This window comes from Sorghum bicolor, chromosome 3, assembly GCF_000003195.3.
Source record: "Sorghum bicolor cultivar BTx623 chromosome 3, Sorghum_bicolor_NCBIv3, whole genome shotgun sequence".
NCBI classification, from domain to species: Eukaryota; Viridiplantae; Streptophyta; class Magnoliopsida; order Poales; family Poaceae; genus Sorghum; species Sorghum bicolor.
Window position 1 is genome coordinate 9,051,791 of NC_012872.2, and position 142,917 is coordinate 9,194,707.

The 142,917-nt window shown below is 41.0% G+C and overlaps 10 protein-coding genes, 1 non-coding gene and 1 pseudogene across 18 annotated transcripts; 3 read left to right on the forward strand and 9 right to left on the reverse strand.

Moving 5' to 3' along the window:
- LOC8070466 lies at positions 603-3,575 on the reverse strand. Its single transcript, XM_002457465.2, has 5 exons — positions 3,340-3,575; positions 2,252-3,010; positions 1,979-2,155; positions 1,783-1,874; positions 603-1,664 (listed from the first exon to the last, which is right to left on the reverse strand). The coding sequence occupies exons 2-5, from the start codon at positions 2,969-2,971 to the stop codon at positions 938-940; spliced, it is 1,716 nt and encodes a 571-aa protein (XP_002457510.1). The 5' UTR covers positions 2,972-3,010; positions 3,340-3,575; the 3' UTR covers positions 603-937.
- LOC8070467 lies at positions 5,248-8,838 on the reverse strand (annotated as a pseudogene).
- LOC8070469 (transcription factor bHLH168) lies at positions 18,209-22,216 on the reverse strand. Its single transcript, XM_002457468.2, has 2 exons — positions 21,726-22,216; positions 18,209-19,031 (listed from the first exon to the last, which is right to left on the reverse strand). Exons 1-2 carry the CDS (start codon positions 21,966-21,968, stop codon positions 18,576-18,578), a joined length of 699 nt encoding a protein of 232 aa, XP_002457513.1. The 5' UTR covers positions 21,969-22,216; the 3' UTR covers positions 18,209-18,575.
- LOC8070470 (transcription factor bHLH162) lies at positions 29,832-33,417 on the reverse strand. Its single transcript, XM_002457469.2, has 3 exons — positions 33,114-33,417; positions 32,099-32,524; positions 29,832-30,139 (listed from the first exon to the last, which is right to left on the reverse strand). Exons 1-3 carry the CDS (start codon positions 33,270-33,272, stop codon positions 30,074-30,076), a joined length of 651 nt encoding a protein of 216 aa, XP_002457514.2. The 5' UTR covers positions 33,273-33,417; the 3' UTR covers positions 29,832-30,073.
- LOC8072148 lies at positions 43,266-57,539 on the reverse strand. 3 transcript variants are annotated; one of them, XM_021457064.1, is made up of 21 exons: positions 56,962-57,539; positions 56,732-56,794; positions 55,602-55,900; positions 55,445-55,520; positions 55,285-55,362; positions 55,143-55,202; positions 54,960-55,064; positions 53,325-53,438; positions 52,961-53,002; positions 52,699-52,812; positions 52,415-52,602; positions 51,672-51,955; positions 51,458-51,579; positions 51,282-51,324; positions 51,061-51,152; positions 48,561-48,609; positions 46,698-46,774; positions 46,470-46,589; positions 45,847-45,944; positions 44,970-45,015; positions 43,266-43,534 (listed from the first exon to the last, which is right to left on the reverse strand). In XM_021457064.1, the coding sequence occupies exons 1-21, from the start codon at positions 57,112-57,114 to the stop codon at positions 43,487-43,489; spliced, it is 2,271 nt and encodes a 756-aa protein (XP_021312739.1). In that variant the 5' UTR covers positions 57,115-57,539; the 3' UTR covers positions 43,266-43,486. The 3 variants fall into 3 exon arrangements, with proteins under 3 accessions (XP_021312739.1, XP_002457515.1, XP_021312738.1); XM_002457470.2 differs by having other exon boundaries at positions 46,470-46,592; positions 52,708-52,812; positions 56,962-57,538; XM_021457063.1 differs by having other exon boundaries at positions 46,470-46,592; positions 56,962-57,535.
- Positions 68,835-73,618, forward strand: LOC8079090 (protein EXECUTER 2, chloroplastic). The gene is made up of 11 exons (XM_002455286.2): positions 68,835-69,107; positions 69,193-69,309; positions 69,448-69,513; positions 69,821-69,927; positions 70,031-70,112; positions 70,215-70,934; positions 71,513-71,633; positions 71,706-71,857; positions 71,937-72,011; positions 72,134-72,226; positions 73,048-73,618. Exons 1-11 carry the CDS (start codon positions 68,850-68,852, stop codon positions 73,147-73,149), a joined length of 1,893 nt encoding a protein of 630 aa, XP_002455331.2. The 5' UTR covers positions 68,835-68,849; the 3' UTR covers positions 73,150-73,618.
- On the reverse strand, positions 73,877-73,949 carry TRNAE-CUC. Its single transcript has one exon. It is a non-coding gene; the product is annotated as a tRNA-Glu (tRNA).
- On the reverse strand, positions 87,154-89,446 carry LOC8079091 (cation/calcium exchanger 4). The gene has a single exon (XM_002457471.2). It carries the CDS (start codon positions 89,265-89,267, stop codon positions 87,342-87,344), a length of 1,926 nt encoding a protein of 641 aa, XP_002457516.1. The 5' UTR covers positions 89,268-89,446; the 3' UTR covers positions 87,154-87,341.
- Positions 91,310-94,936, reverse strand: LOC8072350 (probable glycosyltransferase At5g03795). Of its 3 annotated transcripts, none has more exons than XM_021455701.1 (7): positions 94,510-94,936; positions 94,011-94,133; positions 93,836-93,877; positions 93,659-93,748; positions 93,434-93,567; positions 92,672-93,020; positions 91,310-92,482 (listed from the first exon to the last, which is right to left on the reverse strand). In XM_021455701.1, exons 1-7 carry the CDS (start codon positions 94,795-94,797, stop codon positions 91,808-91,810), a joined length of 1,701 nt encoding a protein of 566 aa, XP_021311376.1. In that variant the 5' UTR covers positions 94,798-94,936; the 3' UTR covers positions 91,310-91,807. The 3 variants fall into 3 exon arrangements, with proteins under 3 accessions (XP_021311376.1, XP_021311377.1, XP_021311378.1); XM_021455702.1 differs by having other exon boundaries at positions 93,434-93,564; positions 94,510-94,935; XM_021455703.1 differs by lacking the exon at positions 94,510-94,936 and adding an exon at positions 94,305-94,496.
- LOC8072351 (RNA exonuclease 4) lies at positions 99,807-102,500 on the reverse strand. Its single transcript, XM_002457473.2, has 2 exons — positions 102,419-102,500; positions 99,807-101,223 (listed from the first exon to the last, which is right to left on the reverse strand). The coding sequence occupies exons 1-2, from the start codon at positions 102,442-102,444 to the stop codon at positions 100,164-100,166; spliced, it is 1,086 nt and encodes a 361-aa protein (XP_002457518.1). The 5' UTR covers positions 102,445-102,500; the 3' UTR covers positions 99,807-100,163.
- LOC8072352 (serine/threonine-protein kinase HT1) lies at positions 123,445-127,463 on the forward strand. Its single transcript, XM_002455287.2, has 3 exons — positions 123,445-124,406; positions 126,300-126,755; positions 126,869-127,463. Exons 1-3 carry the CDS (start codon positions 124,023-124,025, stop codon positions 127,136-127,138), a joined length of 1,110 nt encoding a protein of 369 aa, XP_002455332.1. The 5' UTR covers positions 123,445-124,022; the 3' UTR covers positions 127,139-127,463.
- On the forward strand, positions 131,368-135,610 carry LOC110434131 (peroxisomal membrane protein PEX14-like). 4 transcript variants are annotated; one of them, XM_021457886.1, is made up of 10 exons: positions 131,368-131,535; positions 132,340-132,539; positions 132,616-132,664; positions 133,493-133,677; positions 133,765-133,948; positions 134,048-134,197; positions 134,443-134,474; positions 134,560-134,605; positions 134,735-134,802; positions 134,983-135,610. In XM_021457886.1, the coding sequence occupies exons 1-10, from the start codon at positions 131,502-131,504 to the stop codon at positions 135,409-135,411; spliced, it is 1,377 nt and encodes a 458-aa protein (XP_021313561.1). In that variant the 5' UTR covers positions 131,368-131,501; the 3' UTR covers positions 135,412-135,610. The 4 variants fall into 4 exon arrangements, with proteins under 4 accessions (XP_021313561.1, XP_021313562.1, XP_021313563.1 ...); XM_021457887.1 differs by having other exon boundaries at positions 134,560-134,596; positions 134,732-134,802; positions 134,980-135,610; XM_021457888.1 differs by having other exon boundaries at positions 134,560-134,596; positions 134,732-134,802.

Below are 142,917 nucleotides of genomic sequence, written 5' to 3' on the forward strand. Positions count from 1 at the left end.
TTGTCATGGCCCCTCAGTTCCATTAACTGAACAAAGCACAAAAATATATGCTTCCTTGTGACTTCTCTGTTTGGGTGAAAAAAAGAAATAAATATAATGAATTCATTTCATTTCCACTCTTTTGTTACTGAACTGATAAACCATCCCCCCCCCCCCCCCCCCCCCTCTCACCCGCAACCACAAGATCATCTTCGGTTCTGTTCCTTCCTACAATTGGCAATAACACCCTATGTAAAAATTGGAAAAGGGGCTATTCACTTCTTAGGGCCTGAAGCTCAATAATACCCTATGTAAAATGGGAAAAGGGACTATTCACTTCTTAGGACCTGAAGCTCTGAATTCAACTGCCCTCATCTCGTCATCTCTCCTCGATGATTTGTGTCAAACTTATTAACTTATCTTGGGGTTGCATAGCTAGCCTCAGCTCTTATACTCAATTGCAGCTACCTAGCTACCATGGTTTAAAATTATCTTATCTCTCTGATCAGGTAAAATATAGCTGACATATAAAACCAAGCTACAAAAGCTCACTGTATTGTGATGCATCCACTATCACGCTCGCGGCGCCATTTTTTCTAGTTATATATATTAGAATTAGTCGATTTCACAAAGGCGCGGCAAAGCCGACCGAATCATTGTCACAGAAGTTGTCTGCAACATAAGCAGAATTACAAAGCGTAACAGCCAAACAAGCAAAGAATAAGAATGAACAGCGAATTCAACAAACACTGAATATCGTAGCTACGGTACACAGCACCTCCATTGTTCCGCTGCTGATTAGATTAGTGATCAGGGAGAACAGAGCATCCTACTTCAAGAACACTTGAAACAATCTACTATATGCCGTGAACAATGGAGGCAATCACCTTCTTATTCTACAGATTCTATCTGGGTACTTTCTGACAAGAATCAGAGAGGGTGGGCACCTCAGCAAGGGTCAGCAAGGGTTCTTGGCCTTGATTCTCAGCTTCCGCGCAACGGCCGCAGCTCTTGGGTGGGCAGTCCTCCTGCCGCTGCTGTCGCCGCCACTCTGCTCCATCTCCACCCAGTTGATCACCCGCAGCATCACCGACTGTGGGCAACAGCAGCTGCTTTGCTTGCGCCCGTCACCCGTGGCAGACGCCTTGCTCTTCTTCAGCCCGGTCTCCAGCGCGGCCTCCAGGAAGTCCATGAACCAACTCCCTGCTTCGGCTTGTATCTGCTTGGCTAGCTTCAGCGAGGAGCCCAGAGGAGAGTGTGGAGTGGTGGTGGCAGAGGTAGGAGCAGAAGAAGATGATCTCTTCTCGTCGCCACCGTCTTCGCCGATCTTGTCCATGGCAAGGCACTTCCTGCTGGCACTCGAGCTCCGGATGGCCTTGCCACCGCCATCATCCTGCTTCGGGTCCAACGTGCCTGGCGCGAACGACACCGACTTCGACACGGCCCCAAAGCCAATGCCTCTCCGACGCACCACCGCCCTGTTCTGGGCTATCTCCTGCAGGACCTGCGGTGCGTCCTCGTGCTGCTGCTCGTCACTCGCCACGGCAGCGGCCATCGAGGTGGCCGCCTGGACCGCCTCGATGTCAGTGACGGCCTGCACGGCCTCCTGGTGGAAGTTGAGGAAGCTTTCAAAACAGGTGACCGGCGCTTCCGGCCTCGCTGTCTTGCTCAGCTCTGAGAACATCCTGTAATGATTGTTCAGAAGCAACCAGCGATATCGCGAGATCAAAATTCGGTGACAATTGTACAACTACATTCACAATCGCTGCCAAAATGCTACTACAACAAATCACACACACGTACTTGTAGATCCTAGCCACGTTCTCCGTGGCTGATGCGTTGCGCAGTGCCTCAAGGGCAACCTTCTGCGCCTGCTCTCTCTGCTCGATGGCGTCCTGAATGCAGGGCACGGCAAAACACGTTAGACAAACAAGAATCGAGAGAGATTTGATGGTCGTGAACTCATGATGATTTACTGCGAATCTAGATCCGATCGTACCTTCCCGAGTAGACTGAGCTTCCCCGGCATTGGTACGCGAGCAGCTGTCGAAGGTCGCTTCTTTGTAGATGTGGCCGAGCTGCCGAGCTCATCATCAGAAGGAGGCGAGGAGGGCTCTTGCTCCTTGGCCACTCTCCTCATCGCCCTCGAGGCTGTGCAGCTCACCGAGCTCTTCTCCTGCGCAAACACACAAATTGAGAATCAACATTGATTTGTAAACAAGGGCGCGAGTCGATTGGCCTGCAATTGTTCTTCAATTGAGGATGACCGTACAAGGGGGAATGGACTCTTGGGGATCCTGGGATGCTGCTGCTGGTCCCTGTCGGCGACGAAGCTCTTGCTCCTGGTCAGCCTGGGCAACACGCTGCTGCTCTTCCTCACGGACGCAGTGCTCAGCGCCGGCGACGCCGCGACGGCCCGCTCCCGACCAGGCGTCACCGCAGCGCCGCGGTCCCTGGCAGGCGTGGTCGTGGCGCCCGCGCGGTCCTTGACCGGAGTCGACAAGGCCGGCCGCTCCTTGACCGGCGTCATCCTCACGGCGTCGAAGTTGAGCGTGGTGGGCTTGATGGCGGCGTTCTGCTCGGGCCCCCAGGACCCCCTGCGCGGCGCGGCGGGCTTGGCCCTCCCGGCCGGGTCGGGCGTGCCGACGACGAGCGGGTGGCGGCCCGGGAGCGGCCTGGCGCCGACGATGACGGGGACGGGGGACGCCGGGTCGAGGCGGTCGACGTGGACGAACTGGCCGAGGTGGAGCTTGTTGGAGAGCACGAGGTCGGCCTGCGCCAGCGGGAGCGTGGCGTAGATGGAGTGGGAGGCGTCGGAGACCTTGACGTAGAACTTGCCGTGCTTGGGGAAGAGGTCCTTCTCGTCCAGCTCCGCCGGCACGATGTCCGTCACCTGCAGCACCGCCGTCCGGTGCTCGCCCACGGGCTTGGCGGCGCCGCTCTTCATGCCGTCCAGGAGCTTCAGGAGGACGCCCGACGACAGCGTCGTCATCTTTACGCCTCGATTCGCAGCAGGCAGGCAGTCAAGAACCTGGCGGCGGAGATCGATTTGTCAGAAGTCAAAGAGAGGATTCAGTACTAAACATCGAGTTCAGGCGATCGCAGAAAGAATCCCCCTTGCAAACGCTGTTCTTGGCGAAATCGAACAGGGGATTTCTTCTTGGTTCTTGCCCCCAACCCCAAATTACAAACAAGAGCAAGAAGACGAAACGATAGCAAAATTAACCGATAGAATCTGAGAATTCGAGCGCAGGAAAGTTCCCCGGAGGAATCAATCGTTTGCATCAAGAACCCAGGCAAAGCAATCGCAGACAAGCCCCCAAGAATCGGACCGACCCAGCGAGATCAGATTGAGCTTACCGGGGCGTGGGCAAGGCAAGGAAGTTGTGCTCTCCCGATCTCAAAGAAAACCCCAGTCGAGAACTGTGTGCGGACGAGACGAGGTTGTAGGCAACCCTGAGCTGTTCTGCTCGGACACGGGTTTAGCAGCTGGGGTGGGGTTGCGTTGCACTCGCACTAACGGTAACCTACGAGGAAGGGAGGAGGAGCGCGAGGTGAGAAGAGAGAAGAGGAGGTGGGAAAGGGGGAAAAGAAGATCACGTGACATTTGGAACGTTGGCAAGCCCAACGGTCGACTGGGTAAGTGGAGGAGCGGCAGTCCAGTAGAGGCGCAGCCGCCGCCGCCTCCCAGCCTACTGCTTTTGGCCAATGGGAAAGAGGTTTTTACATGTATGTCGTAAAAAAATTTAGTAATTACTTATAAGACATTAAAAAAAGTTGAGCTCTCACATGTGCTATTGTTCTAAACTTTTTTACTCTTCATGTCATCTCCGTCAGATTTGGCTTTAACGGTGTCAAATCGCAAGTGAAAAGTCAAAAATACCCTCAAGACTGGATATGTAATTAAATTTTTTGAGCATCTTAATGACTTCAAATAAAAAAAACCCAGAATTACAAAGTTGTAGATCTCGATAATATCTATAAGTTTTGTATAAAAATTATTTTCATTGAAGTCCATACAAAAAAATATATGATTTGATATGATTAATATGTCTTAGAAAAAATATTTTTTATATAAATTTAAATAAAAATATTTTTGATATCAGTATTATAGATCTCGATTTTCTAGTTTTGAGTTTTTTCATTTGAGATCGTTAAAATGCTCAAAAACATTTAATTGAATATTTAGACATGATGATATTTTCGACTTTTCATACGTGCAGTTTAACATCGTTAGAGTTAAATCTAACGGAAGTGGCGTAGAAGGTAAAAGAGTTCGGAGCAGTGGCACCAGTACAAACTTAACTTTTTTAATGGCTTGTATGTAATTATGAACTTTATAATAACATACATGTAAAAACCTCAAAAACTAAACAGCTAGCCTCTGCTGTAAGCTTGTCTGGAGTTGCCGTGCCGACTGCCGAGCCATCAGCGTACCGTTGATCCAAAACCGAAGGTGGGGATTAGATGGATACGATAGTTAATTTATTGGCTAATTCAAATTAGTATGTAGTTGAAGCATTAAATTTAACTTTTCTAGGTTTTTTTCATGTTTTCTCATAAACAGATTACGAAATATATATTGCCACCTCAAGAAACACTAGCGCGGCCACCCGACGCGACAGGGGGGGCGAGCCGGCAGGAACGAGTAAGGAGTTGAAGAGAAAGGAAATACGAAAGTGAACGCAGAAAATAAGAGATGTTGGTCGGTTTATAGGGTCTTGGCGCCATGACCCGTTAGACAAACAAGAATCAAGTGAGATTTGATGGTTGTGAACTCATGATGATTTACAACCATCTTGGCGCCATGAGTTGTGCTCAAAATTTTTGTTTAAAAAACAACTTTACTAGTAAAACTGAGTTGTACCAAACAGGATGTTAAAGAGACGTTTTTCTTCTCAAAACTGGTGACTAAGTCGTAAACTCAGGCTAAAGTTGCCACCTCTTGATAATTCTATGTAATTTATTTATTGAACGAACAAACATGTATGGAGATAACTGCTGCTCAAAACGCCATCCGTACGTCCTCTCTCCAGCGGTGAGGTTTTCAAACAGTTCTACCATTTATGAACTCAGCCGAGCAAGCATGAACCCAATCTCTAAACATTTCCCCTCTTCCTTAAACTGACAAGGAGCATGAACCCAATCTCTAAACATTTCCCCTCTTCCTTAAACTGACAAGGTTGATACTGAACTTTTAGTTTGAGGACAGAAAAAGGGAACCATTTGTGCAGAATAAATTGTGAAGGACATCTCCATTTGCAGTAACTAGAATTTTGATTTCGATTTGCTGGTCGACCGAATCATTGTCACATATCATCTGCAACATCAGCAAAATTACAAAGCACATAACAGCCAAACAAGTAAAGAATAAGAATGAACAGGTCATCCTACGGTACACAGCACCTCCATTGTTCTGCTGCTAATCTAGGAACAGGTCATCCTACTTCAAGAACACTTGAAACAATCTACTATATGCCGTGAACAAGAACAATGCAGGCAACCACATTCTTATTCTCCTCTTCGCTTGTCTGAAAAACAATGACTGAAAATACTAGTGTTTGCTGACTTATTATGACAAAAAATTACCATTGGCTGCCAAAAAAAAAAATTACGGCACAAGCGAACAGAGCTCACAGGGTGCGCTTGAATCAGAGAGGGTGGGCACCTCAGCAAGGGTTCTTGGCCTTGGTTCTGGGCTTCCGCGCAACGGCCGCAGCTCTTGGGTGAGCAGTTCTGCTGCCGCTGCTGTCGCCGCCACCGCCGCCACTCTGCTCCATCTCAACCAAATTGAACACCTGCAGCATCAGCGACTGCAAGCAACAACGGTTCGAGGTCTCCAGTGCGGCCTGCAGGAAGTCTATGAACCAACTCCCTGCTTCCGTCTGTATCTGCTTGGCCAGCTTCAGCGAGGAGGCCAGAGGAGAGTGTGTGGTGGCAGAGGAAGAAGCAGAAGAAGATGATCTCTTCTTGTCGCCACCGTCTTTGCCGATCTTGTCCATGGCCAGGCACTTCCTGCTGGCCCTCGAGCTCCGGACGACCTTGCCGCCGCCATAGTCCTGCTTCGGGTCCAACATGCCTGGCGCGAACGACACCGACTTCGACACGGCCCCCAAGCCAACGCCTCTCCGACGCACCACCGCCCTGTTCTGGGCTATCTCCTGCAGGACCGGCGGTGCGTCCCTCGCCACGGCAGCGGCCATCGAGGTGGCCGCCTGGAGCGCCTCGATGTCAGTGATGCCCTTCACGGCCGCCCGGTGGAAGTTGAGGAAGCTTTCAAAACATGTGGCCGGCGCTTCCAGACTCGCTGTCCTGCTCAGCTCTGAGAACATCCTGTAATGATTGTTCAGAAGCAACCAGCGATATTGTAAGGCCCTGTTTAGTTTGCTACCTAGAATTTTTTCATCCACCCAATCGAATCTTTAAACACATGTATGGAACATTAAATGTGCATAAAAAAATAAACTAATTACACAGTTTGGTTGAAAATCGCGAGACGAATCTTTTAAGCCTAGTTACTTCATGATTAGCCTTAAGTGCTACAGTAACCCACATGTGCTAATGCCAGATTAATTATACTTAATAGATTTGTCTTACAGTTTTCTGACGAGCTATGTAATTTGTTTTTTATTAGTTTCTAAAAACTCCTTCCGACATCCTTCCGACATATTCGATGTGACACCTAAAAAATTTTCATCTCCAATCTAAACAGGGCCTAAGATCAAATTTCGGTGACATACAAATACATTCACAATCGCTGCCTACTACAGCAAATCACACACACGTACTTGTAGATCCTAGCCACGTTCTCCGTGGCTGATGCGTTGCGCTGTGCCTCAAGGGCAACCTTCTGCGCCTGCTCTCTCTGCTCGATCGCGTCCTGAATGCAGGGCACGGCAAAACAAGTTAGACAAACAAGAATCGAGAGAGATTTGACGGCCGTGAACTCATACGATGATTTACTGCTAATCTAGATAGATCCGATCGTACCTTCCCGAGTAGTCTGAGCTTCCTCGGCACTGGTACGCGAGCAGCTGTCGCCGAGCTCACCGAGCTCTTCTCCTGCGCAAGCAAACACACGTTGGAAATCAACATTGATCATTTGCAAACAAGGGCGCGACTCGACTTGTCCCCAATGTTTTTCAATTGAGGACGACCGTACAGTGGGGAATGGGCTCTTGGGGATCCTGGGATGCTGCTGCCGGTCCCTGTCGGCGACGAAGCTCTTGCTCCTGGTCAGCCTGCGCAGCCTGTGCAGCATGCTGCTGCTCTTCCTCACGGACGCAGTGCTCATCGCCGGCCAGTGGCGGATCTAGAGAAATTTAGAGGGGGTGCGACCATACATAATGCACCTAGCCACCGATCACATGTTTATTTTTTCATAGCGTGGTGTGTTGCTACTTGCCACCGATCACATATTTTTAGACCATATTAGGAGTTTGCTAAAAAAAACTTTTTTTCTTTTATACAGTGATCCGATACATTAGAATAAATGCCTCATAATATATAAAGGAGCTATGAAGTTGCGATCATGCTTGTAGTTTTTCTTCATGGTCTTTTAGGGATGGTGCTTGTACCAATTTTGGTGCCTCGCCCAAACTAATATATGCATTACTTTTATATATTAATTCTACATCGTTATCTAGCTCCATCAGTTTTCCTATATTAAAATCATGAAATGGATCTCTTGGATGGAAAGTGGGCTGAGCAAACAAGCAATCGAAACCAATTTATTTGCTTCATATTTTTCATAAATATCAATTATCAAACATCAGAGAAAGAAAAAAAGTCTAATCCTAGAATCTGGACAAACTAGTAAGAAAAAAAGAACCACAAAATTGAAGACAATTTGGATGCTCATAATGACTGAAATTGGAAGAATAGAGAACTTTGAAAGTTGCTTACTTTGACTTTTGAAATATGAACATAATAGAGGAGATCACAGCTAGGGCAATGGGGCGGACTATGATGTGCTTTTGGTGCTCTTGACTCTAAGGCTACATGCTTGGCCAGCGCACAACAATGCCCTTGGCTGATCAGCCACGGTCGACGACCATTGGCAGTAGGTCACCATCCACCGGAGTTCGCGCTGTCGCCAAGGGGAGATGATGCGTCGCCAATTTCGCATGAGTTGAAGTGATGGCCGAGTTGCCAATGATTCCATGTGGACAGGGGGCTGACTGATATTGGGCTATGTGTTGGGGATTTGTGGGCTGTTGTGGCATCTCTCGGTCGACTCAGCAGAGTTGTGGGTGCAGACGTTTGGATTTAGAGAGTGCGAATACCGTATAAACATGCATACTATAGTGTATTTCGTATTTTAGTCTGGGTGCGGCCGCACCCGATGGATCCGCCCATGTCGCCGGCGACGCCGCGACGGCCCGCTCCCGACCAGGCGTCGCCGCAGCCCCGCGGTCCCTGGCAGCAGGCGTGGTAGTGGCGCCCGCGCGGTCCTCGACCGGCGTCATCCTCACGGCGTCGAAGTTGAGCGTGGTGGGCTTGATGGCGGCGTTCTGCTCGGGGCCCGGGAGCGGCCTGGCGCCGACGATGACGGGGACGGGGGACGCCGGGTCGAGGCGGTCGACGTGGACGAACTGGCCGACGTAGGGCTTGTTGGAGAGCACGAGGTCGGACTGCGCCAGAGGGAGCGCGGCGTAGATGGAGTGGGAGGCGTCAGAGACCTTGACGTAGAACTTGCCGTGCTTGGGGAAGAGGTTCTTCTCGTCCAGCTCCGCCGGCACGATGTCCGTCACCTGCAGCACCGCCGTCCGGTGCTCCGTGCTCGTCCACGGGCTTGGCGGCGGCGCTCTTCATGCCGTCCAGGAGCTTCAGGAGGACGCCCGATGACAACGTCGTCATCTCTACGCTTGGATTCGCAGCCGGCAGTCAGTCACAACCTGGCGGCGGAGATCGATAAGTCAGAAGTCAAAGAGAGGATTCAGTTACTAAACATGTCGATCGAAGAAAGGATTCAGGCAAGGGCAAGCCCCAAGAATCGGACGGACCCAGCGAGATGAGATTGAGCTTACCAGGGCGTGGGGGCAAACCGGCAAAGGCCGCAAGCAACAAAGTTGCGCTCTCCCGATATCTCAGCTCAAAGAAAACCCCAATCGGATGAATTTGATAGTGGAGGGAGCGGCAGTCGCGGCAGTCTATATAGAGGCGCAGCCGCCGCGCGCCTACTCAACGATCGACTGGGTTAGCGGCAGTCGCGGCAGTCCAGGAGAGGCGCAGCCGCCGCCTGCTCAACGATCGACTGGGTTAGTGGAGGAGCGGCAGTCGCGGCAGTCCAGTCGAGGCGCAGCCGCCGCCTACTGCTTTTAGGGGAAAAAAATACTGATTCACATGCATTTCATATGAGAAAGTTTACTAGATGAACCGGTTAGTGTGCTGAGGTGTGAGGCTGGTGATCGAGCTGAAGCTGCATGGCACTGTTTTTGCCATGGAGATGCATGGCGCGCGCGCGTGGCTGGGAGCGAGGAGGAGGTTGCATGGCGCTTAATTTTTTTTTTTTCCCGGCTGGGAGCTGGGAGAAGGTTGTTTGGCGCTTTTGTGCACCGCTCGTTTTCGATTTTCTCAGCCTGAGCGCGTTTGCCGTTTATGCTTGCTCGGCGCGTTTATGCCTGCTCGTTTTTCAAATTTTTTTTTTCAGAGCGTGGCGCTCATTTGGAATAAGAAGACCGACGTTATTTGCGGTTACCCAACGTTCTATTTATGCGCTTGCATCTACTACTCCATTGCTTTTGCTTCTTCATTTGCACGCCTAGCTCTGCTGCTTCTTAGCTTGTTCACACGACATGGCTTAGCTAGTTCATCTACTCCTTCCACTCTGTAAGGCACAATGGCTGATTTTCCTTCCTGCCTTTGACCTCAACGTCGATTAGAAGACGATGACGACGGCGACGCCGGCTTTGCTTTGGACGGCCCCGAAGATGACTATGGCGAAGTTGCATTTGATCTCAACGACCCTCTGTTGGAGCATGACAACGGTATTACTTGTTCTTCTCTTGTCCATTTGCTACCGTGCTATCTCTTCCTCTTAATCCTTTCTCATATCAAAAGGACTATTGTCACAGGTTTTGATTTAAACTTGCCGCTAGATGAATTTCGTGCAGTCGATTTCGACTACCTACAAAACCATGCTGGTACGTAGCCACTAGAAGAATGTTTCTTTCTTTTTGCAAAGCTAGTAGATTAATTTTGCACGTTATTTTTTCATGTTATTTAGAATATACAGTGGGTATTAATAGAGCATGCATGTTTGTTTTTTTTTCATGTTATTTAGAATATGCAGTGGATATTAATAGAGCATGATGCGTGTTTGCTTTTTCCATGTTATTTTTTTTCCATGTTTTTCGCTATAAGTGGAACATGCCGTGACTAATAGAATAATGTGTTTGTTTTTTGTCACTATAAATACAACATGTTGCCGAGACAACTAATGCTTGTTTGTTCTCATTATAAACAGAACATGCTCCCGTTTAAACTAACCAACGAAGGAAAGACATGCCCGAAGATGTCAGCAAGCAAGTTTATCAAGCTTTGTTGAAAAGATGCAACGATGGGAAGCTAGAGGCAAGAATGATACGAAAGAAGTTGTTGTTCAGTTTGGTCTACACATTCGTGCAGTTCAGCGCATGTGGAAGCAAGGTAAAATAGCACTTGCAAATAACATTTCGGTTGACTTTGGTAGTCGTAAGAGGGGTAGAGTTGGTGGTAAGGGCATCTCCAGTTGATTTAGAACTATTGCGTAGCATTCCTCTCAAAGAAAGAATGACCATCGAAGATGTTTGTGCCAAACTTAATATGAGAAAATGGAATATTCAAAATTTGAGAATGGGATTGCTTAGGAGACACTCTAGTAGCATCAAGACATATCTCACTGAAGCTAACAAGAGGTCTAGATTAAAGTGGTGTGTTGATATGATTAAGAGGGATTTGCTAGCTGATCCAAGGTTTAAGGATTTGTATGACTTTGTTTTCATTGATGAAAAATAGTTTTACGGTTAGATATTTCAGCAATTTTCATATTATAATCTAGAATAATATTCGCATAAATACGATGACATAGATAATTTATCATGACGATGATATAGTCATATATTGTCAAATAAATCATTCCATCATGAATTAAAACATGTGGACATAGCAAGTTTAAATTATGTATTATAGCAGCAAGCATAACCAAAAATAATATACAACAGCAAGTATAACCAGATGTTTATAAACCATATGAACATAATGATCTAGAGCATCATAAAACGATATAACAGATATGATGAAAACAATAAGGTACAAGTTGAAAGTGTACCTAGAGAAGGGTCCCATGCCGAGGGCATTGGAGGCTCCATTCTCACTAGTACCAGCCATGGGAGCAGTGAGTTTGTTCGATGTCGTAGACCTCAGTCGATGCAGGAAGATGTTCGCAGTGCCGAATCCCGCGAATGCACCAGAGGAATAAGATGATGATGACGGAGGGAGCAGTCGCGTAGTCGCTCCCCAAAAACCTAATCGCCTGACAACCCCGAGCAGGATTCTCAGAAGAGCACTGGTTCTAGAGGCACCTGCTCTCCCGATGCTCCGTGCGCGCAGAGGTACGTGATGGGGAAACCTTGGGGCAGCGGAATCGTGGTTTGTGTGCAAAAATTTTAGAATTGTCTTTAACCACGGGATGAGACTTTTTTATAGCCAGGCAAGACAAGCAGACACAAGAGATAAAGAGACGGGAAAGACATTGCTGAATTAACATTGATAGGAAAACTCGCATCTAGTAACTCACGTCATTAAAAAAGAAACTTCCATCCAATAACTTATGTCACTAGAATTGGAAACTCCTACACCTTTCAAGACCCCCTTTCAACCAACGATAATAACTGAAACTCTTGCACCTCTTGCACTTATTCGACTTAAATGGCAAAACATCTCAGGTAAAGCACGACATGCATGCATGTTCACCTTATCTCCCATCACAATTCCATTATGGTATTAAACCATCACATGTACGTTATTTGTATTACCATAGAATTATTTGATATATTAAACATATGTATGAGCTATGCCCATAATATATCTAACATCTACCTCTATCAAAAATCTAAAAAATATTATTTGTTACCTGATGAAGATGATCCCCATTGAACTTGTAAGAACAAGAATTATGTCTCTATGGCTCATATTCGTGTGTGTTGTTGCTCGGGCAAGGTTTGGATGGAAATTGCATTTTTTATGGAAGGATTCATTGTTTTCCACTTCTTCGATATGAACCAGCTATGAGAGGTAATGAGAGAGCTGGCCGTGTTCATGGAGACATGGTTATGAAGCCCATAACTTTGATCACAAGAGATGTGATTAGAGATCTCATGATCAACCAAGTGTTGCCTGCCACTCGAACCAAAATGGCCAAGAGAAGATGTTGGCAAACCAATCTTCATCCAACAAGATAATGCACCAACCCATTTGAAATTAGATGACCTGGATTTTTGTGAGGCCGCTAAACAAGAAGGATTTGATATTCGCCTAAATTGTCAACCACCAAATTCTCCAAATTTTAACATTCTTGACTTGGGTTTTTTTCGAGCTATTCAAGCAATTCAATACAAGAAGAATGCAAAAAGAATAGAAGCTCTAGTTCTAGCGGTGCAATAGGTAATTTGATCAAATTGTTGACACATGTTTCATTGTTTCATCAACTACAAAAGTGCTCATTCATTTATTTGTTGCACACTTGTTTTGTAGGCATTCATAGAGTACTCGGCACACAGAGCTAACATAATGTTTGTAACACTACGAAGTGTTTGCCTTGAAGCTATGAAGGTGAAAGGATTTAATAAATTCAAGATTCCTCACATGAAAAAAGATACACTAGAACGTGAAGATCGGATGTCAATTTCTATCCTTGTGAACCGTCTTTGCTACAGAGGCTACTCTTGCTGCATCAAATAGTTAGAATGATGCTAGTTTGCATGGAATACAGACATTCTCTGTAACAAGTCTTTGTAATTCTTACTGATGCTTTGCCCGTTTGCCGGCATCCTTTGTCTGCAATAAGAAATTGTAATGTTGGAAGAAAAGCTCTGTAGTCCAACATCCCTTGGCCGACAATGGCGTCGATTAAGTAGTCCGCATGCATGAGCCCACAACGAGAGCATGGCCAGAACCGCGAGTACGCACGGTTCCATGCTTCGCGGTCCTGATGGATGAGATGACAACAGCCGCATACAAAAGTGCCCGGCGGCAAGGAATCCGGCACCATCTCCATCTCGCATGAGCTCCTGCAACTCCGGCGTGACGAAGTTCGACGTGATCTGCGAGTCCGCCACGAAGGACTCCGGAGTCCTCTCCATCTCGCCAGAGTCCTCCTCGACAACGACTTCCTTCGCATCTCCATGGAGTCCGGTGCCAACTCCTCCGACGTTGAGTCCACCGACGCTGGATCCATGGCGACGCGAGCGGCGGCGGCGAGCTGGATCCATGGTGAGCGAGCGAAGCGAGCTGCGAATGCGAGCAGCGGCGAGCGCGAGAGACGGCGAGCGTGAGCGGCGGCGTGCTGGATACATGGCGAGCGAGCGAGCGAGGCGACCTGCGAACGTTGGCTTCATAAAATGCGAGTGGAGAGCAGCGAGGACAATATCACAATAGGCGAGTGGCCACGACGCGGATGGGAATCGAGGACCTGTACTGTCATCAATGCATCGTGCATGCATGGAAGAGGCAGGGGTAGCATTGTTAGGGCCAGAACGTCCTTCTTTACAATTTGCCTACAGAAGCTAGGACACCGTTTTTTTATTATACGGAAGGGAGTAATTACCTGAAACTAAAAGTGTACTTCCTCCGTACGAAATTTTTTTATAAGGTTTGAGTCAAATATTGAAAATATAAATCATAAATAATTTTTAAGTTATTGAGTTTGAAAATATGAAAAATGTATGAATAGATTTATCTTAAAAAAATAATTATATATATATATAATTTTTTGATAAAAATTTTTATACACACAAGGAGTCAAAGTTAAATTTTGGATACCATGTCGTTGTCGGATTTTTTTATGGGTAAGTAAGGGGTATACATATAACTGATAGGTAATTGAATACCACGACGATTCAAGCATGACATGTACATCACGCTAATCATTGCAGAACATCTACGTTTGATATTGTGAAGAAAATAATGTTGGGAGTGTTGGGGCCTGGTGCAATTAAACGCTGAGCAGTGAAGCCAGTGATAAAATGTAGGTTGTGGGTGCTCCACCAAGCGAGCACAGCCACCAAGCCATTAGCTCTAAGGATGGAAACGGTCGAAAAACTCCTAAATTGTTTTTTATTTTTACATTTGAAATACGAAAACGAATACGAAAACGGTAAAGTCGGACACGAAAACGAACGCGAACTTACGAAATATCAAGAATTTCGAAAACGAACCAATTCGAGCGGATTTATGTCGAACACGGTCGATATACGAAAACTCAATACGAAATACCGATGTGTAGTACTAAGTGCATAACTAAGTATATACACGATCAAGTTTAAGTGCATATAATAATTAAAAAGTGCATGATTCTTGGTCTTAGGTATTTAATACAATAGCCCACACATAAATAAGAACAAGTAATTAATAGCTAGCAGGAACATAGCTACCCACTAGTAGAAAGAACACAGATGCATGGTGAGTACTCTGTAATTGGGCTGTGTGACCGTGCATTTGACTAAATTCGGTTTAAACCAAATTTTAAATTCGAAATATTTCAAATTAAAAGTAGAAAAGTAGAAAACGGTCGAAAAATGTCTAAACCGTTTTCTACTTTTATATTTGAAATACGAAACATCTAAAATACGAAAACGAAAACGGTAAAGTCGGACAAGAAAATACGAATTCGATCGGATCCAATATAGAAAGCGGTTCGGTTCGGTTCGGTTCGGGATATTTCCGTTCCGTTTTCATCCTTACATACAGCCAAGTAATGTGATGTGAAACAAGAAAATAAAACTATGATTATTTCGCTCATCAGGAAATGAAATGTCCATTTGCAATCATGTTCGCTTAAGCTTATCCGCCAAATCTATCAGTTATTCAGCAAAGTTTTTTTTTTCTAATAAATAAGCAAACAATACTTTCAGCCATGACTTTTCTGACAAGCGAACAGACCTGCTCCCATCCATCAAGCCTAGTGCCATGTCAGCCTCTAGAGCAATTGAACTACGTTGATAGTTATGGGGTATATTGGTCTGCAAATATCTTTTTTTAAAAAAACAAAATATTCTCTTTTTTAGAAAAATTATTCAATTAAAAATCATAAAATCTGGTTTAATCTTAGAAAATTGTTTTAGCTCAAAAAATTGTGAAACTAGTTTTAAATTTCTAAAAAAAATAATGCTAACCTATAGTGCTTTTCTCAGAGTTATTTGATTGTTCAATAGAGTCTTTTTTGTGTTTATATATTAATAGATGCTCTAATTATATTAGAATAAGTAGATTTGACAAAACACACTATGTAGGATGCAATTTTTTGTCAGTGTTTTTGTCACCTAGAATAAATTATGTAGCTTAGTGCGTGAGGAAGATTTAGATGATAGAACATGGGACATGATGTCTATATAGGTTCAGGCATAACTCCCTACAAAATCCATAGTTTTGTGAGCGAAAAACTTCTAAGATTAAATCAAAATTTAGGATTTTTAATAACATTTTCTTTTAAAAAAAACTTGATAATCTCTTCAAAAATAACTCGCAGTTAATTTAATCCCGGTATCTATCACATAGTCCTATTTATCCTACCGAAGCATCTCCTAGGATGTCTGACAGGATAAAATCGCTCTCTAAACTATTAACTCATCATAAATCAGCTGGACCTACTTATCTAGGTATAAGTTCTCGACTTGGCACGAATACTTGTATTTTTTTAGATTTATTTATTTTAAACTTAACGGTGCTATGTTTTTAGTGGTAGGCGACGTCCTCTCGAAAGCAAAGTGCATATGGTGATTTCGTGAATCTCGTGATATGCCGTCTCGGTTCTATGAAGGTGCTCATAAGAGTAGGGTTTATGTACGTTATTTATAGGGGTGAGTGTGCGTGCGTTGTGAGTGTCTATGTTGTACTATATAATTTAGAAAAACTATTATGATGGAAAAAAAATAAATTTATAACTCTTATAATCCTAAACCCCACTAGCTATTTCTCTAAGCATGCAAGCTATACACCTAGGCAATACACTACCACATTCAATTAAAAACCACTAGCATATATAACTGTAGTGTCCACATCTGCAAAACAAATAAGCATAGTTCATATTATCATCTATGTAATCTACTCATCCGTAATTTCCGCAGCAACGCGTTGGGTATGCTTTTTAAAAGTAAAGGAATCACAAAAGTCAAAAGTCAAAAAATACATTTTCCCTCGTCATGCAAGGCTGAAACTCAGACAGACACAGTGCGCCGGCCCCGATCCATTCTTGTCCACAATCAAACTTCCATTACGATTTGGACTCCAAGCTGGGCTGGGCACGTGGTTGGGCCGACTAGGGTTGCATGTGGTTGGCCCGACTAGGCTCCCACGTTGTTCAGTTTTAAAATTTTAATTTTCTTTTTAGCTTTTATAAGGGATCCAGCTTTTACGAAAAAAATATAATCACATATTAGTGCAAACATACAAACCATTTAAAAAAATATAGTTTGGTCATTTAGAAAATTTTCACTTGAAATTATCTGCCGAATTTGTCAGCTATTCAATAGTGTATTTTTCGCAAAAATCAACCAACATCAGCCATGACTTATCATACCAAATGAACAAGCTGAATAACTACGACTTGAGGTGAGAAGCCCACCACGTTTTTTTTCTAGAAAACACCTCGTTTCTCAAAAAGTTTCCTCTCTTTTGAAAAGGTAGAAAAAACATCAACAGGCAAAACTCGACTAATTTATTTTTCTTTGATTGGCATTACTATAAACCGTAGATATTGTTGTTTATTGGCACCTCAGGCACGTGGTTATATATTATATTATGCACAAAACTTAGGATAGATGCAGTAGATGGTGGGTTAGGATCTTTTATTTGTGACAGCTGACAAGGCAGACGGCTCGGTTTCTTGCTCGAGCACGGCGCGGCGGCGACTCTGATGCAAAGTCCACCGGCCAGGTAATGGACCCACTGCTGCGCGAAGACGACGAACTAAAAACACCACGTTGAAGGTGAGGAATATATTTATGCATTTGGAAACGTTAGTGAAAGTGACAACGTGAAAAGTACTGCTGGCGTCATATGTGAATGTGGTGAATTGGTGATGGTTAGGCAGTTTTGATACCCACCTACCCAGGGACAAATGCGAGCTCAATCATGAAAGTTTTTCTTCTATCCTTTTCAAACACAGGAATTTCATAAAAGAAATAAAAAAAATCATGTAAAGTAATTTATTTTCAAAAAGGAAATTTTCGCATTCTAAAAAGAGCCTATGGCTACCTACCTATCCAAAACATGAGCAGTGTAGCTATAGTCTTATGGTTACAACACGCATAGACCACTCTTCTACTCTCTCTCTGTTTCAGTTTATAACAAATTTGAACTTTTTAGATATATAATCTTTGTTATGCACTTAAGATATATATTATGTCTATTGTCTTATTTAGTTTGCGAAATTTTTTGAGTTCTACTGTAGCACTTTCGTTTGTATTTGATAGTTATTGTCTAACTATAGATTAACTAGGCTCAAAAGATTTGTTTCGCAAATTACACAGTTAGTCATTTTGTATCTATATTTAATACTTTATGCATGTGTCCAAAGATTTGATATGACAAGGAATCTTGAAAATTTTTGGGAATTAAAGGCCGGCCGTGTTTAGTTTCTGAAGGAAAAAATTTCGCGACACTGCAGCACTTTCGTTTGTTTGTGGTAATTATTGTCTAACCATGAACTAACTAGGCTCAAAAGATTCGTCTCGTAAATTTCGACCAAACGGTGTAATTAGTTTTTATTTTAGCTTATATTTAATACTTCATGCATGCGTCTAAAGATTCAATGTGACGGAGAATCTTGAAAAATTTGGGTTTTGGGTAGAAGTAAACAAGGACTTGGCATTTTTTTTTGGTTTTGGATAATGTTCAACCACAGACTAACTAGGCTCAAAAGATTTGTCTCGCAAATTATAGTACAATTAGTTTTTTTATCTATATTTAATGCTCTATACATGTGCTGCAATATTCAATGTAACGAACAATCTTGAAAAATTTTAGGAACTAAACAAGGCCTAAGTAAGATATTTTAGACAAGCCAAAACTGTAATTCAAGTACTAGCAAGTGGTAGTAGACCACCGACTGGTTCCAATAGCCGGGAGGAAAGGGAAAAACAAAAAGAAAAACAAAAAAGGCAGTCTGTTTGCTACTTTTGCTTTGCTAGCTCCTACATATGCACAACTGCAAGGAAACCAGCAAGAATCAGCCGACGGTTTAACTGCACTCCGTTTCTGATCGGAGAGGTCAAGTTCAGACTACCGTACCTTCCTAATACAGTACTACTACTCCGTACTCCAGTACTACGCCTTAGCACGGTGGCTGATCAGATGTTGTGGCTGCAATGCAATGCATCGCCATTGGGGGTCTGAGATCAGACAAGGATCGGAGCAAGCAGCAGCAGGTCGTGCAGCCTCTGGGAGACCCTGGCGGCGTCGAGTCCGACCCAGGGGCTGAGCGCCTGCGAGTGGACGGTGTAGAAGATCCTGTCCCCGATGACGGAGAAGCTGGCGCTCACCACCTCGGCGCCCTCCTGCTCCAGCACCGTGATGACCTCGTGCAGCTTGAATGGCCGCCCGGCGTCGCTGATGAGCACCACGTCCAGCGTCCCGTCCTGGTACCGCACCTCGATCACCGGCATCCGCACGCCGGCGCCGCCGCCGGACGCGCTCGACGCCGACGCCGACGCCGTGACCGCGCCGCCGCCGTTGCAGCCCGCCGCTGGACCAGGACCTCCCGCCTTCCGCTGCTTCAGCGCCTCGATCCTCTCCCTGAGCTGCTTGATGTACGCCGCCGCGCTGTCCAGCTGGTCCAGCTGCGTCACCGAGTCCTGCAATGCAAAAGCCGATCGTGTTATCGTCAGTGCTATAGCATTCTCCGTCTCGCCAGAAAAAAAAATCCATGATTTTTTTTAAAAAAAAAGAAATTTTGAAAAGATTTGCAGGAGCAGTGCCATGTGAAACTGTTGTGGTGTGATTTTGGTTGTTTAGTTCACTTCGAAATCCAAAAACTTTTCAAGATTTCCTGTCACATCAAATCTTGGCATGGAGCATTAAATATAGACGAAAACAAAAACTAATTGCACAGTTTGTCTGTAAAGATGAATCTTTTAAGCCTAGTTACTCTATAATTGGACAATGTTTGTCAAATAAAAACGAAAATACTACGGTGTCGAAATTCGAATTTTTTTCAGATCTAAACAAGGCCTCAGTGTTGAAGCTACAGCTCGGCCGAAGGCGACTGTAGTTTGGTTTCCCTTGCGCACGTGGCGAAATGGCGCCATGGTGGAGCCCTGGAGGTCCTTGTTTGGTAGGTGGCCGCTGGCCGGAGTCGAGAGGAGGCCAGAGCGGCAGAGAAAAAAGTGAATTAGTGTGGGGTTACGTTACGCCGAGCACTTTTTTTCCGGCGGAATCGTTGAAAACTTTTTTTATTATCGTGGGCGTAGCACTGCAGTAATCAGCCGAGTAGGGGTAGTATTTTATGATGATGATGATTATTGTAATGTTATTATCCGACCCAATGTTATTTTCCGGTGGAGTAGTTCGGCATCCGGCAGCCGGCATGTGCGCCTAAACTAATAGTGACGTGACGTGAGGTGTGACCCCTGAGCAAACCCGCGTGGCTGTCACAGGAGGGGACGGGCCCAGGGCCATCATCATCATCATCACGTGGAACGTGGGGTAAATGGAGTGGACCTGGAGGGAGAAGCTCTGGTTGTTTAATTGTCTGACGAAAAGTTTTAGATAATTATACTAATTTTGTTTATATTTATTAATTATTGTTATCTAATTATAAATTAATTATATTCAAAAGATTTATCTCCTAAACTATAGATAAATTATATAATTAATTATTTTTTATCTATATTTAATATTCTATGCATATATAGAGAATCTTGAAAAGTTTTTAGATTTACCACCTCAGTACAGATTACTATTAGCGTAGTCTAATCGCACTATTACAGTGATGTGTCATGTGTGTGGGCTATTGTTCTCTGCCCTGTATCAGAAGAGGAAACGACGAAACGTGACTGAAAACGATGGTGGCTTGGCTTGTGCTTTGGCTCGGATGCCCGGCTGGGTCACGGTGCCGGTGGGGCAAACAAAAGCAGCGGACATCTCCGCTAACCCTCAATCCAATCAAATCCAAGTCGATTCGGTGTGGCAAATCACTCATCCAGAACTGCTGCTTTTTTCATACAGACAGTACTCTTTTTTAAAACCCTTTTTTGTTTTTACACGTAGGCTACGAATGATTTGCAACAGTAAATGTTTTCTGCTGGCCAAATGGATAATATTGCTAATTGGCTTCTCCAACTAGAAATACAGACAAGAATAGGTTTCAATTTCTTTTCTTTTTTTTTTGACCTGCAAAGGTTTAGGCAAATTGGTAGTTCCGCCCGGGAGATTTTCACGCTACTTCTGCCGTCAATTGTCTTTTCGAAGGATTTATTCAGGACTTGTTACTTTCGTTTTTATTTAACAAACATTGTCCAATCATGAAGTAACTAGGCTCAAAAGATTCATCTCACAAATTACAGGTAAACTGTGCAATTAGTTGTTATTTTTATCTATATTTAATACTCCATACATGCGACTAAAGATTCGATGTGACAGAAAATCTTGAAAATTTTTGCGAACTAAATAAGGCCTCAATGACTTCATGAGGGGAACTGACTGCGACATGAAGGCCTTGTTGAGTTCACCGTGAAAACTATTTTTTTTTTAAAATTTCCCGTCACATCGAATCTTTAGTCACACGTACGAAACATTAAATATAAACAAAAATAAAAACTAATTACACAGTTTATCTGTAAATCACGAGATGAATTTTTTAATTTTAGTTATTTTATAATTGAACAATATTTACTACAAACAAACGAAAGTGCTACGGTAGCGAAATCCAAAAAATTTTAGCATCTAAACAAGACCGAAAGGATTGTATGGACAAAACAATTCGTTTCAAGGCGCAAGCCCCTTTTGTTCGTTCAAGAAAAAAAAAATCGTTTTTACTGTGCAACCCTGTATTGGTAACAATTTAAGAATAAAATCGCCATCAATTAGCACGGATGTATATCATTTAGACCTTGGATGCAACAAAAACCCAAAACTTTACAAACCAAAAACTTTACAAGATTCTCCATCAATCTTGCGGCATATGTATGGAACATTAAATGTAGATAAAAAAGATAACTAATTACACAGTTTACTTGTAAATCATAAGACGAATCTTTTTAAACCTAGTTGCTCCATGATTGGATAATGTATGTCACATAAAAACAAAAGTGCTACAATGTCAAAATTCAAAAAAAATTGGATCTAAACAAGGCCTTACTACTAGCAAATTACTTTTTGATTTATTTTATTTTTGGGGAGGGAAAGTCATTCATGGATGCAGTGATTCGAATTCAATCAGTCGTTGCTCTTGCGTCCAATAGAGCAATGAGTGGTCTGAGAATGGCAAGAGGTTGGATTTGCCATGGGTAAGCGAGGAATCGAGAGGGCAAAAGGTTGTCGTCTTTTACCTTGTTGTTGGGATTGGACGCCGCCGCCGCTGCATCGGCGAGGAGGGAGGCGTGCGTGGCGGCGGGAGGGAGGAGGGAGGAGAGCTTGAGGCAGAGGCTCTTCATGTGCAGCCTCCGGTTCTTCTCCACGTCCTTCCTCTCCAGCTTGCACCCCCCGCCGCCGCTGCTGTGCGTGTGCGTGTTCGCCTCCCCCGCGGCGCAGGCGGCCGAGCTGCCCCCGCTGCTCTGCCTCCGGCTCTTCATCTCGTTCGACCGAACCGCTCTGCTCTCACAGCTTGGCTCTGCCGGCGTGCAGTGCAGTCTCGAGCTAGCTGCTGCTTGCTAGCCTTGAGACAAAGGCAAGGATGCCAAGACAAGACGAGAAGAGAGAGAGGCTGGACTGGTCCTAGCTGCTATGGTGCTTCGCTTGCTGCTGCCTGCCTTGGGAGCTGCTGGCTGCTCATTTATACAGGCCTGAGTGGGTATGGTATGGGTCAGGTGGTACCGAGCCGATGAGGATCGAGGGGAGTGACTGGACGGAGGAAGAAGACGACGGACAAGGGCACAAGGCCCCATCCCGAGACGATCGATCCGGGCCGTCCACCGGTACACGGACGGGCGGATAAGTGCGCGCGCGTGGCGGTCAACGCCGCTGCAGTCGAGGGTCCGCGTCCCCGTCCCCGTGTGCGCGTTGTCGTGTGGGGCCCCGCGGGTTTTTTTTTTGTGCTTCTGGTAGCACTGTTGCTGCTCCGCACGTTGTGGCGCCGCGACGTGTGCGCGTGTTGCTTTCCGCGACGTACTGTAGTACGTGCTCCTCTTTGCGTGCGTTCGTGCCTGGGGTTTTTCTTTCTTTCTTTTTTTTTTCTCCTGGTTTTGGAGTGAGAGATTTGTGGATCTCGGCGTCGCGTTCTCACCGGACACTGCGGCCGGGGGGAGTTGGGGAATCAGAACATTTTTTTGATTGATTGATGAGAGCGAGAGCAGGAACCGCGGTTTCAGGCAAGACCGGCTGCCTCGGCGGTCTACGCCTACGCGCACGCTGACCACACATACACAGTTTCTCTAGATGTTTCAAGCAAAGGGATTGTCAACTGTGCATGCTACAGGTGCAGGATTTATTATCAGTGCCAGTTTAATTAGTAACTCGTTTCCCAAGCTGTTTTCCAAATCTTTTTGCAAAATTTTTTCAATTTCTCGTCACATTAAATCTTACGGCACATGCATAAAACATTAAATATAGATAAAAATAATAACTAATTACACAGTTTGTCTATAATTTGTGAAACGAATCTTTTAAGACTAGTTAATCAATGATTGGATAATATTTATCAAATACAAACAAAAGTGCTACAATGTTCATTTTGCAAAAAAAATAGAATTAAACAAGGCCTCAATACTCCTCTTCCTCAAAGCTTCAATTACGGAGAGTTTTAGGACAGAATAGTGTGGCTTTGTTAACTTTGAGTGGATATAAGTTTGTGTTTGGTTGGAGATGCTAAAGTTTAATAGGTACAGTAGTACATTTGTAACTATAATAATTAGTGTCTAATCATGGACTATTTATAAGCTTGAAAAATCGTCTCACAAATTATTCTCTAACAGTGTTTTTAGTTTTGTAGATAATTTATATTTAATACTCTATGCATATGTCCAAAAATTTAATATGATGAGAGTTAAAAAATAGGCCGAACCAAATAGGGTCTAAGGCTTTCAGGGATAGAGAAAGTCCATAATGTTCTAGTTAGGTCTTGGTCTGGTTTAGATCCAAAAAGTCTTTTGATTTTGACATCATAGTATTTTCATTTATATTTAACAATTATTATCTAATCATGGACTAAATAGGCTTAAAAAATTATCTCGTAAATTATAAGCAAACTGTGCAATTGGATATTTAACAAATATTTAATTCCATGCAACTTTGTTAAACACGATTGAAGCATATATTATATAAATAAAAATAACTAATTGATCATGTTTGGCACATGCATGGAGTATTAAATATAAATAAATAATAACTAATTACATAGTTTATTTATAATTTACGAGATAAATCTTTTAAGGCTAATTAATCCATTGTTGAACAATTTATCAAATACATTGAAAAAAATTTAGAACTAAACAAGGCATAAGATAGGATGTTCTTTTTTCCCCAATATCCCGGTGCGTGTCCGCGTCAATCACACTCAACGCCCGTGCGAATTTCAGTCACTCATCCTAGTACGTATAATAATAATATAATCTATCCGTGCGAATTTGTAGTAATCCCTTTAGCTACTTGTATAATTTTTTTCTTGTGTTCTAAGCCTTCTCAACCCTGGAATAATATAATAGCTAATCAGAGTAGCTAGTTGACCAAGAGATCCACGTTCTAATTAATTAAGCAAGTTGGCAAAGTACTTTATTCTATATAGTATATTAGTAGTGGTATGGAATTCAAAATGACAGTGAGAACTCCACCACATTATATTTGCGGATATATTCGTCTGCATGTCCTTTATCTTTTTCACTTGGATTTACACGCTCACAATGCCCATCTGATTTACATGTGTCGTATATATCATCAGCATGGTAATGCACAGTAAAAAGGTCATGGATGTCCTGGAGCAGACATTATTTCCGATTCTTTTCAATCCTCGTTAATGAATTGTAAACTAAAATCAAATCTCCTGCTCAACTGCTTGGAGGCGTTTGGTTGCCTGCATCACGCCATGCATGGCTTGCCGCATGCAATTTGCCGGCATTTGGTTGCTTGGTTAAGCAGCAGAGCCAGACTGTTGCCACGCAACCGTACAACGCGAGCACGTCCGAATTGAGCGTTTCTGGCGGGCCTCGCTAGCCGGGTACGAATGTTTATATGCTAATTACCTTATTATAGTATAATTAGTATGTATTAAGTGATATTAGTATATTTTTAAGAAGATTAACATATTAAGATAAATAAGATATATTAGAGTGTATTTATGTAACGTAAATATTATTTTGATGATTACTTAATATTTTTTTATCTTATGCAACATTTGTTCATACGGGCAACCAAACAACATCTCTTCTCATACGGAACAGAACGAGTTGCATGACATCGGCCTGGCTCCAACCAGCCAGGCTCCTAAGAAACACGAACCAAACAGGCCCAGATGCGCATCACAACCAGATATATTACACCGGGTATATATACATGACTTAGGATTTCAATCCACATCCTCTCCTTTCTCCCTCGACGCTCCTCTCACGCAGGAGACCGACACCACCTCATGCAGGAGACCAGCATCCCCTCTCCACCCGACGGCCCCCTCCCCTTGCCTCCCATACGCGCGCCCCTTTCCCCTTCCCTCCCATCCCAACGGCCCCCCTCTCCTCCCCTTGTCGGCGTGGGGCACTGTAGGCTGGCCACGAGGAGCTGCGCACAATGGGGCACAGCTGACTGGTCGCGCGGAGCGGTGCCGTGGGCAGGTGCGCGACCTGGCCATGCGGGAACAGTGGCGTGGCGGCGCGACAGCGGCCCTCCCCATGTGAATCTGGCGGCGGCCTCATCCTCACACGGATTTGGCAGCAGTGGCCCTTTCCTCACGTGGATCCGGCAGTGGCGCGGACCTTCCTCCTCCACGAGCAGGCACATCCACGAGCAGCGGCCACTGACCATGGATGGGCTTGGTGGGCCCTAGATGGGCACGACGGGTTCATCTAGGGTTTTTCTTCTTTTTTATTTTTTTATTTGATTAACCGAGGCGTGCATGAAACCATCTCAGATAATGATCGATTTATCGTAACTTTTCATCAGAGGCGTTTCTTTTGCCCGCCTCTTAAAATCCAAAATGCTCGCCACTGTTAAGATTATTGTAGTAGCGTGAGTGTGCTTATGTAACTAAATCTCGCAAAAAAAAGTTACACATCCTTAGAAACACAAACAAACAATGACATACTATTTCAAATCCAGATACAATATTGTGACTTAGTTACTATTTTGTTTTATTCATGCGTGAAGCTAGCCACAAGATCGAGTTGCTTAATTATTGACAACTCATTAGCGCATGCCAGCTGATGCAGTAACTATCCGATGTTCCTCGAGTAATCTAACATTTCTGTCATGCATGTTCAAATGTGCAAGAGACGGCTGAGAACTCTTTATACATACTATACTTTTAAGACCGTTCAAACTGCAGACTCGTTGTACATCCGGTTTGCCACCAATGTCATAGCTAAAAGTACTATTCGTTAATTTGTTGTTATAGAAAAATATTATTGAATGATTATCAGATTTGATAGATACGCTTAGATGAATAAGACCATGTATATTACACAGCTTTGCATTGCTTTCATCATCCGTATATATATGAAAGTATAGTAGCCGCTTGTTACTAGTGGACAAGCTAGCAAGTAGACTGATTGTTTTAGCTTGGATACAATATTCTATAGAAGGCACCAGCTTGACACCGTGCACGTGATATATATATATATATATATATATATATATATATATATATATATATGAGAAGTACGTATTTGTTCTTTTATATGCATGCTTTTTTGCTGGCAGTTCATACCTTTAGATCGGGATTCTGAGCCATCTATCCATTCCCAACTTTGTAGAATTGTAGTATTAATTATTATGCAAATGGCCACCTGGCCACCCAATAAATATAAACATATCTGCATAGGTAGTATAATGTATCGTGTAAAGTCAAATATCATGTCGCAGGGGAAAGATGATATATGAAATGGCCAAATGGGTGCACGAGACCCCGCCGCAGGGGATTGTTATAGTAATTAATTTATTATAAGGTGGCATTATCTATGACGTAATGATGCAACACATGTAGGTATACTACAAAAGAGGAGAACCAATCACTCCTCCTCATCTAAAAAAGGATACAATTCTAGAATATAGTGCTAAGTTAGAGAATAAAGTTTGACTAAATTTATACAAAATAATACTAACACTTACTCCCTTCATCATATTGGTAATTCATGTCATTTTGGACAGAGGCACTATCTCCAAAACATAACTTTGAGTTATTATTTTTATAAAATATATTTATTGCAATATATATATATATGTTGAAAGTACGTTTTAAGACAAATCTATTCTTATGGTTTTCATATTTTCGAACTAAAAAATGTAAACATTATTCATGATTTATATTCTCAATGTTTAAACCAAGTCTTGTCCAAAACGACTTGAAATTACCGATATGGAGGGAGTCTCAATGCATAGTTTCATGGCATAGTTACCAAGACTATAAACTAGATAACCGAGCCACATGAGTTTCATGAGGATGAAACTCCTCTCTCATCTGATGAAACTCCTTCATTTAATGACCTTGTCAAGTCAGCAATTTTGCTTATGTGGCATCCTATTTAATGTGCATGACACTCTCATGAAACATGCATTGAGACTGGCCTTAGATTCACTATAAAATATATTTTTATAATGTATCTATTTAGAGTCATACATGTTCGATACTATTTCTTACGAACTCGGTCAAATTTTAAGATAGTTTAACTTTAACAATATCAGAGATAACAAATATGCTAGGTTACTCCTATTGGTCATGGACAAGTATTGGATTTGATGGCTTGGCTACATTTTTTAGATGGTAGCGTCCTTATTCGTTGATAGTGAGGCATCACTAGTTATTTCGTTGGAGATTGATGTTCTTGCCCCTACTCTAAAGACTAATTATAATTATAACCTCATTTTTTCAAGTCATGTCACCACCGATTTTTGAATCAGAAGGCACCATCTTCCCTTGTTCTAGACCCTATTAGATTAATTCTAAACAAATGAATTAAAGAAAAAAGGATGGTACTAACCCTGAACCTTAACCTAAACCCTCTCAGATTTAGATAATTGATGTAATGTTCAACTTGTTAAACTTTGTAAAATTTGAAAAATTTGCAAATTTTTTATATATTTTTTTAAAATGTTGTTTCATTTGATGTCAAAATAGAGGTTAAAGTTACATAGTAGTAAAAAACTACGGGCAAATGCACCACGGAAACTAGTCGGTTTTAGTTAAACTTACAATGTTAACTCCTCTAAATAAAATAGGGATAAACTATGTCTTCCTTTTAAAATGCAGGGGTAAAATTTAAATCAATAAGGACAAAATCACAATTAGACTTAATAAAGGGTAAAAACACAAAAATTGGTTCAATTTCTAAAAGTCTATACCCACCAAGATGTTTGAATGATAGGTTTGTGAGGGCATGCCTTTGTCATAGTGGTGAAGATGAATGTGAGTGTATGCATGTTGGGGATTTGACTTCCCCCGAAAATACAACCCTAGAACTTTGAAGTTTAACTTTTAATGGTTATAACAAAGTTTGCTTGCGTGAAGTAAAAGCAAATAGGAAATTAAATTTCGACTTCACCTTGCTTAAATTGGCTTTGCTCAGGACTGAGAGGAATATCTGAGAAAACTCGAAGGCGAAGACAATTTTAGAGTTCGCTTGACACGCGAAGTGAAAAGAAGGCAATATATAGAAGCTCTCAAGATTTAGAAGCAAAGACATTACTGATCGACGAAATCTTGAAGAACAGAGGAACAACATGAAGAATGAAGGTTGAAAAGAGTAGAAAGACAACTTCGTCCCTGTAGTTTAAAGGGGTTGTACTGATTTAAGAAAGGGGGTATAATAGCCATTTGTATATTAATTATGAATGTTAAGACCTCTATAAATATCCCTCTGACATGTACTATATGATCATGAAATGAATACAACCTTCTCTTGTATTCAAGTTTGATGTTCGTGTGATTGTTTTACCCAACAATGCTTCTGAAAAAATATAAAAAGTACGATATACTTAATAATCTATCAATATTAATGAAGTTTCTTTTTTTAAAAAAAAAAATGGGGTATCCGCTGGTTGCGGACTGCAGATGGATGGATTCCCTCCGTGGGCAGGAATAATCTTCTCGGCCCACGAAGAAAAGGAAGTGCATGTGCAAGCCCAATAACGATAAATATTTGACACATTTACGTCGTCTACACATACAAGTACTTGTATCATTTCTCACACCCCCCCCCCCCCCCCCCCCAAAAAAAAACAAGTACTTGTGAGCCCTTTTTCTTCCACGTTGCTGCGTAATACACGCTAAGCTTAGCTTTGTTTCCCCCCCTCATTGCGGCATCCCTGCTGCTAATCTATTTTTGTCAATTATAAAAAAACGTTTTACGAGCTTAATATATTTTTAAAACAATATCAGCGTTTAATTAATTAGTGGAGTACTTACGCAGGTGATCGACGTGTAGGCACAATTGACAACGTCACATGCACGGTTAGGCTCACAATGTGGACACTGACAACCCCGTAAGATACCTGTCTGTTTGGATCAGGCGTATGGAAACGCCACATCGCAAATAAACACGCCTCTTGTAATTAATCTTGTTAACAAGAATGAGAAAGGGAAACCATATATGAGATAGTGAACGTGACCACCCTGCTAGCTTACGTACATCCAAAAGAAAGAGAGGCTTCATTATTGTGCAGAGAGGAATGGGCCAGGAATGGCTTTCTCTCAGGATGGACGCTCTCTACTACACAGACAATTTTCAGAGATGGTCAAAATTATTTTTTTTAGAGGTACGGTGGGTTTCAAATCCACTACTACGCCATTGGTTATAAAAATAAGATATTTTGACAAGATAATAATATGATGAACCATTACTATGGGGTTGTTCCTGTCGAGCACTCTCCTTGTTTTTTTTCATTACTATATATGTGGAGGCAAATGATGGATACTTAGTGTGATAGTTTGATTAATCTTAAATTAATTATTACTAATAGCTTAGACATATAGAAAGAATGTAATTTTAAGATTTGGTATGGGTCAAACTATCTTAAGTTTATAGAAAATATTATCACCAATCATCAATTCAAAAATAGATATACTATGAAAATATATTTGAGGAATAATCTAATTTATTATACTTATTTTGTAAGTTAAATACTGGTACTTTTTTTATATAAATTTGGTCAAAATTAAGATAACTTAAAACAAAGTTAGAATTGTATTCTTTCTGGTGCCTTAATAGTAGATGGTAATGTAAACTTAAATATATTTTTATTCTTTCTGATACCTTCATAGCAGATGGTAATGTGCATCTGCATGTTTCTCCTTTCCATTAGAAAGGTTAAGTTGACTTTGTCTTATTCCATCGATCGAAATATTCATAGACTACAAAACTGTAGCAACCATGCTTACAAAGTTTTGTTAATTCGTAACAAGAAAACTCGCATATATATGACTTGGTAACGAATGGAGCTAGCTGGGAGACTTTTCGTGCAGTAAAGAATGAAACAGCAGAAAAAAGATGTGTGCTTTGGTCACATAATTTAGCAATATGTATATCAGTCTAGTATAGTATCATCCCAATGCTCTTAATCTTTCAGAAATTCTTGAAACCTCTATACCGATTCTTGGGCTAAAGGCCTGCAGTTACACAAGGGAGGAAATATAATTGAGTATTTGAACGAGGAATTGATTTACCAAGAATAATAGAAGAAATATCCATACAAAAAGTAGTACTGTATCTATATATATCTTCAACATGCCACACTAGCACACAGATTAGGGACGGTCAAAATTGATTTTGACAGGAGGTTTCTGAAACCTCTAAATTAAGGAGATATTCTCAGGGATGGTTTATTAAGGTAACTTAGTCAAGAGTCCCTAAAAATAATTTCTAGATTTTCTAAAATCATAAAAAAAATTAGGAAATACATTTTGTGAGCCCATGATCTCTTTCCTCGCACGCCCCCTTCTACAACCACACCATTAAACATTTGCAATGAAGTATATATAGGTTGCTTTCCCTTTGTATTAACATTTATGAGTATTGTATTAAATATTCCGTCTTTAAACAATCTTTAATGAAAATATTTTTGTAGCAAAATTTTAGATCTCAACGAGCACTAAATATATGCGTGTCTCCATCTAAGGACATTTAAAAATTAAAAAATGAATTTCAAAACATGAAAATTTAAAATATATATTTGGGTCTCTAAACGATCTTAAATAAATAATTCATCAACTATGAGATTTTAGATCTCATCAATCTCCACAAATTTAATATAAGGTTTGTCTTTATCACATTTCATTTCGGAAAAATATGAATTCATTTGTTCGGTAGCTATCTTCAGAGGGGTTGAAGTTAACCACCCTTAAAAATCATCCATTTTCAGGATAAGAAACTGTCCATAAAAAAACGATTTCTTATGCGTTGCAAGCTGCAGTGCTGTATGATAATTGTGGAGGTGGTTGATTAAGTTCACTATTTTGAAAAAAAGGAAGCGATTTTAAAGATCATGAGTCTAGTAGTATCAGACAGTCTTATCCTAAATGGGTGCTTATGTAAATTATATGGAGGGGCTAAGGCTACTAGCGGCAAATACAAATTTGATTACATTAGAGAACGGCATAATTGTGGTGGTGCTACCACATCATGTAGTGAATACTTCCTCCTAGCTTGTTCGCTTGAGATTATTTGCCGAATCTGTTAGCCATTCAGCAATGTTTTTTCTCACAATAAACCAGCCAACGGTGTTTTGAGCAAGGCTTTTTAGCCAAGCGAACATCGATATTTCGAGGGATCAACCAATCTCAACTTTAGTTTTGTTAAAATAAAATATGAAGTAGTATCAACAAATAAGTTTGTTATAAAAACATACGAAGTGCAGCTCTTATCATCATGTAGAATAAGACCTTGCTTAGTTTCATAGGTGAAAAAGGTTTTGGGTACTGTAGCATTTCGGTTGTATTTGGTAATTATTATCCAACTATGGACTAAGTAGGCTCAAAAAATTCATCCTGTAAATTATAGGCAAATTGTGCAATTAGTTATTTTTATTTATATTAGTGCTCCGTGTGCATGTGCTGTAAGATTCGATGTGATAGAAAATAAAAAGGTTTTAAATTTTAGGTGTAACTAAATAAGGCCTAAACCCAGTTTCTAAAAAGGGCTAGCAAGTTTGGGTAGAAACAGGATTGGCTAGAACGAGTGGATCCAAAATGTTCACTCTGACAATAGGAGACTTTTTTGCAGCAGGTCTCTAAACGACGATAAGGGAAAAGGTAGCCTCATAAATGAAGACAGGAACGTAAGGTGCACAACAACTGTCGGCTCAATTTTTTCCCCATTTCGCCACGTGTCGACTTATCCAAGTAGGCTTGGTGATGCATGCACACGGGATGTTTTTATATACCTTTTTTGTCATGTTACGTGATTCTAGACATTACTATATTGAGCTTAGCTAGTTTTTGAAGAAAAAAATGCTACACCAATTGATTCTGGACATTCTGCATTATTCTAGATAGTTTCTGACATCAAGCTGAAGCTTTGAAACAAAAAAGATTAGAGAACCGTGATGTATAGTACTCCTACGCACGTACCCTGCAGTGTATGGTGTAGAAGATTTTGGTGCCGGCGACGGAGAAGTTGGCGTTGATGGTCTCGGCGCCTTCTTCCTGCAGCACGGTGACCACCTCGTGCAGCTTGAAGGGTCGCTCCACGCTGCTGATGAGCACCACGTCCAGGCTCGACCCGTCGCTGTGCTGCCGAACCTCCACCACCGCCGGCGGCGCCACCGGCATGTGGTCACCGGCTTCTTCTGATGACCCCGCGCCACCGCTCGCTGTGGTCGTCGCCGCCGGCGACGTCGAGGCGCCACCTGCTCCTCCTCCGCCTCGTCTCATGCCAGCAGCCGCAGCCAAGAGCCGTGCAGAGGTCCTCTTCTGCCGCAGCTCCTCCACCCTCTCCTTGAGTTTCTTTATGTACGTCGCTGCTTCGTCTAGGCTACCCAGCTGGGTCATAGCATCCTGCACTTGTGCATACATTGTATACTAACATTATATATATGTACATTGCTGGTTTCTGAATCTTCACAGAATTTTTACAGACCAACTGACCAAAAGATTCAAAACTCGCACGGGGCAAAATCACACACACACATGCACACGTCACTTTAGAAGAATTAAATACTGTTGGTTTTTTCTTAAAAAGGGAAACTACTGCTGGTAAGTGGTAAATCAACATTCTCCACGAAAACTACTGAATCTGTGTTCTCGTATAAGCCAATAAATATAGCTTTCATTAATAATATTTCATGTGGCGAGACAAGGGACTGATGATGACTACCTTGCAGGTCAGAACTATTACAAGGTAAGCAGATACAAATTCCAGCTATTACTAGCAATTTATTAGCTTCGACCACCAATTATTACGCGGAATAGGAGAATCTTCTTCAGACTCATGAAAGCCACATTTAGACATGTTTAGATTAATTTGGGCTAAAAATTAGTCCATCTAATAGCACCTTTTGGATACGATAGAGATCTAATTTTTAGCGGGTTAATTAACAGTTAACCCATGATATCAAATATGCATTAAATCGAATACACATCTCACCTTGGAGGAGTAGTGTTCTTTGGGGATGAGGGAGGCGAGCTTGACGCAGAGGCTCTTCATCTGCTGCCTCCTCCTCCTCTCGACCTCCTTCCGCTGCACTGCCGTCGTCGTCGTCGTGCTGCCGCTGTTGTTACTCATGCTGCTGCTTCTGCTCTTCATCGATCTCTTCCCCAGCCCTCTCAATCTCTGTCTATGTCTCTAGATCTGCGTGTGCCACAGCACCGGCAGGGATGAACGGGTATAAAAAGAGGCAAAAGTGACGGCTACTGGTCTAGAAAAAGAGCTAGCAACAGTGGCAAGAAGAGCCTACGTGCAGGCAGAGGCAGGTGCAGTACGTAGTCAGAGCAAGTTTAATAATAAGGCCTTGTTTAGTTGCCAAAAATTTTCAAGATTTCTCGTCACATCGAATTTTGCGACATATACATGAAGCATTAAATATACATGAAAACAAAAACTATTTGTACAGTTTATCTGTAAACCGCGAGATGAATCTTTTGAGCCTAGTTACTCTATAATTGGACAATGTTTGTCAAATAAAAACAAAAGTGCTACAGTACCATTTTTCACAAGTTTTTCGAACTGGACAAGGCCTAAGATCGTTTGTAGCTTTCTCCCAGCCCACCCAGTTAGATATTCACTATTAATACATGGTCCACTTATTTCTTTCACAAAGTTTTTTTTCTATGCTTAAGCTGGTTGTAAGTTTACAGCCTACTTCTCATCTCTTTCCTCTCTTCTCTCCTCCACCTCATCATTTAGTCAGCTTATAGCCTATTATAAGGCCTTGTTTAGTTCCGAAAATTTTTGGAAAATGGACACCGTAGCATTTTCGTTTGTATTTGACAAATATTGTCCAATCATGGACTAAGTAGGCTCAAAAGATTCGTCTCGTCAATTTCGACCAAACTGTGCAATTAGTTTTTATTTTCGTCTATATTTAATACTCCATGCATGTGTCTAAAGATTCGATGTGACGGGGAATGTGAAAAATTTTGCAAAATTTTCTGGGAAGTAAACAAGGCCTAATACTTGCTCTCTCTCTCTCTCTCTCTCTATATATATATATATATATATATATATGCAAGACCTGAGTTTTGAGCATCCACACATGTGCATGTGTACAGTGTACATATGGGAACAGATGAACGTAAATAGACAGCCCGAAGATTGTTGGAGAATACCGTGGAAAAAGGAGTGGCCGAGAGATTGCTAGCTCAACTAATGGCGGCACGTACGGACAATGAGGCCGGACAAGCTAGATACCATATATATAGGGAGCTACTACTAGCTACGACAGAGGAATTTATAATGTTTATATAGGCCCTATTTAGTTCTCCACTCAAAAATTTTTCATCCATCCCATCGAATCTTTGGTCACATGCATGGAATATTAAATATAGATAAAAAAATAAACTAATTACACAGTTTAGTTGAGAATCGCAAGACGAATCTTTTAAGCCTAGTTACTCCATGATTAGCCTTAAGTGCTACAGTAACCCACATATGCTAATGACAGATTAATTATGCTTAATAAATTGTCTTGCAGTTTCTTGACGAGCTCTGTAATTTGTTTTTTTATTAGTTTTTAAAAACCTCTCCCGACATCCTTCCGACATATCCGATGTGACATCCAAAAAATTTTCATCCCCAATCTAAACAGACCCTAAAGCAGAAGCATGCATGCGTGTACTGGGAGCAAACTTGCAAAGCTAGCTGGGACGTGTGGAAGGGCTTGGCATTATCTACATAATATATGTCATACGGTAGCAATTTATTACTACTGTTAGCTTCCTGTTAGCAGTGATTGGCAAAGCAGCGATGCGCTTGCATAAGAGCAAGGCCAATATTTGAGACAATCTTCTATTGGGTCACATGCTAGTTTGGGATTCCAAAGTGAATCAATTTGTTTACAGTAGCTTCTTCCTGTAGGGGAAAATTTACAATCAAAAGATAGAACAAACATGCCTTATATATATTGTTTCCACATCTCCTTTTACATATCTAGTTATTCCAATAGTAGAGTACATCTTGAACACCTTGTGTCTAAAGATGTGGACGACTAAACACATTACAACATGCTCTTTAGTCACAAAGAATGTCAAACTCCAATTTTATCTTTAGTCAAATCATTTTTGACTCTAAATAAGTATACTACAAAAATATTGGGTGTTCGCAGCTGCAGAAATAACAGACAACTGTTGCTATTAGTTGCAGCAGCTACTACTTTTTTCTCTAGCCGAACATGTCTTTTCTTATGATTAATATAGTACTAATACTTATTTTGTACCATGAGTACATGCATTTTCTATATAAGATTTGTCAAACTCGAGATAAGTTAACTTAGGACTATACTAGAGCTGCATTCTTTTTCGGACGACGTAGTATTATTCTTCTGTATCAAGAAGATGGGATCAAACCTCATCCCTTCTCAATTCTCATCCACTCCTTCTCACATGATCTCTCTCTTATCATTTCCAACTTTTGGTATCCATTGTTCACTACTACAAGAATTTGTCACTATCCATACCTCACCCTCCATATTAGGTGTCCTATATGTGGAGATGTGCTAGTCTACATTTGCATCTAGCTTGCTAATAGTTAGCAACAATTATAAATTAGTAAGAGTGAATGTGTTAGTCTACATTTGCATATGTGTAATAACTACTGGTAAAAATATTTAAAACTAGAGGTTGTTGTCAAGTGCTAAGAATTACTAGAAGATACAAAAAGAGCCTAGGCTTTGCCAAATAACGCTACTAAGACTATCTCCAACAATGGTCACCTAAAATACAAGACCCATTTGTCCTTTGGGTAGCGCTATAGGTAAAAGGTTCCATACCTATTTTTAGTCTTCTCCAACAACAAGACCTAAAAGACAACACTCTCTGCAAATGGGTCTCGAGGAGAGAGGATACCTAAATTTGGGTTATGCCTCTCCTGATACCTAAAATGGGATGGGTACTCTGTTGGAAGCTATAGGTATTGTGTTGGAAACCTATTTTGGATTTGGGTTGCCAAATAGGTCTACTATTGGAGACAGCCTAAGAGCGGATGCTCAAGAGGATTGGAGAGGGCATGCAGCCAGGCTGGCAAAGTTGCCTAGCGCAAGAGCGTCTCCTAGGCGTTCGATTTTCTTCGCCAATGGCTATAGGATATGTCTGCCTGGCATGAGCTCAACCTACGTGCCGATCTTAATGTGCACGTACGGTGTTGTCTCATGGGATCCAAAAAAATATGGTATACAGCCAAAATGCACGAGATTTGGTTATTACCTTGATCGATAAATCAAACTCGTGACTATTTCAAGACATGTGGAAATAAGGCTTTGTTCATTTAGTGAATTTTTTTTGTAAAATGCTACGATAACATTTTTATTTATATTTGATAATTATTATCGAACTATAGACTTAGGCCATGTTTGGTTCCACCGACTAAATTTTAGGTAGCTAAACTTTAGTCACTTTAGTAGCTAAAGTTCCAAACACATTGACTAAAAGAAGCTAAAATAGTTTAGTTCCATTAGTCACCCAAGAGTAGCTAAAATTTAGTAAAGGGAACCAAACAGGCCCTTAGTCTAAAAAAAAATGTCTCGTAACAAATGTTTTAGACCATGTACACGACATTAAGGGGGTGTTTGGTTTCCAGCCTCACATCGCCACGCCACAAAGTGTGGCCGTCACGACCATGCATGCAGGTGTTTAGTTTATGACAAAACGTTGACAGACACACGTTTCACGGTTCATTTTATCACCAAAGGTTAGGGGGTCGTTTTGCTCGCCGCAGCTTCGACGGAGCCGCCACAGGGGTGTGGCAAAGTGTGGACGTCAACTAAACATCCCCTAATTGCCGCCGGTGCGCTGCCGGCCGGGCTGCGTACGTAGCGTTGGTGACGCAAGCCTGTGTGACGTACGCATGCCGTGCCGGACCGCGCGAAAGCGGGAGCCTTAAAAGCTCACGACCCGCAAGGCGGCATAATTATATTGCTTGGTCATGGTCGCTGCAGCGGCGCGCGTCAGGCTCATAGATAGAGATCTCACTCGTCCGACACTGCTACTGTGGGTATACGCTGGACCTCGGATTTTGCTTTGCTTTACAAAATAAATACTATACTAATTTCGTTTGTATCTAAAAGATATTATTCAATTATAGACTAATTAGATTTTAAAGATTTATCTCGTAAAGACAAATTATATAATTAGTTTTTTAAATCTATATTTAATATTTTATGTATAAATCGTAAAATTTAATGTGACAGAAATCTAAACAATTTAACAAAAATTCTTGGAAACTAACCAAGGCCTTGCTTGGCTGATGGCGATGGGTCATCGGTGCTCATCGCAAGCTCGCGATCGAGTCACGCCACGCATCATGCAGAGCGGCCCGGAATGAGCTGGCGGCAGTACACGTGTAGCGCTTCCCGGCAAGCACTATCTGGTCTGGTTTCCCAGCATGCGGGAACCAAAATATCTAGAGATAAATCTCCCTAGTTACCCTACGTGCCTCTTAAGCTAGCCTTTTTTAGCTGTGGCTATCATTATCTCAAACTAGCTTTTAGTATAGGTTATTAAAAGACAGGTGGACTTATCATGAGATTACTTTTCATATACTATATACTACGGTAACACGTTGCCAATTGACTCTAAAGTGTCAGATATTATTGAAGGCTAAGTTAAAAATAACTATGACTTAAGTCTTGTTTAGATCCTATCGCCTAAAGTTTAGCCACAAAACTTTGGACCAATTTAGCTTTGAGGCTCTAAACAAGTGGTTTAAATAAACTGTTGTCTCAAAGTATAGCTAATCTAAAAAAAGTCAGTTAGTTTATTAGAACACGCAATTGAACTAAAATTTTCGTCAATGTAAAAAAAAATTAGACCCTCTAGATCCAAACAGAGCTTTATTAGGTAAAAAAATTGATGGGAAAAGCTTGCCACTTGTGAGATTAGCTATACTAACCATGTAGGTGGATCGGCCAGTTATTGTTAAAAGCTTGCTTGTGGCTTCTTGTAAAAGCTGCTGACCTCGTTTGGAAAAGGTAGATCCACTATTTGACATACATGCACAAAGTAGTAAATAAATCTAGCTAAATCTAGAGAGAGGCAGCTTGTAGACTAAAACCAGACCCCATATCATTTAGATTAGGCGTATACCTAGAGGTTTTAGAAACTAAACTTGCTAAAAACTAGATGGATCCAAATGGCACGATGCACACAAGTCCAAATGGCAGGTTATGACAAAAGGGATATAATTAAATAAACAATTTCTGCTGGAGATCGACTTTGCTCGTGACATTCCTGTTATAGCCAAACCGCCAACACTTTTAGAGAAATAAATATTTTTTGGAAGAATGGATCTAAACATGGGCCTGTAAAATTTAGGCTGTAAAGATTTAGAATTTGAGACCTTAAAGCACAAAAACTGTGTAAACTTGTGTTGCAAACCAAAAAATTTGAGAAGCATCTAAACACTTATTTGGAATATAAAGTTTACGGCCAAAAGTTTTAGAATATAAAGATTTGGGATCTAAACAGGTCGATCCATGCACTAGGCTAGGGATAGGGATAGGTACGTAGACAGATACGCAGTATTGCACTCACATCCGTGCTTGACAGCTTTTGAGGCACCAGATGGGGCTACATGGTCGTAAGCAGGCATATCAAGCATACTGTAGCATAGCTACAGCCAAATAGAAAAGACCAATATGCAGTGTGACGACTAGTGTTGGGTCATATACAAGAGTAGACAACGTGCGTGGCTTATCCTCACTGATCACTGCTCGGTCTGGTTATTGGGGACGAACAAGAACGACAGCACATAGTAGGGACTTGTACTAGCTATGTGGGCAAAAGGACATAATGCATTTTCCAGGCGGACCACACAAAGGCCTTGTTTAGTTCCTCAAAAATTTTGCAAAATTTTTCAAATTTCCTGTCACATCGAATATTTGGACGTATGCATGGAGTATTAAATATAGATAAAAATAAAAACTAATTACACAGTTTGGTCGGAATTGACGAGACGAATCTTTTAAGTCCAGTTAGTCTATAATTGAACAATATTTGTCAAATACAAACGAAAGTACTACTATTCCTATTTTGTAAAAAAAATTTAGAAGTAAACAAGAGAGGAAGCGGTACAAAAATGAATGCGAATACTGGTGAATGGTGATGCTTGCGGATTTTCGAGAATCTGCCTTTATCCTTGAAGATGGAGTGAACGTAGCTATCTTATCCGGTCGCGCTCGACGTCGAGCTCACGACACTATATACTCTCTGTTTTTGAAAGTTTTCATTTTTAAAATTCGTGTCAGTTAACTTTTTTTAAGTATGACCAATATCTATAACATAAATGAATATCTTATAAATGAATATATTATATCTATAACATAAATGAATATCTTATAAAAATATATTATATTTTATGATAAATCTAATGTTACTAATTTGGTACTATAAGTCTTAATGTTTTTTTTCTAAAAATTGGGTCAAAATTTTAAATTTTTGATTTAAGACAGGCCTTTGGATAGCTAGTCTTTGACCTCTGGATCTTGAGATTGAGAGCAGGGAGGGCGTTTATGGCATTGACAGGCCTTTGGTATGGACCACTAAGGGCTTGTTTAGTTTCCAAAAATTTTTAAAATTTCTCGTCATATTAAATTTTTAGACGTATGCATTGAGCATTAAATATAAATAAAAAATAATTAATTATATATTTTATTCGTAATTTGTGAGACGAATTGAGTGCGTGTGACAAAATTGTCGGTGGAAAGGTACTACGTGTAGCCCATTCACATGCTTATAACAGCCTGTACGAGGCGCACTGCACTTGTAACCACTCAGTAGTGTTTTTCTCTTACAACAAATCAGTCAACATTATTTTTTGTCATGACTTAGCAGCCAAACGAGAAAGACAAACTTTATCTACAGCATGCCCGTCCCCAAACCGGGCACCCCGACGGTGCAGAGCCTCTGACGCAAGCCGGCGTGACGTACGGTCCTGTGTCGTCGCGCGCTCGTCGGCCGTCGCTGCATGCATGCATTGTAAGAACGGATGCAAAACGTGGGATGCACTTCTTAAACCATACCCCCTCCATCCTAAAATAAATGCTCATCTCACACTTTAAAAAGTCAACAAATGTTATATGTGACTAAATTTATAAAAAATAATATTAACATTTGAATATCAAAATAGGAATAAGACAGACAAGAGAAAGGAGATAAATGCTATTTTATTTCTTATATGTATAGACCACAAGCTTAAGGTAGATTTTTGGTGTCAGATTCTTATGGTGTGTTTGCACACAATGCTTACATTCAATCACCGTAGCAGCATTGAATGCTCAATGCCATCGTGTTTTGATACAATGTAGTGCCCTAAAAGATTATAAAGTACTAGATTTTATGCTAAGATCGATGGAGTAAGGAAAGAGAAGTAGGTTGTAAAAATTTAGAGCCAGCTAAGACACAAGTTTTAAAAAAAATATTATAAGAGAAGAAAATGAACATATATATTAATGATAAAGTGTGTCTTACTAGTAGCCAACTGCTACATTGCACAAGAGTACTGTGTTGAAGCAGCTGGTAGCTTATAGAAGAGAGTGATAAGGCCTTGTTTAGTTCCACTTAAAAACCCAAAATTTTTCAAGATTCTCTGTCACATCGAATCTTTAGACGCATGCATGGAGTATTAAATATAAATAAAAATAAAAATTAATTGCATAGTTTGGTCGAAATTGACGAGACAAATCTTTTGAGCTTAGTTACTCTATGGTTGGACAATAATTACCACAAACAAACAAAAGTGCTACAGTGTTACGAAATTTTTCCCTTCAGGAACTAAACAAGACCTAAGGTAGCTTTTCATGAAAAGCTAAACTTGCATATACTATGCATGTTCATATATTTTTCTATAATAGCATGTGAATGTTATAGGTTGCTTCATTTTTTTTAAAAAAATGAAGGAGACAACTCCATCAGAATGGACCTACCATTTTCTTCGGTTCGAATGGATCCGCGCCATTTGGCTCTGTCACCAATCTATTCCTTCCCTTGACAATGCTTTCCATCTCTATTAATCCAAATTTCTTCCCAGACAGAAAAGACTATAAATCGTACACTCTCGATCGCTATAGATAGCTTTTTTTCACTGCTGCTCGTCTACCCTGCTTGACTGTTCGCTGGTCTGAAAAGTTAAGGCTGAAATTACTATTGGCTGCTGAAATTACTGTTGGTTGATTTATTGTGAGAGAAAAACACTGCTAGTTGGTAGAAAAAATACGGCTGAAAAGAAAAGAGAACATGTATACTCCAGTAGGTACTGCCTATGCTCTCTTCTTCCTGATGGATTAGGTTTTAAGTGGGTGTTTAGATCTAAAGTTTAGGAGGGCATCATATATATTGAGTGTTCGGACCTAATTACAAAAACCATGACTGATTTGCGAGACGAGTCTATTAAGTCTAATTAATCCATTAGTAGCATATGATTACTGTAGCACCACATTTCAAATCATTAACTAATTAGGCTTAATAGTTTCGTCTCGTAAATTAATTTTAATCTATGCAATTAGCTTTGTAATTAGTCTATGTTTAATACTTTGAATTAGTGTTAAACATCCGATGTGACAGGATTAGGAGATGAGAACCACTCTTTTTTTTGAGAGAAATGAGAGGGGGTGTTTGGTTTGCACTGTTAAACTTTACCGCCTGTCATATCGAATATTTAGACACATACATAAAGTACTAAATATAGACTATTTACAAAACTAAAAGCACAGCTGAAGAGTAATTTAAGAGACGAATCTTTTAAGCCTAATTAGTCCATAATTAAATACTAATTTTCAAATAAGACGAACCTATTAAACTTTACCACTCAAACCAAACACCCCCTTAATTACGCTCGTCCTCTTTGGTATGTAGACTGCTGCGACCAGCCGAGGACTTTACATCAACGTGGCTGTCTCCTCCATGAAGCTTCTTCAGTCTTCACGCTGTCCAAGCCCATGCCTGCAAACAGTTGGAATAATTAGAGAAGAAAGCACCATGTCCTTCATCAGTGTGACGACCGATGTTGACAGACTACCACCGATCCATCCACTACCGAATGCAATTCATGTTCTAACCTTAGTCAAATTAGCTAAAATTAACTAAATTTGTAGAAAAAAGTACAGTATTTATGACACCAGATAAATGTACTATAAGAATAATATTTCATGATGAATATAATGGCATCTGTTTAGTATCATAGGCATTGATATTTTTACAGGTTCTGATCAAGTATGAAAATAATTTGACTCGGTAACCTTATATTTATATTCTCACGGAGGTAGTATTTCTTTTCAGCATGATAACAAGTAAAAACACGGAACAGTAGGCTTTCCGTTCTAACCTTTACTATTCGTCAAATGACTTCACATTCTGTGCTCAAAAGTCAGCCATTCGTTGGATCTAAAAACTTTTTGGATTTTGACACTGTAGCATTTTCGTTTTTATTTGACAAACATTATCCAATCATGGAGCAACTAGGCTTAAAAGATTCGTCTCGTGATTTACAAGTAAACTGTGCAATTAGTTATTTTTTTTATCTATATTTAATGTTTCATGCATGTACCGTGAGATTTGATATGATGGGAAATCTTGTAAAGTTTTGGGTGTATCTAAACAAGGCCCTACTATTCGTCAGATGACTTCATACTATGTGCTCAACAGTCAACAGTCACTATACTGTGCGCCTAAATGTGTCGGAAAGTCTGGAAGGGAACGCGCCACAAAGTGACACACATGGTATATGTGAAAGAAACTGGGACGGATATGGCTCACCGGTCCGTATAACACGCGCAAAAGAGAGACTGAACAGCACCGAACGCACCACAGGATTCTGAACAGTGCGCATACCTATTTGTACCGGTCCATTCTGGCGTAATCAGTGTCACGTCAGGAACCAATTCGCAGACCTGGACCACTCGTCCGAGCAAATTTACAGATCCTAGTTATTACTCGGGCGTGAACCGGGACCTCACGTCCACGCTGCCAATTTTATTACAGAGCATCTTCATGAAGTATGTGCTAATCCATCAGGCCGCAGGTGCAGCCAGGCAGAGGCCACCGCGGTGCACTCCAAATTCTTTTTCGCACAATTACACTATTGAACTCATAATTTGGAAGCCAAAGGCACAGCTGCACTCGTAATGGCAGAACTCTAGCTCTTCTGAGGGGGCATGAAATATTAACATGTGTAGTTGGTATTTTGGTTTGTTTTACAGCAAAATCGTTTAGAATTTTTACACTGAATAAAACACCACTTATGCACCACTGCCAATCAACCAAAATGCTACATACATTAGAAGAAGCATATAAACAAGTATAATATAGCTGAAACTACTTGAAGAAAAGACCCTTCTTTCTTCCTCTTCTCCTCTCAAGAGCCTGCAAAAGGTAGACATTTCACGTTAGTGTTGAAACAGCAGGCAGATATAAATGCACACATGATGCACCAGTTCAATATCATCATCAGCTCGCCATGTTTTTTCCCCATTTCTTTAAGGGTTAATTTGGAAACTCAAAATCTCCTTGGGATCCCTGACTTTTTCCAGGGTGGGAAATCCATGGGGAAATAATTTTAATAACCATCTAGTTCTTCATGGAGGGTTTTCCATCCCTGGATGTGCCTCCCCCTTGCTTCCAAATTAGCCCTAAATAGTGGATGACACAAGGGGGTGATCCTGGAAGCACATGCGCACCAGGTCATCATTTGTATGGTAAATACAGTAATGCACTCTACACTGAGAACAAATTCTCTGAAAACATGTAGGTTCAGGAACAACACGCAGTGGCATTTTGATCACATGATGGAGCTTCCAAGACACCATCTGTGATGATTAAAAGAACAATTTATTTGATAAATATCAGATGAGGCACTCTCTGGGTGTCTTCCTCCACAAAAAAAAGTCTATTTAAATGGTATATTTGCCAGTATTAACCAAGATACAACATAACTGTCATGCCGCAGGTTCTACCGGACCTACAAGATCAACATGAATCTCATGGTATTCAAAATGACATAAGAGGCAACACAACAGTGGCTTTTGGTGACCGAACTTAAAAGGTATTCAGAACTTCAGAAATGGTAACAGCATACAAGTCAACTAGCACAGTCAATCATACAGAACACACTAACAGGAACTCAGTAAGTCAATAGTTTTATAGTTCACTGCTGGTAGTGTTTTAGAGAAGAGGTGAATGTTGTGCGGTGCCATCAAACATGCTAATAATTTTAGGACAAGTACCACTACTGTTCAACCTGAACTCTGGCACCAGTTAGTTTTTCAACTGTTAACTCTAGAGCTAGAACTGTCCCATTTGCAATCTAAGTCTGTCCACCTCACACAGAGACAGGCACACAAAAGGTAGTTGTTTTCTGACTAAGTGCCCACATAGCACCAAAATGGGTGATTGCTGCCATGCTGGCTAACTCGGACACCATGTGAATGAGTTTAGGAGATAGCTATGTGTTACCCGAGTTGAGGCATTGGTAAGCACTAATGCCATAATGGTCTAGATGGAACTGAGTTTCTTCTTAATGCGAATACATGCAGTTCTATTCATAATCTTTAAACAAAATTGAGGTTTTTTTTAGGTTGTGAAGTGGAAAATTTTATAGTTCAGTGTTCAAATCAAATGGAGGCCAAAGTTCAAGGATGGTAATCAACTTTTTTCATCATCAAATATTACTCAATAAGTCATAAGCTCTTGATACTAGTTATTGTTGTTGAATGAGGATTAGCAATGACATTCAAAAAAATGAGGATTAGCAATAAAGGGGTCACTAATATGCTGTCTTGTACAAGAAAATGTTTCGTACCATATTTTTGAACAACCTTAATACTAGAACAATGGTATCCCGCAACCTGCAAAGTTAGAACATGAAGCAAGATAAGTCGTAAATGATTTATGTCAACATAGTATCAAAATTCCTCTAAAATAGCAATAGTCAACTTAAAGCATAAAGGGATTATCTAGTAGAGTACTCCGAGAGCCCAGGGCACAGTACTTGGTTCTGAATGAAATTTGGGATATCTTAATTAAAAGCCCATTATTTTTAATGGCAATGTTTCCATAATCTGGGGGTATAGCGTCCCAGACTGCCATACTTTCAATAGTACTCCCTCCGTTCCAAATTATAAGTCATTCCAAAAATCTTGGAGAGTCAAAACATTTTCAAGTTTGACCAAAAATATAGAGAGAAATATAAAGATTTATGTCATAAAATAGGTACACTATGAAAATATAACTAACAAAGAATCTAATGATACTTGGTTGGTACCAAAAATGTTATTATTTTGTTATATAAATTTGGTCAAATTTGAAAAACTTTGACTCTCCAAGATTCTTGGAATGACTTATAATTTGGGACGGAGGAAGTACAAAACATACAAAAGTGAATTTCAACAGTGTCATTTAAAGAAGTGATGGCGTATGTTATTTTTAAGACAATAGCAGAGATCGCTGCTGCTAATATATTTAGCGAAATACTCCCTCCGTTCCAACTTATAAGTCGCTTTGACATTTTTGGTTCATCTATTTTGTTATGTATCTAGACATATTATTATATATAGATGCAGAGCAAAATGGATATACCAAAAAAGTCAAACGACTTATAATTTGGAGCGGAGGGAGTATGAATGTACAAAGACTGCTGTTAATAAAAGCAGCAGACAGAGGCCTCATTTGGTACTCACAGTGTATTTTCTACTGGCTTCAGATTATAACTGACACCATCAGCAGATGCAGCAGATGTAATCAAGAACTCTGTTGGATGCCCATATGGAATATGAATCTGGATAGGGAATTACAAGATTTGTAAGGCACGCTTCATAAACATACAATATGTATGCACATGTTAGATCAATTATGTGAAATGGAAGCAATTTCAAAGACACAGTTGAAAGGCAAACAAGGTGTCAGACTAGAAACTTCAAGTGCAAAATATGACAAATTTCAGGTGTATATGCACTAGATGGCAAATGTCACCTAGTGCACATGCACCCGAAGTTTGTCATTTTTGTATGAAATTTTCAAAAAAGAAACAATTTTGAATCTCTTTGCAACATATATCGTCTATGGCTGTTCCAAGTTTCAATTTTTTCCATGCGACCAAAATCTGTTTTTAATGAGTTTTCAAGTTTCCAACACTTGTCCGGTTTTCATGGGATATGCAGCCTTATGAAGATAGTGCCAACGTGGATGCCTCTCTGTACAACACTGGTTAAAACTAAACTAAATTATTATTGCAAAATTAAAGCACAATAATATACAGCACTCCAGATCCTGAAATAAAGTATGCTAAAAAGTAGTGACATACAGCAGTGCCTTGCTGAAACTTCTCTGTGATAACAACACCACGCTGTCCATTACATTTAATGCTGTAACCCTCCCTCTTTATTGCCAAAACAGCTGGTTCCCATATGTCTAAAAATCTGACCTGCTGTTGGGGAATTTAATAGTTCAGATAGTTGTGTGACATCAGAAGAAAGTAATAAGAAATTAAGAATTGATGAGTGAATGTGTAATTGCAAATGACAGATCATACAGGCAGTTGGACTTGGACTTCGTAGGTCACATGCCCAATTTCAAGGGTTCTCTTAATAAGCTCCTTCGTTTCAGGATCTGCATCAAAGATGGTTACTCAAATTCTTGAAACAGATTATGCAATGCAGCTACTATAAAACCTATTATCTAGCATATACTCAATCCATCCCAAATTGTAAGTCGTTTGACTTTTTTAATATCAAGTTTGACCACTCGTCTTATTCAAAGTTTTGTACAAAATATCACTTTTTTTTTGTTGTGTATTGGTTTATTAATAAAAGTTCTTCAAAATTGACTTAAAATTTGACTATACTAGGTGAATTCCCCGCGCGTTGCTGCGGAATTTTCTTAAAAATAAATCATTATACACATAGCACTACTATGCGGTATTTTGTCTATTATGTATGTACACATATGAATTTGACTTGCATGTATTTTATTGTATTAGATCTAGTAAAAAATTGCTAAGCTAATAAAACAAAAAACTAATATTTGGTTATATTATAGAGGAATTAATTGGTGATGAAACAAATAATGTATGTACATGACTTGTATGTGAATATATTAAAGATTTAAAGTATTTCACATGATATAGATGACATGGTTATTTTTTTATAATTAATATGCAATGACATGGACTTAGTGGAGAATGATGTGGACATATTGCATGAAGAGATAAAATATTTAGTGGATCACCTAGTGGGGAATGATGTGGACACTTTGCATGAAGAGAGAATTCATCTAGTGGGGTTTAGCTTTATAAGAGTTATAGATTTGCACAATTTTTTTGAATAAGACGAGTGGTCAAACTTGGGGTAAAAAAAGTCAAACGACTTACAATTTGGGATGGAGGGAGTAGGTATTAGGGTTTTTTTCTCGAAAAATATATAGGTACTAGGTACTCCCTCAATCCAAAATTATAAGGCATGCATACATTTCAAAATTCAAACTTAGTAACTTCTGATCAACATTTATTCTAACTATAACAAGTTCGCTGACACAAGTGGTACAACTTGATTCATATTTGAATGTGCATTCCTATGTTTACGATTTTCTACTAGCAGCGATACTACTAGAGAAAATTATGGTCAAAATCCAGCTAAGAAACAATGCCAAGTTAAGTCACACCTTATTATAAAAAAAGACAGAAGGAGCATTACATAGTTGCAGATATGGTTTGCTAATAATAAAAATAAAAATAAAAAACCATAAATACCACTGTTCGTGGGAATTAAGAAATACAAGGAGATCAAATAGTCTCTTTAGCCACTCTTCAAACATAGTGATGGTGAGGTCTCCAAGTTTTTGCACAATGGCCAATACACCACTAGTTGTCATAGTTTTAACACAGATCAACTGGATCAGCACATTGGATTAATATACATGAACTCAGCCAGTGTTAGACCGCACACCAAAATTGTCTTCTACTAGAGCTGGTCTAAGAAAAGTGCTAAGGAAGTACCACATCTTATCTTATCTTATACTCTTATAAAGCTAAACCTCACTAGAGATTTCTCTCAACATGCAAGCTATCCACATCAACAATCCACTAAAACTTGCAATTATAGCCAACTAGGACATGTAATTATGATAGTTATCACTTCATCTACTAACATGCATTTAGCTGTCTATATTGATGTGTCAAATCATTCAACAAAATTAATTTAAGATAATTTCATTCATATAACTATAAATATAAATAATCTAATTTCTTTTTAAATTATCTGAAATTCCTGCAGCAACGCGCGGGGTATTCTCCTAGTTATCTCAGATGTTTAAGTTCCTCAATTTGCACTTTCTATGAGAAAAACTGATGTGTAAATGGAAATAACATAATCACAGTTCACTGTTACCAAAAACTCACCACATGAAATTTTTCTCTGGTCGTTAGCATAAACCTTGATAAAGTCTCCCTGCAACAGAAGTTTTCTAGAAGTATTAACAGCAGAATTTATAGTAGGGAATCAATTTTCTAAAAGCATTTTAAGTTGCAGCATATATTAACTCACTTGACATAGTATATTGGTGATGGTAAAGAAACAAATTTTAACAGAACAATCACCAATCATTTCTGCAGAAATTCACTGTGGCTTTTTTTGAGAGGAAGAAAAGAGGCAAACGGTGGACATTGTTTGATCACATGGCATAGAGTTTGTCGTCTCAAGTAGCTTGGAGAATATGGTATTCATGATCTTAAATCCTTTGCATGGGCCTTGAGGATGCAATGGCTTTGGTTAGCCAAAACCCAACCTGACATGTCATGGCCCTCTTTCCCTATCCAAGTTCATGCTTCGGTCAGGGCCTTCTTCTCAGTCACCATGGTTTCTGTTGTTGGTGATCGCAATTCCATTTTAATTGGCTGGAAGAGATGTCCATTGCTGGTTTGGCTCCTTGTGTCTTTTTCTCCCATTCCAAAGAGAAGAGAGAATAGACATACTGTGAGAGAGGCGTTGACAGATAACAGGTCAGGACATTAGAGGTGGTCTCACTGTTGCAGTCCTCTCTAAATGTCTTGATATTTGGGACCTCCTAACTGAAGTGCAGTTACATCTGGATATACAGGATGAGCAATTGGGCAGTGGGCACCATTGGAGGTTCACGGAGAATGGACAGTATTCCACTAAGTTGGTATGTAAGGACCTCTTTAATGGTGCTATACAATCTGGGCCATGCAAAATTATTTGGAAATCTTGGGCACCTAAGAAGTGCCAAATTTTCCTTTGGTTAGCAGTGCATAATAGATGTTGGACGGCTGACGGCTGACAGACTTGCCAAAGGGGGGCTAGCCTCATCCGGCTCACTGTAAACTGTACACTGTGTGATCAAAAGCAAGTACGATATAACATCTTCTGACAAACTGTATATTCTCTAGGCAGGTTTTCTACTATCTGTTTCTTCATTTTGGACTGCCAGACCTCTCCACAGGTTGAGGATGAGAATTTCTGCGATTGGTGGCTGAGGATCAATGCTTTGGTCCAGGTTTTTGGATGCGAGGATTGAAATCACTGATCACTTTAGGTGCTTGAATGATTTGGAAGCATAGAAATGATTGTGTTCAATGGTTATGCACCCAGTGTCCAGGCAGTTTTGAGGAATTTTGTTTGAAGAGGGACACCTTTAGTGTTTGGCTATGCCAAGAGGGTTTAGTGCAGCTTCACCTAGAGGTCGCTCCTGGTAGTTTTGGTCAGGTTGGTTGATGTAATGGGTGTGTTGGTTATCTAAGCTTTTAGTGTGATGTTGTGTGTGTGTTCTTGTAAATATTTCTCTATCCTTTTTAATGCAATGATATGCAGACACACAGCTCTCCTGCAGATTTGAGAAAAAAAATCCAATAACCCAGATATCAAATATCAGAATGCTTATGTAACATTGACTGCAAAACCTTCATTACACCCCTAGAGTTATGACGAACATAAATTTCATATTCTAACAAACTCAATTTAGTTTTTAAGTAATATTTTTCCAGAAAAAGAGTCCCACATGAAAACAAAATTACTCCCATGAAAATCTTTGTCACGCCACCAAATGTGAAAAGCATGTCTCTTGGCAAGACATGTGGAGCATTGACTATGCTAGATAAGTAAATTACCTAAAATAAAGGATAATCAAATGATTCACTTTGTAAAGAAATTGCAGACACGATTTTGGCCCAAATCATATTTGCATTCTGCTCTGAAGTGAATGGGAAAACAAAAACAATGGTATTTGTTGTAAATAATTGTGTCAGCAAGACCTATGTGAGCAAGAAAAGGGTGTTCGTAAAAATTCACAGCGCCGTGAGCGCAATTGGCCAGGGCACCCCAAGTTTATCATTTGGTTTGAGTTCATTTGGTTTGGTTTGATTTGCAGCTGTTAGCTATGTGGATCGGTTTTGAATTGTTGAGTGATTAGCTTGGTTTGCTACCGCCTCTATGTTAAGAGCACAGCAGAATATGAGAGGGTAAAAAAGGAATTGTATCTGGTTGTTCAGAGGCACTAAAGAAGGCGAACATGCCATCTCATCCCTGCCTTTTTTTCCTTGAATACACAAGACTACAGGAGATATCATTGCATTAAGAATTTATAGAAATACAACGCACCCGAAACATATGGCTAGTTTGGTTAGTTGCAAAGGCAGGGACACTGTATTGACTTCAATGGCAAAAGTGATCAGGTAATTCTTTTTTGGTATTTTCTCATTTATGTGCCTTTTACTCATGTTGATGGGATTAAGAGCTGAAATTGCAGTAAGGTCCCTTTCTCTGAGACCTACTTCCTATGTTAGAGCATTTCTCGTGATACTATTGCATTCTATTGCAACAATTATGTTTGGAAAGAAGTACAGCATTGTAGAACAAAGATCGAGCATATGACAAGATAAGTACCTTTCTTTTCCTATCATCTAGGGGCTGGACTTCAATGGCAAGTAAAGTGTCCACGTCATCAGCAGTAACGACATAGCTAGGCTGCTTTGCTCCTACATCAACAAAAATATAATTACAAACAACTTTATGAGGCATCATCACATCCGAGTTTTAGGTAACTCGGTCACAGAACATAAGCTCTGGGTTAATGTATCAGCACAAAAAAAGAAGAGAAAGGGTACCTTCTATGAAATTTACGGAGCCATCTTCTAAATGGCGCACCCACTGCAGGCAAAATCATTTGCGAGAAGTGAAATCATATTGAACATTTGGAACTCACAATTTTAAGTGATGGGTTTGAAAAATCATTTCGCTACTCGGAGTGTGGATTAACAAGAAGTCAAGAAGTCAAGCACACCTCAAAATTACAAGTTGTGGTACCATTGGTGGGGTATCCACTTGCTTGAAGTTCTCGTCCAGGAAAAGGTTCACCTGTGATTCGAAGCCCTTCTATCCCTGGCAATGGATCATCCTCTGCAGCTGTATGTTCATAATAGGCATCTATTAATATTATCAGATGAATGTAGTGTTAAACAATACTGTCAATACAGACTTAATTCAATAGTAATTACCTTCAGAGAAAGAAGAACCAGGCTCCTCAAGAACTGTAGGAAGATAAGGATATGAAGGGTTTGCATCCTCAAGGCCAGATACCAAATTAGATGAGTCCCCTGGACCCCATTGAGTAGAAGGTTCTTGTGTATTTTGGGTTTCAGCACTCTCTGAACCATCCAGTACATCATTTCTGCTAAGACCCTTGAATGGTGGGTCTTGACTCTGAGTCTCAAAGTCAAAATGAACAGCATGGGAAGGACCTTGAGATACTTGAGTAGGAACATCAGTCCTATATTGGTTTCTGAAAATCATAAAAAAATCATATTAGCATTCTAGTCATTTTTTATCACGGAAAAACGCAGGAGATCTGCGTCTCATCATTGTATTAAGAAGAAAGAGGGTATAAGAACCCAACACTTACAAGACACCAAAACACAACTCACACAACACACGCAAAATGGTTTCCTAAATATTTAATAAGAAAAGTTAATGTTATCGAAAATAGTGAAACAACAATATGAAGGGGGAAAGGAAAATTTGATAAAAAATATGTCAGCCACTCAAGAAGTGTTTATAGCTGTAGGTAAAGTTAATGTTATCGAAAATAGTGAAACAACAATATGAAGGGGGGAAGGAAAATTTGATAAAAAAAATGTCAGCTACTCAAGAAGTGTTCATAGCTGTAGGTATGTATAGCATGCTCAAGAAGAGAAGCAAGTTAGTAAGGTACATTATTTTAGACTCCTACAAGAGATGCTACCTGCTTGAAAGAGAGGTCCCTCCCATGTCATCATGTCCAGCACTTCTTGTAGGAACCTCATTTGAAATATCTTGACGGTTTTTGTTACTGAATGCACCCCAATCACCTCTAGCTTGAACAGGGGAAGACATTGGGGATTGTATGTGAGGATACACTGTCTGGGGGACAATATCAAGGCTGTGTTTGCTCTGAGAAAGCAAAGAAGTTGTAGGAAGCACATGACCGTGTGTTAAAACTTGACAGAGTAATGGAAGAATGTGTATATACTAAGAGTCATATCATACTGTAGTCACCAATGCTTTTCCAGCAGGAGGATCAGTAGATACAGGATTGCTGGTATTATGCGACAATTCAGTATGCCATGGAGTAATCTGGTACCGAGACTCCCTTAATCTGTCCTGCACCATCCAAGTTTGCATACAAGGCAACTTCAAAGTTCTGTAAGAAAAATATCGGTACTAAGTGCAGAAAACATGACAAGCTCACTACTGGTACGGTATGCCATTTTGTATAAATGCAAATCTTTGGTAGTTTAGTGTGGCTCACCTCGGTAACAATAAGTCGCTCCTGCAAATGCTTAAACAAAACCTACAGGGAAAGGTGAAAATGTTAGAAAATGATTAGTTCAGATACTGGATTCAATTGAATTATATTAGATATAATGTAGAAACAATTTGGTCGCAGGTAATAAAATTTTAATTGATCTCAGATTGTTTTGTATATGATTAACGCATGGCATGCTATGTTTGTTGAATACTTCATACAGGGAATAGAAAATGTGTAGCACTTAAAATCATTTTATCTTTTTACCTTATTCTCCCTTGAAATCCAATAATAAAGTAGTATGAATTCCGATGCATGCTAAATGACAGTACTCTTGCCATAGCACATACAAGAAAACAGAGCATACCTTTAAATTACTAACAATTGACTGAGCATCGAGAACTGAAGGCTGGAGGTCATCATATTCAGATAGAAGGGGGAGCAAAGAAGATATGAAAATTGATCTTTCTTGTTGGGCTGCCTGGACAGTAACATAAGTAACATTTAGGATCGTTTCCATCTTTTTTATTACTAAATACAAACAATGAACACACCATGAGATAAACTGATATTATTAATGTCAAGACAAACTTACATCAACATTAATAACAACCAACCCAAGCATGTGTATGGAAAGCACCTCTTTATCTTACACTTTCATCCTAGTTTCATGTACAAGTGTTCACTAGGGGTTGCTATGTTTGGAATGCGAGGGCTTATAAGCTGGTCCCTAACATTTCTTAACTTTTCATACCAGACAAAACCCATTGTACTAGGACCTAGGAATAGATGGGCCAACATTAATATTAACAGGCTGGGGTATTGAAAAACAATTTCCATAAGAAACGACTCAAGCACACAGCATAAATGTACAAGCCAAATCTAAATCTAGAACCTAGTACATGTTATGGTGATATCTCAATGTATAATGTTTTTATAATTGAGGCACAATCATGGCAATGAATTATCGTACCTGGTGGTCAAGATGAAATAGTAAAACACGGTTGTTCAATAGAAATCATTTGGAATTCAGTCTATCTTCAGTACTTTTTTTAGCGGAAAATACAGCAGGGTAGGGCCCACTGTAAAAAATATTTCCCAAAAACGCAAGAGAGCTGCGCTTCTTTGTATTAGACAGAAAAGAAAGGACCCCATACATCACACACATCTCATACAGGGACCAAATATGAGGTGGTTATATTAAATTACATGATCACCTTGAAAACAAAAAAAAAAGGACTCGACCACCACATTAAACTTTACCACTAAGCTCTAGACCTTGTAGATTCTTAGCTCCGGCCATGCACCAGAAGGCTATGCTCATCCTTGAATTCCCTTAGAATGGCATTAACAAATGCAGAAGCACCCTCAAAGACGCAAGCATTCTTATGCTTCAATATAATCCAAGCACCTAGGATAATTAGAGAATTGAGTCCCTTCCTGTGCTTCTTCTCAGTTCTTCTAAACTTTTATTAACAGAAAAAACACCAAAAACTCTGTACAAAAGGAAACACAGAACGGACCATGCCTGAGGTGGGCAGCAGAGCTAAACTAGGGCAGCTACCTTCGGTACTAAGGACAGAGAACACAAAGAATCCCTATGTCAAACACTTGTGTCAAGGAGCTACAAGCAATCACGTGTTCATAAATATCTTCAGCTACTGCAATAAAGATTTGGGCATTTGGCTATACAAATAAAGAATGCGTTACATTCTGACTTAAAATTTGAGCCGATTCTATGGTACAAGCTCAAGTAAGCACTGAAATTGAACATTCAGACTTTTGGCAACAGAACAATTTTTTTCATGCTACAACAGAAGTCATGCTATGATCATACACATTTAAGGATATTTTAAATAAGCGGGATGTTTTAATTAAGATGGAAAACATGCATAAGAAGCATCAAGCTTGTGCATATTTGATATTCCGACTGTGAGCTGAGTCACAAACGAAGATACAATTATACATTGTCTAAATCCATCATATAGCGCATGAAAGCTACCTGCAACGCGTATGTGAGACGGATGTTTTCCTCAATAATGTCTTGCCGGTATGACAAAGCTTTTGACGCTGCATCAATCAAATCTTGCTGCTGCTGGTCAAATGCCTGAAAAAAACTATTAAGATGAGATGATAAACACACTACAAGTAACTATTCACTTTCGAGAGAATGAACATCCCTTACCATACGCATATAAGCAATCCGTTTTTCCAACTTGTATTTATCATCGAGTATCTGCGCTTCCTGTCAGGAGTTATTTGTGGTCAACAGAAGCTCAAGAAGGAAAATACAGTAAAGTGGCCTTTACGTGCGAAAAATGTTTTACCTTCACAGAGTAATCAGCAAGATGCTTTCTTAATTGTGCAATCTCTTCTTCCCCTTCTTTGACCTTAACAGTAAGGTCCTGTGTAGAACCTATCATTGTTAGGAACATCATATCATAGGTATGCAGAATTGCAGATGGCGCTGAACAAGAACTAATTTACCTGCTTCCAGGATATGTTCGAGTTCATCTCTGAAACTGGTAATAACCTAGAATCATATTCTCCATCTTTTTTATGCCTGTAATGAACCTTGTATATCAATATATAAGGCAACTAAAATACCATCCCAAGACAGAAACGTAGACATGTGCTACTATACCTATTTGGAGAAAGGGACCGAGATGAGGGAGTAGAGAATTGTGATGGGCCACCACTATCAACAGCAGTCTGTTCTCCTAATGATCTTTTAAATGCTCCATTTGCCTGGGGACTGTCAATGTATTTTTGTTTCAAGCTTTCCTGAGTCAGAGGCTCCCTACTTTCAAAACTTCCATTCTGACGATGGATCAAGCTACTTTGAGGATTTACTGAAGAGTTGGAGCCATCCATTTTATTAGAAACAGAATTTCGCTCTTGATCTAATCCACTCAATGGACTTTGGGATGTAGCATCTTCCCTCTGAAAAAAAAAAGGAAGCACAATCCAAAATAACAACTTGATGCCCACAAATATGCCATAGAAGTACAATTCTAGATGCTATATGTCAAGCTAGAGTTGTGGTTTTTCATAATGATGCAATGAGACAAGCTGCCAAAGCTGATTACAGCACACGCTACAGAGACAATGTTTTCAAAAAAGACATATCTATTGGTATGTTTGAAACAGAAACATAAACATATCGAAAGCACTAGTAGTCTAGTCAATGCAAGTAACGCATCTAAAAAAATTGTGGTAAAAAATGCTCGACTGTGTTGCTCGGTTGCTCCTTTCCACCAACTTTTTTTAAGAGAAAAAGTCTCCCCAGCTTCATTTCAAGGAAATAAAGCACAAACGTGCAGGCTTACAACGTATTCTAGGCGCATCCACCAAAAGTATCTAGGTCCTCTACACCAATTAAATAAAGCGCAAACGTGCATGTTCTTAACTTCTTATAACGTATTCTAGGCGCATCCACCAAAAGTATCTCGGTCCTTTACACCAATTTCGTGGAATAGAGCCCCAGTACTATTGCCTCCATGGTGTTGCAAGCTGACCAAGAAGACTGTTTCGGTAAAAGACAACATGGTAACACCAGTCACCTCGAACGGAACTTAACAGATTTCATCCTAAGCTTTGCCACTAACAATTTTCTGTGGGCATAAATCCAAAACAAAAACGTAGGTAGCAGGGAAGGTACATGACATCCTTGAACTAGGATGGAAATGGTAGAACGAGCTCATGGTGTGAAGAATATTTCCTCTGGTAATACTAAAAGGATTTAAATTCTGCATGGAATAGAAACAGACTTACCATCCTCTGTAACTGTTGTGTTTTCCTCATCAGCTCTTCCTTGAGCCGGTTATTCTCTTCCATCTGAAATGGAATAAAACCAAACGAAAAAAAATCAAAATAAGCTGGTATCTATTTATTTATTAATTACATTTTGGTAACAAACGAACCGAAACTGGTGTGGGTTAGAGGTGAAGCGATGGAATTCGACGAGACGCAAGGAAGGGAAGAGCGGGGGATGAAGCAGTTACCTGGCTGCGCATGGTGGCCTCGGCGCCCTCGACGGCGCGCATGACGCTGCGGAGGTAATCGGCGCTAGGCACACCTGCGGCGGCGGCGGCGGCGCTCTGGTCCGCCGTGTCGGAGAGGGATGCCGCGGCGAGGCCGTCTGCGAGGCGGTCCATGGGCAGGCGCGAGCGCGAGCGCGACGTGAGAGCTCCCCGCAGCGTAGCGTAGGGTTCGGGGGTGCGGCGGGTCCGAGACTCTCCTCTCTAGTCGGTACTCCACACTGCTTTTGCCGGTGGAATTGCGCGGAGGCCCAGCGGTGGTGGACTGGACGCGACCGGCGCGGGGGGTGAGCGGTGCTGCCGCGTGAGCGTGACGACGGAATCGATTCGAAATATATGGAATCGGACTAGTTATTTCGAAAAGAAACGTGGAGCCGAATGGTGGAATTGGTCAGCCGGCGGCGGGGACAACGGGAGCGGCCGCGGACGGGGGTCACGGGTGCCGCGCGGAGGATGGAACCTTGGTGAAAAGGACGGGGAGTCGGGGAGGGGAGAAGCGGGGTGGGTTGGTACGCGCGGGCGCGACCGCGGCGGGGATGATGGCGTGACTGCGCCATGGATTTCATGATGACGAACGCAATGAATGTGAATAGCTTTCATTCGATGCGCCCGTGGCCGTGTGGGGATGACAAGGGGATGAGGGTCGGCCCTCTCTCGCCGTGCTTTGCTCGTCTTGGTTGGTCTTGCATTTCCCCGAGGGTTCATAGGTCCCGTCTTGAATCGGCACATCCATTTTTGACGTAACCTTCCCGACAGAGATAAAAAAAAACTCTATCTATAGGAAGTCTCCTTCGTAATGGTTGGCACAAATCTCTACAACTAAAAATTATAAAAAGGACTTATCTACCACATCTATTGTGAAGCCACAACTTCCATCCTTTTAGCCATGATATGTTATCCCATCAATCTAGGCCCCACTCACCCATGCATGCAAAATTGTTTTAGGAAATTTAAAAAAGTCATAACTTTTAAACCGAAGATATAAATTAAATTCTGATTGCACCATTAAATTTCTCATAACAAATCCTTCAAAACAAGAGGATATATTTAGATAAAATTTTATTAATGAATATTTATCTCTATAACTAAAAATTATAGAGAGGACTCATCCACAATTTCCATCCCTTCGGTGGTCTTTTTTACTGCGAAATGACACGTTATCCCATCAACCTAGGCCCCACTCACCTATGCATGCAAAATTGTTTTAGCGAATTAAAAAAGTCATAACTCCTAAACTAGAGATATAAATTAAATTCTGATTGCACCATTAAATTTTTTATAACAAATCCTTCAAAACAAGATCACACATGGATATATTTAGATAAAATTTTATTAATGAATATTTATCTTATAAAGATAAAATATTTTCATTTATTAAGTAGAAACAATATTCTAGGTTCAACAGGCAATGTTCTGTCTTTGTAAAAAAATGTTATCGATTTAGAAGAATAGTATTTTGGTTTTAGGTTTATGAAACTGATATTACAATATACATAAAAATACATAAATACATGACATAAATAAAAATAATAATAATAATCTAGAGTAAAAAGCATAAGAAAAAAATAAAAACACAAAATGGAGAAAAATTTCAAATAATGTCAAAGGGTTACTTTTCAAATATCATAAATATATTTATAGAATATTAACATCACTAAATACATCATAGAACATCATTAAATATGTTATAGAACATCACATCTATTATAGATTACATGTATACTAAGTGAACACCGTAAGAAACATCATAGAACATCACATATATACTACGTAAATATGACATAACACAACATAGAACACTAAATATATACTACATAAATATCACATATACATATAAAATAAAAATAAAAAATAAAATTAATAAGAAAAAAACATAAAAACAAACATAATTAACAAATAATAAAAAGTGCATAGAGCAAATAAAATTAATGAATAATTTAAATAAGGGTAAAAATAAGATTAAAAGAAAATAAAATATAAAATAAAGAATGAAGAAACATAGAAAATCTAAAAAGAAAAAAAAACAAATAGAAGCAAGGAAGAACAATAAAACTAAAACCAAAAGAAAAAGAAAATAAAAGGTAAAATTAAAACAAGAAAAGAATAAGGAAAGGATAGGATAGGAAATAAAATAAAATTGAAAAATGAAAACTGAAAAGAAATGAAAAAGGAAGAATATATACAGAAAAAATAAAATAACAATGAAGAAACATAGAGCTCTATGTGGATTTTAAAACCCGTAACAACGTACGGGCATTAACCTAGTAAAGAAAGAAAAATGCTAAATGAAACTCGAATGTGATTCTCTCTCAACACTTGATTTCTCTCCCTCTCCCTTTCATTTTCCCCGTCTCTTTCCCTCTTCTCTCCTAGCTCCGGCGGGCTCATAAGGGGCTTGGGGAAGACATATCGGCCGGATGGTGACGATGGAGATGCCAGGAGGACGGTGGTTAGGGTTTTAGCGGCGTAGGAGGCAGTTGGGCCAAGTCAAGGCAGGGTCGGGATGAAGTTAGAGCTAATATGAGGGGGTGTTTGATTTAGGTGCATAGAATTTTATTATGAGGGTGCGAATATGTTAAAAATATGGTCATAATTATTATTATTTTATTTTTGCACGGGTACAACCACACCCAATCTCCATGTAGATCCGCCCCTAGTGGGGCGTCTATGGCCATGACGGTGGCATTAGGACGGGAAAGAAGGAGGCTGCCGTGGGCACGGTAAGGTCTCGTCGGAGTTTCACGGACGTGGCGGTGGATCTCTCAGGAGACCCTACGTACCGCACCGCGGTAGCGTGGTGGGCGACGGCAAAGTGTCGGGAGGACGAAGAAGATATGGAGAAAAGAAGTGCCCGGCGCTAGTAAAACATGCGAGTACTAGATAGACAGCTTCTAAAGAAAAGCTATTAGCTTTACTCCTATTTTTTCACAACCGGGGGATATAGCACGTTTTCATCAAGAGGAGTGAATTATAAGTCAGCTATGAGAGAACTGTCGTAGCGCAGGTTACAAGTCACTAAGATAATAGTGAGTAATCTGGAATAAACATAGGAACAATAAAAGACACAAAGAGAGTGTGACTATCCTCAACACCCAAGACCTAGAATTGTGCCTGCAACGCAACAACTCATGGCCGTCAACACAAACGACGACAAAGCATTAGTCAACGAACCAAACAACGGTAAAGCATCCGCCAACAAACCAAATGGCGGCAAAGCATCTGCCAACGAACCAACCGGCGGCCAAAGCATCCGCCGGAGAAGTTTATTATGGCAAAGCATCTGTATCGGTGGAAAGGCTAGGTCACTCTCGGCAGCACCTATTGAATGGTTGATAGAATGGTATGTGTGTGTGTTTTTAGTGATAGAATGGTAAGTGTGTAGAAAGCGTAACTTGCAGCGTGTAATATAGTGTTATTTCTGCGTCTTGCTATATAGCAGCAAGAATTTCCAAAAGGCAATGAGCCTAGTTTGTACAACAGCTAGTGTGTATAACGACTATTTGCTTGTTCGATCGGAAAATAATAACATACTTTTCTGCAATCCAAAGCAAATTTTACACATTCATCTTTTGGATTCATATATTTTTTATTTTATATATTACTTTCTCTTTCACTTTTTTGATATATCTATTTTACTATGCATCTAGATAAATAATATGTTTAAATACATAGCAAAATAGAAGAACAAAAATTTAAAATAACTTATAATTTAGAATGAAGGGAATACATTACATTTCTACCTTTTTTCATTTCTATGTTTTCTATTCCCATCTTCTAAATATTGACTCAGTTTTTACATCTACCATGCTAGAGTTGAAAGGAAAATGTCTACATACCCCTCTCCCAAACTATTGAGGATGGACTATTTCACCCTCCAAACTATAAAATCAAATTTTCTACCTGTTGAGTTTTCCAAAACCAATCAAATACCCCCCAAGCGGCTTTAGACCGTAGTTTTGTCTTTTTATTTATTTATTTCAACTATTTTTTTGAAAAAACATAGAAAAACTATAAAATAGGAAATCTAATTTTTTTTGGGATTCCACAAAAGTATATCTACATAGTGAACATATACTAAGGTATATTTTAGTATAATTTTTGTTGTAGCTTTAGATCTATATTCTTATGTAATTATTTAGAATAATTCGTACTTGCAGCTTCTATGGTCTAATTATTGTGATTTTTTTTATGGTGTGCTAGTTATTGTATGCTTGAACTATAGTAAAATTTTTATACTCACTGGATCATGTATAACTTAGTTATAAACAAAGCATAAATTTAACAAGCAGAAAACTAAAAAATATATATAACTAAGTTATACATGATCCAATAAGTATGAAGTTTATACTACAGTTCAAGCATAAAATAATTAGTCCACCATAAAAATTTCAGCATAATTGGACCATAGACGCTACATATATGAATTATTTCTTTTAATTATAGAAAAACATAGACCTAAATCTACAACAAAAATTTTATACTAAAGAATACCTTATTATATGTTTTATTACTATGTAGATCTACTCATGCAGAGTTCAATGAAATTGGATTTTCTATTTTATAATTTTTCTGTAATTTACTATGTTTTTTAAAAGATTTAGCGAAAATAAATAAAAAAGACAAAGACAAAACCACTGTCGTTGTAGCAAAACAACCATCCAAAACCGCTTGGGGGTGTTATTTGACCAGTTCTAGAAAGTTCAGGGGGTAGAAAATTTGATTCTATAGTTTTAGGGGTGAAGTAGTCTACCATCAAAGTTGGAGATGTTATATAGACTTTTTCCTAAGTTTAAATAAGTTCAATCATTGGAGACTAGTATAGAATTATCTATAATACCATCTCTAAATAAAATGTGAGCATTCCAATTGTCGATATAGCATTTAAAATTGAGTAAAATTCACTAGTGCTTCTCGACCTTATCTTGAGTTATCATTTAAATTTCATTACTCTCAAATTGCCTTTTAGCGTGCTAATCTTAGTTTACTGCACCAAAGCTGATCCAACTGTATTGTTTGAATTTTTTTATCAAAAAACTATGGAGCAAAAGCTTCTCGGCACCGAACAAATATTATTATTTAGAAAAGAACATAGGAACAGGGCAAGTCAGCTAGGAACTAACAAAAGAAAACTTACAAGAATATAGGGGAAAATACCAAATTGCAAAGATTACAGCCAATAAATAATTATATTGTGTAAACTAGTTTAAAGCGACATAAGTGGAGCCTAACTTCACTTATAAAACGCTACTTCCAAGCCGAAGGCGAGGGAACCTTATTGTTGAAGATATAATCATTTCATTCCTTCCAAATGCACCAGGCGCCGATCATAAATAGATCCATAAAGAAAGATATTTGGAGCTAAGATTTTTGTCTGAATTATCATCTAGCAGTTGTTATCCTGGATCTCCCACTGTACACGTGTTCAATTGTTGACTAAGGCCTTGTTTAGTTCACCCCAAAAACCAAAAACTTTTCAAGATTCTCCGTTACATCGAATCTTACGACATATGTATGGAGCATTAAATATAGATAAAAATAAAAACTAATTGCACAGTTTACCTGTAAACCACGAGACGAATCTTTTAAGCGTAGTTATTTTACGATTGGACAATGTTTGTCAAATAAAAACGAAAGTGCTGTAGTGTCAAAATCCAAAAACTTTTTGGATCTAAACAAAACCTTAGCATGATACCATGCCTAGGGTAGGAGTTCTATAGTTGTTTGCAGCAATGATAAATGCAAGCACTGCACACATACTGCGCGCACAAAACGGCTACCAAAAGCCTTTAAGCAAGACACAAATCTCTTTTGCAATTGGCATTGCCATTGGCACCTACATACTCATCTTGATTCATTGCTCCCCCAATCCCATGATTTGGTCTTTCACAATTTATGCAACTCTTCTTCTAATATTAAAGCTAGCCCAAACTTGTCCCTCACATACTTTACATGGTATTCATATGGTTTTATTCTATAAATTTGAAAATTAAAAGCCAACACCAAAGACCATGACAGTCTATATCTCTTATAAAGATAAACTCCACTAGCCTAATTCTCTCGCACCTCCTTGAGCCACGTCATCATCTACTTCTCTTGCTGTTGCATGCTAGTGTCCACTCATAAATGATTTCAGCTCTATATAAAGATAAACCTCGCAAGCCTAATTCTCTCGCACCTCCTTGAGCCACATCATCATCCACTTCTCCAGCTGCCGCATGCAAGTGTCCACTCATAAATGATTTTAGTAATGGATGCAATTACCTGCACATGACCATGCACGCATGCGGCTAGCATTATTCTATCACATGACTTTCTCTCTTCCTCCTCGAAAACTAACTACTAATAATCAAGCTATATATAAATGACTTGATAGACTACAATAAAAACCTATTTATATTCCTCTTTCATACCCGAGGCAACTCGCGTGATCCTCTGACTTCCATAAAAAGAAAAGGAATAAAAGCAAACCTACGTTTTTTTATTAGGCAAGTGAAGACGATATTGTTTGAATTTCAAGGGGTATGCAATATGAGCTTCATCACCTTTTCCCATCCATAGTAATAAGAACATAAAGGTCAACAGAACATGTGGTCACATCTGCATCCTCATTGGAAAGCTCAATGAACTTAAAAACAAAACAAAATGATGGAAGAGGTGCACGAAATGACATCTGCAAAGAGATGGATAGTGAGGAGGAGACAAGCAGGGTTGTGAATGGTTGTAAATGCGAGAGTTGCATTTGTAGGCTAAAGTGGAAATATTTTTGTGAATCGATGATGATGAAAATGGTGCTAAAACTCCTGACTCTAGCCATGATTTCACATTACATTAGCAGTTAGGCACATGCAAAACCATGTTGGACCAACTTTGGTATAGTAAACCAAAATAAGGGTGCCTAATATGCAATTTAAGATATTGAGATCTAGATGACAGCTTGACATAAGTTCAAAGACCAACAACAGAAATTATTCTTTAAAACTTGTCAACAAGCGCAAGCATTTGTAGTTGTAGCCTAAGGCCAACTCTAGTGGGGGAGTTTTATTTTGTGTTTTCAAAGGTTCCTTTATATAGAGTGATTTGAGTTAATACATCAAACGAATCTCCAATATTGTGTCATTTTAACAGTTCAAAGTCTGTCATGGCATTTAATGTGCAACGACGAGATTAGATGATTGTTGAATAAATTCAAAGTTTGCACCTAACTTTGGTGTGGAATAATTTTCAAGTTTTGGAAATAATCTACACTTACTTTCATTTAGATTAAATTCTTTCTAGCACTCTCTTCATAACTTCCCTTATTTAGTTTAAATAAAGCCCTCATTAAGACTGACCTAATATGTTCGTCAGCCATTTATTCTCTCATATTAAAAACAAGAGGAGGCATTATATATATGTTTGATCAAGGAATATGAAGATCTCCCTTGCTTCTTATTACTCCTTGTGTGATGTAATATAGTGCATTCTATGAATTTTAAGACAAATTAAGAGAACATAAAAGATGCATGTACCCTCCTTTTATTTGATGGTATCATCAATGTAATTAATACTAATTGGCTGATAAATGGAAAGTATTTAATGTAAAATTGATTTTTGTCCTCTAGAATATATTATATTTGAGGACAAATTTTGAATGCTATAATTCACTTTATTACAGGACGGATGGAGTATGTCCTAAAAGTCCTAAAACTAATTATATTTATGGACCAAAAAAGTGGTATTTAAGTTCATTTTATGTGGTGTAATGGCTTTCTGTGTGTACATTTGTACATATAGGCCATGAGAATTTATTTTATGTTATCGAAAAAAAGAGCTAGAGACACTTTCATAAATCCGGAATCAAATGTTGTCATGATGTCGACGAAAGCTGGTCGGCAGTCTACCTTGGGGTATACCCACGGTAGTAGTTTATCGGTAGACGGTGCGCAAACTACGAACTCGATGGTGACGCAAGACACGGACAAGCTTTTTATCCAGGTTCGGCCGCCGAGTTGGCGTAATACCTACGTCCTGCGTCTGGTTGTATTGATTTGTGCTGAGAGAATATGATGTGTATGACTTGTCCTCTAGGGGACCCCTGCCCCTCCTTATATATCCTGAAGGGACAGAGTTACAAGCAAAGTATCCTATTTGGTACAAAATCTTGTAGCCTTGCGGTGCACGCCGACCAGTCGTGCGCCGCACGTCTTCATCTTGTGGGCCGAGCCACCTCTGATGGTTCGGCCCATATAGGCCCATGAGGGTATAGGGGTTTATACCCCCACAGCTAGTCCCCGAGCACCATGTATTGTGATGTAACACGCCGTCTTGAGCTTCTTCGATCAGCGAGGCTTGACGTCTTCAATAAACAGGAAAGTCGCCCAAACAGTTGCAACGGTATTTTGACCAACTCAAAAGACAGTTGATCAACATTGACATCAAAGAAGCAGGTTGTTCGAAGAATGCATGGTGCTCCAAATTAAAAAAGATTTCTTTCCTGGTGAAGTGTGCCCACTTTACTTTTCTGAAAAGTATAGTCTTTCAAAAAGCAAGCACATTCACCGCAAGGTGAAGTGTGCCCACTTAGTCCCCGAGCCTGGTAGTAGGTGACGTAGGCACGTGGTGCCAGGGTCAAAAAGAAAAGTCCTCAAAGAAATTCTGAAACTGAGATGCATCGCCAGATGCATCGTACCGATGTAGTCCCCGAGCTTGCTGGAAGGCGAAGTATGAGCCTTGTAGCAAGGTCTAAAAAATCAGTCCCCGAGCATATCATGCTCGTATGCAATTGAATAGACTAATCGACCAGTCCCCGAGCATAGAACGCTCGGTGGTCGGTACAGTCCCCGAATTCTCAAATTGGTGGGCTGGTCGACCAGTCCCCGAGCGTATAGTGCTCGGTGGTCGGTGCAGTCCCCAAGCTCTTAAATTGGTGAGCTGGTCGACCAGTCCCCGAGCGTATAGTGCTCGGTGGTCGGCACAGTCCCCGAGCACGGCGTAGGGACCGGTGGACAAGTCCCCGAGCGTGGTTGGGAACGTAAACGTGCTCGGTGGTCGGCACAGTCTTCGAGCATAGCATAGAGAGTAGTCGACAAGTCCCCGAGCGTGGTTGGAAACGTAAACGTGCTCGGTGGTCGGAGCAGTCCCCGGACACAGCGTAGGGAATAGTCGACGAGTCCCCGAGCGTAGCTTGTCGACTGGGCCAAACCCCTGAAAAATAAATATAAAGAATAGGTAGTACATGATGTATAAATAAACTTTAGATAAAAATCAGTACTGAGATAAGTTTTAGATTTTTTGTTATAAAATTAGCACAAGTAGTTAATTCATCCTAGAGCTTGTACCAGCTCTGGTCTAGCCAACAATCAGCATGAGGTGCGGAACCTAGGCATGCGTAGGATTGTCAGCCACGTCAGAGAGTACTGCCGACCACCCGGAACGCAGAGGGCGGATCTCGTGCACGTGTAGGGAGGAGTCGGAGACAATACCGGCTCTGGAAAGCTCGTGTAGGAGAAAAAACTAGTCGGCTAAAAAAAAGTTGTTTTGAAGAATAATAATCTTAAAAATATTATGCCAAAAATAAATAAAATATTAGAAGTGTACTTATCTTTGAAAGAAAGTCTAGTCGGTGACGACAAAATTGTCCGGCCCTCGAGCTTTTCGACTTGTCATGACGGTGGTCGCTGTTGTCATAGCGTCGTTCTTCGCGGCGATTATTATTGCGACTGGTGGTCAAAGCAAGTAGGCCAAACAATTCGGTCGATGGCCCGAGCAGGTCGGTGTTGTCGATCTGCCTCCCTTTGTAGCAGGGAAGCGTGCGACGCGTTGTCGGCGTGGTCGGAAACGTTGCTGGTGTGGTCGAAGTCGTAGCCAGCGTGGTTGGAGCTGCAGCCGACGTCGGTGAAGAAGTGATCGGCACAGATTGGATCTACGCCTCCTTCGCGGTCGTGGTGGTGAAGCTGTTGAAGCTGACGGTGAACGTGAAGCCGCCCACCATGGCCGCGAAGTCGGGGATGATGGCCATCTTGTTCGTCGGAAAAGTTGCACGCACACCCCCTACCTGGCGCGCCACTGTCGACGAAAGCTGGTCGGCAGTCTACCTTGGGGTATACCCACGGTAGTAGTTTATCGGTAGACGGTGCGCAAACTACGAACTCGATGGTGACGCAAGACACGGACAAGCTTTTTATCCAGGTTCGGCCGCCGAGTTGGCGTAATACCTACGTCCTGCGTCTGGTTGTATTGATTTGTGCTGAGAGAATATGATGTGTATGACTTGTCCTCTAGGGGACCCCTGCCCCTCCTTATATATCCTGAAGGGACAGAGTTACAAGCAAAGTATCCTATTTGGTACAAAATCTTGTAGCCTTGCGGTGCACGCCGACCAGTCGTGCGCCGCACGTCTTCATCTTGTGGGCCGAGCCACCTCTGATGGTTCGGCCCATATAGGCCCATGAGGGTATAGGGGTTTATACCCCCACACATGATAAATGCACATGCCATTTATGTGCAGTATATTTCTAATAAAATTTCATGTTACTTTTACAAATTTGCGATTTTATGATAATGGCCATATTTGGTAGGCATGTCATTTACTACTAAATTTCAACATTTCTCTCCTCTATATTTTTATTACCAGTTTCAATATAGACACAAATACCGACATAAATTTGACACAAAGAGCTCCTATAAATAGATATTTCCATTGAAAGTTTTACGAGTTAAAACTGTAAAGTATGTTTCCTACTTTGATCAAATAGTAGTTCCTTAGAAGGTTTTTTCATATTATTAAATCAGTTGACTATTGCTAAATAGTATATAGAGTTATTGACTATGATTTCAAACTATACTTAATAAAGTCAGCAGTAAAGGTTATACCCTACCACTTCAATGAATCAATATATATCCAATCATTGTAAGCTTTCTCTGTCTTAGAAAATATATACACGGTGAAGCTTGGCCTTTTTTTTCTCGTGGAAACGTGAAACCTACGACGTCATGTTCCGAGCTGATCAATACACTGGCGGAGAAAGTGAAAAAAAAAACGCATCATTGTTGTTTCATGCCGTAGCTGACAAGGAGGAATCATGATTTTCGTTATAGCTTGACAATTAGCGGGTAGTTGCACTTGCTATGCTACGTGTACTATTTCTTTTATAAAAAAGTTGCAGGGAAACATTTATACTACTTCGAAAAGAGGATTTTTTTGGAACATTAGAAGGAGATTAGCCGAAAGGAATGCTGACTTGTAAATAAATCACCATAATGCCAAATGAGGAAAAGCATTTAACGAACACCTAAAAATTGAGAGAGAATTCCTTCTATCCCATTAAAAATTCCCAATCCCTTATATGACATCTCAAGTTTACTACTCGTGAAATTCCCAATCCCTTATATGTACAAAAGGGTTTGGAATTGTTTCTGAATTTCCCATGAAATTTGTGAACAACCATTGCAGCTATTTATCCAATCTATCTATCTATCTATCCATGTAGAATAGAAATAGAAGGTCGGGGCCCACGCCATCATCGATGATACTCCTAACCAAAAGGGTGAAAAAGAGAAAAAGCCAGCGTTCAGTAGTGTGTGGCCGTGTGGGCGAGAGAGCACAACACAACAACACGCCAAGAACGCATATGAGCTGGGCCCCACCCTACCCCACCCCACCCCACCCCGCCCCTCGCTTTGCCACTTCGGCACTTTCCACAGTTCCCAAATCCCAAATCAACTCCTCAGGCCATCGTCCTCCTTATCTGAAATCGCGTGCCTTCCAGCCCCCTCTCTGCCCGCTGTGCCCCACGCCACGCCCGGCGTTGCCCCGCCCCGCCCCGCCCCGCAGGCCGCACGCCCGCACCCACCACCCACCCGAACCCAGCGCCATGACCCCCGCGGCCACCGCGTGCGCCACGCCGGCGGCGGCGCGCCCGCCCCTCAACACGGTCCCGGCCCGCCGCTCGCCGCACTCGGCCGCGCGCCCGCCATCGGCCACCCCCGCCCGCCGCGCCGCCGGCTGCTGCTTCTGCGCCGCCGCCTCCTCATCCTCGGCATCGTCGTCGCCCTCCACATGGGACTGGACCCGATGGAGCCGCCACTTCGACGAGGTCGAACAGGCCGAGAGCTACGCGTCCCTCCTCCAGGTAATCGCCATTTCGTCGCCTTGTAACTTCTAATCGAACCAATCTGATGAATCGCCGCTCCTTATTCTCCGACCGACCCGCGCAGTTCCAGCTGGAGGAGGCGGTGGAGAACGAGGATTTCGCGGAGGCCGCCAAACTCAAGAGGGACATTATAGAGGCCACCGGAAACGACGCCGTAGCCCACGTGATGGCCGAGCTCAAGGTCCGGAACTGCTTTTTGCTGCCTTCCATTACCGATTTTTAATTAATTGAGATGTGCATCTTTTCCCACCTATTTGGATTACGATCTTCTAACGACAGCATTCGTTTTTTTGGTTGCTCTTGTCCTAAATTCTCGCAGAGTGCTATAGAGGACCAGCGGTACCAGGACGCCTCGAAGTTGACAAGGCTTGCTGGGACCAGCTTGGTAATTACCAATCCATTACTGATTACTTTTTCTCCGTACCTTTTGATTGTGCTATATGCATTCAGGGGCAGAATCATTTGCCTTTTAAACTCACTTATTATTATTGCACATCCCATCCTAACCAAACTATTTATATGGCAAATCGCCAGTCTTATGCTAACATGGTAATGGACCTAATAAAAAAGCATGACCCATGATAGATGATACTGCTCCATGACCTTTGATTATTTAAAGAAACAGGTATCACCAGCCAAAAACATCCATTTTCATAAGGAAAAGCTCTGGATTCTAACCATTTCCATTTCAGGTAGGTTGGTGGGTGGGATATGCGAAGGACACTGATGATTCCATTGGGAGAATCGTAAGAATAAGCCCTGGTGTCGGGAGATATGTGGCCAAGAGCTACAGCCCAAGGTGCGTCTCTCTCAGTTTGTAACTTAATCTTAAAAGTCAACATCAGGCAGGTGTCTAATAAATTGTACAAGTTCCAACTTACCAAATACTTGTTTTTGTGTAGGCAATTGGTCACTGCATCTTCAGGGACTCCATTATTTGAAATTTTTCTTGTCAGAGAAGATGACGAGACATATACAATGAAGGTGCACTGATCGAAGCGATTTCATCTTTATCATAAACTTTGTGCAGTTAAAAACCTCTGTTGTGCACAGATTTGATATTTGTATTTGTGAAAAATTAGACAGGTGGTACACTTGCGACCAACAAAAGGAACTTCAGGTGCATCATCCATATCATCAACAATAACAGAAAGCCCAGTGAAGGTGGAGAATGAAAGTTCATCAGAAAGTAGTGCTATATCTGATAGTATTACAGAGGAAGCAAATACAGATACTCCAGTAAAAGGAAATGAGGATGCTGAAGAGAAAGAGCAAGATATTGGTAGCAGCAAGGATAGTAGTGTTGAAGGATTGAAAAGTGTTTTGAATTTTTTTAAATCTCGAATTCCGGAATTCAAAGTTCAGGTGATAAATGTTGATGTGTCTGAGGAAACTGAATTGGCTGCAAACTCGTCCGAAGAATTAGTGCAAGATGATGTGAAGAGTACTCCAGAAAGCTCATTGGAAGAGCCAACCACTGAGGAACTTGAGCAGGAAGAAGATGTTCCAGAAGAAGATATGGATGAAGAAAGTAAAAGTACAGAAGTGAAGCTTTTTATTAGTGGAGTGGTTCACAATAAAGAAGATGCTGGAGCAAAATCATATGTTCGAGTTCCAGCTGAAATAAATAACATGGGAAAAGACTCTTTTGAGCTGTACATTCCTGGAAAAGGTTCTGATCGTGATCTGATTGAAACAAAGGCTGCAAAACAGAAAGTTGCAGATATGGCTGCTAAGTTAGCCTCAGAGCTTATGCCGTCTGATGTTGCCAAGGCATTGTGGGGTACAACCAAGAGTTCTTCAAAGGTAGGAATGTCATGGTTTTAGCTATACATGTCTGCAACTTTAAAATTTTCTTGAATTATGATTCATACTCATGTGCATCAATGCTTGTTCACTGTTGAGTGAAATCTTATAATCTAATTACAAAAATCCTGAAATTTTCCAAGGCATTAAAGGCACCCAGACCCTAAAGGTGCTTGTTTAGGAACTTTTTCAAGTCTTATGTGATGTACAGCTGTATCAGTAATCTTGCATGCCTTCCAGAATAAGCAAACATGATTGTTTTGCCCTATATAAAAAAGGTCAAGAAACTGGGTGGCCTGAGCAACTGGCTGGACGCTTGTTCCAACAACCTGATGGTTTCTGGATTTGGAACCTTAACAAAAAGAACTAGCAGTTACTATTAGCACCAATTGGTATTCATGATCTTATTATTTCCACCGTAGACTGCGTTTTTATCTGATTCTATGCTATCAAGATCACCTTCCAGTCGTCCATTTCATCTTATGCCAAGCGGCTTCTCTTATGCTGTCTTTTGCCATCAGTTGTCCATACCATGTTCTTCCAAGCAAATTAACTGACAGATGGCATTGTAACTGCAGATAAATAAAGAAGTTCAGGAGCTTTTAAGGCTTACGTTAAGCAAGGCCCGAGTCAAGCTGACCGAGAATACCATTTTTAATCGGATCATTATGGACACTAACAGCACGGATCCATTTAATGGTAAAGTTTCCCCAGTTAAGTTGATGATCATTTCTTGTATGATCTAACAATTGGATTGCTGGCCTAATGTAGGTCTCTATGTGGGAGCATTTAGTCCATATGGACCAGAAATTGTGCAGCTCCGTCGGAAGTTCGGCCACTGGAATAGTACTGATGACGTTGAGTTTTTCGAGTATGTCGAAGCAGTAAAGTTGACTGGTGATCTGAGTGTCCCTGCTGGCCAGGTTTGCAGCTTCTATTTTCTAAAAAATGATGATGTCAATGAGGCTCCCATGATATTATACTGATCATATATTGTTACAGATAACGTTCCGTGCGAAGATTGGGAAGGGCAAGCGACTTGAGAATCGGGGCGCGTATCCTGAGGAATTCGGTGTGGTAATTTCTGTCTGCAGATCTGATTGTTTGAAAGATGCTTGGATGTTAGTTTGTTATATTCTGAGAAGTGAGAGTCGCATGCAGTTTTTTTCATTCTAATTATACTTTTGTTTTTTTTCCAGGTTGCTAGTTATAAAGGTCAGGGTAGAATAGCTCAGCCTGGATTCAAAAATCCTCGATGGGTGGATGGTGAGCTGTTGGTGCTTAGTGGCAAGGTAAATCGAAATACCTATGGTGGTTCTTTTCATCTGTAGTCAACATTCCTGAAACTGATAACTTAGTACATACTAGCATATAATGTACAATCTGGCAGGCCATAACTTACAGTTTGGTCTGCAGTGAGATTACTTGGTTTTTGGGAACTTGTAGAGTAGGGAGTTGGATACAAACTTTTAAAACACCAATTTATGTCACCAGGCGACATGCTTTAAAATACTGAATCAACTGAAGAATATTATGAACTGTCTTGACTAAAGGAAGAAACTTGGAGATTTGCCATTATGAAAGTTGGGCTTTGGACTGAGCAATTTTGTATGTCATTGGAGAATATTGAGCACAACTCGTAAGAGAAGTGGCAGTAGTTTGGAAAGGAATAGCTCATTTATAGGTCATCTAGCAAAGTTTGTCTTTGAGATCATTTTATGGAACAAATGATTCCATTTTCCCCCATTGTTTCTTAGATTAGGTCTAAAGATGTGATCCTGGTGCACCACGTTTTTTTCTGGTATTATTGTGCAAATTCAAAGAATTGCATGAAATGTTTACATAGCAAAACAAGTGTCAACTACATTCCAAATTCTAAGTCGTTTTGGCTTTTTTAGATTAGATACATAATCAGTCTGTGACATAGCATATATTTGGGTGCATAAAAAAAACTAGTTATATCACTAAAAAATCAAAACAACTTACAATTTAGAATGGAGGTAGTAGATCCTGCCAGTAGATTTTGAACTGATTATGCAACTTGCAGGTCCATCATTGAATCTGGTCTAGTTGCAAGATTGCTCTTAACACGAATGCATATTTTATTTTGTAGAGTACAATCCCACACCTTGGAGGCGCAGAGCTCGGTTTCCTGTACAGCGTACCTGAGCAGAGTTTTCTGGTTCTCTTCGATCGGCTTAACCTTCCCGAGTGATGAGACTACTAGACGGAGCAGATTCCTCACATGTAGATGCCTGCCAGGCCGGCCCCAGTTCCAAGTGACCGAACAGGTCTGCGGGCCCTTTTTTCGTCGTCCTCTAGGCTTCCTGAGATGCCTGCCAATCTTTTCTCCGCTCCTACTCGGCTGGAGCTGATCTGCTTGACTCTTTTCAGAGTGTGAGGGAAAGCTGACCTCGTTGCTGGTCTAAATTAACGGATGAGCCTTGATATGTTATAGCATGGTATGCTCCCTAATGACGCAGTTATAGCGGTATTGGGTATGAGCATGATAGTTTTGTGAGTTTTTCCCCCCTTCATCGTTGATTACAGTAAAGCTAGGATGGAAACCAAATTAAACAAAATCGTTCTGGTGTGTCGTGATGTTACAGATATAATAATAAAACCAGGCAAATAAAGTCTCATGATTTATGATGACCCATCAATCAATCGGTACGATTTCCACTCTTGTAATATGGTTGAGATACTTTACTGCTGTCCTATTAGATTTTGATAGAGTTGTGGAAAGTCCAAATGAGGAAAGTGAAAACATATGGTCGAGGTATACTGCTGTACTAGTAGATTTTTGATTGTTGACTTGTGGAAACTCTGAAAAAGAGGAGAGCGAAAACGAAACAGAATCAGATTTGCTTGTGAGTACAAGCGTCACCTCGCAGGCGTAGCTACCAAAAAAAGACAACACAGTTCGCAAAACTAAAAATAAATTCCGTTGCCGGGACTCGAACCCGGGTCTCTCGGGTGAGAGCCGAGTATCCTAACCAGCTAGACTACAACGGATTGTTGCTTAGTGAATGCATCAAGCTTATATAAACTTACTTCTGAGTATAAAGATTGTACTCTAGACTGCTGAACATGTATAGTAATAATAATAACTAGTCTTTTAACCGCCCGGGAATCTCCGCCTCATGGCTTCTGGCACTATTTTTTTCTTTTCCCTTTCTTTTCTTTCCCTTTTCCGTTTCCTTTTTTTTTTTTGCCCTTTTCATTACTTGCTTCTGCCACTGTTTATTTGCCTTTTTTGCCACGTCTGGCTACTGTTTACAATCTATTTTTCTTCTTTTCTCTCTTTTCTTTCTTGCTTTTTTTTTTTGCTCCTTCGGACTTCACCACTGTTTGGTATTGTTCAACCTTTTCGTTCCTCCCCCTACGAGCTTTGCAGCGGAGCATGCGAGTCTTCCTTATATATCTACACAATTGATAATTCTAGCAGTAAGGTATTATTTTGGAGGCTAGCTAGTGACAACGTCAAGTGTGATCTTGGTAGGGTCTCATCTAATTTTGAATAGTTGCTGACGGACCGGCCAATGACGTGCTCGCACTGAGCTCAACGAGGACACAGGCACATGACCAAATTAATTGGTAGGGTCTCATTTAAGGCCTTGTTTAGTTGCGAAAATTTTTCGGTTTTTGGAACTGTAGCACTTTCGTTTTTATTTGACAAATATTATCCGATCATGTAGTAACTAGTCTTAAAAGATTCATCTCGTGATTTACAGGTAAACTGTACAATTAGTTTTTATTTTTATCTATATTTAATGTTTCATGCATGTGCCGCAAGATTCGATATGACGGAAAATCTTGAAAAGATTTTGGTTTTTGGGTGAACTAAACAAGGTCTAATCTTTGCCCCCAGCCGCCTGGCAGCAACAAATGCTTCCTGCCCCTTTACCTCATCCACGAGCGAGGAACAGACACGAGCATGACCATGCATGCTGATATATGGGGACCACCAGTCGGTCAGGGTGAGAAGCGAGAAGGCCTAGTGGCCACTGGCCAGCGCCAAACTTGCTTTGTCTTAGCGGTCGTGGTGAGAAGTGGAGAAGGCCTAGCGGCCACCGAAGTGCCTCAGCCTTAGCCTATATAGCCGAACACATCAAGATTATGCCATCGAAGTAAAGATGACAATGAGTAATTATCCGTTAGGTATATGTTACCTGGGTCGTATATGTTATCTATATCCTTATCTACGAGAAAATATTTTACCCACTAATTTACCAATACCCGTGCACAGGTAAGAGTTTCTTCCCCATACCTTACCCACGCGGGTAACGGATAACCCATGGGTTATCCTTACCCATGGTTCCAAGAATACTTGCAAAACATAAATACATATTTAAATATTTCAGGCTCCCAATTTCAACCAAAGCATCACAAGTCATTAATAAAATCATCAAATATACAAGCTCCATGAACACCTGATCAAGTAATCTAATTGATAAATCCATCATTACTAGATAACAAGTGACAAAATTCACAAGTTCCCGTGCTTTGTGGCCGCCGCAAGGAGATAGGGGAAAGGGGAGGGAGCGGATGGGTGAGGTACTAAGATGAGGGCCTAGGGTTTGACAGTATTATATATGATTTTTATTGGCCTTGGGCTGTGTATAGTGATTTGGCCCATGATTCTAACTTATTGAATCAGGTTAAAATTACCCATGGGTTAACAGGTATGGGTAATGCACCCGCTTTACCCGCTGGGTAATGCTTTTTTCCTATTATCTTACCCATGGGTAAAAAAATAGCCATACCCTTACCCTAATGAGGTAATTACCCATCAAGTTTCGAGTTTTGGGTAAAAATTGCCATCTTTACATCGAAGTGCTCCATAGTTGCAATGTCCTATGCCGAGCACATGGTGTGGAAACTTATTAGCTAGGCTACCTTCTTCATCCTCTTGTTCAATATAGCTATCAGCTACGAAAGACACACACCACCCATTCAAAAAGTACCACCTAACTTCATCAAGCACTATTTCTCAGAGCTCCCCATTGGAGAGAGGATGTGGACTGGTGTCATCTTCAAAGTAGTTTTCCTGGTGCTGGTTAGCCGTCCACTGCTACCACTATCGTTAGGAGAGAGCACGCGCTTAGCAAGCACACGATGCAGACGTATTACGGATGAGTGTGTAGGCACGGATCTAGCGGTGGGACGGACAGAGGGAGGGGGGCTCAAGCCTGAAAGGTCCTTGTTTGGTTTTGGTAATTGAGTGACAACTTAGGTGGACTAATAGTGTTTATGTGAGATACACAGGAGATTAGTCCACAGGTGATTATGTGAAGATGGAGGAGCTCATTGCATATGAGACATGACATGGAGTCATGTGACCAAGGTGGAGAAGATCAAGATGAGGCTTGGCTTGATGGACCGGTTGCAAGAGTGAAGGGCAAGTCGGAGGCTTTGAAGCGAGGGACCGCGTGTGACGGTGAAGCTTGAGCAAGACTTGGCGCCGATGGACCGAGGCAACGGTGAAGAGCAAGTGAGGTCAAGATCGATGAACCAATACGGTCACGTGATGATATGAAGTGGATCATATCATTTGGTGATTGGTTGGTGCATGTGTTGCATCAACATTGGAGGAGATGAAATGGAAAGCGCAAGGCAAAGGTATAACCTAGGGCTTTTCTATTTCACCGGTCATAGGTGTGTAGAGAAGTTTATGACCGGATTTAGGATAGATGGCCGTACTATCAAGAGGGGCAAACTTGTTTGCATATCGGTCATCTAGTGCCACTTGAGCGATCTAACTTTGCATACGTGTTAGGACCGAGTGGCGTGGCAAGTTAAGAAACTAACTTCTTTGGGAAAATGTTTGTGAAAATGCTAACACACTTGCACATGGTGGTGTACACTTGGTGGTGTTGGCACATTTGCAAAGGAGGTGAAGTTCCTAGGGTTGAGAGAGGTGTGGGTTTCTCTCTCCCTCCCGCCGAGCTTGCAAGGCGGGATTCGACGCTTTTGAGAAAATTAAGTGTATATTTTCTATTGCGCCGGTGGGAATTTTAGAGAAGTCGTGGGAGACCGGACGCTGGTGTTGGCCGCACCGGACGCTGGTCCAGAGCGTCCGGTGTGGTGTCTGTGGTGCAAGTGTGCACCGGACGCACCGGAGTGAGTCCGGTGTGCGGACGGTTTGGCGACCTTCTCTGCGCATGAGTCCGGTGAGCACCGGACGCTGAGGGTGCGTCCGGTGGCTTGCGTCCGGTGACCGTGCGAGTTCGCGGAGCTCTCTGCGCACGAGTCCGGTGAGCACCGGACGCGCCGGTGTGGACTAGTTGAGCGTCCGGTGGTGCTGTGCTGGCGCGCGTGCGCAGTAGTCGTTGGCGGCAACGGTCGAATTCAAACGGCTAGTGACACGTGGCAGATGCCTGAGCACCGGACGCTGAGGGTTGAGCGTCCGGTGGCTCCCTGTGAGCGTCCAGTGCCCACGTGTTTTGCCCAGTGAAGGGACAACGGCTAGTTTAGCCCTTGGGGCTATAAATAGAAGTAGTGGCCGGCCTTGGCCAGTGCTGAGCACCCTTGGGACTTAGTGTCCATGCTTGGGGAGTGCTAGTGAAGCCTCTAACTCACATATACTTGATAGTGATCATCCGATTGTGTGAGTGAGCGATTCTAGTGCGTTGCATTGAGAGATTGCATCGAGTGGCACTAGGTGTTCGTGTTGCAAGCCGGTGGTGCTTGTTACTCTTGGAGGTTGCCACCTCCTAGACGGCTTGGTGGCTTGTGACTCCGTCGAAGCACGCAAGGAGATTGTGCGGTGCTCCGGAGAAGAGATTGTGAGGGGTACGGTGCTCACCCCGCGGGGATTGCGAAGAGCAACTCTATTGGATCGTGCGTGTCATTGAGCTACCTCACTTGTGGGTAGGTTCTTGCGGTGTCCTAGTGGGGACGAGGTTCGTGTAACACCTCTTAGCCGCCGAACCACCAAGTGTTGGTCGACACAACGGGGACGTAGCTTGGTGGCAACTAAGTGAACCTCGGGAGAAAATCATCGTGTCAACTTTGTTCTTCCCATTGATTTGCAAGTCCCTAACACAAGCTTGTTTTTACATTCTCTTGTTTGTGCTTGTGTAGTTGCTCTTGTAATTAGTTAGCTTGTGCAGCTTGCTAGTTACCTTCTTGCTTGTGTAGCTAGAAGTAGTTTCCCTTGCGTGACTAATTTGGTTTGTGTAACCCTGTTAGTCACATTACTTAGTTTGTGTAGCTAAGTAAGTTGCGCTCTCTAATTTGGCATTGGTTGCCTTGTTATTGAGCTTGCTAGTGAGCTTAGGCTTTGTGCGCTTTGCCTCACTAGTTTGTGTAGGAGCTCCCCTGGTTTGCAAAGTACTAGTTGCATAGGTTTCTGTGACCTTGCTCCTAGAATTGATTAGGTGAGCTCTTGCTAAGGTAGCACCTTGCTTGCTTGTTTAGAATCTTTTTAAGGTGCTATAGAACTTAGATAGAGGGGTGTAGTCTTGGCTAGACCGATAGTTTTAATTCCGCATTTGTTTCGGTTAGCCGGCGTAATATTTTTCAGAAAGGACTATTCACCCCCCCTCCAGTCCGCCATCTCGACCCTTCAAAGCCCCCTATTGCTGCTATTTCCATGGAGCCAGGAGCAGAGGCTAGAGGTCAAATATGAGCTTTCTCCCCTAGCTTCAATCCTATATCCATCACTGTTTAGCTACATATCTCACCTCTTTCTAGGTGACGATGCTGGACCTCGACATCGATCTCATCACACTGCACAAGCAGACAAACTTGCTCCAAGGTCAGGTCATAGGTTTGGAGTAGAGGTGCCATACTGCCATGACATTTGTGAGGAGCTTGCATATGTGAGTAGAAGGATATTATTGTGGAGTAGAAGCTAGCTTAACAAAGAAGGCCACATGTAAGAGATCTAGAGAAGGAAGCTCAACAGAGCTAGTTCACCAATCCTTCCCAAAACCCTATCAAGCACTCACTGATGATGGCCTAACCTTCTCTTCCTCCATAATGGCCATCCGTGAAAGTAGACGGCTATCCTGATGCTAGCATCGATGTTGTCACCCCAACTGTCTGTCTCCTCCACTACCTGCCTATGTGAGGTCCATCCCACCCCATGTCACATGAGGCCCAGATACATGGTCCACAACTTTGTCAGTGTTAAGTGAAGCATAATGGATAGCCGTCAAGGAGTTCATTACTACATTTTATTGTCCATGACGCAGGTCTAACATTGGGACACAATGGAAGGTTGTGGTGAATGGACAATCCCGTGCACGTATGCACTCAAAACAAAATCGTAGCTGATGTTGCCACTACTAAAGATTGAATTAACCTAAGCTCCTTTTAGATCACATCATTCGCTTTAACATTTTTGTTTTCGTCCCTTCATATTTTTTGTTCTTTGTTACTAATCTTTCTTATCCATTCTTATGTTTAACATTGATGCCTTTTTCTAACACATTAGGTGTTACATCTCCCAATTATACTAACAGTAAGCTACTACTCTATCTTGAAGGTGGTAGGGAGAGTGGGGGTGGTCGATCGACCTACTAGGGGTACGCTTAGCAGATTTACCTATGATAGGTATCCCCTTGGTGGGGTGCTTCTCCTTGTCTTCTAGTGTGGCCTCTGAATTGTTGCAAATGGTGAAGATGTGGGCCCTCCAATCTTGTGCTTTGTTATGAGCCATCTAGAGAAAACACAACTTCCATCCAATGGTTCAAAATGTTCCCAAGTGTGTTACCTTGCTTGTCACCACCTGGATTGAGAGCCAAGGGCCTCTTAGGTTGGTTAGGCCACCCCTAGGATCAAGCGACCCTAGGGTTTACCCCTTATCCCACTTTTTCCTATATTTTACCTGCATACTCAAATAGTCCATGTACATGTGGAACCATATTATTTGTATAAGATATACTCATTTTCTTTTATTCGGAGGCATGTTGATAGTACTCTCAGGATGTAAAGATGTTTCATAATTACCGCCGATAAGATCCCCAAGCTTAACCTTTGCTCGTCCCAAGCAAAGACTAAAATGTAGAAAATTTGATCTCTCTCTCTCTCACTAATCTTTTTGAGACATGACTATCTTTCCCTTTTCTTCATCATTTTTTCTATGCATGAGTCTTGATGCGCTCACATTTTTTTCCCTTTTTTTCATACTTGGACCTTCATGTCCATAATTTTTTTTCTCCCTTCTGCATAGCCCATGTCTCTTTTGCACAACTAGGGAGATATCATACTTTAGAACTTGGAGCATTTATTTGGTGGAAATAGAAGACATTTTTTTGTGTACTTTCAGTATAAAAGCAACATGAATATATGTGATATGTACGTGATCTTGATCTTGGGAGCATGATAAATCTCTAAACAAGGGTCAACAAGATCTGACCAAACTCAACACAATAACGAGTACTCCCTCTGTCCCACAAATAAACGTATTTCTTTGACTTCTGTGATTCATGTTTGACCGTTCGTCTTATTCAAAAAACTTAATAAATATTATTTATTTTTATGACTTATTTTATTGTTAGATGTATTTTTAAAATGATTTATTTATTTTATTATTTGTACAAAAAATTTAAATAAGACAAATGGTGAAACATGGATCGTACCAGTCAAAAAAATGTATTTATTTGTGGGACGGATGGAGTAGATTATATACAAAGCTTATATCATGTAAAGTCATATATGGTTGTGGTAGGATTTTCCACCATTGAGGAACATTAAGGTTATTATTATTTTCAAAATAAAACTATGACAGTCAAACTCTTTTAGAATATGATTATAACAGCTTTTATCTTGCTATTTTATATCTCACAATAACTTAGACTTAGTTATAGCAAGAGGTTTTGGAACTAATGATGGCCTATGTATATGTATATAGTAGGTATTTTGCAACTTCTAGTTTCCATTATGTATTATGGAAATGGACTCGACCTCGGTTCAAGAAAGAAAACCATTTATATGAGTACCGTATCCATGCCATCTCGTCGTCGTGCATGTCGCGCTCAAAATGTGCCGAATTTATAATGGATAAATAAAATCTTTCTGCTTCATTTTTTTATCAGTCTGTTTCAACTCTACTCCTTCCATCCCCAAATAAATCAATTCCTAAAATCCGTATCAATCAAACTTTTTTAAGTTTAGCTAACTTTATAGAAAAAATTAACAACATCAACGTCCTAAAATAAACACTTTATAAAAATATATTATATAGTAAATCTAATGATACTAATTTGATACCATAAGTTTTAATGTTTATTTCTAAAAAATCAATCAAAGTTTTAAAACTTTGATGGAATCTCTAGTTATTCAGAGACAATCAGACAAAGAAAGTGGTTTATATCCCGAAGTGGTACATCCAATGGGCATGTAGTGCAACATCCACATATAATTTGCTTGAGCTTATTAGCCGAATTTGCTAGCCATTCAGCAATGTTTTTCTCTCATAATAAATTAGCCAACAATATTTTCTGTCATGGTTTATCAGCCAAACAAACAAACAAGGCGGGCCGTCATCACGGAATACATTCACAACTTCCACCAATTAGACACAGAAAATAGCCGGGAAGCAAAGCGATAATAAGATGAAATGGATCATTCTGATTTAAATTTCTAGGTTGTCATGGTTGCGGTGACTGACGATTACCTGCATCTGCATGTCGACAGAAAAATCGTGTTATCCTGACCAGCAGTCGTATGTGCACCAGGCATGCGCAATGCAGTGCAAGAGGGAAGAAAACATTGGCAAGTACACCTATACAATTTTGAGTGTTAAAGAGGCATTCATTGTATGGGTGTACTCCCTCCGTCAAGAAAGAATGCAATATGAGATTCGTGCCAGTCAAATTAACACAAATTTGATTAAATTTATAGTAAATAATATTAGTATTTGTCTTTAAATTAATTTATTATGAAAATATTCTGTAACTAATCTAATGATACTTATTTTGTATTATAAATATTGGTATCTTTTCATAAAAAAATAATCAAAGTTCAAATAGTTTGACTTCTCGAAAAACCAAAAATTGCATTCTTTCGCAGAGGGAGTCCTTGCAGTTCCAGGTCTCAGGGAAAGTAGACTAAGCCACAACCACCTGCATCTGCATGAGCTGGAAATTGCAAAGCGAGCACGGGATGAGCAAAAGTAGATCATATTAGAGGGTGACAGGATGGCTACGGCCTTGTTTAGTTTTCAAAAGTGAAAAGTTTTTAGCACTTTCGTTTGTTTGTGATTTGTCTCATGATTTACAGCTAAACTGTGTAATTAGTTTTTGTTTTCGTCTATATTTAATGTTTCATGCAATGCCACAAGGTGACAGAAAATCTTGAAAACTTTTTGGTTTTCAGGATGAACTAAACAAAGCCTACGTTGACCTTCGCAATTCCTGGGAAAGTCAGCCTAGGTCACCTGTACATACTGTGAGATTTTACGATGTTTATTAATATTCAAATTTTCTACTTGTAAAAACAGAGTCACGAAGGGAGCGCTTCTGCTTTTCTCTCAACAGTTCAGCATGGTCACCACCTGGGATTCAGCATCAGGAATAAAGTTTGCACAGCTGAAAGGTGTGGACTGAATTCTAAGTCCAGTAAAATGTTTTGTTAGAGTATAGGAGTGAGTGTTGGCCCATGTGGCTACGCCCATGAGGCCCATATATACTATACTATATTGCTATCCTCATAGGTTTAGCCTAATAAAAAAATTACAGTTTCTATCATGGTATCAGCAGCCTAGGGCTTTCTTCTTTACCCTCTCCCATCCAGGCGCCACCATGGCCATGGCCAGCGTGCCGCCGCCGGCAGCCATGGCCGGCCAGTCTCCTCCTCCTCCCTCTTACTTTTATCAGTTCCCCTCCCTCCCTACCTCATCTTGCGTGCAGATCACGAGCTCCCAGCCCCGATCCGCAACCCCCAGGCCCGCCAGCGCCGCCGCCGCCCTGACTGCGGGCGTGCCCGCCGCGGCTGCACCGGCGGATGCCGCGCCAGGAGCAGGCGCCGAGGACACCGCGGGAGCAGAGGAGCTCGCGTTCCCGGGCACGCCCACCGGGGATCCGGCCGCCGCGGCTGCCTACGCCCGGGCCGCCGCCGTCGCGGCTGGCCTCGGGATGCCCCTGGCGGCCTCCGCCCTGGCCCCGACCTGCACCCCGTCCGGCCGGAGGCGTGCCTCCCCTGGGCGCGCGGCTCCTGGCTTCGCCTGCTCTGCCCGGAGGGGTGGCTGGAGCGACTGGTGCTCTACCCAGAGGGGTTTCTGGCGCGAGTGGCCCGCTCCCGTCCGTGGCTACCCTGCCCAAGGAGGCCGTGGGCGCGGGTGATATGCTCCAGGCAGCGGCTGCTTGGCCCGGAGCTCCCTTCCCTACTCCGCCCCCGCCCACGTCCCGCTCCGACGTCGCTGCTAGTCTACTGCGACAACGTTAGTGCGGTGTACCTCTCCACCAACCTAGTCCAACACCAGAGGACCAAGCATGTGGAGATCGATCTACACTTCGTCTGTGATCGGGTCGCCATCGGCGATGTTCGGGTCCTCCACGTCCCGACCACCTCCCAGTTCGCCGACATCTTCACCAAGGGTCTCCCGTCCTCGACCTTCACCGAGTTCCGCTCCAGCCTCAACATCACCAGTAGCTAGTTGCGTTTGTGGGGGGCTCGTATGTTGTTCTTCTTTTCGTGTCCAGTCTGCAAACTCCGCTGCGCTGGTAGTTCAGACTGCGGAGGGTGTTGGAGTATAGGAGTGAGTGTTGGCCCATGTGGCTAGGCCCATAAGGCCCATATATACTATACTATATTGCTACCCTCCTAGTGTTAGCCTAATCAAGGAATTACAGTTTCTATCATGTCTGATGACTTGAAATTCTTATGGATGATAAGGGATGGAGAATGTATTTCATGAAGGTACCTGCTAATAACATTTCAATGGGAAATTATAAGGATCTACACATTTCAAAAGGAAAATAGAATGTTAACAGCTCAATAATTATTGAAGCATGTTTAAATCATGTGTAATATTTGACAACATTTAACCAACAATACAGATTCCAACAGAACTAAAAAAGGGTAAATACACAATATGAACAAAAAGTATTTGCTGGGATATCTCTTATTTAATTATCTGAAAATGTTAAACATGTAGATTTAGTATTATAATTCATGCGATCCAAATTAAAAAAAAATCGTTAATTTCCACTTCAAAACTTCAAATTAAGTGGCATGCTGTACTCCTGAAACGCTGAGGAGATCATGAAGCAATAAATCCCTGTGGAAATCATACACAAGCAAGTGAAGTCCATGTTCCATACAATTTCCCACAAGCTCGTTCAGATCCGGATGGTGCAGTTTTTAAATAATCAACATCAGTTCAGCAAAGTCATCAGAAGATTGGAATGGTATGAAAGTATTGCCTAATTTCATGATGGCTAGAACCTAGATAGGGTAAATAAAGTAAGTGCCTTATAATTGCCACTAATGCTATAAACACGAAGTGACATCAGGGTTATTGTGGACATGTAAGGCTTGAAGATATCATCCCCAGTTTCAAAGACCATACAGACACAAGCGGATCTTTTTTCATGTATCTTTAGAAATACATAGGAATTGTGACATGAGGATATGTAGCATACCTTTTCCTCATTGAACTATTCCCTGAAAATGATTTCTGACATTTATCTTGGGGGGGTGGTTTCAGACCAATTGTAGCAGGTAAAGCCAAACGCTCTATGTCTATCATGTCTGCAACATTTGTACACGATGATGTTCCCATAATAATTTAAAGCTTTGAAAGTATCTCTCAAGTGAATATTATGCAAATAAATATATAACAGAAAGGAAACAAATAAAATGTCCACAAGATGAAAGTAATATAACACATCCTCTCATAAAAAGAATTCAGGCTTGACAACCCAATGAAACTTTGTGGTAGATCACCAGTAATCGAATCAAAGGTGGAACTATAAAGGTTGGAAAATACATCCTTGTAACTGGTTATGGTTAAGGTTTCTGCAGATGCCAAGAAACAAAAACATTTAACCATTCCAGATAATACATATTCCAAGGTAAAATCAATTCCATGATTAGGCATTGTCAAAATTGATTAGGGCAAAATTTCTGCCAAACCATTTTCCTGCAAGACTGCTGCATAACAAGAATAATCATCTAACAGCCATACCACCTGAATAGTTAGAGAATTTCAAATGCATGAATTCTCAGTCTTGGAACTTACAGTCACCCAAGCTTCATATAAATAAGGTTGTAATCTATTTGGCTTCCACCGCCAAGGCTGTTTTGGCTCATATCACTGCATCAAAAATTGATTTAGGGTGGTTATCAACTGAAGTCTCATCGCAAACTAGCTAGGTTGAGTGAAGGTTACAATTGGGGACTCAGCTCAACTAACGTAACCAAGTTATTCATGTTGTAGGCCAAATTCCCTGAAGTCCCAAGTTCGGCAATATGCTACAGCATCAAACAAATGGGAATATAGGAGTCTAGGAGGGAGTAAGAAATGACACTGTGCTAGGCTGCTAGCAACTATATCGCGTTAAGAAGCTCACATAACTCACATTTAAAGACCCTGATCCTGAGCAAGTGACACCCTCCCATGACTGACCTAAAGGATCACTGCCATTTGTCTGCAATTCAGACTAGTAAAATATTAACAGCACGTGTGAGAGCCATGAATTACAACAGCTGATAGGAGTATAGGACGTATCATTACATATCTCCATTCATTTGCTAACCTGAAATAGCATGAGCATGCATAGATTAAGATGAACATAGCATGAGTACTGATGAGGAAAATTACCAAGGCTGATGAGGGAAATTATCTGCTCAGAGAAATCTATAAGACAAAGTCCACGCTCCACCGAAAGAAGAGGTAAGTAAAATACAAATGAAAAGACTAGAGTCAAATCAAGAAACTGCATAAAAAAGAAGACCATTTTTTTTGTTATATAAGAGCTGTTATTAGGACCAAATATCCCCCTCAATATGTCAGACCTCTGTCCACCCTCTGTCACCAGCTCCATCAACACTCAACTGCAAGAGTCTGAAAATAGTAATTCCAGATTTCCAGTCCAAGTTTTGCAACTTGATGTATTGAGACCAGATGCATGATCAAACAATAGAATTATTTTTGGATGCTGCTTGATTTTGAGCGTGTATCACGTTGCACTTTCACACTCAACTTTTGGCTTGACGACAAAAAACCCTGCCATAAGGTTTCCTTTTGTGGTCAACACATCTTCATCTTATTCCCCAGCAGCCCCGCCACCACAGACCTCTACCACCGCCACCAGCCAGCGGTGCCCACGCTGGCCAAGGGCGTTAACAGCCACACATTTAGAAAGTAGCATTTGCCAAGTGTTTTGCCCAGAATTTGAAACCCAAGGTAGGATATTATGAGTAAGAAACATATAAAAATTACAATATTTTTCTGGTTTTTCCGCTGTTATGTTACTTTGATTGGCTCTATATTTCTGTAAGGGGTATTATGGTCATTTGGTACTCATTTTCTATCCAAACCCATCTGATCATCTCATACAAACAAAGGAATGATCTTATATACCATACTCACCTCTTCCTATACCATTTCATTTCCATTTCCCAAACCCACATTACATCCAAGTGCCAACCTTTTGTTGCCTTGCCTTCCATCCAACACCGCCATTGCCAAGAAACTGCAACAGCAATCCATGACCTCCCAGAATTATCGGCAATATGAGGTTGCTAGGGTAGGTGTCAAGGAGCCCATGCACGAGCTTGATAAGGTGGGAGGAAATGGAAACCATAGATGAGTACAGCTTGTTAATGGACGCTGCCTAGACAGGTGCCATGGCGTGCACGGATGCCCAAGGCTGTGGCGCATGGGGCAACCAGATCCTACAAGTGCTACTGCTCAGCATCCGAGTGTTTCTGATTTGGTGCTTCTCTGACGGTGACAGGCCATTGCCGATATGGGTCTACCAAAGACACTTCTTTGGACTGTAAATGACATTTTGATTGGTTGACCAAATCTCATCTCAAGAGTACAAAACATCACTTCTTGTTTCAAATAGTTGAAAACTAAAAGTGAGGGCAACATGAAATACAAAAAGCTTGCAGGGCATAGATCGCATATAACCTTGTGAACTTTGAGAAGTGGCAGCTCTACAGGATGGAAGGAGACTTAGTGTGTGCAATGCAAATATGTAACAGGAAGTTCAAGCTGTGTTAAAATAATTTCTGTGAATGATGATAAATTTATACATACAAATAAATACAGCTTTCAAGCGCGTTTGCTCCCAAAAAATGTTGAACCCAAAAAATGTGCATACAACTTGACATACAATAACAGAAGTACAGAACAACATTGTATAGCTTCATTTCATTTATATAAAATTGCAGCCATGAGCAAGTAGTTTGATGTCAATCCCAACTTTACAAGCAAGTAATTATCTAACTCAAGCCAGGCAGTGGCAATATGCCGACAGCATTGCTTACCCTAACAAAAAGAAAAATTGAGTAAAGGGCAATGAGGCCAACTCCAAGTATCTTGTTAGGCCGCATGTCACCTCTCGGCAGCATAACAAGAGCCCAGATCAATCCAGCAACAAGAAAGCTCATTGTGTAAATAAGAGAGTAGTCTTGCGGAAGAACATACGAATTGGGTGCCGTTGACCAAGCTCCAAGCAGCATCGATATACCCAAACCAGCAAGTGTGTTAAACATAGGTCCTGCATAACATCCAGACATGGCAATCTGCACGCCGTCGCCTCCATTCATCGCTAAAGCGACATTTGACATCAAGTCACCCATTGAATTCCCCCATGCTAACACTGTTAGCCCAAGTATTGAAGGATTAATCCCCAGTATGACACCCAAAGCAACCAAAAGTGCAACCAGTTCATTAGCAATGATGTAGAACCAGATGATGCTCATCACAAAACCTCCAAAAACCCATGGGAGCAAAAATCTACGTGGAGGACGCTCATTACTGGTGAACATGAAAGCCAGGGCAGCAAGTGCGATCCCCAGAATTACAGCCACGACATATGCTGCTATGCTAACCTTTGTGGATACTGTATCCTGACTGCTCCATAAAAATGCCAAAAGAACAGGCGCCAAGCAAGCACTTGCAACAGCATATTCTTTCGACCAACGGTCTTCCTCCACTATCGGAATTGTCAACCTTCTTGGTATCGTCAAGGGAAGCTCCATAAACGAAAACAGCTTGGAAATATTGAACGTGGCGTTATCCACTTCTTCCTCATTCCAACCCCACAATGGCCTTGAGCTGTCAGGCGAACCAACTCTATTTCCATGATTTGAGTAGATGGCCACATGAGAAGCCCACATCCACTGAGGCAAGGATGTATTTATTTGGGTCGCCTCACCATCTGCATCCTCCTCAAGAAGTGAACTGTACACTGACTCATCCTCCTCTGCTCCTTGTTCAAATATACTTGCCCTCACAGGCAGTAATGGTGTGACCACATCAAACTTCAGCCTCCTGGCATGTTTCCTCAATACCTCATTTGCAGCCACAACAAATGCATAGACTGCATAAATCGACACAAACATCATAGCTCCCCAAACAGTCACCTTCCCAACGATCAGCACTACAGACAAAGCGAGCAGAGTCACCAGAAAGAAGCCAACATCCCTCACAAAGCACCTCCTATCAATCTGCACATTCTTCTCCGCAACGCACAATGACACTGCCCCAACCACAACACAGGTGACGAACACAGCTCCACCCAGCACGCTGTTCAGCCCAACATCACCAGCACCACTCCCCATAAACGCGGCAATGCTAGCGAACACGTCGGGGGCGCCATTACCAAAGGGGAGCAGCGTCACGCCAGCCACGGTGGGCGGGAGCCGCAGCAGCGCCGACATCTTCTCAAGGCTGCAGCAGAAGTAGTCGGCGGCGGTATTGCCCAGCATATAGAAGAGCGCGGCCAGGCATACCCCGAGCACCGCGTACCCCAGCACCCTGAACCTCTCGCATCTGCAGTAGAAGAAGGCCAGGTAGTCGACGAACCCGCCGGAGCTGCACTGCGGGTGGGCGCGGAGGAACTCGCACTGCGTCCCGAACCCCTCGTGCCGCGCGATGCCCGCGCACGCCACGGAAGGGTCCTCCGGCTGCTCGCCACTCAGCGTAGCGGCGGCCCCCGAAGGATTCGCGGCGGCGCTGGATGCGGCGGGGCCGGCAGGGTCGGCATCGGAGAGGAACCTGCGACGCGCCGGGTGCGATCGGGAGCCCAGGAGCCGCGCGGCGCGCGGCGAGCCCCCGTCGGAGCGGCTGTACAGGAGGAGGAGGAACAGCACCAGGGAGACGGCGGCGAGGGGCCGCACCCGGCGCGGCTGCGACGCGATCATCTCCGGCGGGCTCAGGGTGATGGGTTCCCGTAGTCGCACATGCCGAATTCGCGGCCGAATTTGGGGGATTTGACAGGGAGGGAGGGAGGGAGATTGGGGCCGGGGTCAGGGTTTGCCGTAGAGGTGGGGCGTGGACGCGTGGTTCCTGGTTCGGTTTCGGTAGTTGACGACGAGAGCAAGCAAAGGAGAACGAGACGACGGGTTGGTCGGTTTGCCCTGTTGCTCGGCTCCGGCTGAAAAAAAAAAGGGGACGTGCGGGGGGTCGGCCCATTGTATCTTCGATCCGGCCCATGGAAAAGACCCTAACGGGCCCCTCTCCCAACCCATATAATTGGGCTAGAGTTAAGTTTTAGGTCTCTTCTCCTCACAAAATACACTGGCAAAGTGGGAGAAGCCAGTGAATATAGGTTTGGAGGGCTACACGAACTCTTGCTACAACACGTGCATAATGGTGAAGTGGGAGCCGGCTTAAGCCTTGTCAAAGAGGGCCTCAACTGTTCATAATATCTTATATACGGTTAAGGCCTACTTGGAACGGAGAAATTTTGCATGAATCATATATGAATTTCACAGGAATCAATTCAATTTCACAGGAAAAACACAAAAAAGAGAGAGAGAAAGAATCCTGCATCATACAATGAATAATGACCTCTAGGTAAATGTTATCATGATGTTCTATTCTAGGTAAATGTTGTCGTGCCCACAATGAATAAATACGAATCGTGATGTTCTAGGTAAATGTTGTCATGGCATCATAGATGACGTACTTGGATTAGAAGTATCTTTTATATGATATAGGAATTGGCTATTCTTTTTTTTTTTGGTTATTTGTCTAGAAAAAAGTCTACATCACCCCTGAACTATGAGGTGGTGTCTACTTTACCCCCGAACTATGAAACGGTCTAATTTACCCTCTGAACTATCCAAAACCGTTTAAATCACCTCCTGGGCGGTTTTTTACGGCGGTTTTGCTACACTAACTGCGGTTTTGACTCTTCCTTTTTTCCTATTTGTTTTCATATAATCTTTAAAAAATCATAGTAAATCACAAAAAAAATCATAAAATAGAAAATCTAATTTTGTTGGACTCCGCATGAGTAGATCTATGCAATGAATATATAATATGGTATACTTTAGTACAAATTTTTTCTGTAGCTTTAAATTAGTTAGAAAAAATCAAATTTTATCTGTAATTAATTGGAATAATTCATAGCTGCAGCTTCTATGGTCCAATTGTGGTGAAATTTTTATGGTCGACTAATTATTCTATGCTTGAACTATAGTAAATATTTCATACTCGTCGGATCATGTATAAATTAGTTATAAATTTATTTATATAACAAGCATAAACCTGAATAAATCTATAACTAAGTTATATATGATCAAATGAGTACGAAATTTATACTAAAGTATACCATATTATATATTCATTGCGTAGATCTACTCATGCTGAGTCCAACAAAATTAGATTTTCTATTTTATGATTTTTCTGTAATTTACTATGTTTTTTCAAAGATTATATGAAAACAAATAGGAAAAAAGAAAAAAACCAAAACTGCAGTTACTGTAGCAAAACTATGGTTACTGTAGCAAAGCTGCCGTCAAAAAACCGCCTGAGGGGTAATTTGAACGGTTTTAGATAGTTCAGAGTTAAATTAGACTTTCGGGAGGTAAAGTAGACACCACCCCATAGTTCAGGGGGTGATGTAGACTTTTTCCTATTTGTCTATTACGAAGGAATTTGTTTTAGACACATGCATGCCTCCACATGCTTTTCTACTATAGTACTATAATGAATCTTGCACTTTTTGGTTAGACTCACAACTATCTACGTATTGTATAAATTGCTGAAAGACAAGAATAGTTCTTAGTGAGAATTGTCTACACAAATCAAACTAGCATTTCTAGCAGGAATGGTTCCTGCTCACCGTTCCCTGCCAAACGATCGCAGAACAAACAACCGAACAGCAAATACGAGACGCTTACAAGCTACAAACACTTGCAGCAGAGCGCGAACCCGTGAACCGAACGGGATAATGGGATATGAAAAAAAAATGCACCAGTTTCCCCATAAAAGGTGAAACGGAGCATATGTTGTGACGTATTTATATCCTTTCAAAATAAATCAATCTTTTCCTTTATGTTTTTGACCAGTTACATACAATGTTTCCAGATCTTTTCCCGTGCCCAAGTGAAAAGGAGTAACGAAAATTACAATCTTACAGAATGGAACATCATCACAGCACTTGGATCAACTTTTGTCAACGCTTACACCAAACTATCCATGAGAAAAGTTACCAGTAATGAGAACTCGCAAATTCTAAGCCTGCTCCTATATAAACTGTATTTTATCCACAGATTGTCAGTTCTCCTGTCAGATCAATATCTCCATTCAGAACTTTGAGCAAGGAACAGCTGCGCCGACCAGACTACAATCCAAATCCCACCACATGAGCAGCTTCCTTCAGACAAGCACACCAAAAATGGGTCAGCAAACAACCCTCATATGTAATTCAGGCATGTGAACCACAGGTGCTGCCCTAACGGATCTGATTTACCCTGCTAAACCAAACTGAGTGTAGTATCATGTGGAAAATGTCATACTTGACAGGATTTGGATGCCACAGAAAATGCTTCTGCACCCTTTTCACATTTGACTGCAGGGTTATGTATCGACTCTCAGGTATTGCCAACAAGATCTCCTTCAGCTTAGGTACATCACTTTCTGGTACGACAACAGAGAATGCGCTCCAGTTGAGTGCAGCATCAAATGGGAGAACAAAATTGTCGGCAATTATTACTGGAACACACTCATAATATATTGCCTCAACTATTCTCGGGCTGTTTACCTCATACCCCATGGGACAGATACAGTACTTGCTTGACTTCATATGCTGAACATAATTTCTCTTCCTAGTGATTCGGTGTGGCAGCCTACTGTATATTCTCATATCAGCATCCTTGTCTCCCCAATACTTGAGAAGTACAGGTCGAACTCGACCATGCATCTGCCCTGCAAAGAAGGCCAGGATAGTTCTCTGTGCGGCTGGTCTTCCCCCAATATCTCTTAGAGGTCTTCTTGGTGATCTAAGAAATGTTTCTGGAAGGGAAACATCTTTTCCACGGATAAAAATTCCTTCAGAGAGGTCTGCATTGCAGAGAGCTTTAATAGTGTTCTTCCGCAATTCATCGTGCAATTTGGTTGTGTAAGGCCCCTGAAAAAAGATACAATGTCAGGTACATAAATTATTTTTTTCAAATTAAATCTGTGTTTCTCCTCGATAGTTGATTAAACAAATTCTAAAAAAATCATCAAAATACCAGTAAAAAAAAGGTATTGATAAAATCCATAGTTTACATGATGGTTACTTAAGGAAGAAAAATATGCAGTGGAGAAAACATACCCAGTCATGGCAAGCAACAAAGAAATGATCAGCTCCTTTTGTCCTATTCCAATATGGGTACTTGGCCGAGATTAGGTCAATGTAATTTTTAACAAAGATAGACAGTGGCTCAATTGAATTTGAGCCAGGCACATAAAGGTTATGCTCCAGTTGACGAGAACTATATGGGAGATAGAATAAATGGGCTCTGTTTGGATCTCTGACAACAAAATTCTGGTTTGTCTCCATCAATCTCATAAACCATCCCTCAGACGCATAGATACCTTTCAACTCTGGGGAATGGAAAATAGGTTTTGCTCCATCATGATATATGAAAACCTTAAGAAGTCTCTCCATCAGTTCATAACTCCTGGAAGCATGAGTTGAACACATTCAATAAACCAACCACTGAAATGAAACAGCCAATGCACAGTACAGTCCAACACACAAAAGGTAGTGTGATAAGTTAGAAAACACATGCGTCATGTTAGGAACTTAGGTTATCGTTGCGGCTTCCTTTTATTAGGAACTTCTGCTCACGTGCATCCGATGTACAGATGATTGGCAGGATTGTACAGCACAAAAGGCAATGCCATAAGTAAATAGAAGTTACTCTAATAAGTGATCATAGCGTCAAGCAAATTACAAATTAGTTATATTTTTTGAATGGAAGGATAAACAAGAATGTTGTTAAACACATGATTGAGCATTTGATTTTTAGAAAAGAATTATGGAACATATCAATCACAAGAGAGACAATATGAAACCTAGCCAGTTCCTTACCTTTTAAAGATGGACACATTCCGGAACAGGGGTGCATATAGATCAGGGTCGTCTGAGGTCAATGGTGTATTAGTGATCTCTTTCTTTGCATATATAAGCTCTTCATCAGCTGCTGTTGACCAAAGAGGTGCCTGCTAAATTGTCAAGGTAAGAAAAGTATTCTTACAATTTTGACTACTAATACTAAGAATTGGAATCATATCCCAAAAGAGGTAAAGCATCAACCTCTGGCGTTAGAGGCAGAACAGATTTGGTATCCATGACATGTTCTCCATTGGCATCAGGGCTTATTGTAGGCAAACCACTGGAAATGGGCTTCACAGGTAAGGAGGTTAAGAAAAAAAATATGTATGTTGCTACTTGCTACAGGAAAATTCCACTCATGATTAGTTAGATATGTACCTCTTTTTTGAGAAAAGGAGCTGATTCCTTTGGCAGATTTCTCTGAAGTATCAGTAACCTTTGATTAGAAGCTATTGAGAAAGCATGGTTTCCTAATAGCATTAAGTTGAAACATAACATGACATGCAAAAGGAAACCCATGCAGTGATATGTCAACTTTTGTAGTGATCCATACCTTTATCTCAGGATGTTCGGGTTCCTCCATTGAACCATCATCAAAATTCTCTGTGGGTGAAGATGAAGGGACCAAGAACATAGAGGGCGCTGCTGCTGGAGCAATCCTAGCTGACAAATTAATCTGCAAAACAATCAGTTCGTTTTATGTACTCGTTTAAAATGTATCTCATTCGCCTGATTTACATGCACAATGAGAATAACAGATGTTTTATAAATTGTTACTAAATCAAGATTCTTCTGAATTCCTAAAAATTCTCTCAAACATTTACTGCGATTGTATCAGGGTTCACACCTAACTGTACTCATCAAGACTTTAAAAGTTGCCATCAAATAGTTGTCGATTTGCAGTTAAAATTCCTCACAGGTTGTTCAGATTTCCCCAATTCGACCAAATTTCCACTGTAAACAAACACTATTTCGCTGTTAAAAGGTTGATATTTTTCTTTCCATGCCTCCTTATAACAAATGCACCAAGGTAAATGGAAATCAGCATCCACCTCGCCCAAGGATGAAAGCGGCGCTTCGGCTGGCGACGACGTGGAGGCGGCGGGGCCCGCGAAGCTTCTCGCCACGACCGCGGCCGCCACTGTCTCCTTGCGGGTCCCCCCAGGAAGGGGTCCCATGAGATAAGAGCGCCACCGGCTGGGGTCCTCCGTGGCCGGGGCGGCGGCCAGGAGGAGCACGAGAGCCGCGACAGCGGCGCAGGCGGCGACTACGCGGCGCCAGGAGAGGAGCTTGCGCGCCGCAGGAGGATGCGACGGATTGGTGTGGTGGTGGTGCGGCATTGCCTAGGCTGCGGCCGCTGGAGAAGTAGTACGGACGGCGGTGCTTGGAGGAGAGTGGTGCGGGCTGCGGTCGCAGTAGACTGTACGACGACGGTGACGTCGGCGAGGCGTGTCTCGGGGACTCGGCCAGACAGCGGTGGGTACGAATTGACGGTGTTGCCCTCGGTGCCTCAAGGTCAAGGTCAGTTTCCGCATATTTGATCAGGCCTCGTTCTGTTCTTCGTTTGCAAAATTTTTAAATTTTGGGTACTGTAGTTTTTTATTTGTATTTAGTAATTATTATCTAATTATAAACTAACTAGACTTAAAAAATTAGTCTAACAAATTATAAATAAACTATATAATTATTTTTTATTTTCATCTATATTTAATACTCCATATATATATGATGTAAGATTCGATGTGACGAAGAATTTTGAATTTTTTTTTAACTAAACAAGACCTCAATTGATTGATCTTCAAATCTTTATTTTTTTTCTTTCGGTATAAGGTTACTACAGAATATTGTGATAAACATTTTGTTTGTACAAATCTAATGGGTTTTTTGGATCTGTACCATTGCAATTTTTGGTTCTTGGAAAACTACCATTACTATTCGTCTAATTGGAACCATACCATTACAATTCCACGCGACTCTGAAGAACACCACAGAATACGTTTCGGAACGGCTCGAGCCCATCTGCAGACGTATACGTTGCTGACGTATTTGCGTATGGACAAGCCTGCCTCTGGGTCAAGAGGATAAGGTCCTCACGCTTTGTCATTCGTCTTCCGTGCGATTCTCTTCAACCTCGCCGCGCCCCAGCCGCTGCAGCCAGACGCCACTGACATCCTCGTCCAGACGCCACTGACATCCTCGTCGCCGCAGCCACGCACGCCGCCGGCGCTTGGCCATGGCAACTGACCTCTGTACCAGTTGCAGATGCCAGCTGACCTCTGTACTTGCCACACAAATAGGAAGCATCAACACCAATAAAGGGTCTACATCCCTCTAGGAATCCATCAATACATGGCTTCAACGCTACAAAAATCCTCCTGAACCTCTGCTTCTTTTCAACCCTCTCTACTTCTATCTGTACTATACTGCCAGGTGATGACTGCTCAATCTGAGCTGCCCAATTGAAAAGAAGCTGAAAACTCTCCTCATACTTTCCATGAATTTGATCTAGTGCTAGCTTCATGCCAGACCATGCCTTGGAGTACTTCAGCTTGATACCATAGTCTCCCTCTAACTTTTCCTTACAATCCTTCGGACCTTTAGATGAATGTTTCTTGAGCCAATCCCCTAACCTATCTGCACACCATCCTTGGCTTGCCATCTTCCCCTCCCTAAGTTTAGAAGTAAGACAATTATGGTCTTCTGGCAAGACTTTGATCTACACACACAAAACAAAAAAAATGAAATAAAATTTATTACCAGAAACTACATGCAAGTAATTCAAATATATGTGGTAAGAAAGCAACACCTCAATAGTCTTGCCATCAAAGATCCTTGAAGCATGTATGCGCCAAGGACATCCCTCAGCTTTACAATGGGCAATAAACCTTGTCTTATCTGTAATGATATTAGCCAATTCAAATCCTGTGACTACTGCAACATGTCTGATTGCCTTCCTGAAGCTAACAATGTCAGAAAATTGTTGTCCCTTCTTTATCTTGGGGTTTTCTGGATCATGGATAACCTGTACCTCCGCTGGATCTGCATCATTTACCTCTGCCTCAAGAGGATCACCTCCTTCAGCAGCAGCAACCCCATCAAACTGATCAGCATCATTATCTAAATTATCATCATTAGCAAAGGTAGAAGGGTTGTTAGCTGCCTGTGCAGATTCTACAGACATGTACAGGCCCTCATCATCAACACCAACATACTCCTCCTCATTGTCAAACATGTCAGGCTCCCTGTCAGGCTCAAGTTCAGGCTCAACATCAAGCTGGGTTGCATGGTTACCATCAAGGCTAGTGGAATCCTCCCTGGTGGAATGTCTTTGCTATTGGGGTCCTTATCACGGTTATCATCATCATAGCAATCTGGTGGAATAGCACAAATTGGATCTAACCAAGCAAACTCATCAGCCTCTCTAAGACTTTTGTCAACAATCTCTACAACAACTGGACATTGCATATGCTCCTTATACATTTCAAACATTTCATGCAACTGAAAATCATTTTCTACCTTCGCTTCTTCACACAGCCTTTTGTTAAAGAACCACACACTAGGACACTGTCTACTGGACCACTGAACCTCATTGCTCAGACTTGTCAACAACAAATCTAAAGAAAATGAAGCTACTTCAACATCCAACTTAATCACTCGGCCCTTTGTGTATGTATTTCTACCACTACTGTCTGTGGTACAAAATCCTTTCACTTTTATGTCTAGTGAAAACAGAGAAACCCTAGCAACAAACAGAACAATCCCCAAATCCAATCAATCAAGGGTCAATCAGTAGTTTACGGTTCAAATTCAAATCTACAGGTGCCACGAGACAAAGGGAAAGAAGAGGAAGATCCATACCTGCCCTCGTCGTCCGCCATCTCCAATGGGACGCGCGGCTGCGGATCACCCATGGCGGTCAACGGTGTGCATCGCGACGCGCTGGACTCAGTGCCTGTGGTCGCCGTTGCCACCGAAGTTGGAGTCGTTGCAGACCTAGTCGCCGTCGTTGTCGCCACCGAAGTCTGAGTCTTTGACGAGAGGTGGAAGAAAGGCAGCGGGTGAGGGCCTTATCCACTTGACCTAGGGGCAGACTTGTCCATACGCAAATACGGCAGCAACGTATACGCCTGCAGATGGGCCTGAGCCGTTCCAAAACGTATTCTGTGGTGTTCTTCAGAGTCGCGCAGAATTGTAATGGTATGGTTCCAATTAGACGAATAGTAATGGTAGTTTTCCAAGAACCAAAAATTGCAATGGTATAGATCCAAAAAACCCAAATCTAATTGAACCCACATGAAAGGATTCAAATATGCCCTCAAAGAAATGTTTTCGATGAGATCCTTTCTTTCTTGGGAATAAAAGGAGTATTCGTCCATTAAGCCATTATGACTTTACGGCGTAACTTGTTTATTTGAGCTTAAGTTTTGTATTTTGACGTGGGTGTCTATATTTTTCTAAATTCTTTCACTCGTAATCATGGGTCTGTCGATAACGAGGTGTTTGTAACAACTTCATCAATCTTAAAATCCGTCAATTCATTCTTTCGGATGTGCTCATGGTGTAATTGATGATTACGCATGCCCCACATATCCACCCAACTTAATGTAACTCCATAGAAGACTAACCCCTTCATGACTCCAACCATTTGGACAAAAGGCTCGGAAGCTACATCCATTGTGTGTGCTCTCGCACCTCCAATGCAGGCGATCTTAAACAAGCCTAGGACCCTCATCCAACCTCTCGAGAGGCTCTACGACACGTAAACAAGATTTGAATTTGAAAAGATAGCATTTCATTGATTAGAAAAAGAACCTTCTAGAACATGATTAGAGGAGCTTAGCGAATCATGAAAATGAGATAGGCATGAACATAATCCCTCAACTCTTCCAATTGATCAAAAGCACATACTCTTGAAAAGACTAATGATCAAAGATTGGAGTCTTGTTAGGCTGAGACTGATGCTTACCGACTGGCACACGATTGACACCAGTTAGAGGCGGATTCCTAACAATCTCAACATAAAGAAGCCTTAGATGAGATTTGAACCCACTTTCTTCCATGATGTTTCTTCTTCCTAAAGAAAATTATGAAACTCGCAAACCCATTTAGGTCCATCATCTCCCCAAAGGTGAAAGAACATGGATCACAAGAGTAATATTGGAGATTATGAACAAAGAAACCTACTTGTTTTGAGTAGACCAAGAGCTTGAAAATATGGTGATCAAGCAATGAGACATTGAAGTCTATTGCCACTCCACCCAGAGTAGCCTAAAAGATATGAGCAACCAAATCTTTTGAAATGAGAAATTTACAACGTCCAAAGGAAACCACAAGGAAGAAATGCCCATGACCAACATCATTCATGGTCACCGTCAAATTGAACTTGCGCCAAAGCACCGCTTCCTAATCTCTACTAGGGAAAAGCTGAGCCTAGGAGAAGCCAAAGGAAGGAAGGAGAAAGAGTTGTAAAAATATCGAGCAAATAGCAAAGCACACAAAGAAAACCACTGGGATATGTTGGCGGAGGAGATGGCTGGGCTAGGAGGGAGCCCAGTGAAGCCTACCAAGGCCAGAGGGGCAGGCCCGGTAGTCACCGCCTCACCGGGGCTGGCAGCCATGGCTAGAGCTTCTCTCTCTCCATCCTATGCTCAGCAGCTTATTGACGGCCTTTTTCTCTTTGCCTTCCTTCTTTTTAGCTAGATATATGTAGATTTAGGAGAAAATAGGTGATCATTCATTCAAATGTATTTAAATAGAGGACCCATAGTTATTTTAGAATACCATATAAAAATCTGACTTTTACAGAATTGCTCAACTATAGCTCAAGAGTCAAGAAAGAGCTCTACCATCATTTTGTCACATCACCGTAATTGTTTGTGGTTATGGGTTATCTTCGAGTGCGGACCTACCGGCGAAGGACTGGTGATGGACTCTTAAGGTATTTAAGATGCTTTAGATGTTTTTGTTTTTACTCCTAAATTGTTTACATAAGAAGAGAATGCAAACAAAGTTACTTGAATTTGTTATTTTTCACTTGGTCGCCGTCTGTTGACCTATAGAACCTTCAATAAGGGCCTCTTTTAAAGATAGGAATTTTCATGTTTTCTACGCTTTTCTATGTAAAAATAATCAATTCATGTAAAAATAATCAAACCATGCATCGTTGGGTCAAGTGTGAGGCCCTACAACGAGACTCCAAATTGTTGCTAGGTTGTTTTGATTTTTTTAGTACATCAATTTTATTATGTATCTAGATATAACATATGCCGAGAAAAAGCTATATACTAAAAAAAAGATAAAATAACTTATAATTTATAACGGAGCGAGTAAGAGCACGAACCGCTTTGGCAACAATATGTGATCAAACATGATGAGAAGCTCTTCATGCTGACTTCAACTGATACTCCTAGATGCAATCATGGCGTATCATATATACTACTCTTACACACGTTTATATCGAACCGATCCACCACAGTCCACAGGTCCCTCTCCCTCAATCATACGGGTGGATTGTACTTTTGGAGTAGCTGTAGACAGATTAGATACTACAGAAATTCGTTTGAGCCGGAGCTGACGAATGTCTGAACGGTGCAGAATCCTAGCTATACACGACCACGGACCACGGACCACGTCATCGTCATGGAACGCGATCACGATACGCTCGGTCTGTCTGTCTGGCTGGTTCTGCCGCCGGAGCTGTCCAAGTCTACGCATCGAGGCACCAGCAGCGGTAGTCCGGCGTGGAGAGCCGAAGGAGCTCCTCAGGCGTCATGCGCTCGAGCTCCCGCTGCCTCCACGCCGGGAACGCCTGGTCCGCGGTCGCCGCCGCCGGTGCGTCGGCGTCGCCGCCGCCGCCCCTGGGGTGCTGCTGCTGCCCGCGCATCCTGCGGTAGAGGCGCATGGCGGCGACGCAGTCCTCGAAGGGGTGCTGGTGCCCCGTCTGGATGTCGTACCCGAGGTACTTGTGCGTCAGGAACCTGAGCGAGTTGCTGAGCTTGCTCGTCTTCATCAGCGGCGGGTACGTGGCCGTGTCGCGCTTGAGGTAGCCCGGGTAGTCCATGCCCAGCGCGTCGAGGTCGTGGTCCAGGCCGTGCCCGACCAGCAGCCTCGCCCTGCCCCGGCTCGTGCGCACCTTCCACGGCTGCTCGCCGTTGAGCAGCAGCTCCTCCACCCGCCGCTGCGCGTTCTTCACCGTCGTGCTCGCGCCGTCGCGGAGGTGCTCCGGCCGGATCCCCGTCGTCTCGTACCGGTAGTGCGTCACCGGGAGGAGCGGCTTCACGAAGGCCTCGAACAGGATGTTCTCCTGCTCGTCGATGACGCACACCCGCGCGCACACGTCCAGGGACCCGTCGCTCCCGGCGCCGACCATCTTGCAGCCCAGCGCCAGCGCGCCTCCTTCTCCTCCTCCTCCATGCGGCTGCGTTGCTGCTGGAAGCTGGTGATGCTGCAGCGCCCTCGACATCATCGGCGGTGGGATGCGCGAGAGCCGGCACGCCGCGCTGTGGGCTCCGAGCGCGGCGGCGCTGGCGAGGACGCGGAGGCAGATGGTGCAGCCGCGCGCGGCGAAGGCGTCGGCGCAGTAGGCGGCCTTGGGCAGCGTGGAGCCGCCGACGCCGAGGTGGTCCCTGAGCGCCTCGAAGGAGCGGCAGTGCTTGCGGCAGATGTCGCAGCGGGGCTCGTGCGACGAGTGCCGCGCCGCCCGCATGTGCTCCACCAGGTGCTCCATCTTGTTGAACTGCCGGAAGCATGCCGCGCACTTGTGACGCCTGCCGCCAAAAACAAATCACAGGAATGTGTTTACTTCCCGATGGACTTGTGTTTGCCAAGTTGCTTGCACTTGAATTGAATCAGCATAGTTTTACTTCTCTTTTTATACAAGATTCCCATCATAAGTTCAAAGTGCTCATCATAAATATATGATCTTTGTTCTAACTTAAAAATGCCTGGCCATTTGGACCATTGGAGATGTCCCTTGCAGGGCGGTTAGGAGTATTGCCCTTCTTATCATTTGAGAGATTTGTAAGGAACCAAACACAATAATCTTTGAGAAGAGTGAAACACTATATCTCTCTTTGCACAAATCAAAGCGGGAACCGGGGTCATGGATTGCGGTAGGAGCAAAAAGTCTTGTGATTCTTGTGTCGAGAGAGTAACCATCATAGTTTGTTTTCTTTTACTTTAAAACGGACTGTCTGTTTGTTCTCTCCTTATATCAATGATGAAATAGACATAGCCCCGTTCATTCAAGGGAAAAAAGGAAATGATTGGGCTTCCTTTCAATCTGTGTCCATTTCGTGGCATGCAGTGGGAAAGGCTGCTGACATGTCTACTAAAGCCATTCGGTCGTTGAACAATCGTAGTAGCAGCTTGGGAGCTCTGGAAGTGACACAATGCTAGTTTTTTCAAAGTCACGATTCCCCTTTGGGAAGCCTAATTGTGAAAATCAAGGAGGAAGTGAGCATCAGATGATGCCTTGCAGCCTTGCAGGAGCCGAGAGACTCAAGGAGATCATCTCTGAGAGAGTGGCCCTCTACTGGACCTCTATAATATAATAACTTCATTACGCCCCCCACCCCCAACCCAACCTTCTTTTTGAACTTCTATTTCAAATTTAAACCCAATCTTCTTCTCTATTAATACATGCCAGACAAAACTCCTAGCCGGTCGTTTCAAAAAGAAACTTTAACTAGCAATAGATGGTCCACAATGGTTCTAGTAATGCAAATTTTATGCTGTCAACTCATATAAAATTAGAGCCACACATTGGTAGTGAAACCAAAAAAGGATTTCGAACAAACACTGATGGCCTTATATTTTTGTGATAGAAGTGGTTCACAAAATCCAGGTGTCCCAAGCATGGTAGGTATAGCATGCATTTACCTCAAACTCAAAGGAATATATATATGTTTGAGGCTTAAAGCATACATTGTGACCTCAAGACTCAGAGCAGCATCAACTCACCCATGAGCATCTGAGGCGCTATCCATCGTCACGTCGATCTACGGTTCACTGAACTGCTCGGTTGGTCGACCGATGTGATGATCTGTCAGCAAGGAGCCTTAACACGGGTGCCTATTTATACTAGGCCGGAGGATGGAACTAGATCCTCTGTCGCCATTGTTGTGTCACTATGTGATGATCGAACACTCATGATCATCGCGAGCGACAGCCACTGCTGCTCGCTCGCTCACTCACTTTACCAAAGCTTTCTGCCGTGTGTGCCATGCAAATATTGTTCTGATGCTGGCACAATGCTAATATATGCTATTTCTATGCACATCACACTTTTATCTTCATGAGATGCAGAACATCGGTACCGGCCGTCTGGTATAAACTCTCACTGAAGAATTTGCCATGTGTTAGCAAACTAGCCATGTATGTGTTGTGTACATTGATTTTTGCTGCCTAGTAGTATAACTTAACTGCTTTCCTAGACTGTTATATTAGTACGTACGTAGAAGACTAGAAATCACTGCTAGCCTTCTCTGATGCGTAATTAGGATGGCTGTTCCGACTCCCGACGTTGTACTTCAGGCTACCATGTTTATACCTTGGAGATGATTTGGTCTAATGGTTCTCCAAGCACCAATCCATTGTTTCTACGTTACACTGCTGAAGCAAAAATATCGTGATGTTGCCCATATAGTTGCCAAATGTTACTAGCTTTGCCGGCTTCTATACCAAGATCTTCAGTTGCCATTGCCACTATGTTCTTTTGCCACAGTGAAATACTGTAAAAACATGAGTGTTGTTTACATGTCTTCTAATCTTCTGCAGCATCATCGCACCAATACATCCAATTCGTTCACTAGAAAATATATATAATGTACATCTGTGTGTTTGTTGCCTAGTAACCGATTCCCTAGATTTGCAGGTTGTATATAGAAATTGTAAAGTCGTCTTTTATTCTTTGTCTCATAGTCTGAACTGAACTATCGTAAAGAAAGCTCGAACATCATTTTGTGAGTTATCAGACATCGCTACCGTACTTTTATCCTAGCTGCTTTCTACAAAGCTAGCTGTGGCTGTCTGGATGATGCTTCACCTACTTGCAAAGATGAATGATGCCTTGTGCCTGTGTCTGTGTACATATAGGGGTTCCATTCCATGCACTGGTTCCCACTTCCTGGCTTAGTTCATCCATAGTGCCTTGTTGATGCAGGGCACTTTGTGTGAATAAATGCCCCGCTGTCAGCATAACTCAGGTTGCCCTTTATCAGTTAGACAGTTAGCAAGCTATTCTTTCATCCACACCTTCTGTTCTGATCTTAAATTTCAGGCTGCGAAATTAAATATTCAGCGTGGCACTGAAAAATAAAACTGCAAAATTTGCTAGTATTAGAAGTTGTTATTAGTAGAAGTGTTGAGCACAGCAGCTGGAGACCTGGAGTGCTGGACTGTCCGGCAGATGGACTGTCCCAGCCTGCAGCCTAGATGGGTGGCTTTAGGAAGAAAAAGAGAGATTCCCCGGTCAAAAAGAAGGTTTTGGAGAAAAGCAGGAACAGGGACCGATCGGACGCAGATTCGGCAGATTCAGATGCGATTCCCATCAGAAATAAAATCTCTTTTGTCTGAACAAGAACGAAAGCAAGAAATGCAAAGGCGCGAAGGATGCCGCTGGGAGCAACAGAAAATCATTGGCTGGATCTTTTTGGCGCCGCAGGGGGATATGCTGTGAACATACCGGGCTGAATGGGGATGGGAACACGGCATATATCTTTGCCGGTTGCTGCATCTGTCTGCATGCGTTCGTGGGTAGCGGCCGCATGCGTGCGTGCGTGCGAGCTGATCGGCGATGCGCTCTCGCTGCTTTGCCTCTTTGCTCGATGGTGCCGTGCGGAATAGATTCACAAAGCAGCAGGAGGCGCAGGTAGCAACTAGCAAGTAGCATAGATGTGTTTTTTTTTTTTTTCAATCTCATCATCATCGCAACGAGACGCCGTACATACTCCATGTCGATGAAAGCCATAGCCATAGCCATTGGCCATGGGCCGTGGCATGGCATGGCATGGCATTGTCATGCAAAGCTGCTCCAATTAATTTGTTATGACTCGAGAAATTTAAGTTACGATCCCCATGGATTGGCTGGAGTCTTGAGTCTTGACACTTATCTCCTTTTATTTTCTTTCTTTTCCGTTTTTCTTCTTTTTCTCTATTTCTTTGTACTACTAGACACAATCTGGCATTTTGGCATTCCCATTTCTAGTCTTTTTCTTATATATCCAAGATATGAGAAAGTATATTTTATAGATTTTCTCCTAAATTAAAGGATAAATTGGTCAAACTAAACATATCTCACTAGTTTATGCAGATCTTTCCCATGTTCGACTTCAAATCAATCAATTTCTTTCTCCATTTTGCAAAGCTCTACAGTCTACAGCCAACGGCAAAATCATTCATATCAATTAACAAAATCATCGATAGTGTACCACCTTAACACTCAACAGCCAACAGCAAAATCATTCATATCAATTAACAAAGTCATCGATGGTGTATCACCTTAACACTGAACAAACACTATGCCATTTTAGAAGATGGAACATCATGCGCTATTTTTGGCTAATATATAGATGGTGGCTAGAGACCTATACCGTCCCACCCAGTCCCTCAAACATGCACGGAGCCAGCGGTGGGGCTGCCCCCTGGCCCCCTCCTATCGTTGTCGGCCCAGTGGAGCCTCTGTGCTCCCCTTCCAATTTTAAACATAGATATATAAGGTAGGATGGACTGAATCCTTTATGTATTTTATGAATTTTAACGTTGATAGATGTTTTCAACATTTAGACTACTTCAAACTATTATATTTTTTTATTGTGAGAGGTTATAGTAGAGTTAAGTCTATCTAGCACTTTTGTTCAGTCCCCCTCCTCCTAATTTTTTTTTGGATTCGTCTATGGCCTCAAATAAACACTAGAGAACTAGGACCATTGAGGAGATGGAAGAACAAAGTGAGAGTGATAGCATAGAATCTTGATCTACTCATCGTGAGAAAAAGAGACAAGACTATGGGCGAATGGGCAAGTGTGTGCCTCGCAATTGAATCATATCATATATGGAGAACGAAGGGTCAAGGTTGGTCCCATATTGCACCAATGGCGTGATGAAAAGACTATGTTTGTGTCAGGAAATGCAGCATGTTGAGTTAAATAGTGTTTTAAGAGGGGTATGGTGTTCCCCCAGTATAAATACCCCTCCATCGTACTGTTGCTAAGGGAGGAGAGAGGCAGTCCACTTATCCCTGTTTCATCCTGATTGACACATGATTTTAACCCAACATCTAGCACCCACAGGTTGTAAAGATTCTAAAACATTAGCAACAAGTTCACTTTATGACACCTAAAAACTGTTGATATAACTCATGCACCCTTTTGGAATATAGGAATAGGAAAAGTATATGAATTTCATAGGATTGCAACAGCAAAACATAGGATTGGAAAATATAGGGAAATTGTATGAATAGGTGTTTGGATGGGCATAGAAAATTCAAAGGAATAGAAATTATAGGATTGGCAAGGCCTTGTTTAGTTCTAATTTTTTTTGAAAAATCGACACCGTAGCACTTTCGTTTGTATTTGATAAATATTGTCCAATCATGGACTAATTAACTAGGCTCAAAAGAATCGTCTCGTCAATTTCGACCAAACTGTGTAATTAGTTTTTATTTTTGTCTATATTTAATACTACATGTATGCGTCTAAAGATTCGATGTGACGGGGAATCTGAAAAATTTTACAATTTTTTTTTTGAAACTAAACAAGGCCTTAACTAACAATATGACAACATGTATAGAGAAAAAAACACCAGCTTTTAGAGAAATGCCACCTACATGTGGACCAGCGCACGAGCAAAAGCATTGATTTCATCCTTTCACAACCATTTGCCTCGTTGCTATGCGCGAGCTAGTGAAACAAAGAGGTTCCACCTGATGTTTTTTTCACATGAAAATCCTATGAAAACATAGGACCAAAGACACCTACAATACTTATTCCTTATGATTGCTCAATCTGCTTGTTTTTACTCTAAAGAACCCTACAATTCAAAGGAGGCGGCCTCAACTGGAAAGCCATCCAGGTTAGGAGATTTATTATGTTCCATTGCAAAGACCACCTTTATGAACTTCCGGCTTTATAAAAGAGGCTCTTGATATAGCATTAGAGAGAGAGAGAGTATATTTACGTGGTGTGGATAATAAAAAAAGGTGTTGACCTAGCTGGTTCAATGCAAATCAAATGGTTAAAAATGAACTTAGATATGGTTGTGTTCGTTTGAATTTATCTGTCGAATCTACAAGTCATTCAGCAGTGTTTTTCTCTCACAATAAATCAAAAAAATAGTACTTTCAACTATGATTTTTCTGCCAAACGAACAGGCTTATGGTAAGTCACAGGCATAACATGCCTGACTATATCAATCGTCGAAACGCTGTCGGACGGCACATTTGTTCATTCGTCAGTCCGGCAGTCGATGCTCAAGTTCCTCTCACCACGTCGCCGCAGGAGTCGTCGTTGTAGGCCGAGTCGTCGACTCGTCGCAGAGACCGAGCTTCAGCTCGGATGGCAAGGCTTGCGGTGTGCAGCCTGCCCACCATGGTTCAAACCGGGTGCTCACCGGGAATTATTTTGAAATTTCTACAGCCTCTCTCCACGTAATGCCACAAAATAGATTGTGATGCACCCATCGCCTACGGAGCCACGTTGGTTCCGGTGAACTTTAGAAGGACGTGGTCTTCTGATCCGTGTGTAGTTGTAGGTCTAGTAATGCATATGTAGTGTGTGTGGGGTGTGCGGTGTGTTGTGTGGGCGTGTGTTTGCGCGCATAAACAAATGCTACAACTGTACTCAAATTTGAGAGGCTTAAAAAAAAACTCGTCGCAGGGCTCCGCGGTGACTCGAACAGCAGATGATGAACGGGCCGCTAGAGGCCCAATGCAGTCCGTTCTTTTTTGGGCTACTTAGCCTACTTTGAGAGCATCCACCTTTCGCAACCGAATGATGTCCCATGGCAGTCCAAAGAAAAACCAAACGAAAAGAATGTAAACAAAACCAGGGGGAAAGAAAATGGCATGAGCATCTAGGAGTGGACACTGGGACGGACGACACGCGACACAGGACCCGGCCATGAAAGCGACACGGAACATGCATGCATGCTAGCTGCAGAGCCAGCAGGGGGGTCATGAGCCGCATCGATGATTAATTAGCCCGTGCCTGTGGGCACTGCAAAGCTAGCCCGTGATCGATCAAGCCTGCTCCCACTCTTCTAATTGTTTTTTTTTTTTTGCCGGTGTCGTGTCGTGAGATCGCGGTGCATCACGGCCAAACTGACATACACCAAAAACCCAAAATTTTACAAGATTCTTCGTCACATCAGATCTTACGACACATACATAAAGTATTAAATATAGATAAAAAGAATAACTAATTACATAGTTTATCTGTAAATCACAAGATGATTTTTTAAGCCTAGTTACTCCATAATTAGACAATATTTGTCAAATAAAAATAAAAATACTACAATATTAAAATCTAAAAACTTTTTTATACACCAAAAACCTAAAATTTTACAAGATTCTTCGTCACATCAGATCTTACGGCACATACATAAAGTATTAAATATAGATAAAAAGAATAACTAATTACATAGTTTATCTGTAAATCACAAGATGATTTTTTTAAGTCTAGTTACTCCATAATTAGACAATATTTGTCAAATAAAAATAAAAATACTACAATATTAAAATCTAAAACTTTTTTATACACCAAAAACCTAAAATTTTACAAGATTCTTCGTCACATCAGATCTTACGGCACATACATAAAGTATTAAATATAGATAAAAAGAATAACTAATTACATAGTTTATCTGTAAATCACAAGATGATTTTTTTAAGCCTAGTTACTCCATAATTAGACAATATTTGTCAAATAAAAATAAAAATACTACAATATTAAAATCTAAAAACTTTTTGCATCTAAACAAGACCTAAACCGAGTGCCCGTTGCCGGCACTCGGTGTCCGTTCCGTGTCATTGCATCGTGTGCCCGTCCCGTGTGCTTAGTTAGTAGGAGTATTCATTTACTAGTCAATATATCTTGCTGACGTCAAAGCAGTCTCAAAATTTAAGCTTTATTATAATAACACTAAGAAAAGAATAGATAGAATAGGGCGGCAGCTAGCTGAGTGCGTTGTTCACCAACCTGGCTGCCCTGCCCTACCATGCTACTAGCTAGTACTTTGATTAAGACCCTGTTTAGTTTCCCACCCAAAATTTTTTTATCCAACCCATCGAATCTTTAGATACATGCATGGAACATTAAATATATATAAAAAATAAAGTAATTACACAGTTTGTTTTAAAATCGCGAGACGAATCTTTTAAGCCTAGCTACTCCATGATTAGCCTTAAGTGCTACAGTAACTCACATGTGCTAATGACAGATTAACTATACTTAATAGATTTGTCTTGCAGTTTTCTGACAAGCTATGTAATTTATTTTTTTATTAGTTTCTAAAAACCCCTCCCGACATCCTTCCGACACATCCGATGTGACACCCAAAAAATTTTCATCTCCAATCTAAACAGGGCCTAATTTGGTCATGAACTCTACTTCCTCTGTCTTGTTGAAAGTGTTATTTTTAAGTTTTAGATTTCTTATTTGATCATTTGTCTTATTTAATTTTTTTATCCAAATACTAAAATAAATAAATCAGATTTTTTATTGACAAAACAAGTTATAATAAAAATAAGTAATATTTATATAAAAATTTTAAATAAGACGAACAATCAAATAAAACATGTGAGAGTCAAAAACGATATTTTCAATGAGATGGAGAGAATACTTACTAGTAATAGCTCTACTAGAATATGCTTTACTAGTATAAAGTCTTGTTTAGTTCCAAAAATTCTTTTGGTTTTGGGTATTGTGACACTTTTATTTTTATTTGACAATTATTCTCCAACCTTGTACTAGTTAGGCTTAAAAGATTCATTTCGCAATTTACAGTAGTAAACTGTACGTGCAATTAGTTTTTTTTTAATTTTTATCTATATTTAATGCTCTATGTATGTGCTGAAAGATTCGATGGGACAAAAAAATCTTAAAAAGTTTTTAATTTTTAGAGTGAACTAAACAAGACCTCAAGGTGGATATGTCCTCTTGTCCATCCCGACATGCCACAAGGGGGGCTGTCGTCTGCCGGTACCTCCATGCTCCAGGTCAGCCTTCCCATCTCCGGCCTACATGTCTCCGTGCTTTGCTATGCCTATGCAGGCGCTACCTGAGTGCTGAATGTGAAGCAATAGATGAATTGGCCACCATCAGATATATAGTTATATCCAGATTGGCCAGCCTAGCGCCGTACTGTACTGTCTCCAGTCCATCAGTGGCCTAATGCTTGGCAAAATCGTTGGGATGAGAATCCGAGCGAAACCGTGGTGCATCTTGATCTTGTCCTGTGTTGGAGTCACCTCAGGTGGCGTGCAGTAATATTTATCTGAGGAGGCTAGCTAGCTAGGCAACAAATAAGGCTTTGGATGACACGATGAGATGAAACAGCAGGTAATTATTCCCTGTCAGCACAGTAAACTGTGTGCTAGCTTCGTCCAAACATGACATTCAGCAGGTTTAGCAGCTCACTGTTGCAGAAGAGTGGTTCACATGCATGCTCAGTCACAGTATAGTAGCAAATTATTAATTGTGGTCGTTGTAGATAGACAGATGAGATGATGAGTAGCGCGGGCATGCCGCGGGTTATCCGTGTGCGTCGAGACGATAATCCCGTGCACGCACGTACGTGGTTTTGTCTTTGTAGTAACAGTAGTTTCATTTTTTTTTACAAAATAGACACTATAGCACTTCGTTTGTATTTGATAAATATTGTCTAATCATACTTAAAAGATTCGTCTATCAAATTATAGAAAAATTATACAATTAGTTATTTCTTTTATCTATATTTAATGCTTTATATGTCATATGATTTGATGTGATAAAAAATCTGTAAAATTTTGGGAAGTAGTAAACAAGGCCCGGAACGAACGAACAGAACAGCGGGAAACCGACCGACCGGGTGGCGGCACAGCCATCAGCATCTTTGTAGTAACAGTAGTTTCATTTTTTTTTTACAAAATAGACACTATAGCACTTCGTTTGTATTTGATAAATATTGTTTGAGCAAGCAGCATGCAGACACGTCGCCGTCCCTTGGGCTGATCCGTGCAAAAGTAGCGAGCGCCGCCGCCGGCCGGCGGTCTTCTCGTGACCGCGCGCGGGCTCTCTCTAGTCTCTACAGCTAGCTATGCTTTCATGGCCGGCCCACCAGACCAGAGCACCGTCAGCTCGATGACAACACGTACGTGTCGTTATATTTTACGCGTCGCGAGAGCGTTAATTAACCGGCCTGGACTAGTACTAGTAGACTGACGATGATTGATGGCTGGCCGCGGTGCATGCACTTTTTTTTTTTTTTGCTTCCCCGCGCATCCGAAAGCGATAGCACCATATGGCCCTCATGTCACCGATGAATTGTACCGTACTTTTGTCTTTCTGGAAAGAAAGAAGCCGGCACAGCAGAAAAAAGCGGAACAGAAAGCACGCACACGCATAGTGGAGGCTCCTTCACACTACGATCGACTCGATCTCATACGACTTAGCTTTCCACGTGGCTCAAGTCTATACGACCGCACCTATATATACGTTGGTGATGATGCCGGCAAGTGGCACCAGCATCACCGCGAGTGGGAGCCACATGTCATGTGACTTTTCATGCAAAATACTACTCCCTCCGTCCCTGAAAGCTGCAATTTCTAGAGTTGTCCTAAGTCAAACTTTTAAAACTTTGACCAAATTTTTAGAAAAAAAAAGCTAAGATTTATAGTACCAAATTAATACCATTAGATTTATCATTGAATATATTTCCATAAGATACTCATTTTATGTTATACATATTGATACTTTTTTCTATAAAGTTGGTCAAAGTTAAACAAGTTTGACTGGCACGGATTTTAGGAATTGAAGCTTTCAGGGACAGAGGGAGTACTAGACAGTGTGCCCTTCATTTCCACTCCACAACGCCAAGTTTGTTACACACGGGATGCTATTCTTTTGTATTATATTTTCTTTGAATCTTGAATATTGGGGGTCCCTAAATGATCTCAAATGAATAGTTATTTATCACCTATAATTTTGATATAGAACGTACATATGTCATTTGAAAAAAGGTATCAATGCCGACCCTGCATATGCAGGCATTGCTTGAATCGTTTCCTCTGCTCATATGCAAGCATCTCTGTCCTCGGGCAGCTAGGGCGTAGGCCTCTTTGGGAGCGCTATAAATTTGGGTTGATCTCTATCCAATATGACAACCTAGCTTATAATATATTAGAAAGAGTTTGAGTTTCTACGTAAATCTTTTCTGACCCCTAGGATGCCTGAAGGCGTATTATATTGAACAACTTTTTTTCTATCTTAATACTAAGAAGTGCAAATCTTTTGCGTGATCTTTTTTTTTTCTAGAACACGACTTTACGTGTATTTTCATTAAAAGAACTTTTTGCATGATTGAGAAAAAAATATCAAATTCTGAATTCTTAAATTAAATCTGAGAAGAAAAAGTGCCGTGTCCTCGTACCCGATGAGTGAGGTCAAAGGTGACAATCAAGGGTGACCAATTTGACTAACTTGTTAAAATCCATTAAAGAAAAGAGTACCGGCTTGTGACATCGTGCAAAAGAAATTTCACCCGAGAGGTTATATAACTAGGCCTTGTTTAGTTTCGCAAAATCAAAAAACTTTTCAAGATTTATCATCACATCAAATCTTGCGGCACATGCATAGATCATTAAATATAGATAAAAAATAACTAATTGTATAGTTTTTCTATAATTTGCGAGACAAATCTTTTAAACCTAGTTAGTCTATGGTTAGATAATAATTGTCAAATACAAACAAAAGTGCTACAATGTCAAAATCAAAAACTCTTTGGATCTAAACAAGGCCACCACGAGAAACAATGACAGTGTCTCCAATGTGTCACTTTGACTGTCCTATGAAACCAAGCTACCTTTAATAGAAAGAGTTATATGTTATACAATACAAGTGTATTTCATAATAAACCTAGTGACATCAACCTTGTGGTGTCAACCATAATGAGCTTTTTGATATATATTGTTATGGTCAAAGCTACAAAAGTCATGACTTATTTTTTTTAAATAAAACAGATAGACCTAGATTTGTGATCGGAGAAGGAATAGGCGACATTAGTATATGCATATACTCCGTATATACAATAAAAGGATATGCATGGACCATTCGTTGTTTTCTTTCATAAATAAATAATTAAATAATTAAAGGGACAGATGAAAGACATTGAACTACTCTGTCATACAGGTGTCATGAGGGAGAAAAAGCAACTTGTTAGTACTTTAGTTAGACCAGAACCATATGTCGTGTCACCGGCCGTGCGCATGCTAGGACTGAACGACATGGTCTCCTGTATAGGCTTTTCTAGCGGAAGCCTCTCCCACACTGTCCATTCACTCTTTGGAGAGATATTCCAGCTCTTTTGCAACGTTGACTACACACTCCCCTATTTTTGATATAGCTTTGGTAATCTTTGATGGCCATGTTATAAAGAAAAATCAAGTCTCATGTTGCTCCTCGAAAAATGTGTATAGTAGTCTTATTACAGCAGTGGCGAATCTAGGCCAAATGATCATCGATCGGGGTCTTCTTTGAAAATAGATAAGGTCATTACTCATTAGGAACTATCAACATTGTATATAGTAATTTCTCAGTAGAATTCACAAAAATCGTCGGGATCAGCTAACCTCGATGGCATACTATAGCTCCGCCCCTGCATTATATAGGCTTCGTAGATGCGACAAACGCTCTAGTGTATGCGTTATAGGGCCACTAGCATTCTGTCATGGAAGGTTTCAATCTGAATATGGGGCCTCCCCGTCTAGCCGTGCGTATTTGTTATCATCAGGTTGACTTAGAGTATGTAACTTTTGTTTCTACATAGATTAGCAATTAAGATTTTTAAAATTTAAGAAATAAAGGTATGTGATACAAGATAACTAGAATTGCTTATTTTTGCTACCTTTTTCATATAGATGTCTTTGTAACATTTTCATCCAAGTTGCGATATATACTTTTTCATTATATTCATGCATCTTTCTATCCACATTGCACCTCGATGCGTATGTGAGATTGTTTAGTTGAAACCTTAGCTTGAACTATGTCAACTCTTGTTCTTCTGTTTCTCATTATTTTGTGCATCCAGCTTTTGTCATCCAAAATTCAATCTTGCCTACTACAATTTGTAATTAAGAATTTTTTAGCCTATATGCACGTTAAGTTGAAAACCAAACATTTGTTTCTCTCCAAACACTACATAGATGGGTCTGCATGCACTCTGAAAAGAAATATATTCATCTCTGTAAATGGTCTTTACATATGGTGTCATGTATCACACATGCATGTATACTTTGGGAGTTTAAGTTAGTTTTTTCTACATATTAATAATGGGATAGCCTAGAAGTATGTATGTGTGGTGTTTTGAGTTATGTTAATCACAATGGAATAAATTTAGGCACCGTTATTTGGTTGTAGGTTTGGTAACGCAAACATAAAAGCTTTCGGCGTTACGGCAACACATATGGTGTGATCTGGTTTTATTTTCATTTGTGCAACCATTTACAATCCAAACAACACGTTAAATGTACAATTTAATTTATGTTTTTTGTTAATTATTTTTGTATTTGATGATTTAACAATGCTATTTTTCCTATGGTAGGCAACCATGTCTATCGACAGTGAGATGCATGTGGCGAGTCATCAATCTCGAAATCTACCAATTTAATATTTTAGAGGTGCTCATGATAGGATAAGACGTGTATTTGTTCATAAGGGCGAGTTTGCATGCATGTATGTAAGCATTTTACTGTGATTCTTACTAAAAAGAGTCAACTCATAATTATAGTGCCTTTCAATAAGCTTGATAATAATGAAGTTTTGAAGACCAACGAGTTGTTATTACTAGTTAAGTAAGTCAAATATAATGGATGTAATACACATTAGTAAGACTTAAGATTTCTTAAATAATGTCATAGGCAAACAAGTTTAAATAAATCAAAACCTTTTATTCCAACGCGTTTTGTGTGATTTTGTGATTTAAGAGACATCAATAAATATATGATAACATTTTTATTACATGTTTTAATATAAATATAGACTAGTAAATTGTATATTTATTAAATAAAAATTGTTTTGTGTGTGTGTGGGGGGGGGGGGCACGGCCCCTCTGCCTCCGTCCTTGGTTGTGGGGCTCAGACCCACCAACCTTGGCACTTTTATCCACCTTGTAATTACTCTTACATCAAAGAAGCATCATATATCATTCCCTGCCAAACACATAACACAAATGATTTATTTGTGTATTATACTATTGTGACTCACAGATAGTACACTATGCACCAAAAGTTGAGGCCGAATTTGATAGCCAATCACCCCTTTTCTAGGTTATGAGGGTGAAATTGATGATTGGATGCCTCCAATCAAGTACATAAGATTAGTAAGCGAGAGGGGTGTCAGGCAGCACTCGATGGCGTAAACCTATTTGGGAATGTATCCCCATGTGCATCTAATGTTGCATGCACATAGGGCATATGCTGGGAAATGGTAGAGGGGGAAAAGATGGATAATCTAATTTGGATGCAAATTCAAAGAGCTATTTTATATTATTTTTTATAATGGTAGATATGGATAATTTAGACGTGAATTTATAAGTTTTGTGTCACTTTTTATAATGAAAGATTTGGTTCTCAATAATATCGGTTATTGAAAAAAGTAGAAATGCTTTGATATGTTGCTTATCTTGTGTGGGATGTATACAGTTTCTGTATTTTGCAGCGAGCTTATGATGATTAATATAGAGGAAACCCTTTAATCAGTAAGTAGTGATGGTATAGTTAATTTTGACGTGTTAAGAAAAGATGATTTTGTTTATAGAAAACCTTTGGAAATATACATTTTTAAAAGACGGATATCGTTTTTTCTTTCAAATTCGGCAGATATTGTGTTGGAAAAAGTTAACATAACTCCCTCAACTATAGAAAGGTGAACTACTTCACCCTCTGAACTATAAAAACCGGATTTTCTATCCTATGAACTTTTCAAAACCGGTCAAATAACCCCAGGTGGTTTTAGATGGTGGTTTTGTCTTTTTCTTTTTTTATTTATTTTCATTAAATATTTGAAAAATTATATTAAATCACAGAAAAATCATAAAATAAAAAAGTCTAATTTTATTGGACTTCATGTGAGTAGATCTACACAGTGAATATATAATATGGTATGCTTTAGTACAAAGGTTGTATTGCAGCTTTAGATCTATGCTTAATTAATTAGAATAATTCATAGGTCTAAAGCTACAACAAAAATTTTATACTAAAGCATATCATATTACACTACTACAAAAAGTATTTTACGAGATGTTTCTGTTTGTTTTTCCGAGGCGGGCATGGTTCTCAACCGCCTTGGTTAATGCCTCGGATTAACCGAGGCAGTTATTTTTTATTACCCGTGGCGGTTATAAATAACCGCCTCGCAAAATGGATTTACGGAGGCGGTTATAAACTAACCATCTCCTAAAATGTATTAACCGAGGCGGACCTTTACCTTCATTTTCGGAGCCAGACCTTTTATAAGGCCCGCCTCGGTTAATATGGCCAAGGCCAATCAAAATCCACCTCGGCCCATCTTAGCCCGACACGGCGTTGCAGTATATATATGTTCAGAGAGAAAGAAACCCTAAGCCCTCACTGTCTCCCTCATCCGGCCGCACACGCGCACCCTTCCTGCTCCCCCACTCGACCGCTACCTCCCCCACTCTCTCTCCTCCGACGGCGTGCCTTCCCTTCCTCCTCCGACGACGCGCCTTCCCTTCCTCCTCCGATGGCTTCTCTCTCCCTTGGAGCAAGGATCGAGCCACGGCGGCAACCTCGTCTGCCTCCACCTCGGTGAGCAGCAACTCCACCCGGGCTCTAGCAAGGCGGATCTAGTGGAGGGCGAGGCCGTTGGCGCAAGCAAGGCGGATCCGGTGGAGGCCGACGACAGCGGCCGCCCCCCCCTCTCTCTCTCGAAGCAAGACGACACGATGGCGGGCCTCCACAGCAGTGGCCAGGAGCTGAGGGCGGATTCGGGCGCGACGGTGAGAGGAGAAGCGGTGGTGCGCGCGGCCTGCTCCCGACAGTGACGGCGGTGGTACGCATGGCGGTAGATCCAGGCCCAATTAGGGTTGGATACGGGCTTTTTTTTCTTTCTTTTTCTTTTTTTATTTTTATTAACCGTGACGGGCATCAAACCGCCTCGGTAAATCTTTGATTTGCCATGACCTTAGATCCGAGGCGGTTGTGATGTCCATCTCGGAAAATCGCTTTTGCCCACCTCGAAAAAGAAATTATGTAGTAGTGTTATATGTTCACTGTGTAGATCTACTCATGTGCAATCCAATAAAATTAGATTTTCCATTTTATTATTTTTTATTATTATTTATGATTTTTCAAAGATTTAGAAGAAATAAATAAATAAAAAGAAAAAGACAAAACTTCCGCCACGTCGAAAACCGCTAAGGAGGTTATTTGACCGGTTTTAGAAAGTTAAGAGAGTAGAAAATCTGGTTTTATATTTCAAAAATGAAGTAGTCTATCTTGTATAGTCCAAGGAGTTATTTAGATTTTTACATTTCGTTTTATAATAGGGAAAAGGCTACGAGTCTATGACACATCTTGCATACATGCATGTGATTGGTTGGTACTTTGAAGAGAACGGCACATGGTGGATCCGTGGATGCCCGGGCAGGATGGGGACGTGCGGCGAGATGACAAAAATAATAAATAAATAAATAAACAATATTCCTGAGTACATTACATCGTCAGTATTTTGTGTGTGGTACAGTGCGACATACGTGTATATGTACTATGCATTTAGTGAAACTAGGCATCCAAAATAATGACTAGTATTATTTACTATAACCGTTAAAAAAATGAGTGCGACGAGGATTGAAGAAAAACAAAGCGCGCGCATTACCAAAACCGAAAGTTAAGGTGGGGCTCGATTATTTAATAATAATAATAATATAAATGAATTAATCGACCCCGGGCGCGTCGCACGGAAGGGGCGGTTGCGGTTCCGTTCCATCCGTATGCTACGGAGTTACGGACGTCGTCCCTCCCGGCCCCCGACAGGACAAAAACAAAGGAGGACCACCGTCATGTGCCGCCCGGTCCCTGCTGCTAGTGTACGCAACGCACGGCACGTACTGCACCACACGTCCCTGTCCCTCTACCTCTCGCTCGCTTTTATGTCTTGTTTAATTCGAAAAAAAGAATTTTTTTTGTATTATATCAAATATATCGGTACGTATCTAAAATATTAAATATAGACTAATTAAAAAATAAATTTTAGTCAAATTTGTTATTAGTATATATAGTATATATTGGTTACTATAGTAATTATAACTAATTAGACATAAAAGATTTGTCTCGTAATTTACAACTAAATTGTATAATTAGTTATTTTATTTATATTTAATGTTTCATGTATATATTAAAAGATTCGATAGAATGAGCTAAACAAGGCCGAGCTGGCGTGGCCAGTGGCCACCAGCATGATTGATCTAGAGTGTCTCCGGCCTGACCGGACAGCTTCTTGCAACGCGCCAACATACAGTAATCAGTGGGCCACGCAGATCATATTCATATTAGATGATGATGATGATGATGATGATATATAGCTAGTATATTCCTTGATCGATCAGATCATAATTCATTATAACACTAGTTGTAGCAACCTTTTGGATGCAGGGCACATGCATGCTTGCTCAGCTTCAGCTGTTTGGAACAATCATGCATTGCGACCGGTGGAGCGAGTAATAATCAGCTGGGCTGGGCAGCACTTGATCATGGATCAGTTCAGTTGGGGGACGGGGTCTATCAGGAGTCACATTTGTGGTACGGTCCAACTAACCTAGATTTTGATTCCATCCTGCCTGCACACCACTTCTTCAATTCCATACCGGCCATTATTCTCAATCGCTTCCGTGTAAGGGCACATTTGGATTCACTACTTAATTGTAATAATCAGCTAAAATAAACGAATAGTAATCCAAACAAGTTGAAGTGAACTATTATAATCGAAATACCATAACCATATTTAAACATAACTTTTATTACGCACTTTTCTCTATGAAGTGAACTATTATAATCAAAATACCATAACCATATCCAAACATAGTGCTATTTTTCTCTTACAATAAATTAATGTGTGAAGAGGTTCTTGGACGTCCTTTAGGATAACCAGTAGCTGCCGCCTACGTTAGGGTTTGAGTTTCGGTAATGATACATATAAGACGTCCGTCCGTCCGGACGTTGCTGTCCACTCATTTTGCTGCTCCCCCACGCCTTCTTATCCACTCATTTTTTCATCCCCACTCTTCTCTCACATTTCGCTGCCACTCCCACCACTCACACCATGCGTCCGCACTTTCTCACATGCCATCGGTGAGCCGCTCCTCCCTCCTTTTCTCCCTCCTTCCCCGCTGCGACCCACACGCCCTCCATGCCGCCGGAGTAGAGCGCGACGGTGGCAGCTTCCAGTGAGCGGCGTAACTCCCTTCCTCCCTGCTCTTTCTCCTTCGCTCTCGTGACCTCCATGCATCTGGAGATGGAGACAACGACGCGGCTCCGACGAGGTAGGTGGGGAGGGATTTGGATCCGAAGCCTTTCTCTCCCTTTTTCCTCTCTCCTCTTGTGGGTCTAGGTCTGAGCCCTCCTCTGCTCCTCCTCCACCTCTTGCTCCTCCTCCTCTTCCTCTGGATCTAGATCTACGAGATATTGTGTTGGCTAGGGTTTCGGCAAGCTCATGGGATTCAGTGCTCGCGCGTGTTGTAATGATGCTCTCTGGTTTTTGTAGTATGTTTTTCAGTGATGTTGCAGTAGGATAGGGTTCCGGCGAGCTCTCGGGTTCAGATCTCGTTATTATTGCAATGGTTCTCTCTAGACGTTGCAGTAGGTTTTAGTTGTTGTTGCAGTGTTGTGTTTTGAGATGTTATTTCAGTTGCTTTTAATCTGTATGTTGTAGTAGTTTGTTTTATGTCGTTACAACAACTGTTCGGTGTTGTTGTAGTACTATGTCCATAGTGTTTTAGTTGCTCCATCCAATGCTTCAATTTGCACTACTGTATTAGTTGTTGCATGTTGTTGCAACAGTTGGTCGATGTTGTTGTAATACTATGTCTATGGTGTTTCGGTTGCTCCATCCAATGCTTCAACCTATGTTGTTGTATTAGTTGTTACATGTTGTTGCAACAACCGTTCTTTGTTGTTGTAATACTATGTTCATGGTGTTTCAGCTGTTCTATCCAATACTTCAATCCGTATGTTGTAGCAGTTGTTTGCATGCTGTTGCAGCAGTTGTTCGTTATTTGTTGTAATACTATATTTATGATGTTTCAGCTACTTCAACCTGTTTGTTATAGCAGTATGTCAGGTGTTGTTGCACTATTATGCATATTGAGTTGCAACGTCAAGTATGGAGGCAGGTTGTAGGGACGAGTTAGCGGCAGACAGATCTGCTAGGGGCCGACAAAGCGAGGGGCGGGGCGGATCCCATGCTCGTGGGGGCAGAGAACGGGCTCCTTGCGCGGGGAACGAACAAAGGGCGGTCCTCTGTGCGGGGCGAGTGGGACAGAGGTAAGTTGGTTGGGAGGAAGCGGACAAGAAACGGTCTTCTGGGCGGGACGAGTGGGGCAGAGGTGAGTTGGTTAGGGGCGGATGGGATTTTCTTTTTTTTCTTTTATGTGGCGCGGGTGGGGGGCTCAGCGTCCGGACGCGTTGTTGGCGTCAGACGTCCGGGCGCTAGCAGTTCCGTTTGAGTTTTGCGTAGATTATTTTGTTTACAATAGTTTCACCGTCTTCGGTTTGTAAAACCCCACGTTGAAATCTTAATCAGACATCTGCAAATTGTCACTTTAATTTAGTTGTATTTTACCTTGTTTTTGCTTGTGTTCTTCGATTCACAGCAGAGATTATCCTTCTTGACGAGGTCAACCGGATTGTGACATGGTTGATAACTAGAGGAGACGTGGTGCTAAGGTTGCCGGATTCAGGTCTTTATGATTTGAAGTTGGATTAGTGTGTCACTCTCTAATCAAATTGTTGTTTGTCAAACCTAACAGAAGATAAAAAATCCTAGTTCACATTAAAACTTGTTCGTTTGTCTGAAAAAAAATCTTAGACCTGTTCGCAAGAACAAGGTAAAAGCCGTGCCTTCTTGCGTTGCTCCCACTTTCATAACGAGGCAGAAAAGGATCGGAGAACACAACGTACGGGGATGGCTCTTTCATGATAGCCACTCGACGATGAGACCAAGTTTTTTTTTCACTTTATAAACTACTAGGGCAGTAGGGTATCGAGTTGGAGCCTACTTCTATCTTAATATTAATATGTGGAAAGAATAATAGGTAATTTGATTAGGATGCTAGAGCAATTATAAGAGACTTTTTATATTCTTCTTAATTATTAAGAATAGAAATTTTAGCCAAAAATACCCTCAGAATAGATTTTTTAATTGGTTATCTAAATATAGAAAACAAAAATAACTCTCTGCATAGAGTATCTTTAAGAGAGACTTTTTGTATCCTCTCTAAATGTTAGGAGAGATTTAACCTTTAACAACTCCTTTAAATAGTTATCTAAATATAGTAGTCTTCTATTCTATATTTTCACTGGCAAAAAAGAAGACGAGAATGACTCTCTAGAGTGTGCACGAGATATAGAAAAACTGTTGGAGATTGAAAAGATATAAAAATGATTTTTTATGCAAATAACTCTCCAAATGATAAGTTAGATAATGAGATTTACAAAGGCTCTTAGAGATAGTCTGAAAGCAACTCCAATAGCTTGGCTATTCTTGTTGTGGAGACTATTTTAGAAATTTATATAGCAGAAGGTAGACTACAACAATGCTATCTAACTTTGAAAATAGAATGTTGGTTATCCCTTGATTTTTTATGGCTATATATAGCCAACCACGGGCGCTTAGCAAGGTTATTGTGGACCTATTCATTTTTAAGGGTTTTCTGTTTTATAAAATGACTAAGTAATAAAATTTGGCTATTAATTCCTTACTTTAAAGGTTATTTTAGAATTTATATAGCAAAATCTAGGGTCCAATAGATGTGCTATCTGGTTTGCATCTCCAAGAGTTTGGCTAAAATTAGTAGCCAAATTCTAATGTTTAGCCATTTTGTAAAATAGACAACTTTTTAAAAAAGAAGAGGTCCACAACAGCCTTGCTATCAGATAGCTAGTGTCAATAGTTGGCTATATATGGCCAACGAAAATCAAGGAATAGCAAACTTTCTATTTTACAAAACCAAATAGCACATCTGTTGGAGTCTATTTTTCTGCTATACAAGTTCTAAAAAGCTTTTATAATAAGAATAGCAAAGCTGTTGGAGTTGCTCTAAAATATGGTGGCTATAAAAAGCCAACCACGACACTAGCTATCTAAAATGAGATTTATAGACATTTTATTTTTTGAGGAGTTTTGTATTTTTATAAAATGGTAAACTATAGAATTTAGCTACTAATTTTAATCAAGTTGTTGAAGTTACTCTAAGATATACAAAATTATTGAGAGTGAAAAGATATAGAATAAGCTTTAGAAAAGCTCTTAAAGATGTTCTTAGGACTAAACAAATGCAGCCATCATTACACTATATAGTTTAATTAAAGAATCAAAAAGCCATGTTTGGGCGGTCCTACCATGTTGCCTTGTTGCTTGATGACCGTGATTTGAACGATGTGGAAAGATTTGTTAATTGGCGGTGCATTTTTCTTTTCTTGAGGGAGAACTCGAAGAAAGAGTGTACCAGGTAAAGGAACACAGATGCTGATCGTTTATCTTCATATGAAACCGCAGCTAAAATCTACTCCCAAAATCAGTTTGCAACGTATGTATTTCAATTCACCGAAGAATTTTGTCGGACATAGTAAGGATGGACTCCTTCCATATACCGGCCTTGTTTAGTCCAGAAAAAAAAAAGATTTTAGGTACTGTACCATATTTATAACTATAGCAATTAGTATTCAATGATGGACTAACTAAGAGCATCTCCAAGAGTCTTTCTAAATCTCATTCCCTAAATCATTATTTGGAGAGCTATTTGCATAAAAAATGCTTTCTATATTTTTTTTAGTTTCCAACAGTTTTGCTAAATCTCATGCGCACTCTAGAGAGTCATTGTCGTCTTCTATATTTAGCTAGCGAAAAACCCAGAATAGAAAATGACTATATTTGGATGACCATTTAGAGAAGCTGTTGGAGGGTAGTTTTTCATCAAAATTGCTATTCCTAGCATTTAGGAAGAATATACAAAGTCTCTTGGAGATGCTCTAAGCCTAAAAGATTTATCTCACAAAATATATACAAGTTGTGCAATTAATTATTTTTTAATTTATATTTAATGCTCTATGCATGTGTTTAACATTCGATGTAATGGAACGAAAAGTTTTTGAATGAGAACTAAACATAGCCTACATCAAAATCCATACATTTTAGGTCTTTTTGAAATGCAGGATTTTTTTTCTATTCCTACGATTTTCGTGTGAAATATAAATTGATTGTTATGAAATTCTTATAAAATTTAAATTTCTGCGTTAAACTTAAAAGAGGCCAAGTGGGGAGTTATAACGTATAATTACGTAAAGCAAATATACCTCTAATAACTAATCAAATCTGAGGAGAAACTTTGGTAAAAGAAAAGTGACGAGAGACGCAAATTTCTCTCCCTGATCAGATATCCTACTGCAGAGTACGTTTGTTTCGCCCTGTGTCCGTACGGAAATGTGTACTTGATCACGTTTTTGCTACCCCAAGTAGAAACCGTAAGAGGATAATCATCCGAGGCTCCCACTCCCGGCTTCTCGCAATTGCAGTTGCAGCCTCCCCTCCTCCAGCCGGTAGTGGCAGTACGGCAATTTCAGCCCCAGCTGAAGGTCACTGTCTCTCTCTTCCATCTTCTTCTTCTCTCTCTAACGCCCTCCCTCTCTCAACAAAACTCCCTGAATTGCAATTTGCAACGCATGTTACTCTCTCTCTCTCTCTCTCTCTCCACAAGCCCATCATCATCCATCGCTCTTCCTCAGTCCCAGCCCCGGGCGCAACGATCTGTGTTCGCATCTTCCTCTTCCTCCATTTCCAGCCCCATGCGTAATCTTCTTTCGGAATTGAATCTCTCCGTCTCATGGCGCTCTGAGCAAGTACAGCTCCAGTTAGTGAGAGAAATGTAGGCACCACAAATCAACCCAACATACCAGAAATCCAATCTTTTCTTTTCCCAGCCCAAATCCGCGCCTCTTCCGGTGCTGCCATAAAGTTTGGACTTTATTACGAGGCTTTCACGACGTGCGAGATTTCTGTTACCAATCTCCACGAACCGGAGAGTCTGCCATAAACGTTCGCATTGCTTCAACCAAAGATCCATCCTACGATCTTGGGGGCACATGAAGAGCCTGCAGTGCTTCAAGCAGAGCGGCGGCGGCGGCAATGGTGGCGGGCCGGGGAGGCGGCTGGAGCGGCGGCTGTCGCTGGGCGAGTACAAGAAGGCGGTGTCGTGGTCCAAGTACCTCGTAGCGCCGCCGGGCGCCAGGATCCGGGGCGGCGGCGAGGAGCTGTGGAGCGCCGACCTGTCCAAGCTGGAGATCCGGGGCAAGTTCGCGTCAGGCCGGCACAGCCGCGTCTACTCCGGCAGGTATGCCGGCCGCGAGGTGGCCATCAAGATGGTCAGCCAGCCCGAGGAGGACGCCGCGCTCGCCGCTGAGCTAGAGCGCCAGTTCGCCTCCGAGGTCGCGCTCCTCCTTCGCCTCCACCATCCAAACATCATCTCGGTATGAACTCATTTCTTTGTTTCTTTTCATATTTTCTATTTTTTAAAATGATATTTTACTTTACCGCGCAATTATTCTTGACATGGACTTAGTTGAGATGACCATCTTAGTATTTCCGGTTCTGGGTCATATCTTTTTGCCTGTGCCACCAGTGTAATGAACTCTGTCCTCGGATAAGTGGGAATCTTGTGGCAACTCTTAAAGTCTTAACCCAGGGCATGGAACAATTGCTTGTGCATTTCGTCCAGTCCAGCCTAAATAAATCTATGTCTGCACTGAATCCATGCCCCAGATGTTCATTTCTTGAGCTGTCGGTGGAGTATCTGCCTCCTAACCACTGCATGGTACCTGGTAATCTCTGTTTATAGGAATCCTTGATTTAGAAACTGAATTGATGAAACGGAAAAAAGGAGGAAAAGCCCGGTGTATATATGTGTTTGCAAGATACTTGTTGTGTTCTTGGTTTGATCTCTGTATGAAGTGCTGAATTTTTATTTGTTCAACACGTTTTTCAGTCGAAATTGCCCATCCCACTTCCACGTCATTGTTCCTTTGTTGGTCCTTTCTATCCGTGCACTAGGCTGTAGGAGTTGTTAGGCTAACTGATCTTCACATTAAAGTGAAAACCTTTATGCTTTGCTTGGATTGGAGGGACAAGGGTGAAGATAAGATAGTTGTGGAGTGAGGCCATTTGTGCTTACCTACACCGTAACCTGACAAACTGGGAGGCAACTTTTTCTATGGACAGTATGAAATTGATATTTGGGATAGTGAAATTGTTGACAAGTATATAAAATTTGATGTAGATTTGTTGAGGAAAAGACAAATCTTCTTGACTATGCCCTTTTTTTATCTTTTGTAACCAACCCTTTTCTATCCATAAGTGGTGCAGTTAGTTGGTAATATCACTTCGTACTTTTGTAAAATGATGTCAATTTGTTTCTGAATGTTTTTCTAGTTGCACTATCTGTCTATCTGTCACTATTTAGTGGAATCTTGCATCAGTACATGTGAATAGTTAACTACATCGAAATCTCTGTAAGAGCTGCTTCAATTATAGAAGTTGTTTGATGGAAAACATTGATTTAGCTGGTGAGAGGGATTTTTCTCTATGCAACAGGGTTGATGTTGGAATAGCTGAATATTTTTATACACTAGTGCTACAAAAAAAACTAATTATTTAGATTAATTTGATTAGTTCAATCACTGTCTAAGGTACCTTCTTGCTGGAAGGATGTGTGTTGGCTTCATTGTGAAGATGTTGGGTGAAAAGATCCTGGGCCAATGGTTATACTTAGATTGCTATCCTTGCTTGATCAATCATGCTATCTACTGCACTGCACCATAGGTGATGGTATTAGATGCTTGGCTGGCAAGTTATGAAAATGATGGTGCCTTCATGAAATAGAAGGTGGACCATGGATAACATTAACATCAAGCTTAGTTGGATGCTCTTGTAGAAAAAAGCACATCTTGCGAGCAATAAATAACAGAGAATTGACGTAGAGAGAGATAGTTCATGTACAAGTAAACGTCAGTCTAACTTTTCTCTTTACAAAGTGCCTGCCTTTTTTCACTTGACACCTAGAAGTCACATGGGAAAAGGTTGCTTTACGGAACCAACATAACTGAGTAAGCTTCAGAATTTGAATGATATTTATGCAAGTTGCAATTCCATTTTTTTCAAATGTCTGGCAAATATCTGAAAGAACCTTCTTCTCAGTGAACATATCATGAAAATACATTTGCTTATATTAACTCAAGTGACATGCCTGCATATGATAACTTAAACATTAACTGTTTATACTGCATCTTCAGCTAGTCAATCGTGTGAGCTCATTTTGTTAAACTCTACTTGATATGGATTACCACTTAATATCTTAAATTTTGCAGTTTGTCGCAGCATGCAAGAAACCACCAGTATTCTGCATCATCACTGAGTTCATGGCAGGGGGCTCCCTTAGGAAATATTTACGTCAGCAGGAACCTCATTCAGTTCCCCTCAAACTAGTGCTGAAATTAGCTTTAGATATCGCTCGCGGAATGAGCTACCTACACTCCCAGGGTATACTTCATAGAGACCTGAAATCAGAGAACATACTTCTGGGAGAAGATATGTCCGTCAAAGTGGCAGATTTCGGGATTTCATGCTTGGAATCACAGTGTGGGAGTGGCAAGGGGTTTACAGGAACCTACAGGTGGATGGCACCAGAAATGATCAAAGAGAAACATCATACTAGGAAAGTGGATGTGTACAGCTTTGGAATCGTCATGTGGGAGATTTTGACCGCTTTGGTTCCGTTCAGCGACATGACTCCAGAGCAGGCTGCTGTCGCTGTTGCCCTGAAGGTATGGTTCTTGATACACCACCACGATGTTTATCTCCTTGTGTTGACATATGCACATGAAAGATCTTTTGCATAACGTTGAGGTTCCACGAATAACTGGTAAACCTTGTGCAGAATGCAAGGCCGCCACTGCCTGCTTCATGCCCTGTGGCAATAAGTCACCTGATCATGCAGTGCTGGGCGACCAACCCTGACAAAAGACCTCAGTTTGACGACATCGTGGCGATTCTTGAGAGCTACAAAGAAGCCCTTGATGAGGACCCGTCGTTCTTCTTGTCGTATATTCCTCCACCGCACCACAGCCACCACCACCACCACCATCATCAGAGCCTTCTCCGGTGCTTCCCTCGCACCATGCGAAGGTCTGCATCTCTGAAAGTATGAGGCCGGGATATTGCCTTTGTTAATCGATGCCGTGTACAATATGCACCCCTTTTGACTTTCTTTGTTTTCTATATGCGCACGCCGGCCCTCTATTATGCGGCATTTGCATGCTATGAGTTAGTTTTTCTCTCTCTTTTTTCTCCTTGTTGGTAAATTATTTCCGTCATTGATGCCTTGAGTAATGTAGAGGTGACAGGCAGGCAGCTTCCGGTTATTATCTATGGATGCCATTTGCTTTTGGTGATGGAAAACATGAAAGAGCCTCAGTAAATGTAATATAATTTAGCTCTTCCTTCAATTGTGAATTTGTGATTGTGCTTCTTCCTTTCAGCTGTTATCATACTCATTGCAAAATGCGTGGGCAGGCAGTAAAGTATGAATCGATTTGTTTCTGAAATGGAAAACTTGAACTGAAAACAGTTTGTTTATGTTAAAGAGGCAAATCAGCAAATGTAATATGTCTGCCTTTGGCTCAACCACAAAAGTCCCCTCCAAAAGGCAAAATGATTTGGCAAATAGTGTGAATATTATGAAAATTAAAGAATTTAAAATAAGAGATTTGTTACTTGGTAGGAAGGGAGGACGGTGGATTTCTCTCGGTGGAAGTATGCCGTGTGATCTGAGAAAATAAACTAATAATGACTAGGAGTATTCCTATGAGAAAACTAATAATGGCAACCTAATGAAGGTATATGTTACATACATAATAGCAACTCATATAGGTGTTACATGAATAATAGCTACTTCTAGATTAGGATGCTCTTAAATGGCTGAGAAAATAAACTAACAATAACTAGGAGTATTCCTATAACAAAACTAATAATGACAACCTAATTTAGGAAGGTGTATAAACAATAGATACTCATATAGATGTTACATAAATAATAGCAACTCATATACATGTTACATGAATAATAGCCACTTCTAGACGTATTCAAGCATTTTATACAATCCTTTTGTCAAACATTGTTGGCCTATAAATTGGTGGAGAAGGTGGAAGGATACGATATGTGACAAACACCATTTGTTCTGCCTCTCACTTGCTCATCAGTCAACATACCCATCTTAGTTGCCAATTGAAACATAATGATGAAAATAGGCAGCACCAAGAGGCAACAAACTTTTTGCCCGATGTTCCCCCTCATGCTTACCATCTTACTAATAAGCTCTCGTAAGTCATATGCACTCCATGTTTGTTAAAATGCCTATCAATTATCTAACTAAAAAGAAAAAAACTAACATGCCTATGACGCAGAGGAGAATTTGGGGACAAATGCTCAAGTTGAGTCGTGTGTCCATACTGGATTGTATTGCATGGGAACATGCTTGGTTCGAGGCGCATGCAATCGTTGTTGCAAGGAGAGCGGGTGTACTCATGGGAAGTGTTCTATTCTAGTAGGATGCAAATGCTACAAGTCTTAGAATTTCTTGATACACAAGAAAACAAAGTAAGACAATATGTAATAATGGGGCTATATGAATGAATGGATCGGTGATTCATGATTCTCCTTCTTTATTTATTTTCTATTTTTTATTTCATTCTTTGGGTCTCGACTCCCACTCATGGCAAGCATGGTTCATCCATCAACTACCTTCGATGACCAACCCATGTGATGTGAGTTTGATTTCTCTTCCATTCGAAGCCTTCACGAAAAGTCCCAACGTTACCCAGCTTCCACCCCCTCCCTGCACCCGACATCCTTGGCGGTGGCGAGAGGGAGGTGGGCCGCCCCCTACCTCCTCCAATAGCAGTAGTCTTTTAGTCATCCAGAGTGTTTTAAGTTTGTTCGGATGGACTTTCTCCTTTTTCGCTAACGCATATGCTTTCCTCACAGGCTTATGTGGTGGTGGTGGTGTCACCCATGGGGTAGCGGTGAGAAACCCAATAAATAGAGAATTTGAATTGAAAATAGTTTGTATATATATTAAGAGGCAAATCATCTAATGTAATATGTCTGCCTTTGGATCAACCACAAAACTTCCCTCCAAAAGGCAAAAGGATTTCACAAAATAGTGGTGAGTATTCTAAAACAGATTTGTTACCGTTCTTCGGAGGAACAATGGGTTTCTGTCCATGAAATTATTTTTCAGCCTTGTGATCTAAGAAAATAAACTAATGGTAACTAAAGGTGATTAATTCAGAGTAGTTTAGTCATTTCATTGGGATATCTCCTTTTCTCTCTCTGTTGATCTGTGGGAGACTGGGAGGGCCTCGCCGCAGTCTCTCGCCTGCAAAGGGGACTCAGTTGGGCTCACTAGTTCCGGATGTCGTGCCGCTACACGCCTGCATAGGGATCACTAACGTCTGTTTGCAGAGCTCTCCACTGACCGTCTATAGGGGCATATAGCTCATGAGCTCAACTGCTAGGCCGGTAGGGGGCTCGGTAGCCTGCCTCCTCCCATTGCGGATCTTGGGCATCACCGCCTCCCTCGAAACGCCAACCACCGTCGAATACGGCTGCACCTATGGTTAGTGGGAGGGTTGGGCCATGCCAGAAAATCTAATATATGGTATCATTACAAAATTACCAAAAACAATTTGCAATATATTAATAAGGTTTTCTACAACTCAATTTGAAATTTAATTTGAAAGAAGGTTACTTGAGCCATTGGTTGGGAGTTTTTTTTGATAGGCCTAGGCCTTGACCATCTAGTCTAGCATCTAGATCCCAAGATAAATTCCTTGTACCCAAAGTCTCCTTTCTTTGCTCTGTACAGATCAACAACCTTATTGGATTTGGCCATAAAAGCTTCTATGTAGGCACGGACTTTTAGAGCTACTAAAATTCACATCACAAGCTATTACTCCTCTTCCTCTACTTGTTTATTCCACTAGCGGAAACATACATGGTTCACAATCCCTGCTAGAATGCATCTTAGCTTGCTACAATACATCTCATGTTGTCTGTTGATGCCTGAGCAGATGAAGCTTTTATTTCATCCTTGTTTAGCCAATGGTTCCATGACCCTTGCCTTGTTCAGGGCACTATGCCATCCCATACAAGTGCATCACATATTGCCTCATTCAAGGCACTAAGCTACTATACAAGCGCAACACATGCGTGAGCATTCATACAAATCTGACTTTTCTCCCTTTGTAGACTTGGAAAACACACATCATCTTTTTTCACAAACTTAATAAATTCTACAATCACAAATGTTGATATAGAAAATAGATTAGTCAACGTCACCATTTTTCTTCGTTGTAACATATGAACAAAGAAAGATAAGAGGTTAAAGATGAAAGTAGGAGTTATTAAATTTGGATCAAAGAGATGGTCAGAAGCAAATCCAGCCTACAGTAGGGCAGACGGTTAGAACCCCTCCTATTGCTCCCACAATGGAGCCTCTCCTCTTAGTCCCTCCCCATTTTTTGAGAAAGAGGAAAGAATAAAAGAAAGAAAGAAAGAAAGAGAGAGGAAGAAGAAATGAATGTAGAAAAGGAAAGAGCCACAACTAAACTCATTTGTTGGTTCCACCCCTACAAATGGCAAAGGCAAGCTTAAGTTGAGCCCTATGCAGTCTAGAGTTACACATATTTATGTATTATTACTATTATACAATATTATCAACACATTCACTCCATTTCAAATTATAAATCACGCTGATTTTTTTTGTTACATCTATTTTGCTATGCATCTAGATATATAATATGTTTAGATACATAACAAATTATATATAAAAAAAATCAAAGCAACTTATAATTTAGAATGAATAGAGTATATTTTTGTCTAACGACCTAGCCACATTTTATAAAAATATTAATAATTTAATTTATTTTTCTTCATAGTTATAATACCGATACTAGTGCAAGGTTGTTGAGAATCCAGATGGCAACACTAAGAGTACCAGGCATCGGAACATCAAAAGAATGAACCCCATTTTTTTAATTTTCTAAAAAAAGATAGAAAATACATGAAAAATACTCCCTCTGTCCCTAAAAGCTTCAACTCTTAGAATCTGTGCGAGTCAATTTTTTTTAACTTCATCAATATCTAAAACATAAAATGAATATTTTGTAAAAATATATTTTATAATAAATCTAATAATATTAATTTAATATTATAAATCTTAGTGTTATTTTCTATAAATTTAGTCAAAGTTTTAAAAGTTTGATTTAGAGTTGCTGCTTTTCACGGACCGAGGGAGTATATGGAAAGTAGTAGGCACCCGAAGATATTTTTTCGTGAAAGAAAACCAGAAGATAAATAAAAAGACGTGATGAACACACATGACATCAGGAGACTGCATACACACGGTCATACTCTAGCGCGTCGTCGTCGTCGTCGTCGTCCGATTCCGTGTCCCTCAGGTGCAGGCTCGAGAGTTCCCTTGTTCGTCCATCTGCGCTGTGAGGTTCTCGATGGCGGAGCAGTCTCCCAGCTCCGCGCCGCAGGGTCAGACTCTTTTCCTTTCTCATCAGTTGTGTAAAACACCTTCAGGTCTTTTCTCCGTGCGATTCTTGCGCCGGGCTGTGTGGCCTTTCCTTGCGTGGCGACTCTGGTGCCGGGTTGATTTACCCCTGGTTAAATTCATCGGTAACACTTTGGCGCGAATTATACGGAGATCCTCGTCGAGTATTATCGGCGGCGAGGCTTTGTTGCCTGTGCCGTTGATGGGGGGTCCTGCGGGTGCCCGCTGGAAGGAGTAGGAGACTAGGGATTCGTCAATTCGTCGAATTGGTGTACAGAGAAGTGGATTTCTGAGCTATTCAAGGATATATCTTCGTGCTTATTTGTCCTGTGAGAGTTCTTCGCTAGTAATTAGGGCTCGTTACTTGGTTAATGAATGATTGATGCCGCTTATTTGGCTCATAAGTTTCAAGAGTAAGCTACAAAATGGATGCTATAGCTTATTGCACCGGGCGATTGATGCAAGGCGCACCCTTTTGTGGACACAGCGTAATGGCTGCAGATTATTGGCACTTGACAAGGCTGGAAATTAGATTGCAAGGCGTCAAACCAAACTGGAACTATTGCGTTTCTTGGTCTTGAACAAAATTCAATAGATTTAAGTGGTAGGTGGGACAAAACTTAATTCATGTTTGAAATTTGTAAAGCAGCTTTCTGCAAATGAAATGTTGTGGACAAAAAATGACAGTTCTGAGGGTGTCTTGTTCTCTTATTATTAGTGACTTACTGTGCTTATGCTTCCCCTGATCTCTAAACAAAATGGTACATTCTGATTTTCTGACTCTGCAGGTGGTTCTGGTGGGAATGAATCCTTCGATAATCTTGTAATTCAAGCTCCACAGCTGATGAGGGAGGATTACATACAGAATGCTGTGAAGTTTCTTTCACATCCGAGAGTGAAGGGTTCTCCAGTATTTCACAGGCGTTCCTTCCTGGAAAAGAAAGGCCTTACAAGTGAAGAAATTGATGAGGCCTTTCGTAGGGTTCCTGTAAGATTTTATTTCCTGCTACCCCTACTGTTTACCCTAGATGAAAGTGTTTCTGAACTACCTTAATGCCTTATAGGACCCTAAGACAAATGGAACTGATGCTGCAGCTGCTAGTATGCAACAAGGTAGCCTGTCGTTCTAGATATGGTGTGGATTACTGTGATACCATCTCATTTTTTAGACATTATCTTGATCTTATTTCTTTCTGATTTTTATTAGTAGGATCTTCTGATTATGGTCAGCCCCAGTTATCAGAATACTATTGTTGTTAAATTGATTGCAAAATAGCCAACCAAATTATAAGAAATCCTATCAAAGCTTGATTTGCACATTTTTTTTTTCGATTTACTTCCTGTTTTCTAAGCTTTGGCAGGATAACTGACAAACAATTAACACTAGTGAAAATTCTAGTAACTGTTTCTGCTTGATGAAGATACTTTCACAGTTTGACAAGTGCTATACAAGACCTCGGTTGCAGTTGCTCTTATGTCTTGTATAGCACTAATAATCAACTTATTTTTCTTTCTTCAATGAGAAACTAACTTATTTCAAATACTTGATGTATCTATAGGTTTTGATCAAGCTATGATTTTCCTTTTTCTTTTCAAGGATGTAATTGTCCTTGGATAGGAGTGCATGGAAATAAGCTTTTCACATAACTAAACCGCAAACAGTCTTTAGTAGATCCCCTAATAATATCACTATTAATGATGCCTTTTGTATATATTTCTTTCTTTCTTTTCCCCTTTTGTTGGTGGCTCATGTTGGTTTCAACTTTTCCCTAACCAGCTTACTTGGTAGTTGGAACTAAAAGGCTTTTATGTTGTTGTTGATGATGATGATAATGATGATAGTTCATACAAAGCACTCCAAAGTTTGTGTTGCGAGTTTTACCATAGACTGAAGATGTATTCTGTTCTTAGTAACTGTCTTGTTTTCTTTTATTCCTTCAGCAAACAATCCCAGTCAATCTGTTGCGCTGCAGCCTTATACAGAAGTTCAACCGCAAGCAGCTACTACCACTGCCACTGTTGGACCTATTGCCCCAAATACAAATGTGCAGTTTAGCTGGGTCAACGCACTCCTTGGTGCAGGTCTTTTTCTTGGATTAGGGGCTAGTGCTGCTATAACCCTCAAGGTACATCTGGTGATTCTGTGAAGGTCTAAACTTTTGTTTGAAAATTATGTCCGATGCTGAACTTATTTCCATGAATATTTTTCTCAGAAATTTTTCATCCCTAGTCTAAAATCTTGGACCCGTAGAGTTGTTGCTGAAGGAGATGAAAATGCAAACGATGAACTTGCTTCCAAACTTTGTGAAGAAATTAGGGAAGCCATAAAAGTTTCTACGTCAGCCTTTTCTGATATTGCTAGAACAAACCAAGAAGTGCTTGCTTCAAAAGATGAAGGTTTCAGAATTTGTTTTTGATAATTTATCATATTTGACAGTACAGTAGCCATTTTTTTTGTATTGTGTTACCTTAATGATTTAACTCTCCTTTTTACAGATAGGAAGGTGCTTATGAAGTTAACAGAAACATTTGAGTCACAAGCAAATGTGTTTAAATCATTGAATGAGACCTTAAATCATATCAGGGAGAATCAGTTTTCACGGCGCAACCAATTGGAAGAGCATGTTCAGCCTGCACCATGGAATGGTCAGCATCAAACTTAATAATTGATTCATCATACTGAACTGCAGAGATAGTTTCCTTATATTAGAAATTAGGGCACGATATGCTGAGAACTTTTGATCTGGTGGTTATTCTCATCTCAGTTGCTGGTAGTTTTGAACGATCTACATATTAAATATTTAAAACTCTAGGTTTAGCATTGAGGTATTAAGTAACAACTATTTGCATTAGAACAGCTCTCACCACATTGCTATTATTTCTCTGTGTAGGGCCAATTGACTATCAAGGGAGAGCTTTTCAGGTATGACTTGCAGTTTGTAGTCCTTCCTGGCTGTATTCACAAATTATTTATTTTCTTACCTCTCACACAGTATTTCTATTTGTAGCAAACTAATATGTATGCAACGCCACCAAACAACAGTTTTGACCCAGGTAAGGGACTGTGCTAAGCTTGAGCCACCAAACTCACTGCAATCCTGCCAAAGATATTTCTTTTAGCTACCGACCCAATGTTCTTGCCTGCCACAGTTGTTACTCATAGTCATGGTTTATCTTGAACAGGGAGGAATTCATTCATGCCATTAGCTGCTGAACCTTCTTATGGACCATTTCCAGGATCCTACTCTGAGGTAGGCAATCATGTGGTCATGCTATAGTAGTTAATTCTGATTATCACATTTGTGTTTGCATATCATACATCACCTTGTCTACCATAAGCTATAATTTGCTTGTTGCCCTACAGCAGCATTGGATAAACTAATTTGGTGGCAAGTTATACTGAATCATGTGACATTTTGTGATTCCAGCAGCGCGTGCAGAGGCCTGGTGGGTATGGATTCCAGCCACAGACAAGCAACGACCGATTGAGCGTTGGCACACGGGGCAGCTACCAAGGGGGTTCTTCCAATCACCATGCTGGCAATGCCATGGATGACCCGGCAGCGGTTGCGGCAGAATTCCAGCGCCGCTGGGTTCCCCCGCAGCCACCGGGCGTCATTATGCCAGAGGCTGCGGCGGCCATCCGGCAGGCCAGGTTGGTTCCGAGGCAGCAGCCTGGTGATGGGCACCTGAGTACTGATGTTCCGAGACCATTGGAGTCTGCCATGGCAACAACAGAGCACGTGAACGGTGCCCCTGAAGCACCTGGTGGAGAGTTGCCAAGCCACGATGGTGGTACCATGACTGCTAATGCCAGCAGCTGTGGTGGGAGTGAAGAGCAGCAGCAGGAAGCCGCTTGAGTGAAGCTTTTTGGACGCCCTTCGATCTGATTCTTTGATAGGATCTTGCACCTGTGTGTATAGTGTATGCATCTGCATATGTTTGTTGACGTATATCTCGTGTACGAAACTGCAGCTGTATGTAGATATATAAAGTGATATTTTGGAACAGATAATCACTCTGCTTTTCAGAAAAGGTAATATGGGTTTACAGAGTTCAGCTGGGGGGGTACAAGCGCCAAAACAAACAGAGGAGGAAATAAACTTCTTTTGGTCAGTAAAGGATAAGAGCAGAACCGGCTATGCTTTTAGATATCGTAGTAGACTGTCAGAGAGCAGAGTAGTAACCATCGGATGATCATGTTATTGGTATCAGTCACCTTACTCGATCCTTCTCCTTAAGCAGAGGACGCCACTTCGGCAGAATTGACATTGCAATGTAGATAATATCAGTTGGATTACTAGGGAACTTCTTGTCAGTCGCCATCTTATTTCTGTTTTGCCCAATAGCCCAAGCCTGCAAATATGAATTTTGCAGAAAAGGTAGCTTGTTTGGAATCCAGTTCTCAAACAGGGTCCTTTCCAGATCGAGGGACACTCGACCATCCAATTGTTTCTCGAAAGATGGACCATGCAAAGTGAGATGTGGCATTGGAAGAAAATGTGCAGCCTCTTCTTTTTTTTTTTAGGAATCTGGAGGGGCCGGGGCCCCTACAGGTATTTATTGAAATTAAAGTCAAAGAGGGTTACAAAATGCATGACAAGCAGCCAAGCTGCCAAAGAAAGAGTGAAAAGAGATGAAAAAAAAAAGAAAAGGAGAATGGAAAGAAGCTTACAGTCTAGGAGACAAAGAAAGATAGGAAAAAAATTAAATCAACAGCAGCAAGTAAACTAACAACTAGCTCAGCAAGGGGACTATGGCTTCCATCCATTGATCATAACGAGGCAGCCTCTTCTTTTCAAAACCTATGGTGCTTGCACCTCCACACGGTGTTTGCAGTTCTATTTGAAATACCTCTAGTAGTCAAGAATTCAATATAGGGATTTAGTGGAAAATATGCCATTGTTTTCCAAAACCTAAAGTTAATCTGTCAGGTTGACTTTCAGAGATGTCATTATAGCTATTCAGCTCACTCAACAGGTCCTGCCACTGCCTAGAGGGTAGAACTAGAGAGGGGTCTTGTACATAATCTTGACCCTCAACATATTCAGCCACCCTTCAGTTTGGGTCGAAGAAAATTTCAGCATCCCATTTAGAAAAGATGACTAACCTTGTGAAGTCCTTGCTAGAACCGAGATGAGCCCCCCCCCCCCTGATTTTAGAGCTGAGAAAATGGCCATTGGGCGTATTAAATTAGGTGCTGTCTAGTTTCTGCATGATTTTCCACAAACCCGGTTTACTATAAGGCATTCATTCATGATTTTGGGGTAGCCCTACACTACTACACCTGTGTGTTGTGTCATCAGTGCATATCATATCATGAAGGACGTGTTTGTTTCGGCCCATTCAGCCCATAAATATTCGCGAGAGTTTGGGCCAAGCATGGGCCTTTGGTTGCAAACCCCAATCAGCAATCGTCGAAATTAAACAAATAGGCCTTGTTGGGATGTTGTCAGATTTACCTCAATCCACGTGTGTTAAAGTGGATTGGGGTAGAATTTAGTTCAAGTTTCACTCTAATCCACCTCAATACATGTGGATTGATGCGAATCTGACTACATCCAAACAAAGCCTTAGTTAGAAAGCCATGTCCTTTTTGTTTTTTTTTTACTCTGCCGCGATCGCATACTCAGACAGTCAAAAAAAAAAAAAACCCGGGAAACTGTGGGCCACTGCTGGGGTACGTTGAACTGTTGAAGCTGCAGTGCAGCGGCGAAGAGCTTCGCTATCTCGTTTTCCATGCGTGTTCGGCAGACTGGGGACACCGATCGGTCGTCACAAATAACACGTGGCAGGGCAGATCCGGGAGGGAGACCCGAGAGATACGCTCTGGATCGTCGGTCCCCTGGCGGGACCCAGGCGGCGGTCACATCACTTCATGATCATGACGAGGCCTCGGGAGGGCACAGTGCAGCGTGCAGGACAGCCAACAGCCCAACAGGGAGTTCGGGGGCGAGCCGGGACCATCTCTTTCCATGTGTTATTTTTAGTTTGACCAAAGAAAGGCAGCGAAGCCATCTCCGAGCTGAGCTACGCCTTGTTTAACTTCAAAACTTTTCAAGATTTCTGTTTGTATTAAATTTTACGGCACATATATAAAATATTAAATATATATAAAATTAAAATTAATTATATAGTTTATCTGTAAATTGTGAGATAAATTTTTTAAACTTAATTACTTTATAATTGAACAATGTTTATTAAATAAAAACAAAAGTGTTAAGTGTCGTCTTCCGAATATTTTTTGAACTAAACAGGCCTAGTCGAGCCGAGAGACAAACAGACGGCCAATGGATTTTCCAAAGTCGTGCGTACGTGGCCCAGGAAGGAGTTCTCTCGCCTCCGAATGGGGGCAGCACGGACAACGCAAGGCTGTTTAGATATATATGATGACATGATGATTGTTTATTTACTATTTTTAAAAGAGGAGAGAACTGTCACATCATTAAGCAGCCGTGAATAATTAAGTTAAGCTATAGTACGATTCTAATGTAAACTGGCACTTTGATTGGTTCATCACCATCCTTTGTTAGCGCCCCAACAACCACTAGGTGTAAACTTAAGCGTCTTATATCATTTTTATTTACAAGGACCCGGCCGGTGCATATATATATATATATATATATATATATATATATATATATATATATATATATATATATATATATATATATATAGGACGCGTTTAGTTACTCTCATCTATGTATCTCTAGATTTAAGGTGTATATGACCGGACGAAATGTATATAGACAAAGTATATGATCATACTAGACCATCTAGAGTGATATGTATGTTAAGTATGCATACATACATAGAGTATATGGTTATACTTATTGTATATAATATAGTAATGACATTTTAGTAATATAGTTAAAATATATTTTTTTATTTGAAAAATTTCCGCGTGGTAAGATCTAGAGTATCTTAATATGAGTATATAAACATACTCAAACTGATAAACAAGTATGAATACATACATAATGTAGTTTATTGAAGATGAGAGTAACTACACGTACGTGTACAAAGGAATATATATATATATATATATATATATATATATATATACATTGTTCGTTTGGTAGACATATATAGCTGAAAGTATTGATTTGTTAGAAGAGAAAAATACTATTGAATGTCTAATAGATTCAACAGATAAGCTTAAATGCAAAAAAATAACATGTTATTCGTCGGAGCTGTGGGAACAACAGTACACTTTTGTCAACCGCAGATGTTGAGTTGAGACTTCAAACCACATGCTGTTGCACATGTCGTCGATCGCTCTACTTTGTAGCAGGCTGCAGCGTTTCCGTCCAGTCGATCTCACTGAAATTTTGTTGACCCTCGACTAGGACCGATGTAATTAATGTTAACATGCGGTAGAAAACTGCAGGTCCAACATGTGCTGGAAACTAATCAGAGGACTGCAGAGTCGTGCAGTCCAACTCGTGGCTCGTGGGTGCGAAATTGCCTCACATGTCAGCTGGGACAGACGAGTGTGTTTCCCTTTGTCCTTAGCGACTTGATATGGAGATACTTCTTCCATTTTATTTATACTAATAAAACATAGTCGTGCGTTGTAATAGAAGAATAAAATTATTATTATTAAAATACATAATTATATAAATCAGTATAGTTAAAATACAATCAATAATATACAAAAATACTGCATATGGAAGGAAGAAGCAGGAAAAAAGGTACGGTAGAAATTTTGTAATATGTTATTATGGAGTAAATAAGAAAAGGAAATAGGATCTTCCTTAAAATTATAATATAGTTCTTGAAGTCCATACTTTGTTCTTGGAACATATATGAAAGACGGACGAAAACACGAGCAAGGAGGTTTTGACCTTGTTGTGTTTGCTTTAATCGTGGACGCAGAATTGGACAAATATATAATACATGTTCGTCTAATAGATGAATAAATAGGGGGTCCCTTTTTCTTCCATGTTTTCTATTTTTCATGTTTACTTTTATTTTTTTATTTCTATGAAGATCCCTTTTTCTTTTCGGTTCTCTTCATATTTTCCTTCTCCCTCCCGTGGCTTACTTCAGTTTTTCTCCCCTTCCTTATTTTTTTCTTCTACGATTTTCCTTTTATGTTGCTCCAAGCCTCCAAGGATGACGCTTAGGTTGATTCGAATAGGGCAGATTGCAGGACAATCCGGACCACGAACAACCGTTCTCTTTTCTTTCCAATTTTTATTTTTCTCAGATCCGAACACGGAACAATCGTTCTATGTTTTTTTTCTAATTTTTATTTTTACGGATCCAATTTTTTTCTTTTCCCAGATTATTTTTCTAATTTTTATTTTTCTGGATTCAGTGAGTTCAAGTACAGCTTAATGGCAGTAGAAAATATAATTCATGAAACTTAGCACTAGTCCATAGCTTCAATCTTGCATTAGCAAATTACCTCTGACCGACCGAACAATATGCTGGCACATGGCGGGTTGCAGCCATGGCTGACCTGCAAAGGACCGGCACAGGCCAGCTGCGGCCACCCCTAGACGCCTTGCCGCAAGCACCGGCCGGTCGTGGCAAGCCCGCGCGTGGCCGAGGGCAGCAGCGCGTGTGGCTAGGGACCGGACGCGGCGGCCTGGGTTTCATCGAGCAGCGATGGTGACGGAACGATACGATGACGGCGTTTCTACGGGAGGGTTTATAGGGTTTAATTTGCAAAAGGAGGGATTATGGAGGGATGAGTGGAAAGGGTTAATTGCTAATCTCTAACACGTTAGCCATATCCATCGGATCATCTAACGATCCACGTGTGAGTTTTCATAGTTTTCATAGGAAGCTGGTTTCCGTAGCATACGCTCCCAATTTAAATTCCATCAGTGGAATTTCAAATAAATTCCACCACGTCAAGTTCCTTGACCCTTCGCGCCATCAGTGCGTGCTGTCCAAATTAATCTCATCTCTTTGAAGCGAGTCAAAAAGGCACCATGCTTTCGGCTCATGCGAAGCCACTGCACGCACGCACTGGATCGGATCCACGACATGCCCTAGTTAGTTAGGTTAGTTAATCCTCTACTCTAATCACGCTAGCTAGCTCTGGGAGCACTAACCGTGGCCGGTACACGTGTCCACACGGACACGGGGGTATGGAGATGCATATGGACAGACGGAGAGTAGTGAGTGGCGGCAGGATGATGGCATTTGCTCGGGATCACCCACTTGTTAGGTGTCGTCCCCTCCGGCCTCCCGTGGTGTGGCCGACCACGTACGCCTTTCGCATGCCTTTAAAATCAAATCATGGGTGGAATGACTGAATATTCCTATTTAAACTTTGTCTAGTGCTGCACCCATTTTCATCGCCCGCTACTGCTGCGCGTGTCGGTACTGTACTCCCTCTGTCTATGTCCTGGAATTGGAACACATGAGGTAAAAGACGTACTCTGTTATTCCTATAAAACAATCATCATAGTTATTGAAAATTTAAAATAATGTGCATATTCATTGCTCTCTTTGCTCTACTCTATACCTAGACGAGCACTCCTACACCTCAACCATCTAACGCTAGACTTGTTTTTTCATTTTTCTATTCCAAAAGTGATATGATATTGGATGCTTGATGTCTGACTGAGCTAGAGTACAAAGCTATAACGTCAATAATTCTGAGACAACATTTGAATCCTAGAACGTTAATAATTTTGGGACAGAGAGAGTATGTGCTTCATAGGCACTACAACAAAACGAGAACGAAGAATAGTACAAATAGATTTCTTGATTTTCTTTTTAAAGAAAACTCTTTTTATTGATGCTTTTATCGTAAAGATATTTATGCAGAACATGTGTATTATGAAATGTTTGTTCTCTAGCTTTGCATCACATTGTTACTTAATTGTTTGTTTCGAAAATTGGTGTTTCTACCCTTTACTCTAGACTCTATAGTGCAATAGTGTCAGATATAAATACCAGGCTATCTATTATTCACGAGTTAGCTCTCCAAATTGGTTCATGCTACGATCAGCCGTGCCAGCCCGCCCTTGAGCCAAAGACAGTGTCTCGGCTGACCCTAAACTAGCGGCCTACGTCTCGGCCAACTCCAATGGTTCGGGTTTCGATTTGCGCCACCCTAAAGGCATGGTTTCTCGTTTAACCCTAGAGTCACAAGTACATAGAAGCTCTATATTATTCTACCCTAAGGGCATGGTTTCTCGCCCAACCCTAAGGGTCACTAATAGAAGCTCTGTACATTCCTAACTCATTTGCATAGTCATTTTTCAGAACCGCCAGTGCCTAACTAAGAACCGCCTGTGGAAAATGATTTTAACAGATGGTTTAGTTATGGAAATCGATTTTCATTGGCGGTTGTGTTATGCCAACCACCTGTGGAAATGTTTTTTCAGAAAATATAAATTGAGTTTTAAAAATAGGAAAAAAATAATCGTAGGGAAGGCCCACTGGCGCGCTTTTTTGCGTAAGATCACGCGCTACGTGGCCGGTGGGATTCGAATCCACGACGTCCCTTCACGCGTAGCCTTCTATACCACTTCTCTCATCACTCACTTATGTCTATTAGAGTTTGGTTTCCCACATATTATTCTAAATCGAACAAACATTGATTGTTTTAGGCCCTAAATGGATTCAAATGAAAAATTATCAACTACAAAGTTACATAACTTTTCAAGATGTACAACTTTTATATTAGTAGTTTCTCCATCCGGGGTAATTCATAAAATTTGAATTTTAAATTTAATAAATTTAAACATAGTTTTCTATGACAAGATGATTTCAAATGAAAAAAATTATCAACTATAAAGTTTCATAACTTTTCGAAATCTACAACTTTTATTTTGATAGTTTTTTCATACAAGGTCATTTGAAAACTCAAAAAAATTAATTTCAAAATATTTCTACAGGCGGTTTTCTTAAGAAACCGCCACTAGAAATCTGATTTGTAGAAATACATGATTTCTATATGTGGTTTTGTTAGGAAAATCATCTATGAAAATCTATTTGGACTGGCGGTTTTCTTAAGAGAACCGCTAGTGAAAATGTACCATTTGTACTATGTGTTTCAACTAGCGGTTTTTAAGTCGAGCTCGCCGATTTCATTCCACAAGCGTTTCACATCCGAGGTAATTATTATTGACAAAATTATTCAATCTATTATTCTTTCTCTTTAAATCCACCTATGTCCTTACAAGTAATAGTCTAAAGTTACACTCATCGACATTCAATGATATACCTATGAAATCGACTGAGTCTAAGCGATATGTATGGAATCAATTAAGTCCTAGGTTATCTCCGGCCTTGAACACGAGTACAACCACAACTTTCAGCACGCGGTACATGTGGGGGGTTTATATACTAGTTTAAACCTCCATGATAGAGTAATACCTTATGTAGTCTAAGAGCTT

Excerpts from the sequence above, each read along its gene's own strand:
- LOC8072351 (XM_002457473.2), bottom strand. The coding sequence starts at position 102,444 with ATGGATAGCGCCTCAGATGCTCATGG. Across the intron at positions 101,224-102,418 it reads AGCGCCTCAGATGCTCATGG|GCGTCACAAGTGCGCGGCAT; the intron begins GTGAGTTGATGC and ends TTTTGGCGGCAG.
- LOC8070466 (XM_002457465.2), bottom strand. The coding sequence starts at position 2,971 with ATGACGACGCTGTCGTCGGGCGTCCTCCTGAAGCTCCTGGACGGCATG. Across the intron at positions 2,156-2,251 it reads CCAAGAGTCCATTCCCCCTT|GAGAAGAGCTCGGTGAGCTG; the intron begins GTACGGTCATCC and ends GTGTTTGCGCAG. Across the intron at positions 1,665-1,782 it reads AACGTGGCTAGGATCTACAA|GATGTTCTCAGAGCTGAGCA; the intron begins GTACGTGTGTGT and ends CAATCATTACAG.
- LOC8079091 (XM_002457471.2), bottom strand. The coding sequence starts at position 89,267 with ATGATCGCGTCGCAGCCGCGCCGGGTGCGGCCCCTCGCCGCCGTCTCC.
- LOC8072148 (XM_021457063.1), bottom strand. The coding sequence starts at position 57,114 with ATGGACCGCCTCGCAGACGGCCTCGCCGCGGCATCCCTCTCCGACACG. Across the intron at positions 55,901-56,731 it reads CACAACAGTTACAGAGGATG|AGGGAAGATGCTACATCCCA; the intron begins GTAAGTCTGTTT and ends TTTTTTTTTCAG. Across the intron at positions 55,521-55,601 it reads CGGTCCCTTTCTCCAAATAG|GCATAAAAAAGATGGAGAAT; the intron begins GTATAGTAGCAC and ends GGTTCATTACAG.
- LOC110434131 (XM_021457885.1), top strand. The coding sequence starts at position 131,502 with ATGGCGGAGCAGTCTCCCAGCTCCGCGCCGCAGG. Across the intron at positions 131,536-132,339 it reads TCCCAGCTCCGCGCCGCAGG|GTGGTTCTGGTGGGAATGAA; the intron begins GTCAGACTCTTT and ends CTGACTCTGCAG. Across the intron at positions 132,665-133,492 it reads AGCTGCTAGTATGCAACAAG|CAAACAATCCCAGTCAATCT; the intron begins GTAGCCTGTCGT and ends TTATTCCTTCAG.
- LOC8070469 (XM_002457468.2), bottom strand. The coding sequence starts at position 21,968 with ATGAAGAGCCGGAGGCAGAGCAGCGGGGGCAGCTCGGCCGCCTGCGCC. Across the intron at positions 19,032-21,725 it reads CGTCCAATCCCAACAACAAG|GACTCGGTGACGCAGCTGGA; the intron begins GTAAAAGACGAC and ends TTTGCATTGCAG.
- LOC8070470 (XM_002457469.2), bottom strand. The coding sequence starts at position 33,272 with ATGAAGAGCAGAAGCAGCAGCATGAGTAACAACAGCGGCAGCACGACG. Across the intron at positions 32,525-33,113 it reads AAGAACACTACTCCTCCAAG|GATGCTATGACCCAGCTGGG; the intron begins GTGAGATGTGTA and ends GCACAAGTGCAG. Across the intron at positions 30,140-32,098 it reads TCTACACCATACACTGCAGG|GCCTTTAGCCCAAGAATCGG; the intron begins GTACGTGCGTAG and ends GTGTAACTGCAG.
- LOC8079090 (XM_002455286.2), top strand. The coding sequence starts at position 68,850 with ATGACCCCCGCGGCCACCGCGTGCGCCACGCCGGCGGCGGCGCGCCCG. Across the intron at positions 69,514-69,820 it reads GGCTTGCTGGGACCAGCTTG|GTAGGTTGGTGGGTGGGATA; the intron begins GTAATTACCAAT and ends TTTCCATTTCAG. Across the intron at positions 71,858-71,936 it reads TGAGTGTCCCTGCTGGCCAG|ATAACGTTCCGTGCGAAGAT; the intron begins GTTTGCAGCTTC and ends ATATTGTTACAG.
- LOC8072350 (XM_021455701.1), bottom strand. The coding sequence starts at position 94,797 with ATGCCGCACCACCACCACACCAATCCGTCGCATCCTCCTGCGGCGCGC. Across the intron at positions 93,878-94,010 it reads CCGAACATCCTGAGATAAAG|AGAAATCTGCCAAAGGAATC; the intron begins GTATGGATCACT and ends CTGATACTTCAG. Across the intron at positions 93,749-93,835 it reads CTCCTTTTCTCAAAAAAGAG|CCCATTTCCAGTGGTTTGCC; the intron begins GTACATATCTAA and ends TTACCTGTGAAG.
- LOC8072352 (XM_002455287.2), top strand. The coding sequence starts at position 124,023 with ATGAAGAGCCTGCAGTGCTTCAAGCAGAGCGGCGGCGGCGGCAATGGT. Across the intron at positions 124,407-126,299 it reads ACCATCCAAACATCATCTCG|TTTGTCGCAGCATGCAAGAA; the intron begins GTATGAACTCAT and ends TAAATTTTGCAG. Across the intron at positions 126,756-126,868 it reads CTGTCGCTGTTGCCCTGAAG|AATGCAAGGCCGCCACTGCC; the intron begins GTATGGTTCTTG and ends AACCTTGTGCAG.